Source organism: Humulus lupulus, chromosome 3, assembly GCF_963169125.1.
Source record: "Humulus lupulus chromosome 3, drHumLupu1.1, whole genome shotgun sequence".
NCBI classification, from domain to species: Eukaryota; Viridiplantae; Streptophyta; class Magnoliopsida; order Rosales; family Cannabaceae; genus Humulus; species Humulus lupulus.
Window position 1 is genome coordinate 211,051,125 of NC_084795.1, and position 144,179 is coordinate 211,195,303.

The following is a 144,179-nucleotide window of genomic DNA, read 5'->3' on the forward strand; positions in this document are numbered from 1 at the left end:
AGGGATGCTATGAATACTCACTTAAGGAATGGAGTTTTGCAACCTGCTATGTTGGAACATTGGGGGATTAAATAAAAAGAATAAGCAGTGATCTATTGTAGATCTCTGTAAGCTGAATAAGATTGGAATAGGGGCATTTCTAGAAACTAAAGTGAGAGGTGATAGAATAAAGGAAATCATGGAAGTCTCTTTTGCTGATTGGGATTACTACAGCAGTCGGCTTGTTGAAGGGCGTATTCTGCTTATGTGGAAGAAAACTTTTGTTCAGATTATGATGTTGGAGGAGAACTCTCAGTTTATTCATTGTAGAGATAAAGTGTTTGGGCAATCTCAGGAGTATTGTTTGATAGTTGTATATGGTTTAAATACCATTGAGGAGAGAAAAATTTTATGGACTAGTCTTACTTCTCTTGCTTCCCTGTGCAACCTTGGATTATGTTGGATGATTTTAATACTGTGTTTGACCATGAGGATAGAGTGGGTGGGAGGGGTACAAGTGGTAAGGAGATGGAAGATGCTAGAAATTGGCTTGCGCTTGGGATGGCTGATGAATTGAAAAGTTTGGGTTCTCGGTTTACTTGGTCCAACAAACAGGAAGGTAGGGCTAGGATATATTCAAAGCTTGATAGGGTGTTTAGTAATTAGGCTTGGTTGGATGTTCACCCCAATACAGAGGTGGTTTTTCAATGGGAAACTATTTTGGACCATTGCTATTGTGTTGTGAAATCGTTGAACTTGGGTAGAATTAGCTTTAAATCTTTTAGGTTTTATAATATGTGGGCTGAGAATAATCTATTTAAAGAGATGGTTTTGAAGGATTGGTGTGCTCCCCATTAAGGGGATTGGTCTTCACCGAATAGTGTTGAAGTTGGCTGGACTTAAGCTTGTGTTGAAGAAGTTTAATAAGGAAGTTGTGGGGGATATTCAAGTGGGTCATGCAAGTTTGAAGAAGCATCGAGAAGAAAATAGAATTGCTTCATTTGTAGATTCTCATGGAGTTATTGTTGATAATTATGAGGCAGTTGTTGCTCACTTTTTGGATCACTTTAAGAGTTTTATGGGAAGTCTTAGTTCAGCCACTACTCCGTTGCAGCAATTAGTAGTGGATAATGGTCCTAAATTGGATGTGGATATGTAGTTGAGGCTAATTAATCCTTTTAGTTCCAATGATGTGAAACAATTTCTCTTTAGTATCCATTCAATAAAGAGTCCAGGTCCAGATTGTTATGGGTCGGGATTTTTCAAAGCCAATTGGCAAGAAATTGGGGCGGAAATTTCCACAACAATGTTTCATTTCTTTGAGACAGGAAAGATTCCATCATCTTTGAATATGTCATTAATGTTTCTGATTCCAAAGATTGATAGGCCTTCGAAAGCGGTGAATTATTGACCTATTGCTTGTTGTAATACTTTGTATAAATGCATCTCTAAGATGATTTGTAGTAGGCTTTCGGAAATTATGCCTTATTCGATAAATAACAATCAAGGGGCTTTTATCAAATGTATATCCATTGCACATAATATCCTTATATTGCAGGATCTTTCGAGGGGTTATAATAGGAAGGGTATCTCGGCTAGATGTGTTATGAAGATCAATTTGAGCAAGGCTTATGACACTATAGATTGGAATTTTCTCAAAGATTTGTTGGTTGCCTATTGTTTTCCTTCAATGTTCATTTCATGGTATATGATTTGTTTGAGAGGAACGCCTTATTCTCTTACAATGAATGGCAGAATCCAGTGTAGATTTAAAGGTGAAAAGGGGCTTAGGCAAGGTTACCCAATCTCTCCTTTGCTCTTTGTTTTGGTTATGGAATACTTGACGAGACTCTGGATTCAAGCTTTGTTGACGCGGTTCTTCGGTAACCAATAATTATATGAATAAACGGGAAGGATTAGTGCTAGATAATGAACTGTAATATGTAGATATTTATGTGTTAAACTAGCGAGAATAGTTTACGCGGAAGGTTATAACTCCTTTCCTTTTAGGTGGTTCGAAGGTTAAAATCCCTCTAGTCCACCAGTCAATATTATTGATATATCTCTGGTATTCCTTACAGGGTGTTTCTTTACAAATTAGAAGCCAACCCTTTGCAATGCCCAGGGTCTCCATATTTATAGGGAGAGGACACATGGGTGTTGGCAAAGGGGGTCATCCCGTGACCTTCTTACCCATCATGTCACTTATGTGACACTTATGATTAATTCCTAAAACCTGACAATGAAGTGTTGTCTAATCAATAGGTAAGAGGGATAATGGGCTGCATGGCCCAAACCAGTCGTGGGGTGCCTGAACACGCACGTTTATGCTGCGTGTCCGAGAATTCAAGAATGGAGTAGACACGTGATGTCTGATATGCGCACGTTTACATTGCGTGGTTGACTTTATAAAGGGTCAGAAGTATCAGCTCTAGGTCGTACCTCGAGCTTGACGTAGTCCCAGCTCGGGGTGACCACACTGCTAACCCAATGCCTTCGAGTATTCTTACTAAACTTTGACTACCTCGAGCTAAAGAGGTAGAGACTTGTAACAGCAGCTCCGGGCAGGTGGCTTCCACGTGGCTGATAGGATTATGCCTTTTTCCAGCTTGCTAATAACCCGTGGATGTTTAGGGCGTACATTTTTCCCCCAAGCCCCTGCTCGTGGCATATGACGTCATCTATGGCCACTGTGGGGGCTTTTAGGCTTCCTTGTCAACTCTTCATGTCCCACCCATTGCGCTGGTATCGGACATGTGGGGCATCGTGGTTGGTGACAGTCCGTCTTCCGAGAACCGCATTAAATGGCCTAGCCTATCTTCGGCCGTCGTTTTGTCTTTCGAGTTATGACCCTCGTATCCCACATCAAGACGATTGAACGGCCCTCATTCTTTTGCCTTTTACGTATATATAAGGTTGGCCACCTTTCGCATGAGCCACCTTTTATTTGAAAAAATTTCTCATCTTCTTTCTTCTCTCTTCTTAGTTTCAAAACCCTTTTTTCTTCCGGTCACTGTTCCAGACGTTCCTGAGTTCCAGACACGAGGGTTTCTCCATGACTCCGGTTCCAAAGATTCCACCAGGATTCCAACTCCTACGCTCTTTTCAGTTTTTACGCAGCAAAAAGCTTGTGTAAGTCCTCTGCCTGCTGTATGCTTTAAATGTTTCCATTTTTCTTTGCTTAGGTAAACTCCCTTCTTAGCTGCATACTGTAGGTTCTTTTTCTTTTGTTTTTCTTTTTGGCTGGTATTTTGTGCATAGGTTTTTATCCTAGGGGTATTGACCATAAGAAAGAGAGTGCTTAGGAACATGACGCATAGGACAAAATTCTGGGGTGATTTTTCTAGGTAATCTTTTTAAATGCCTATTTGGAGCGGGGAAGGCAACAAGTTTCTAGGGTACAAAAACTGGGTACCTTAAGGGCCACGCTTCCCAGGCGGTTTTGCCTTCTGAAACTTTCCCTCCAAGGCAAACATTATCCTGACCCTCCTGACACACGGATTCCGAGAAATCGAGGACCCGTTGGGAGCATAGGCGCGTGTTCATAGAACTGCGTGGTCTCACTCGTCGCGGGCTGAGATTACCTCAGCCCGTGTAAAGGAAACCATTCTTCGCACTAGACTCTTTCTTATGCTTAGGTCTCCTTTTCTAAACTTTCTTCATCTTTGTTCGTTAGGCGACCAGATGGGACCCAGGAAGAGTATGTCCAAGAAGAATGCCGCCAGCTCGCCATCCCAGCATACTAGCAAGGGGAAAGAGGTGGCAACAGACTCCCCTATTCCCCACTTCGGTCCCACCGTGGAGAAGGAGGTCAAGATGGGACCTGACGCCTTCTTTGAGGCCGAGAGGATTGCCTCGAAGGTTACAACCAAGGGGAAAGTTAATAAGATTATGCTTTCCCACAACATCGAGATAGGGAAGGGCGCTCTGGTCGCCCGTCCTCCCCTTTAGGGCGAGCAGAGCTGCGCACCGCTCAATGAGAAGTTCGCGGCCTGGAGCGATGAACACCTCAAGGCTAGGGCCTTTCTCGCCTTGGACCAGTACTTCACGGACTTCCTGAATTTCGTGAAGCTGGCCCCCTTTCAACTCCCCCCTAACTCTTACTGTCTGTTATCGGGGTTGAGGTACCTGTTCCTGAAGCAGGAATGGGAGGTCCCCACACCGACGGACATCCTCTACTTTTTCTGCCTCAAAGCCAGCCGGGACGAACGGGGGCAAGGTGACGGGTTCTACTACCTGACCCGTTTTCCCAACTCGGCCACGGTCATCGAGCTGCCCAGCCACCCCAATGACTTCAAGGATCAATTCTTTATGTCAACGGGGTTCCGCAACTGCGAACACCATTACTTCAACCGTCCACGTAAGTTCCTTCTAACTTTAGCTTGCAAGATTGTCGCTGATTATTTTCTTTCCATTCGTTATTGACTTGAAAACTATCGTGCAGCTATTTTTGCGAGGATGGCTAAGTCGGTGACCCTTGGGGGTCAGTACGGAACCTTGGCGGGGCTCCCCTCAATTGAAAAAGACTACCGCCAACTTGTGTCTGATGAGACGATGCTGGCGTGTAAGTTAATTTCTCTGAGCCAGACTGGCCTCGAGGAGGCCGTGGACCACCCCCACAGCTCGTGAGATGGTGCCCATCCCCGAGGAGGAGGCCGCAGATGACGACGAGGACGAGGAAGACGAGGTGCCCCTCGTGCATATCTCGGTCCAGGGCCAGGATTGACGAGATCAGGGGCGAGCACCAGGCTGCCCAGGCCACCCTCGCGTCTACTCAACAACAGAAGCATGATGCCAAAGCTGCCCTGGCGACTGCTCGGGAAAGCGAGAAGGTCGCGCAGGCTACCTTCGTTGCTGCGCAGGCCAACCTGGAGGCATCCCGGGCCAAGCTGCGGGAGACCAAGGCTACCAAGGTTGCCCTGGACGCTGCGAAGGTCGAACTTGAAGAGGCCAAGGCTGCCCTTGTGGTGGAGAGGGCATCTTCCAGCTCCTCCATGGAGACCATGCTGTACCATTGCTGGGCCTTCAACTAGGATGGTGACTTTTCCTTCCTGGGGCCGGAGGTGTGGGAGTCCTTTTTGGAGAAGTTCAAAGCCCGCCTTCAACAAGAGGCGCCCTCTGAGACCGGGGAGACTTCCACTGTAACTGAGTAGGACGCTGAGGGGGTGACTTCGTCGGAGCGGCCTGGCAGGGCCTAGGATTTTTCGCTCCTTTTTCTCTTGTTATTTTATTTGTAACTTTACATTACGAGGTTTTTCATGCTTGAGACAATTGGTTTCCTTAGATTTATTTTAATCTATTTATATACACATTTTTGGTTTTACCTTATTGTTATTCCTCTTTAATGCATTTGGTGAGAACTTAGTTTTTGTTGGTGTTATGATTGACATTTCATGCTTTTTGGGAAAAACATCTATTAATCAATTTGAACCAACTTCTAAGTCTTTGGACCTGGTTGTATCCAGGACATTAATTTTAAAAACTTAGTTCGTGTTAATCCTTTATCGATATCTCGCACTTTTTAAGAAAAACGCCGATCAATCAATTTGAACTAACTTCTAAGTTTTAGGACCTGGTTGTATCCAGGACATTAATTTTAAAAACTTAGTTCGCGTTAATCCTTTATTGATTTCTCGTGCTTTTTAAGAAAAACATCGATCAATCAATTTGAATCAACTTCTAAGTTTTAGGACCTGGTCGTATCCAGGACATTAATTTTAAAAACTTAGTTCATGTTAATCCTTTATTGATATCTCGTACTTTTTAAGAAAAACATCGATCAATCAATTTGAATCAACTTCTAAGTTTTAGGACCTGGTTGTATCCAGGACATTAATTTTAAAAACTTAGTTCGCGTTAATCCTTTATTGATATCTCGTGCTTTTTAAGAAAAACATCGATCAATCAATTTGAATCAACTTCTAAGTTTTAGGACCTGGTCGTATCCAGGACATTAATTTTAAAAACTTAGTTCGCGTTTATCCTTTATTGATATCTCGTGCTTTTTAAGAAAAACATCGATCAATCAATTTGAATCAACTTCTAAGTTTTAGGACCTGGTTGTATCCAGGACATTAATTTTAAAAACTTAGTTCGTGTTAATCCTTTATTGATATCACGAACATATACGATAATGTCATGGATATAACCAGGTCCTAAAACTTAGTTCGTGTTAATCCTTTATTGATATCTCGCACTTTTTAAGAAAAATATCGATCAATCAATTTGAACTAACTTCTAAGTTTTAGGACCTGGTTATATCCAGGATATATGCCCCCCAAGTAATCAGGAAAGGGTCTTTCATGGTTACTTGACGTTACATCCACAAACATATACGATAATGCAAAAATATTAATTCTTATTACTTAATAAACAAAGGTGGCTTTTCTAACTAAGCCTTACAAAGATATTACTGATAATATTTCTTTAGGTGTATAGCGTTCCAAGTCCATGGGACCGCTTCTCCGTTAAGCTAAGCTAGCTTGAAGGTTCCTTCTTTCACGACCTCCGTTATTTGATAGGGCCCTTCCCAGTTTGGTCCCAACACTCCGTCCTTGGGATCCTTACTGACCAGGAAGACTCTTCTGAGTACCAGGTCGCCAACGCTAAAGACATGTTTCTTGACCTTTGAGTTGAAATAACAAGTGATCTTTTGTTGATAATGCACGATCTGCAGCTGTGAAGCTTCTCGTTTTTCGTCAATTAGGTCGAGGGATGCGCAGAGCAATTCGTCGTTCCGTTCTTGGTCAAATGTCTGGACTCTATGCGAGGCTACCTTTACTTCAACAAGAAGGACTGCCTCACTCCCGAAAGCTAGGGAGAAAGGAGTATGACCCATTGAAGTTCGGTGTGAGGTCCGGTATGCCCACAGTACCTGGGGGAGCTGTTCGGGCCAAACTCCCTTGGCTTCATCCAGTGTTTTCTTAAGGCTTGCCTTTAGCGTCTTATTGATAGTCTCGACCTGCCCATTGGCCTGGCGATAGGCCACGGAGGAGAATCTTTTAACAATGTCGTGCCTCTTGCTATGGAACTGCGTCCCATTATCCGACACGATCTTCTTTGGCAGCCCGAATCGACAGATAATACTCTTGACCACGAATTCGAGGACTCTCTTTTAAGTGATCGTCGCCAGGGGCTCTACTTCTGGCCACTTTGTGAAGTAGTCGATAGCCACCGTCGCATAGCGAACTCCTCCCTTTCCAGTAGGGAGGGCACTAACCAGGTCAATACCCCAGACCGCGAACGGCCATGGGGACGAGATCATCTTCAGCTCGACCGGAGGAGCCCGGGAAATTATGGCGAATCGTTGGCACTTGTTACACTTTCAAACGTAGGAGATCGAGTCCTTTGACAGAGTGGGCCAATAATACCCTTGCCTTAGTATCTTCAGGGACAGGCTTTGCCCCCCAGTGTGATCTCCACAAAAACCCTCTTGCACCTCCTGCAAAATGGTCTTCGCCTCCCTTGGAAGAACACACTGTAGGAGAGGTAAAGAGTGCCCACGCCGATATAATATCCCATCTATCACTGTATACCTTGGAACCTGGTAAAGTACCCTCCTTGCATCATTTCGCCCCTCGGGTAACTTTCCTATTGTGAGATATTCGAGGATGGGAGTCATCCAAGTTAGTCTGGCGTCAATCATCTCGACCTCCGCCCCGACTTCCTCTATGCTTGGTCTTTCCAAGAACTCTATCGGTTGCAGCCCCAAAGTCTTCGCCTCCCCATAGGTACGAGTTTTGCCAGGGCGTCCGCGTTGGCATTCTGCTCCCGAGGTATCTGCTTGACTGAGCCGCGCTCAAATGCGGATAGCTCTTTCTTTACCTTGGCCAGGTAAGCAGCCATCTTGGTTCCCCGTGCTTGGTATTCTCCTAACACTTGGTTTACCACGAGCTAGGAATCGTTGTAACACTGGACGGAGCTGGCCCTCAGCTCCTGGGCCACCCTTAGCCCAGCCAGTAAAGCTTCGTATTCGGCCTCGTTGTTGGACGCTTTGAATCCGAATTGTAACGCTGAGTGGAATCGATGTCCCTCTGGGGATATCAATATGATTCCATCCCCGAAGCCATTCTCATTAGACGAGCCATCTACGAAGACCTTCCATGAGGCCTGAGCTGACTCTTCTACAGGATCTTCTCGGAACCCTGTGCACTCTGCCACAAAATCAGCCAGGGCCTAGCTTTTTATTGCAGTTCGTGGTATGTATAGTATCTCAAATTGGCTGAGTTTGATAGCCCACTTCAACAGACGCCCCGATGCTTCAGGTTTCTGCAAAACCTGCCTTAAAGGCTGATCGGTTATGACGTGTATTGAGTGGGACTGGAAATACGGCCTGAGCTTTTGGGAGGCCGTAATAAGGCAGAAAGCCATCTTTTCCATCAACGGATATCGGGATTCAGCTCCGAGAAGCCTCTTGTTGATGTAATAGACTGGCTTTTGAGATCGGTCTTCTTCTCGGACTAATACGGCGCTAGCTACATCTTCCGTGACAACTAGGTAAAGGAAAAGAGGCTCTCTTGCCGTTGGTTTGGATAATATGGGCAGCTTGGCTAAATGTGCTTTCAGGTCGAGGAAGGCACGTTCGCATTCCTCGGTTCACTCGAATTTTTTATTTCCCCAGAGCAGGTTGTAGAATGGCAAACACTTGTCGGTGGATTTAGAAATAAACCGATTAAGGGCCGCCACCCTTCCTGTCAGACTTTGAACGTCTTTTCGCTACCGGGGTGAGGGCATCTCGAGTAGCGACCTGATCTTATCGGGGTTCGCTTCTATTCCTCTGGTTTTGACAATGAAACCCAGGAATTTTCCTGACGCGACCCCGAAAGTACACTTTTGGGGGTTTAGCCTCATGTCGTATTCCCTCAAAATCTTAAAGCATTCCTCCAGATCGGAGGCATGGTTATCGGTATTTTTGGACTTGACCAACATGTCGTCAACATACACTTCCATATTTTTCCCGATATGATTGGTAAACATCCTATTTACCAACCTCTGGTACGTAGCTCTTGCGTTTTTCAGCCCGAAAGGCATGACCTTGTAACAATAAACGTTAGTTGGGGCCATGAAGCTAGTGTGTTCCTAGTCTGCTGGATTCATAGCGATCTGGTTATAACCCGAGTATGCATCCATAAAAGACACGAGCTCGTGCCCCACCGTGGCACCCACCAGTTGGTCAATCCTTGGCAAGAGGAAGCAATCTTTGGGGCAGGCTTTGTTCAGATCGGAAAAGTCGATGCAGGTCCGCCATTTCCCGTTGGGCTTCGGGACCAACACAGGATTAGCGACCCAGACCGGGAACTTTGCTTCGCGGATAAAGCCGCACTTTAAGAGCCTGGCTACTTCCTTCTCCAGGGCCTCAGGTCGAGTCGTTCCAAGGCGTCTTTGTTTTTGGGACTTTGCAGGCACACTCTTATCCAAGTGGAGGGTGTGCATGATGATGCTCGGGCTGATCCCTATCATGTCTCCATGAGACCAGGCGAACACATCTAGATTTTCTCGCAGAAACCTAATTAGCTCCGCCTTTCTTTCGCTACATAGATTTTTCCTGAGCTTCACCACCTTCGAGGGGTCTTGTGGGACGATATTTACCTCCTCGAGCTCTTCGATGGCCTGGAGCTTGGATCTATCCTCGCCTACTCTGGGGTCGATATAATTACTTAAGATGATATCCTCCCTTCTGGCATTCTGAGGTTTTTCAATCTCAGGACTAGGCACAACTTCCTGAGATTCCTCACTCCCGCCCTGGATGGTCATCGTCTACTGCCCGGGTTTTGATTTTCCCTTCATAGAAATGCTATAGCATTCCCTGGCAGCGAGCTGATCACCTCGGACCGTGCATATCCCTGTGGAAGAGGGGAATTTTAGCGCGAGGTGGCGGATGGAGGTTATGGCTTCAAATGCTATCAATGTAGGTTGGCCCAAAATAGCATTGTATGCAGCGGGACAATCGATGACCACAAACTCGAGGAGTTTTGAGACAGTCCGGGGTCCCTCTCCCAAGATGATCACGAACTCGATTGTTCCTATTGCTGCCGACCCTTCTCCAGAAAATCCATATAGCATCATGGAGGTGGCTTTCAACTCGGTGACAGATAAACCCATCTTTTCCAGCGTAGACCGGAACTGCAGGTTCACCAAGCTCCCATTATCGACCAGTATCCTCCTAACTCTCCAGTTGGCGAGCTAGGCGGCTATGACCAGAGGGTTGTTATGAGGGAACTGGACGTGACTGGCATCTTCCTCGATGAATATGATCGGTTGCCTCTCCAGTCGTTGCTGTTTGGGTAAATGCTGCTCTGGGATGAACTCCACTCCATTATGAGCTTTTAGTTCGTTGACATATCTCTTCTAGGAACCTGTGCTCGTGCCGGCTAGATGGGGGCCTCCAGAGATCATGGAGATCTCTCCCCCTATCACAGGAGGAGGGGTGTCTTGATTTATCCGAGACCCGGGCTGGCTTATCAGAGCTTTTGGAGCGGGTTGACTGGCGGGAACTCTATTCCGTGCATACTGAGCCAAGGGTCCGACTCTGATGAGGGTCTCGATCTCATCTTTCAGGTGCCTACAATCATCAGTGTTGTGGCCAATGTCGTTGTGGAATCGACAAAACTTGGAGGGGTCTCGTTTAGCCTTCTGGTGCTTCAAAGGCTCCGGCTTCTTCCAGGGGAGGTGAGCAGAGTTCGCTAGGAAAATGTTCTCCCTAGTGTTTTTGAGCTCGGTATAAGTCGCGTAGACTGGCTTAAACCTTTCTGCGGGCTTGTTCTTCTTCGGGCCGTGCTGGCCGCCCTCGCTGCTCCCTTTTCTCTTGCCTCCACCAAATTGGTTATTCTGTGTAACGGTTTGGGTCGCTGTCACGACATCCGTTCCCACTCCAGCGGGCTGGTCAGAGGCTTGGCTGGTTCCCGCGGCCGATGCTCGCGCCTCCTCCAGGTTTATCCATCCCTGGGCCCTATTTAGGAATTCATTCACAGTGCTGACACCTTTTCTCTGTATCTCTTCCCAGAGTCTGCCTCCAACGAGGATCCCAGTCCTCAAGGCCATAAGCTTGGAACTATCATCTACGTCCCTGGCTCGAGCCGCGACGTTTGAGAATCTGCTCAGGTAAGCTTTCAAAGGTTCGTTGGGCTGTTGTCTTATGTTTACCAAGGTGTCGGCTTTGACGCGGGCAGCCTGAGAAGCTCGGAATGCCCTCTTGAAGTCGGCAGAAAAGGTTTTCCACAAGCTGATGGACTGCTTTTTATTCTGTTTGAACCATTGCCTAGCCGACCCAGTCAAGGTGGAAGGAAATATTAAACACCTCAGCTCGGGACCGATGTTGTGGGCCATCATCAGGGTGTTGAACATACCCAAATGATCTGACGGGTCCCCGTCTCCATTGAACTTGGACAAGTGAGGCATACGGAAACTAGGTGGATACGCCGTAGCTGCTATGCTGGGGACAAAGAGCTCGAGTTCGTCTCCCAAGTCGTACTCATCCTTTTCTTTTTCCGATAAGATCTTCCTCATCAGCTCCATCATCTGAGCCAGACGCTCCAGGGTTTAGTCCTTACTTCCTTGGTTGTTCTGGGGTTGTTCAACAGCTCCAGTTCCAGTGTACGCATTAGGCGGGTTATTGTCCCTCCTATCTTGAGATAGGTTATGTGGGACATTCCCTCTGTCACGTACTTCCGACAGACCCTCCCCTTGGTGAGCACGACTACCGTTTCTAGCTGGGTCTCCTCTCTGAGAGTTGAGGCGATCTCGGATGTCGACCCTCGGGGTGGCCCGAGGACTTTGAGCCGAACTCAAACGATGGCGCAGGTCTTCGCCGGACATGCCACTTCGATGACTCCCAGTCCAGTAACTTCCATTTGAAAAGCTCGGAGCCCGCCGCTGAGGGTGAGGATCCGGGATTTCCCCGCGCGCTCGGCTGCGATGGGCAGGTCAGGCGGAAGGAGGATTTCTCCTGCTACTCCCATGAGCCAAAACGTCTCAGACTGGACTGGGACGAGATGGGTATCTTATTGGTGACGGGGGGTGCCTAACTGGTGACGCGATCCTAGTCCCGTCAGGGCAGATTAAGCTAGGTCGCGGCCGCTCCGCTCTACCATCCCCCGCGTCCTGCGCAAGCCGCCTTGGGCCCTCCTGGCCGGGGTGGGCTGTCGTCGCGAGCCCACCCCAGATCTCCTTCGCAAGCCGCCTTAGGCCCTCCTGGGTGGACTCGAGGGTGGAACTGAGCTAGGAGTTGAGGTCCAAACCGATCAGCTGAATTGCTGATTGGCCCTAGGAAGTTCCTCAAATACAGTTTCCTGATGGTGTAACGTGGGAGTAGAATTTGATGTCGAGGGTCTAACCGACCGACTGGGCTTGGACCAGTTACCCTTCCAGGACTTATGAGTCCCACAATGCCTCTTTCCGATGTTAGCGTCGGTTGTAAGAGGGGGCAATCGGGCCAGAACTTCTTCGACCTGCCTGTTTGCTTTGGCCAGCTGACTCCTTGTAACGCCCTACTTCCTTAGAGCCGTTACTAAGTGAGTTTTAAGACAAAACAGTGTGCAATGAACTCGCTAACCGAGGTTTTGAAACAAAAGTGTGACTAATTAAAAGTTAAGGCTGTAATCTTTGAAAATGCGCCATTTCATTTAAAACTTCTAGTATTAAACATTTGGGATCCCAAAATAAGGTTTGAAAACTATTTACATCTTGAAATGAGTTTACAGTTGATTAATCATAAAATCATAGATTATTACAGCCATTTTTCGAATAAACCCCCAACCAAAGCAGTCGGGCAGGCCAAACATGTACGCGTCGCTTCACGCTCTCCGTACTCATGGTTGGTTGACTCAGTCATTTCCCTTACCTGCAACACAGAGCACCCGTGAGCCGAAGCCCAGCAAGAAAACTCATGCAGAACATAACATATGCAATTTATACAGTTTATCATAACAGATAATCCACAGATAAACAAGTCAACCATTAGACTAAGCAAACACGGCCATGCCGCCCCAGAAGCCTTACCAAAGCCTGGGGTCTCGGTCCTCACCGTAGGGATATCACACGTATCCCCTGGGTCCTACCCTGACCATAAGCATCCCATGTGCTAGGTGTTACTTCCAGCCCCGCTGCCGTTCTCGGCCTTGCCGCCCTCGGCCATAGCCGTTCATTTCACTATAATCATATATAGCATAAATCAAACAACATTCAAACAAATATCAATTCATTTAAATCTGCACCCTAACATGTAATGCAATATAGGGTCGTGCCCGGCAATCATCTCATCATACAATATAGGGTCGTGCCCCGCAATCACACTATGGGCCCATGCCCTATCCTACGGGTGTTATAGTTTTCTTACCTTTCCCTTCAATAGCTTAGATCACCTGACTCCTTGAGCACGATCCCACTCGGACCTAAGCTTAGGGGACCTCTTGTTAAGCTTGGCTCGAATGAGTTCAAAGAGAATGACCAAAGACTCAAGTTTTACTCAAAGGAAAAGGCCACATAGTGACCGATCAGATATGATGTGGAAGAAGTGCACTTGGGCTTGAATGAGGTGAGGAAAAGTTTACCTTGGACCATTTCGGACCAAGGAGATGACTATGCTCGATCGAGCTTTGGTTGAAAAAGAGAGCTATGTCCGATCGGACATGCTCATAGAGGAGGTACCTTGGACCATTTTGGTCCAAGGAGATGTAAGTGATGGCTCGGACCACATTGGTCCGAGGAGAAGGAATGTGTGCCCGATCGGACATGGTACTTATGAGGTACCTTGGACCATTTTGATCCAAGTAGAGGTGGTGACTCAGACCACCTAGGTTCGAAGAGAAAGGACCAAGGTCCGATCGGACCTTGGTTAAACGAAAGAAGCTTGGACCATTTAGGCCCAAGTAGAGGGGCATTGTGCCCAATCGCACAAGACGCCTCCCCCGATCGCACAAGACGCCTGAAGGAGTGCTTTGGACCATTTTGGTCCAAAGAGATGCTAGGAAGAAGATGGCTCGGACCACCTTGGTCCGAGGAGCAAAGTGCAAGGTCCGATCGGACCTTGATTGAAGGAGTCAAATAGGGTGGTTTGAACCACCTTAAGCCAAAGAAGACAACCATTGTGTCCGATCGGACACAATGGAGGAGTATACCTCGAATGTACCTGACCTTTGGTCCAAGGAGAGCCATGCACATACCACCTTTGACCTACGTAAAGCTTGGAGAATAATCAACATGCATGAGAAGCTACGTCAAACTGCCCGAAACTACTTCGGTGAGAATTGGTCCAAGCATCCGGGAATCACTCAATCCTCACTTGAAATTAGGGATCAGTTATATTTTGAATGTTTATTTTGTAATATAAATATTAGGTAAATAATGGAATATCCATATCTAAAGGGGATATCAGTTGAGAATCCCAGGTCTATAAATAGAGACTTGGGAGGATCGTAAAGGGACTTTTGGCAAAATCAAGAGTGAACTTGTGTTCTAGAGAGAGAAAGTGTTTTCCCTGAGGGAACCCCTTTTTGTATTCTGAAATATTTCATACTGAAGAAACTCAGTTGACACGGTTCATCTGAACTTGAGTGTGATTACATAATAAAATCTCTAAGTGGATTAGGCTATTACCGATCATCGGGGCTGAACCACTATAAAAACCTCGTGTTATTTACTTTCGTTCATAAAAAACTGTCTGTTGTCGTTTATAATTCTCTTGAAGGTTGTCGTAGTTGACGTTCTTACGTCGTTGGCTAAATTCACAGTCAACAAAAGTCAACACCGAACCCCAAGTCCGAATACCTAGCCTCGGGACCAATCCCGAGCCCCCGGGAAGTCCTAAATCCCCAAAACAAAGTGGCGGAATCAAGCCCCGAACCCTAGGTCAAAATCCCTCATCAAAAACCCAAAAATTCACCTCTGTGAACAGTGCAGTGCTACAGCGCTCTAAAGAGGGCGCTGTAGCGCTACAAGCAGAATGCACCCCCCGAGAATAGGGGCTAGCGCTACAACGCCCACTGACTAGCGTTGTAGCGCTAGTTGCAGCCCAGAAAACCCAAAATCGCATTTTTGCGATTTCCTTCAACCAATTCAACCCCAAACTTGTCCAAACCTTTTCTAAGCCCAAAATCAAGCTTATAAACACCTCACACTCATCCCAAGCATCCCAAGAACCCAATCCCAAGCTCAAGCAACCCAAAACTCAAAATCTACCATGAACAACCCTAAACCAGAAATTCAGTCAACAACAAAGTTAAAGGCTTAGAATTCTTACCATTGATGCAAATTTCGACCTTGATTCAACCCTAGACCTCCTTAGCTTGTTCCTTCACAACCTTGGCCTGTTTTCCCCAAAAGTCCCATCCATGTAGCTCAAAAACACAGCTCAAAACCAGTAAAGCCCTAAAACTGAAAACTCTAAAACTTACCTCCAAAAGTTGATGTGTTCTTGCCAAATCTTCAAGTCTAACCCAAGATCCTTGATGCTCAGCCTACCATTGCTCTCCACTAAGCTTTGCTCCAAGAAAAATGGAGCGGAATGGTGCAAAAATGCACAAACCGACCCTTGTGAAAACCCCTCTGTTTTCCCTCTTTTCTTTCTTTCCTTTTTCTTTCTTTTCTTTCTTTCTCTCCACAGCCAACACTCTCTATAAATCCCACTAAGTGTAAAGCCTCATAAATCAATCTCTAAAAGCCAAATGACCACAATGCCCTTCCTATTAATTCTAAATCCTTTTGTCCAAGTAGGGCCATTTTAGTCATTTTACCCAATTCCCGCTAATCCTCAAGTGTCTCCAATATTTTCCCGTTGCTTTCCAACACCTGATAAACCACCAAATAAGTATCCCCCATCATCAAAATAAATCTCAATCTATTCTCTGAATTCCCGTTCATACCCCCAGGCTCGCCCCGAGCCGGGTATAAATTCCCGTCATGACTTTCCGCTAGCCTGCTCACTGGGATCGCCTCGAGTCACAAATCAATGATACACCCACATACCACTGTGGTCTCAACAATCATCACATATCAATGCAGTTATGCCCAACATGGCCAAAATTACAATTATGCCCTTCTAACACGATCCGGGCCTACATACATACTAATATACATAGTCATGCATCTCAGATAAACAACTAGTCATATAACATGCTTTAAATCATAACCATGCATTTAATTCATAAAAAAATCACACATAAATCCCATCATACCCTCCTGGCACGCTAATCAAGGCCCTTAAGCCTTATTAGCGAAATTGGGTCGTTACACTCCTCAACTGTGCATTTTCCATTTCTACCACCGTGTAGAAATCCGGGTTCGGATTGGGTGGCTGGGGAGCCAAACTTCCAGTGTCGTCTTGGCCCATTGGCTGCTTTCCCGGTCGCTGCTGAACCTCCGGGTTTTGCTCATCAGATATGGCGGCATGGTGGGCCTCCTGCCCATCACATTGATCCACTTCATTACCATGCCTTGAGCAAGTAACCACCATGGTTGGGTTTTTTTCAATAGCACCAATCTAAATCCTCTCAATGAAAGCACCAAACTGTTGACACGGTTCTTCGGCAACAGATAATTATATGAATAAACGGGAAGGATTAGTGCTAGATAATGAACCGTAATATGTAGATATTTATGTGTTAAACTGGCGAGAATAGTTTAGGGGGAAGGTTATAACTCCTTTCCTTTTAGGTGGTTCGAAGGTTAAAATCCCTCTAGTCCATCTGTCAATATTATTGATATATCTCTGGTATTCCTTACAGGGTGTTTCTTTACAAATTAGAAGCCAACCCTTTGCAATGCCCAGGGTCTCCATATTTATAGGGAGAGGACACCTGGGTGTTGGCAAAGGGGGTCATCCTGTGACCTTCTTACCCATTATGTCACTTCTGTGACACTTATGATTAATTCCTAAAACCTGACAATGAAGTGCTGTCTAATCAATAGGTAAGGGGGATAATGGGCCACATGGCCCAAACCAGTCGTGGGGTGCCTGAATACGCACGTTTATGCTGCGTGTCTGAGAATTCAGGAATGGAGTAGACATGTGATGTCTAATATGCGCACGTTTACATTGCGTGGTTGACTTTATAAAGGGTCAGAGGTGTCAGCTCTAGGTTGTACCTCGAGCTTGACGTAGTCCCAGCTCGGGGTGTCCACACTGCTGACCCGATGCCTTCGAGTATTCTTACTAAACCTTTGACTACCTCGAGCTAAAGAGGTAGAGACTCGTAACAGCAGCTCCGGGCAGGTGGCTTCCACGTGGCTGATAGGATTATGCCCTTTTCCAGCTCGCTAATAACCCGTGGATGTTTAGGGCGTACAAGCTTCTATTGCAACTGGTTTTCAGTTTCATCCTCAATGCAAAAGATTGAATTTAGTGAGCTTGTGTTTTATTGACAATCTCATTATTTTCTGTAAAGGTGTTCTGAAGGTGATTAGCATAGTTAACAATGCTTTCCTTGCATTTTGCAGTGTTTTTGGTTTGGCAGCAAATAAATCTAAGTCGCGCATTTATTTGAGAGGTGTTTCAGAAGCCACAAAGGAAGACATTCTAGAGATTGTTAAATTTGAAGAGGTGATGTTTCCTCTTAAGTACCTTGGGGTCACTGTTGCGATATTTTTGCTATGCAAGTGCACACAGTCGCAAACTCGTAATAAAATGGTAAAACCAAGTATCGTCCTCAAGGACTAATTTATCAATTACCAGTCAATTAATTTCTTATCTATTTGATGAATTGAAATTCTTGATTTTTGTAAATACACCAAAAGAAACTATAAATTGCAGAAACAATAATTAAAAATTGAATGGAATAACAAGTAATAGAAAAACTTTTAATTTAATCACTGAGAAACAATTAGGATATTCAATCTCATCAACTATCCTCCCTATTATTCTCTAATGCAAAGTGTGAATTCTTCTTCTTTTGACCTAATTCAATTAACAAGTTGATATAGCAGCTTATAATCATACTATGAATTATAAACCCAACCTAGGTGACAATTTCTTATATTTCTATGGTAAATTGAACCACACAGGTAGCATTAATCTCAACAACTTAATAACAGTAACACAATTAATTCAGATACTTTCGTTCTAAATTAGAATTATGTCCAATATAACCACAGCAGAATTAAATCTCACTTCTCAGATTTTGACTTAAAAACATATGTAAATGACTAAATATGGCCAACCAATAATCAATCTATAAGAACAGGTTATATGGAATTGAAGAAGATTGAAGAAGAAGAATATTAAAATTGCATTAGTTCATAACAGAGATTCAAGTGATTCAATTAAACATCCTAAACAGAAAATTAGTTCCTAGCCATAGTGCTAATCACAACAGAAATTAAGAATAACATCAGGAAGAAGAAAAACATGTAAAAATACTCTAAGCTTGAGTCTTCAAAACCAGCCTTTCTCTCCCTCGTCCGTACCTCCCTTCTCTCTTCTCTTTCGCCATATTAAAACCTAGGATTTCAAATTTTAAAGAGGCGGGCCGCGGCTCTACATACACTATGCCGCGGCCCGTGTCCAAATTCCTAGGCAAAAAGCCCTCTCCATGCCGCGGCCCTCTGAAACCATTCCGCGGCCGGATCGACAAGTTCTGGGCAAAATGCCCATCTATGCCGCGGCTCTCTATAGCCATGCCGCGACCCGAGGATTTCCTTAAAAAACAATGCTTCTGTTTCCCCCCTAGCCGCGGCTCCACTTTGCTCATGCCGTGGCTCTTAAGGGATTTCTCAATTCTTCAAGTTTTCATCCCAAAATTTCACCAACACTTCCAAATTGTGTTGAGAACCATTCTTTATCAAAATATGATGAAAAACTTGGTTATTTCTTCCCTTTCTTTGGCATTTTCTTCCACATGCTCAATTCTTCCTGATATTCACAAAGACAGACAAACAAAGCATAAACTCGCACTAAATGAAAGAAAAACGAAATAAAAGACTACTAAAAACATCACCAAAACATAACAAAAACTAGACTCAACAAACTCCCCCAAACTTAACGTTTACTCGCCCTCGAGTAAAGACCAAGTTAAACTAACAAAAAGAAACAAACACAAACGAACAAGCTAAACCATCATTACCATCTACAATGCTTTGCCAAAACTCATGAAATCTCAATTGCAATATTTATAACCAGAATTTCAGCTCAATTGCCTTAGAGTCCAATTTGTACAGTTCAATTAGGGAAATCAATAATATATCATGAAAATGACTACAACACTTGGATTCTATCATATGTGCTCAACTCATTCCAGACAATTCCACAAACCAACTCTTCAATATGCTTGCATTACTTGACCTTCTCCACTAATGTCAATAACACATGTTTTGAAATCAAAAGGACTTTCACAGGTTATAGCGTTAGGCTTAGGCAAGGGTAGATAAAATTGTCATTTAGGCTCAATCATTACCATAAGCATAAAAACCTTGAAACCAGCCAAATTTCTCTTCACCACACCAAAAATCACCCTTTTATACAATTAGAGAGAGAGAGATTACAACACTTTCATCATTTTCTTCTTCTTTTTTTTTTTTTTTTTTGAATCACACTTCCCCAAACTTAAGAGTTTCTATATCTATATAATCAAGGAGTGTGACAAAGTGATTCTTTTTTTTTTTTTTTCTCAAAGACTTCTCTCTCTCTCTTTTTTGTACAATCATACTACATTCCAATCATACCAATTCCTTACTATTTTTCATTCTTCTTTCCCACAAATTATATGCTTATGATAACAAAGGAAAAGGAAAACAAAAATAAAGAAGTTAGGAAATTTAGGCTCAAATAGTATAATCAAGAACAAAAACCAAGTTTAAGGCTCAAAAAGGGTAACTAAGGATAATTAAATCAAGGTTGGCTTGAAAGGCACAATTGATCCAATAAAATTTCCTAAATCACTTTTCTAAACACATGTCATCAAGGATTTCGCCTCAAAGGCCAAATAATGCAAGTTCTATCAAAGTCAAATTGTCATTCCACCAACCCTAGTCAAGCTCATATAATAAAATCCAAAGTGTTGCATTTTCAAAACATATTAAAAATTTCCCACAAAACTTTTAGATTAAACTCTAAAACAATTGAACCAAGCACACAGTTGAATTCAATTTCCTTTTCATGAGCAAAGACAAAGCAACAACAGACAAGAATGATGGTTTAACAATTACACTAAACAACACAGAAAATAACACAATAGACTAAAAACTAAACTAAGCAACGCACAAAACAAAATAAGCTCTCCCCCAAACTGGAAATGCACATTGTCCCCAATGTGATAAAGAAAAGAACAAGGGAAGAGAACTTACCTGACGCCACATCAGTATGGCGGAGGAGGTGGTGGAGGTGGCCACTGGTATGGAGTGTACTGGGGCGGAGGAGTGAAGTAATTCTCATCAGCGGAGCTCATAGTCCACCTTGTTACTAAAGCATTCAACTCCTCAATGTGAACCCGCCCGTACTCATTTTGTTGCACCATGAAGTCATTATAGTGCTGATTTTGCGCATGATGCGATTGGATTAAGTATTGATTTTGCTGAATAAGGTAATCCAATCGAGCATGCGTGCGCTGCGTGTGCTCATCAATCGGTCCACCAATTGCCAAATTCGAAGGTGGGTTACTGGGACCTGCTTCATTTGCTTCCTCCTCCTTAGCTTGATCGATGTCCACTGTGTCATCAGCCCGGCTGCGCTTATTTTGCTGGCTAGAGGCAGGTGGCGTAAGAGAGGCCGAAGGGAATGCCGTAAACATAGTCTGATTGATTTCCCCCATTGGCCTGCGGACTAGATCGCTCGGGTAGACTGGTATCTCATAAGTGTTGCATAGAGTCGAGAGGAAGGTACCATGGGCGACACCAGCTGTAGTATTGAATCTGCTAATGTTGTGAATGCTATAGCGAATTATACGGCCCACATCAACTTTCATTTGGGTCATGATAGCATACACCAACAAGCAGCGCTCTCTATCAATAGAAGACAGATGAGATGTCGGCAGTAAACGTGAACTCACAAAATAAACCCACGCCTTCGCAATTGGATTTAGCTGCCACCTGTACAACTCTTTGGGCTTTCCGTTATGATAGTTAAAGCATGCACCTTCCACACTCAAAACGGCAGCCACAGTATCATAGTCGAGCTCCTCAAAATGGGCCAACTGCCGATGTTCATCCTCTTGTGCAGACAATGAGGGGAGGCCCAGTAATTGGTTAAAAGCATAAGATGTTGTAGGCACCAATTTACCCCTGATAAAATTGTTCTGTTCTGCATCAAGATATGAGAAGTTGGCAAAGAATTCATATATCTGAGAGCAGTTGGCTGAGCCCAGATGAGTAGAGTCACATAGGAAACCCCAATTACGTCGCACTATTTCAGCTTTGATAATGTCATAAGCAGGGTTTTGTACAACAGTGGCCTCATTAAGCTCAAACCCCCTTTCCCTTACCACCGATCTCTTATGAATCTTTTTAAATAAATCAGCTGCGTCCTTATTGACAAATAAATTCGTGTCATAATCAGCTGGGGCAGGTGGTGTTTGTGGTGGTTGAGTGCGGGATGAGGAGGCTTTCTTCGAGGAGGTACCTCTAGGGGGATTTCTCTTAGGACCCATAGTGTCTTTCAAAACAAGAACAAACTAACCCCCAAATAGGTTTTCAAGACTTGAGTACAATTTTCCTTTGGTGTCACTCCCCCAAAACTTACTGATTAACACAATCAACAGCCCAAACACTAATTCCCAGATAAACAATCGACAAACCCCTTAAACGTCTCACGAGAAAAGCATAGAGCAATCCACAATACCACAATGCAAACTATTCTCCAATCAAAAGCACTAGAATAGATAGGAGACACTTACTTGAATGGCACAAAAGTTCTTCTTTTTGTCTCCTTGGCTGATGGAAGTCTCAAGATTTAGAGAGAAAAAGAGGTTTTGAGTAGGAGAACAAATTATGAAAGTGATAATGACTGAAAATGTGGCCAATTTAGGCCTTTTTATCCCAAATTTCAGACTCGGGCCGCGGCATTAATTTGACCATGCCGCGGCCCGCATAAAATCTCCAGTGTATAATGCCGCGGCCCTCTGATACCTATGCCGCGGCCCGCCTCGATATTCTGGGAAAAACTGGGGTTCAATGCCGTGGTCCTCCTCATTCATGCCGCGGCCCGCCCCTATACTTCAAAATCTGTGGGCCTCTGGAACCCCCAATGCCGCGGCATCATATGGCTATGCCGCGGCCCTTAAGGATTTTCTATTTTTTTGATTTTTCACGTTTTTCACGATTCTAAAAGTCCAAAAATAAACCAAATCTCCATTGTTTACAAATACAAAAGTAAAATAAATAACAAGTAAAACATAGGGTGCCTCCTACAAGCGCTGTCGTTAACGTCATTTAGCCGGACGCTGAACCCCTCTTCAGAGAGGCTTCAGAAGAAGGATAGACTTCGCTTGATCAAAACTACCACCCAAGTATGGCTTCAATCTCTGACCATTGACTTTAAAGGACTCACCTGAGTTGCCCCAAACTTCTACATAACCATATGGAAAAACTTGAACAGCAGTGAATGGCCCTGACCACCTTGACTTCAATTTGCCAGGAAACAGTCGCAGTCTTGAATTGAAAAGAAGTACCTGCTGTCCTGGTTGGAACTCTTTTCTGATTAAGTTTTTGTCATGCCAAGCCTTTGTTCTTTCTTTATAAATCTTGGCATTCTCATAAGCCTCATTTCTGAACTCGTCAAGTTCATTTAGTTGCAACAGCCTTCGTTCACTAGCGGCACTCCAATCAAAATTCAACTTTTTCATAGCCCAGAATGCCCTATGTTCCAATTCAACTGGTAGATGACATGCTTTACCAAACACCAACCTGTAAGGAGACATGCCTATTGGTGTTTTGAATGCAGTTCTGTAAGCCCAAATCGCATCATCTAACTTTTTCAACCAATTTTTCCTTGAACTGTCAACGGTCTTCTCAAGGATGCTTTTGATTTCTCTGTTTGAAACTTCAGCTTGCCCATTTGATTGAGGATGGTAAGGCAAAGCTTTTCAGTGATAAACTCCATAACGAGCCAGCAATGCATCCAGTTGCTTATTCACAAAGTGTTTCCCTTCATCACTAATCAGAGCTCGGGGAGTGCCAAATCTAGTAAAAATATGTTTATGCAGAAAATTAAGCACAGTTTTACCGTCATTGGCTCTAGTGGCTGCAGCCTCCACCCATTTGGATACATAATCCACTGCCAATAGAATATATTCATTGTTGTAAGATGGTGGAAAAGGCCCCATGAAATCGATGCCCCAAACATCAAACAGTTCCACCTCAAGAATCCCCTGTAAAGGCATTTCATTTATCCTCGAGATATTACCAGTTCGCTGACACCTATCACAGGCTTTGACAAAAACATTGGCATCCTTGAATAATGAAGGCCAATAGAAACCACTTTGTAATACCTTACCCGCCGTTCTTGATGCTCCAAAGTGCCCTCCACATTGTTGAGTATGACAGTGATTAAGAATGGACTGCATCTCTTCTTCAGGAACACACCTTCTGATAATCTGGTCAACACAGTGCCTATAGAGAATAGGTTCCTCCCAATAGTAGTGTTTCACCTCAGAAAAGAATTTCTTTAATTGCTGCTTTGACATCTCAGGCGGCACAATCTTGGCGACCAAGAAATTCACTATGTCAGCAAACCAAGGGACAGCTAAAGTCTCACTTACCCCAAACAACTATTCATCAGGAAAGTGATCATGGATTTGCACTGCTTTCTTATTTTCAGTCTCCCCCACCTCAAGTCTAGAGAGATGATCAGCCACCACATTCTCGCTGCCCTTCTTGTCACGAATCTCCAAGTCAAATTCTTGAAGCAAAAGAATCCATCTAATCAGTCGAGGCTTGGCATCTTTCTTTGACATCAAGTATTTAATGGCAGAGTGATCAGTGTAGATAATCACTTTGTTACCAATCAGATATGGTCTGAATTTATCACAAGCAAACACAATAGCTAGCAACTCTTTTTCTGTAGTGGCATAATTCAGCTGAGCATCATTTAGAGTCCGACTAGCATAGTAAATAGACCTGAATACCTTGTCAATCCGCTGTCCCAGAACTGCCCCCACTGCGTAATCACTGGCATCACACATCAACTCAAAAGGCAATTCCCAATTCGGAGCTATCACAATTGGAGCAGAAATAAGCTTTTCTTTCAAGAAATTGAAAGCCCTCAAACATTCATCATTAAAATCAAAGACAACTCCAATCATAAGCAGATTTGAGAGGGGCTTGGACACTTTAGAAAAATCTTTTATGAATCTCCGATAGAACCCAGCGTGACCAAGAAAACTTCTAACTCCTTTGACTGAAACTGGTGGAGGCAGCTTTTCAATGGTAGAAATTTTTGCTCTATCTACCTCAATTCCCTCTCTTGAAATTTTATGGCCAAGAACAATCCCTTCTTTCACCATAAAATGGCATTTCTCCCAATTCAGCACCAGATTTGCCATCTCACAACGACGCAGCACGTTCTCCAAGTTACCCAAACAGAGGTCGAATGATGAACCAAAAACAGAGAAATCATCCATGAAAATCTCAATACACCGGTCTACCATGTCTGAAAATATGGCCATCATGCACCGTTGAAATGTTGCAGGGGCATTGCATAGTCCAAATGGCATTCTCCTGAAAGCAAATGTGCCATAAGGACATGTGAAGGTTGTTTTCTCTTGATCCTCTGGTGCAATAGCGATCTGATGATACCCAGAATACCCATCCAAGAAACAGTAGTAGCTATGGCCTGCCAATCTGTCAAGCATCTGATCAAGGAAAGGCAAAGGAAAATGATCCTTCCTTGTGGCCATATTGAGCTTGCGGTAGTCTATACAAATCCGCCACCCCGTTACAGTCCTTGTTGGAATGAGTTCATTGTTCTTATTTTTCACCACAGTCATTCCACCCTTCTTAGGTACCACTTGCACAGGGCTCACCCATGCGCTATCAGAAATTGGGTAGATTACCCCAACATCCAACCATTTAAGAATTTGCTCCACCACTACTTCCTTCATAGCTGGATTGAGTCTTCTCTGGGCCTCTATGGATGGCTTGCTATTCTCCTCCAACAAAATTTTATGCATCACTGTCGATGGGTTGATTCCTCTAATATCTGCCAAGGTCCACCCAATGGCCAATTTATGCTCCCTTAGAACCCTCAACAATTTCTCCAATTCTACCTTTGACAGGTCAGCTGACACAATGACAGGTAAAGTTTCATTCTCTCCCAAATAAGCATAGCGCAAGTGATCTGGGAGGACCTTTAATTCCAACAGCGGTGGCTGCTGAATGGAGGTTAGCGGTTTATCAGTCGCATCTGCTATTTCCTGAAACTTCTTCCAATATGGTAAGAAGGAGTTTATCCAGTTTACACATTCTCTGATCTCAGCATCATCCTCATCATCTCCCTCATCACCCAATAATACTGCCTCTAAGGCATCACTGCTCATCCTTCTCTTGGAGACTGCCTTTTCTATCACATCCACACTAAAGCAACTGTCACTAGCCACCGGATACTTCATAGACTTGAAGACATTAAAGACCACCTCATCTCCTTGAACTCTAAGCTTAAGCTCTCCTTTGTGAACATCAATAAGAGCTTGGCCTGTGGCTAGAAATGGCCTACCGAGAATAATTGGGACATTTGTGTCCTCCTCCATGTCCAGAACAATAAAGTCAGCTGGAAATATGAACTTATCCACCTTCACAAGAACATCCTCAATAATACCTCGCGGATGTGTTAACGATCGGTCTGCGAGCTGTAAAGTGACAGTTGTTGGTTTTGCCTCCCCCAAACCAAGTCTTTTAAACACAGATAAGGGCATCAGATTGATACTTGCCCCCAGATCACATAAGCCGTGCTTACATTCAAACTTGCCAATGGTGCAAGGTATGGTGAAACTCCCTGGATCTCTCAGCTTTTGGGGTAACTTCCTTTGTAAAATCGTGCTGCACTCTTCAGTGAGTGCTACAGTCTCATAGTCCTCCATTCTCCTTTTCTTTGACAGAATCTCCTTCATGAACTTAACATAACTGGGCATCTGCTCCAAGGCCTCAGCAAAAGGAATGTTTATGTGCAGCTTTTTAAACACCTCAAGAAACTTAGAAAACTGTTTATCAAGTGTAGTCTTTCTAAGCCTCTGACGGTATGGAACTCTAACTAGCTGCTCAATAACAACTGGCGGACTCTTTTCTGACTGCTGGTGGTCCTCAGTAACCCTTTCTGAATCAGACTGTGCACCCATCTCTTTATTCTGAACCACTGCCTGTGGAGGTCTAGGCTGCTCAGTTTGCTTCCCACTCCTCAGAGTAATTGCCTGAACTTGCTCCTTGGGGTTGACTTCAGTATTACTAGGCAAGTTTCCCTAGGGTCTGTTATTGAGCATATTGGCCAACTGCCCAACCTATGTCTCAAGGTTTCGAATAGAGGATCTGGTCTCAGTCATAAATTGAGTCTGAGTATTAGTAAGAGTCAACAAGGCAGCTTGCAGTTCATTAGGCCTCTCAGGTTGAGGCATTGATTGTTGAGGCCTAAGCTGTTGTGATGACGAAGCTTGATTCATAGGTGGCTGAGGCATGTTATTCTGAAATTAGCCCTGAAACTGAGGTTGTTGGCCTTGATTATTCTTCCACGAAAAATTGGGATGATTTCGCCACCCAGGATTGTAGTTGTTGGAGAATGGATTATTGAGTGGCCTTTGAAAGTTTCCCACCGCTTGAACTTGGGCATGATCCATTGGGGTGTTATTATTCATACAGATAGGGCACTGATCGACAGAATGAGCACCACCACACATTTCACACCTCACTGCCATCTGAACCGCATTAGCAGATACACTGCTCTGTTGTAACTGCTTTGTCAGAGAGGCTACTTGCGCTGTTAGAGCAGTGATTGCATCCAACTCATGCACCCCAGCTACCTTTCTAACTCCTGATGATCTTTCCTCAGACCATTGATGATTGTTTGTGGCCATGTCCTCTAGCAGCTCATAAGCACCAGTTGCGCTCTTGCTCATAAAAGTGCCACCTGCTGCAGCATCAATAATGGTTCTGGTTGTAGGACATAAACCATTGTAGAAATTCTGTACTAGCATCCACTGTTCAATGCCATGATGAGGACATCTTCTCAGGAGTTCCTTAAACCGTTCCCAAGCTTCATACAGTGACTCTCCGTCATTCTGGAAAAATTTATTTATCTCTCCCCTCAATTTAGCAGCTTTGGACGGAGGGAAGAATTTGGACAAAAATTTCTGAGCTAGATCTTGCCAGGTGACAATAGAATTTGGCTGCAGCGAATTCAGCCAGCTTTTAGCTCTATCCCTCAGAGAAAATGGGAAAATCCTAAGCTTGATAGCGTCATCACTCACCCCATTATATTTGAAGGTTCCACACAACTCCAGAAAGTTGGACAAATGGGTATGAGGATCTTCAGAGGGCAACCCATTGAATTGCACAGAGGACTGCACCATTTGTAGAATAGCGGGCTTTATTTCAAAGTTGTTGGCCTGTACAGCTGGTGGGCGTATACTATTTTGTACTCCCGTCAGAGTGGGTAGCACATAATCTCTCAGGCTCCTCTCAGCATTGGTCTGAGCCTGAACCCCTTGTACAACTCCAGGAGTTAGAACATTCCTGCCATCCCCGTCATTCTGTGCCATCTTCACAGATTTCTGGGCCTCTCTCTTGTTCTTTCTGATTTGATTGCAAGACTTTTCAATCTCAGGATTCAGAGGAACAAGTGTGTCTTTCCTTTTCTGCCACGCATATACCAAAATTCACCTGAGATAGACAAATTAAGCAACTAAACAAATTAGAAACAAGAGAAATTAAAATCAAATTAGAATAAAAATTAATTAGACTGATATTGATAATTATTTTCAGTCCCCGGCAACGGTGCCAAAAACTTGTTGCGATATTTTTGCTATGCAAGTGCACACAGTCGCAAACTCGTAATAAAATGGTAAAACCAAGTATCGTCCTCAAGGACTGATTTATCAATTACTAGTCAATTAATTTCTTGTTCTATTTGATGAATTGAAATTCTTGATTTTTGTAAATACACCAAAAGAAACTATAAATTGCAGAAACAATAATTAAAAATTGAATGGAATAACAACTAATAGAAAAACTTTTAATTTAATCACTGAGAAACAATTAGGATATTCAATCTCATCAACTATCCTCCCTATTATTCTCTAATGCAAAGTGTGAATTCTTCTTCTTTTGACCTAATTCAATTAATAAGTTGATACAGCAGCCTATAATCATACTATGAATTATAAACTCAACCTAGGTGACAATTTCCTATATTTCTATGGTAAATTGAACCACACAGGTAGCATTAATCTCAACAACTTAATAACAGTTACACAATTAATTCAGATACTTTCGTTCTAAATTAGAATTATGTCCAATATAACCACAGCATAATTAAATCTCACTTCTCAGATTTTGACTTAAAAACATATGTAAATGACTAAAGATGGCCAACCAATAATCAATCTATAAGAACAGGTTATATGGAATTGAAGAAGATTGAAGAAGAAGAATATTAAAATTGCATTAGTTCATAACAGAGATTCAAGTGATTCAATTAAACATCCTAAACAGAAAATTAGTTCCTAGCCATAGTGCTAATCACAACAGAAATTAAGAATAACATCAGGAAGAAGAAAAACATGTAAAAATACTCTAAGCTTGAGTCTTCAAAACCATCCCTTCTCTCCCTCGTCCATACCTCCCTTCTCTCTTCTCTTTCGCCATATTAAAACCTAGGATTTCAAATTTTAAAGAGGCGGGCCGCGGCTCTACATACACTATGCCGCGGCCCGTGTCCAAATTCCTAGGCAAAAAGCCCTCTCCATGCCGCGGCCCGCATCGACGAGTTCTGGGCAAAATGCCCATCTATGCCGCGGCTCTCTATAGCCATGCCGCGGCCCGAGGATTTCCTTAAAAAACAATGCTTCTGTTTCCCCCCTAGCCGCGGCTCCACTTTGCTCATGCCGTGGCTCTTAAGGGATTTCTCAATTCTTCAAGTTTTCATCCCAAAATTTCACCAACACTTCCAAATTGTGTTGAGAACCATTCTTTATCAAAATATGATGAAAAACTTGGTTATTTCTTCCCTTTCTTTGGCATTTTCTTCCACATGCTCAATTCTTCCTGATATTCACAAAGACAGACAAACAAAGCATAAACCCGCACTAAATGAAAGAAAAACGAAATAAAAGACTACTAAAAACATCACCAAAACATAACAAAAACTAGACTCAACAGTCACAATGAGGCCAACTAAATGGCGTGCTACTGATTGTGAGCAAATTATTAGGAAAAAAAATTTGAAGCTTAATGCTTGGGCGAGTAGGCATTTGTCGTTTGCGGGGAGAGCCCAGCTTGTGCATGCTGTTCTTTTGGGCATTCGTTGCTATTGGATGAGTATCTTCATGCTGCCTCAAAGTGTAGCTAAAGAAATAGATAAACTTTGTAGAAACTTTGTGTGGTTGGGACGAGGGAATTCAAGTAAGATGCACTTAACCTCTTGGGAGCAAGTTTGTCTTCCTAAGAAGTTTGGGGGAATTGGGTTTTGAGAAGGCTCCAAGTGGAACAAAGCTTCTTTAGTTCTGGGCTATTGCTTCCAAGCAAGATGTGTTGTGGGTGAAATTGGTCAATGCAATTTATCTTAAGGGGCAAGATGTTTGGAGGTATGATCTGAAAATTGATGTTAGCTGGTATTGGCGAAAACTTATGAAAATTCGAAGTTTGTTCTCTAATTCAGATTTGATGATGGCTGAGATGAATGGCAGGTTCAAGGTTAGTAAAGCCTATAACATGCTTCTATTTTCACTTGAGAAAGTGAGTTATTATAAAGTTGTGTGGTGTAAATTATCTGCTCCCAAGCACAGATTTATTTTATGGCAAGTGATTAATAAGCATCTATTGACTAGGGACAATTTGTTGCGTCGTCAAGTGAATATTTCTTCTGCTCTATGTCCAGTCTGTGAGGTTCACTTGGAATGTCAACATCATCTTTTTTTTAGTGCACCTTTTCGCAGATGATTGTTCAAAGAGTGCAATGTTGGTTGGGGGCTTCCTTATGTTCGTTACAGTTTCAAAGGTGGATAGATTGGGTGGGTTCCATAAGGCATGGATGTGTACAATTTAATTACACATCTTACAAAAAGAATATTATGTTTTTTGCACTAATGAAGAATAAAGTGTAAATACGTGCTAACAATCCAAAATACATGATATTTAAGATGAAAGAAGATATTTGAAGAAGAAAATTCCATAAACTTTGTTACACAAAATGGGAAATCAACATACAAAATAAATACTATCTAGTTACATATTGTTTCATCATCACCTTAATAATCTTAAAAAGATTAGAAACTCATAACTAGAATAGCAAATACAAACTAAAAATTACAAACATAAATAGGAAAATTTGGAGGATGAACCCCCAAATTTTTCCTCTAAAAACTCATAGGAAAAATGACCAAAAAGAAGAAAAAGATGAAGAGAATTAAGAGGTCTTGAAAGTGTAGAACTTGTGGTATGGTAACCTCTTCCAAAATGAGCACACCAAATGGTCTTGAAAGATCCCTATTTATAGTCAAAATGAGAGTATTAAAATAATCAATTTAAATTGATTAAATTAATAATAATATGGCAAATATGAGTAAATTGTAGAGTGTAATGATGATTTTTGGGTAAAATGTGTAGAAAGTGGGGTAAAAATGTGGTATTTTTAGACATAGGGGACAAGGGGACATTGGGAAATTTTATGGGCTCAAGAAGGGAAAGAATGTTGTGGCAGAGAGCTGGGCCAGGCGGCTGCTGGTGGCTTTGTGGCGTGGGGTCGGTTGTGTGCACTAGGCCGAAGGGTGCTGAAGGAGGAAACGTGATGGCGTTGGGCCTGGGGAGGCTGGGCCGAAGGGGCTGCTGTGAGGGCCTGGTGGGCTGTTTGGAGCATGAGGTGACAGCTGGCGAGCCTGGGCCTGAATTGGTGGGTTGAAGGCTCATGTGCCATTTTTTCCTTTCCTCCTCAAAACTGCCATAATTCCTTCATTTTTCTTGCTTTTTCAAGAGCAAAAACATGCAACAAATTCTCTACAAAAATAAACATAAATTAAATTAAAACTAAATATTTTCAATAATAAAATATACAACAAAAGTTCCATGAAAATATTAATTAAAACTTAATTTACTTAAACATTTAAGCTCAAAATTGCATCTTTTTACTCATAACTTAACAATATTAATTTTAAATAATTTAACTATAACATTTTACAATAATATAACTATAAAAATACCCAAAAATATATAAAATCAAAATAAACCTAATAAATTCAAAATTACTTAAAAACTTAATAAATCAATTAAAAACTCAAGAATTAAGCAACAATTAGCACATAAAAAGTAGCAAAATAATTATATTTTGTAGAGTTATCAGTAAACAAGAATGGTGAACAAGATTATTGCAACTACTGTGGCAGAGACGATGTATTGTATTTGGATTAACATGAATTTGTGTATTTTTTAAGAAAAATGTGTCATAGTAAATTGTGCTGATAGGCTAATTAGGCAGTCTATCAAGGCTAGAGTTTCTCTTATCAGAAGTGGGAATTTGACTGAGAGGGAGAGGTATATTTTGGATTATGTTTGTAAGTTGTAATGCTGGATTTTTTTAGTGGTATGCTCAAACGAGCAGAGTGACTGTATTTTGTTTGTTTTTGTTTTATGAGAGATCTTTCTTTTTTATCAAAAAATAAAAAATACCCAAAATATTTGCATTGAAATATCAAAAACCATCAAAAATCACCAAGAAAATGTTAAAAGTCAGTTAAAAAAAATCATGGAAATGTATCGAACTTATGCTACATTATTGAAATTCATTACTGTTTGATATATATTCAAGTCACTATTCATATATAATTTAAAAGTATTGAAGTATAATTTTAAAATATCAAAATTATTGGGTCCAACAACCTTAAAAAAAATCATATTATTGACAAAAAAAAAACTTTTAAACATAAAAATTTATCCCTAACATATTAATAATCCATATCGTTTTAAATGTGTATCCATAACAAGAAAACACATTTAATTAATCATCCAAATATTTTTTTTTTAAGTAATTAGCAGCAAAACTCTCTCATCTTTACATTCTTATATACTTAACCCCAATTCTTTTTTTTTCCGCCGGCTAAACCTCTTAATTTACGGTTCCGTTAGCAAATCTAAAATCTCTATTTGTTGTGGCTATTAACTGCCAACAAGACTATCTAGGTCATTAATAAATAATTATTTTAATTAATTTTAGAATAAATTGCTGATGTGGCAATCCTTAAATTAATTTTCTATTAAAAATTTTATTTAAAAATTAATTAAATTAATAAAATTTATAAAAATATATATATGTAAAAATATTTTTTTAGAAAGATTAAAGATTAAACATTTTTAAAAAAATGAATAAAGTTTATTTAAATTAATTAAAAATAAAAAATTTTATTTTAATTTAAAATATAAAAAAATTAACGTTAAACTTTTTTTCTTCTTTTCTTCATTAAAATTTGAGATGAACACCAAATTTTACAAATCTCACAGCAATAAACAAAAACTTAACTCAAATCTCAAATGAACAATCAAACATGAATATCATCTTGTTGTTGTCAATTCCTCTAGGTCGTCCCTCCATCTGCCACCATCAAGTTTTACCTCAGTCCAGTACCAAAAACCAAAATTTTAATACCAAAAATTCATATTTCAACACTTACGTACCCATGAAACCTAGATTTCAACACAGAAAACCCAGACCCATGAAACCCAGATTTTGTTACATCAGATCCCACAACCTTCGAGCCACCATCTTTGCCTCAGCCCATCACCACCACAACCACCTTACCACCACCACGCAACCCAATCATCTGTCCCATCACCCCACCCAGCTCCGCCAACCGCAACCTAGTTCCAAGAGCTCGAAAAAGAAAATCGTTGCCTCTCTTTTCTCTCACCCAGCTCTGAGTTTCCCATATTCAATAACCTACCATGGCTTTGCCCTTCCATTGGTCACACCGTGCCTGTTTCGAAAACTCAGAAGGTCATGTTCTTCATTAGTTGAGTCATTCAGAGGGTTGGGGCTGGGCTGCGTTGGGTTGCGCAAGATAGGGCAAAGGCTTGCGAATGGAGAAGTTGCAAGAAGAAGAAGCGGGAAAGAAAGAGAGAAAAAAATTAGGGTTTATTTTTTTAATTTTTAATTTTATTTCAAATTTAGAAATTAATATTAATTTTTTCTTTTAATATATATTTTATGTTTTTAATATTTTTTAAGTAATTTTTTAATTTTAATTAATCTATTTTAAATTAAAATGATATTTACTTATTTTTTAATTTAAAAAATTATAACGTGGCATTGGTATTTAATATGTGACCTAATAAATTATGGACATGTGTATCCTCGTTGGCAATTAATAACCTCAACAAAAAAAGCTCTTAGATTTGCTAACAGAACTATGGATTGGAAGGTTTCACATGCGAAAAAAAGAAAAAAAGAATTTGGAGTTAAGTGTATAAAAATGTAAAGATGAGGAGGCTTAGTTGCTAATTACTCTTTTTTTATATCTTTAAAACCAAAAATGCCCCTAGGATTATCCAAATAAGTTCCAAAAGCATAGAATCCAAATATTTTAAATTAGAAGCATAAAATTTTGAAAAAAGGAGTACTATAAAGCATAGTTTATCGAATTTTTTAATAGTATTTTAAAATAATTTGACCAAATGAAAACTTAAATGTCTTTTTTAGCCAAATTACTAAATAGTAGAATACATTAAAAAAAGTTTTAAAAATAAAGAAGGTACGTATCTAGTTTGAAAACTTGTTTCAAAATCAATATTCATTATATAATATGCAATTCCCCGATTAGAGAATATGCAAAACTTCATTTGAAAGAAATATCATTAAGTGAAGGAGTTTTCGTAAGCGCATAGACAAAAATCCAAACTGAAAAACAAATCAATGTTCTTACATCACCTACTATTTTTTTTTTTTGGAGGATACTATTTTTTTCCCATTAAAAATACTCATAGAAACACAAATTAATAAGTGAAATAAAAAAAAAACAAATATAGTTTTTTTTTCCTTCTATTGCTTGCCAATGGAGCAACCAGATTCCTTCTTGAAAAAAAGTTGATGGCGAATTCCAGACATGTCCTGATGGACCCATCTCTAAAACATTATGAAATTTCACATTCTCAGACCACAACAACAACAAACAATAACAACAACAACAATAATAATAATAATAATAATAATAATATGATGATAATAATAATAATAAACCAAATAATTCCATCATGTTCTCTTTTCTTTGGTCTAAAATGCTTAGCAAATTATAAACCAGATAAAAAGAAAAAAGAAAAGGAAAATCCATTTGGGGTTCTCACCAATGTGCTATCAAAAACTTTTATGGGCATTTGCTCACTCTTTAATCTACAATACACAATAAATTCAGCATGATGATCTCAGAAAGATTCATTACTGATGATCTCTTTTTATTCTCCATTTTTTGTATCTTACATGAGAATGGTATACAGAAAATTGTAGCAAGAAACCTTGGCTGCTCACCTTTCCATCTTCAATTTTTTAGAATTCTTTTTCTACAAAAAATACTTAAAGACACCCGTGCTAATAGAAACCACACTTATTAAAGTAAAAAAGTTCACATAATAATTTATTATCTCTCACAACATAACCTTCTCATAATAATAATCATTAGGTGGTCTAGATCCCACATCAATGACCAAATTATCTGAAACAACCTCGCAAAGTAGTCATAGACTTCTGTCAATGTAAATTTAACCTTATCTTACTACTACTATTCATGCTGTCCATTTCAACTATCATCTATCAACTACTATATCTCATCCGGCTACTAAGCCCACTGTACATAGACCATTTAGTCTTCTTATAAGGATTTCAAATTCAAGAAATAATTAGTTTTTCATTAGTTGATCTTGATCACTTTATTAGGTACCTTTAATATGTTCTCTGATGATTAAAAAATAAGCAATACACTATATGGTATCAGTGTTACATAAAGTAATTTGCCCACCAAATTAAATCAATGCTTCAAGTACAAATATAATGATGCTATTGTAACTAAGGGCTTCTTTTTCTTCTTCTCTAATGCTAAAGTTAAGAAGGGTTTGACTCTATCAGTTATCAACGTCAGTACGAAGGCTAACACCAAAGACTTTGGTTCTACATAATCATAAAAGTCATTAGTGGCTGATGTAATACCATGCATTCCATTTCCACTTTGGCTGCATGTTTTCCTAACATGATCCCACGTGCTTTCCATTCCTTCATATACATTATATATATAAAGAAGCAAGGATGTAGACTAAGTAAAAGATGAATAAACGTAGTAAGAAAAATGTTGTCAGTGAGGGCTTTAGATCAATTACATCAAAAAGGAAAGGAAAAGAAAAGAGAGAGAGTACATTTTCAAGTCTTTCAACCAAAATCACCCAATTCTTGAGGGATTGGACCAAAAAATTATAAGGTGAAAAAAGAAAAAGAACATACCGCAGATGTGTAAACTGATATGGCTTGCCTTACTTGCGTAGTTACTATATGCAACAATTAACAAGAAGGTAAGCAACCATTTTCAAGGGCTCACTAGTCAATTGCACTCAACTCCAGCTTCAGCAGCCCGGTGAGGCTTGTTTTTCCGCCTACTGCTAATGTGGCGGAAACCAACAAACTTTGTCGAATCATCTGGTGTGGATTTTGTTTCAATGCCATTCTCTTCTTTGACTGAATCCATATTTTCTTTAGCTGGTGTAGACCTTTTTCTTTTCCTACCATTCTCTGTGACACCTTGATATAACAAAGTCTTTGCTTCGTCGCTATCCTCTTCTATTTTCTCAGTTTCCTCCTCTCTTTGAACATCATCGTTCAATGGTTTCTGCGGTCTTCCTCTTCTCCGGTAAGCTGGAACCTTTTCTTCTCCACTTCCAGGCTCTTCACGAACAACTGTAACAGTGTTCTTCTTCCCCTTTCCTCTACCTCTGCCCATAGTCAAAGTTCTAAGACTTTCTTCAACTTTCAACTTTCAAAACGAATAAAAACTTCTGCATATAGAAAAATGTGATCTTTAGAAGCCAAGTCAACATCAGCTAATTGAATGAACTGGATCAATATGGGAACTGCAAAGTTTATAACAAGACAGGAAATTCAACATAAACCATATTCAATCCCAAATGAGGATAAAGTGAAAACAACATCAATACACCATAGAAGAAATTGATACTTGTAATCTGAATTAAGTGCACAATTTTAAGGGTCGGGGCTTAATCAAGTTCAATCAAATCTAACAGGAGCACAAGCCAAAGATAAAAATATGTGTTTTTATCATGAAAGCACAAAATCATTTTTCAACCTCTCCTTATATTGAATACTTGATCAAAAAAACAAGAAAACGCAAATTCAACTGTTCTCTTTATCATAATAACATACATTCCCAAATCGAAAAAAATATATTAAGCATCCTAAATCAAACAAGAAACATATAAATTGGAACCATATAATGGCATGAAGAGAAAGGACATGGATTAAAAATGGATTCCAAAAGTAGTATATAAAGATATTCACACAGTAGAGCAATATAATAACCCAAAAGTAGCCTTATAGCCCACATCAAGATGAACTATGCAGACAAACAAGAACACCAATTATCTTTTCATTCAAAACAAAGACGAGCCCATTGTAGCTTCATTTTAGACAATAACAGTTTGAATCCGTAGTGATGAATCTCAAGTTTAGATTCTCAAAATATCTAATAAACAGAGTTGAACCCCAAATTTTATATCTTCAACTGTTTCTCTCTAGATTGGGATGGTAATAGTTTAATTAAATCTAAGCGGAACTACTCTTAATTCTAATTAAAACAGATGACTTCGATTCCTTAGGTTCAAGATCAAGAAGAGCCCACAATTGAAGACAATATTTTTTTTGTTTTCGTTTTTTTTTTCACAAGCGAAACATGATATATTCTTTTCTTGAAAACCAAACCAAATCAATAGAAAATATGTTTTTATAACTTTCAATTGAATAGTTATCGGAACCCAAAAAAGAAACAGAAAACAGGTATGAAACTAACCTTAAAAGTTGATTTCACATAGTCTGAACACTCAAATAAAGAAAACCATGAATAACCCGAGAACCAAATTGGCTTCTTTCTACTAATAGTTCCAAAGTGGGAAGCAACAGAAGCCAAAACACTTAATGAGATTAGGATCTGAATGAGAAGTAAAGAAAACCCAGATCAGAAAATGATGAGAGTAAAGAGAAGAGGGAGAGTTGGCATGAAAAAGTTTGAAGCTTTGAAGAAATTAATGGAAGCCGCGTTAAGTTGGTTGAGTTTCAGTGCTCAGACAATTGTGAGAGGCACGGAGAATTTGGAAAGAGCGCATTGACGAAAATTAGAAATAAAGGCTTTTTTTATTTTCTTATTTGCTTTTATTATTATTTTTATTTTAAATCCAATTGGAGACAGTAATTTTCAAGTACTTTTTTGACATATTCAAAAAAAAAATAAAGGAATACTTTTGTACGGCCCGATTTTCCCACGGGCTGATTAGCGAGCTAAAGTACGACCTAATCATGATTACCAGGCAGACATCCCCAGGACCGGAGCTGCCATCGTAAGGTCCTACCTCCTTAGCTTGGAGTAACCTAAGGGTTCGCCAAGATTGCCTAAGGATTGAGTCTGGACTCGAAAGGGCGCAGGTCGAGTGAAGATCCAGCTCGTGATACGAGCTGGAGTTGGAGGCTGTGACCCCTTATAAAGTCAACCACGCAAGGTAAACGTGCATATATCAGACATCACGTGTTGGATATATCCCTGACTTCTCGGACATGCAGCAGGAACGTACGTATTCAGACTCCCACGACTGGTTTGGGCCATGCGGCCCATTATCCCCTTACCTATTGATTTGACCACACTCATGTGTCAGGTTTAGGAATTAATCATGAATGTCACAGAGTTGACATGATAGGTAAGAAGGTCACGGGATGACCTTCTTACCAACTCCCAGGTGCCTTCTCCTATAAATATGGAGACCTTGGGAGTTAATAGGGGTTGGATTCTCGATTGTAAGAAATACCCTGTAATCAAATACCCAGTATATAGCAATAATACTGACTAGTGGAGTAGAAGGATTTTAACCTTTGAACCACTTAAAAAACGTATTTTGAGTCACCATTTCATTTCCTAAGATCATATATCTGTTTCGGTTCAACCTAAGCATTAATCACTTTCTCTTCTTTTCTTAATTACCTGTTGGCGAAGAACCGCGTCAACAACTTTAAAAGCTTAAACTTAGCCATTAAAAGAAAAATATGGATTAGTTGTTGTGGTCGTTGTTTTTGGTTAAGGTAGTAGAATTCATAGCGGCTACTCTTGATTATGAAAAATGGCAAATTAGGGATGTTAGTAAACGGGGCGGTGTGGGGTAGGGGATGCCTCCTCCATCCCGGCCCTGTCTCGGGGTCGGGGCTCCTTGGGTACTCGTTTAATAAAAATATTTAATTTTTTAAAAAAATTGATCAAATAAATTAAAATAATTAATACTTTTTAATATAAAATAATTAAAAAACAATAAATTATACCATTAATAAATATATATTTTATACAAATTATTATATTATATATTTTTAAGAATATTTATATTAAAAATATAAATTACAATGTAAACGGGGCGGGTTCGGGACAGGGGTCATGTCCCTCGCCCCCGCCCCATTAGGGGCGGGTCCCCACTGAGACCCTACTCTGTGGGTTAAATTGACATCCCTATGGAAAATGGACATCAAGATAGTGTTCATTAACGAAAACCTAGACGAAACAATTTATATGGATCAACTAGAAGAGTTTAAAGTAACTGAAAGTGTGCAAATTGAATAGGTTCATTGATGGACTTAAGCAAGTTTCAAGTTCCTAGAATCTAAGGTTTAATGAAATCATTAAAACTTATGGTTTTGAGTAGAATGTTGACGAGTCTTGCGTTTACCAACTCAAGAAAAACAACATTGTGATATTCTTGATTCTCTATCTGGATGATATATTTCTCATTGGAAACAATGTCAAGAAATTATCAAACAAAAAGAACTAGCTGAGAACTCAATTCCAGATGAAGGACTTGGGTGAAGCAAGTTGTGTTCTTGGTATCCAGATTTTGAGGGATAGAAAGAACAAAACTTTGGCTCTATCTCAAGCAGCTTACATAGATAAGGTGCTTGAGTGTTTCTCTATGAAAGATTCAAAGAAAGGACGTTTATCGTCTCGACATGGATTCCATCTTTTTAAGAAGCAATCTCCCCAAACTCCTGAAGAGTAAGAAGATATGAGAAGGATTCCTTATGCATCTGAATGCTATGTTGTGCACTAGACCTGTAAAATCTTTTATTGGCTAACTTTAATTTAGACAAAATATTTTAAAGTTATTAAGGAAAATCAGTAGCATATCTCCTTATTGATTCATGGTTTAAATATCAAATTGATTCAGCTGATTTGCTAGTGTGAAAATATCTTTTAAGTGTAAATATATTTTTTACCTTATTTATCACAAATAATCAATATTTGGTAAAAATATGTATTGCAATTATCTTGATATTATTTTCAGGGATTATGTTTATTCTAGAATAAAGAAGGTGTCGAAAATGAACATGGTAAAAAAAAATGACCATGTTCGTTCTGCCAGATAAAACTGATTACATTGCTGACTCATCAGTTTCCTTTTCTGTCGACACAGAATTCATCTGGCTGGCTGATTTCCTAAATCAAAGGAATTCGCAAATTGATTTCAAAGATACCAGAAAACGATGACCTTGGACGATTTCCCTGCCTATAAATATCTTGCCAATGCCTTTGTAATTTTCACCTCTTCCATTTTGAATATTTGTAAACATTATATTATTTTGAAGAGTGTCTTTATTTTTAGAGATTAAGTTTGTTCACCTTAATCTTTGTAATAGTGCTGAGTGTACTTGTGGATATCTATTTAGTCAATTATAAACAGATAGTGTCTATTGTGAACGTTTTCATAAGGATCTTCGGGAGAGGATTCTATCTAAGTCTCACTTCGGGAGGAAGTGTGCACTCGCTATTCTTTGAAGGGAGTTCAAGAGAATCAGCGTTTCATCAAACCAGATTCGTAGAGAAGAGTACAACAAGATTGCGGCAATAGTTTAAGAGGGAGTCTTACATTGTTTAAGTCAATGCTTTTGTACACATTGTTTCTTTACTAATTGATTTATTCTCTGGGCGTGGCCCCGTGGATGTAGGTTATCTGAAAAGATTTCTGAACCACGTAAAAATTCTCGTGTGTTGAATTTTTACATGTTTTTTTGTTTCTGTTTAAACAGTTGCATAAGTAGTGTGAACAAAACTTAAATCTGTCTAAACAACTTAATCAGTATTCCGCATTTAATTAAGTTGTTTATTTTAAATCACTTGGTAATATTAAAATACAGAATTTTAATTGGTATCAAAGCAGGTCACTAAACTCTTAGTGAGATTTTGTGGTTTTCCGTTTGTTTTGTTTCTTGTGAAATGTCTATCTTTGTAGAAGGAGGATCTATCACTCGCCCTCCATTACTGAATGATACAAACTATCCATAGTGGAAAGTAAGGATGAAAGCTTTAATCAAATCCCTTGATGAAAGGGCTTGGAGATCAATATTAACTAGTTGGACACCACCTGTCGAGATAGATTCAAAATCCGGTAAGACACAGGTAAAATCTGAACTTGAATAGTCTAATGAAGAAGATAAATTGTCAATTTATAATAATAAAGCTTTACATGCAATTTTTAATGGAGTTGGTAAAACTTATATAAAATTGATTTCCTCTTGTGAGTCTGCTAAAGATGCTTGGGAAATCCTTCAAACTCAATTTGAAGGAACCACTGATGTTAAGCAATCTAGGCTTGTAATGTTGACTACTAGATTTGAAAATCTTCGCATGTCAGAAAAAGAAACCCTCACTAAGTTTTATGAAGAATTGTCTGACATTGCTAATGAATATTTTGCTTTAGGAGAAACTTTGTCTGACTCTGTTTTGGTTAGGAAAATTGTTAGATCTCTTCGTGACAGGTTTCAATCCAAGATCACAACTATTGAGGAGGTAAAGAACCTTGACACCTTGAAAGTTGAGGAATTGATGGGATCTCTTCGAACTTTTGAACTAAATCAAAAGATTTGCCATCAAGAGAAACCAATTGTTGTGAAGGAGAAATCAATTGCCTTGAAATCTTCCAAAGAGAAAATGGAAAGCTCAGATGAGGAAGATGATTGTACGCCCTGATTTTCCCACGGGCTGATTAACGAGCTGAGATACGGCCTAATCATGACTACCACGTGGACATCCCCAAGACCTGAGCTGCCATCGTAAGATCCTACCTCTTTAGCTCGAGGTAGCCAAGGGTTTGCCAAGATTGCTTAAGGACTGAGTCTGGACTCTGAAGGCCGCAGGTCGAGGGAAGCATCCAGCTCGTGGTCCGAGCTAGAGTTGGAGGCTGTGACCCTTTATAAAGTCAACCACGCAAGGTAAACGTGCATATATCAGACATCACGCGTCTGATATATCCCTAACTTCTCGGACACGCAGCATGAACGTGCATATTCAGACACCCACGACTGGGTTGGGCCGTGCGGCCCATTATCCCATTACCTATTGATTTGACCACACTTATGTGTCAGGTTTAGGAATTAATCATGAATGTCACAGAGTTGACACGATAGGTAAGAAGGACACGGGATGACCTTCTTACCAACTCCCAGGTGCATTCTCCTATAAATATGGAGACCCTGGGAGTTACAAAGGGTTGGATTCTATTATGTAAAAAATATCCTGTAAAAGAATACAACATATAGTAATAATACTGACTGGTGGAGTAGAAGGATTGTAACCTTTGAACCACCTAAAAAACGTATTTTGTGTCACCGTTCCATTTCCAAGATCATTCAACATAAGCACTAATCCCTTCCTCTTTCTTTTCTTAATTACCTGTTGGCAAAGAACCGCGTCAACAGTTTGGTGCTTTCATTGAGAGCAAGTTCGATTGGTGCTGTCGCAAACATCCAACCATGGTGACTACTCGATCCAGACATGGTAACGAGACGGAACAACATGATGGGCAGGAGGCTCATCATGTCGCCATCCCCGACGAGCAAATTCCTGAGGTCCAACAGCGGCCGGGCAAGCAGCCGGTGGGCCAAGATGACACTGGAAGCTCAGCGCTCCGGCCACCTAATCCAAACCCAGGTTATTACACGGCGGTGGAGATGGAGAATGCTCAGCTGAGGAGCCAGCTAGCAACGGCTAATCAGTAGATCAAGGATGTGTTGGCCCGACTACCCCCTCTTACAACCGACGCTAACATCGGAAAGAGGCAAGGCGAGACTCGTAAGTCCCGCCGGGGTAATCGGTCCAGGCATAGCCACTCGGACAGACTTCCGACAGCCAACTCTATTCCTTCATCGCACCATCGAGAGGCAAACTTCGGAGAAATGCCTAGAGTCGAACAACAGCAATACAGCCGTTCGGTCAGAACTTCAACTCCCAGCTCCCAACCAGCCTCGAGCGCGCCCAGGAGAGCTTGAGGAAATTCCAGAAGGAGATACGGGGAGGGCTCGCAGCATCAGCCCGTCCCCAACAGCCGTCCTGCGCCTCGTTCCTATCGCCAAGCGTGGGACCCGCAGGCTGGCAGGGTTGAGAGGCCCCCACCTAACCTCATCCGTCCTGACGGAACCAGGATCGCCTCTCCGGTCAGGCATCCTCCCTCTCCAATAAGATATCCATCTCCTCCTCGGCCCGTCCGAGATATTCCGGCCTATGGAAGTAGCAGGAGAGACCCGCCATCCACAGGGCCCTCCCGACGTAGCAGGGCGCCGAGAGAAAGCCCAGATCCTCACCACCAAAGGCGAACTTTGAGTTTTTCTAACGGGAGCTACTGGACCGACAGTCGCCGGAGTGACCTCTCTGCGCGGAGACCTGCGCCAGAGTTTAAGCTCGGCACAATGTCCTCAAGCCACCCAAGGGGGCGACCTGCGAGATCGCCTTAACTCTCATAGAGGGGAACAAGTAGGAGGTGACAGCCATGCTCGCTCAGGGGGAGCCCTGTCCGAAGTACGTAACGGCGGGAATGCCCCAAATAACCTATCTCAAGATAGGAGGGGGAATAACCCACCAAATATGTACAATGGATCCGGAGTTGTTGAACAGCCCCGGAATAACCAAGGAAATCAGGACCAAACCCTCGAGTGCCTGGCTCAGATGGAGGAGCTGATGAGGAAGCTCATGTCGGAGAAAGAGAAAGATGAGTATGATTCTGGGGACGAGATGGAGCTCTTCGCCCCCAGCATAGCAGCAACGGCTTACCCACCTGGTTTCCGTATGCCGCACCTGTCCAAGTTCAATGGAGACGAAGATCCGTCGGATCATCTGGGGATGTTCAACACCCTGATGATGGCCCACAACATTGGCCCCGAGTTGAGATGTCTAATCTTTCCCTCCACACTGACTGGACCAGCCAGGCAGTGGTTCAAGCAAAGCAAAAGGCAATCAATCAGCTCCTGGAAAGCATTCTCGGCTAATTTCAAAAGGGCATTCCGAGCCTCCCAGGCCGCCCGCGTCAAGGCCGATTCTTTGGCCAACGTATGGCAGCAGCCCGACAAAACTCTGAAGGCTTACCTGAGCAGGTTCGCGAACGTCGCTGCTCGGGCCAGAGACGCGGATGACAGCTCCAAGCTCATGGCCCTGAGAACTGGAATCCTCGTCGAAGGGGAGCTCTGGAAGGATATACAACGGAAGGGAGTTAGTTCAGTGAATGAATTCCTTAATAGGGCCCAGGAATGGATCAGCTTGGAGGAGGCCGAAGCCTCAGCTGCAGGAACCAGCCAGGTCCCTAAGCAGCCCGCTGGAGTGGGGACGGAGGTCGTGGCAGCGACCCAAAACGTTACATAGAACAACCAGCTCGGTGGAGGCAAAAGAAAGGGGAACGACGAGGGCAGCCAGCACGGCCCAAAGAAGAATAAGCCCGTAGACAAGTTTAAGCCCGTCTACGCGACCTATGTGGAACTCACCCAGTCTAGGGAGAATATCTTCCTAGCTAACTCTACTCGCCTCCCCTGGAAGAGGCCAGGGCCGTTGAAGCACCAGAAGAGGAAGAGAGACACCTCCAAGTTTTGCCATTTTCACAACGATGTTGGCCACAATACTGATGATTGTAGGCATTTGAAAGATGAGATCGAGACTCTCATCCGAGCCGGCCCTTTGGCCCAGTATGCGCAAAACAGGGTTCCAGCAAGTCGACCTTCTCCGGAAGTCCCGGTCAGTCAGCCCGGGTCTTGGGTAGATCAGGACGTCCCTCCTCCCGTGATAGGAGGAGATATTTCCACAATATCTAGAGGTCCGCATATGGCTGGCTCGAGCAGGGGTGCCCAGAAGAGGTACGTAAACGAACTCAAGACACATAATGGTGTAGAGTTCATCCCGGAGCAGCGCCTACCAAAGCAGCAGCGATTGGAGAAACAACCGATCACTTTTACAAAAGAAGATGCGGACCATGTCTAGTTCCCTCACAACGACCCTCTGGTCGTAGCAGTTCAGCTCGCTAACCGGAGGGTTAGGAGGGTGCTGGTCGATAATGGGAGCTCGGTCAACCTTCTGTTCCGATCCACGTTGGAGAAGATGGGTTTGACTGTCGCCGAGCTGAAGGCGACCTCCATGATGCTGTATGGTTTCTCAGGAGAAGGATCAGCGGCTATAGGAACAATCGAGCTGGTGATCACCCTAGGAGAAGGACCTCGGACAGTCTCTAAACTCCTCGAGTTTGTGGTCATCGACTGCTCCGCTGCATACAATGCAATTCTGGGACGACCCACGCTCATAGCCTTTGAGGCTGTCACTTCCATTCTCCACCTTGCGATGAAATTCCTTACTTCCATGGGAATATGCACTGTCCATGGCGATCAGCTCGCTGCCAGGGAATGCTACAGCATTTCCATGAAGGGAAAATCGAAACCCGGGCAGCTAGCAATGGCCATCCAAGATGGTGGAGAGGAATCTCAAGAACCCTTAGCTGATCTTGGGATTGAAAAACCTCAGAGCGCCGAAGGGGAAAATATCGTCTTGAGTGAGGATATTGACCCCGAATAGGCGAAGACAGGTCCGAGCTCCAAGCTATTGAGGAGCTCGAGGAAATAAACATCGATTCACAGAATCCTTCACGGATGGTCAGGCTTGGGAAAAACCTCTGTAGCAAGAGGAAGACGGAGCTGACTAAATTTTTGCAGGATAACCTGGATGTGTTTGCGTGGTCCCACGAGGATATGGTGGGAATCAGCCCGAGCATCATCATGCACACCCTTCATCTGGATAAAAGCGTTCCTGCAAAGTCCCAGAAGCAAAGACGCCTAGGAACAACCCGGGCTGAAGCCTTAGAGGAAGAAGTAGCCCGGCTCAAGAAATGTGGCTTTATCCGTGAAGCCAAGTTTCCGATTTGGGTCGCCAACCCCGTGCTGGTTCCGAAGCCCAACAGGAAGTGGCAGACCTACATCGACTTCTCCGACCTGAATAAAGCCTGTCCCAAGGATTGTTTTCCATTGCCAAGGATTGACCAACTGGTGGATGCCACGGCAGGGCACGAGCTCATGTCCTTTATGGACGCGTACTCGGGCTACAATCAAATCGCCATGAATCCGGCAGACCAAGAGCACACCAGCTTCATGACCCCGACTAACGTCTATTGTTACAAGGTCATGCCATTCGGGCTGAAGAACGCCGGTGCTACATACCAAAGGTTAGTAAATAGAATGTTCGCAAACCAGATCGGGAAGAACATGGAAGTGTACGTTGATGACATGCTAGTCAAGTCAAAAACTGCCGATAACCATGTTTCCGACCTGGAAGAATGCTTCAAGATACTACGGGAGCATGGCATGAGGCTTAATCCACATAAGTGTACTTTTGGAGTCGCGTCAGGAAAATTCCTAGGTTTCATCGTCAATACTCGAGGAATCGAGGCAAACCCCGACAAGATCAGATCGTTGCTCGAACTTCCCTCACCCAGGTCGTGCAAAGATGTCCAAGGCCTGACAGGAAGGGTGGCAGCCCTTAATCGGTTTATTTCAAAATCCACCGACAAGTGCTTGCCATTCTACAACCTGCTCCGAGGAAATAAGAAGTTCAAGTGGACAGAAGAGTGTGAAAGCGCTTTCCTCGACCTGAAGGCACATCTGGCCGAGCCACCCGTATTGTCCAAACCAAAAGCAGGAGAACCTCTTTTCCTCTACTTAGCTGTCACGAAGGATGCAGCCAGTGCCGTATTAGTCCGAGAAGAAGACCGGATTCAGAGACTAGTCTACTACATCAGCAAGAGACTTCTCGGAGCTGAATCTCGGTACCCATTGATGGAGAAATTGGCGTTCTGCCTTATCACAGCCTCGCGAAAGCTCAGGCCGTACTTCCAGTCCCACTCAATACACGTCATGACCGATCAACCTTTAAGGCAGGTTTTGCAAAAACCTGAAGCATCGGGACGTCTGTTAAAGTGGGCCATCAAACTCAGTCAGTTCGAGATTTTGTACACCCCACGAACTGCCATAAAAAGTCAGGCCCTAGCCGATTTTGTAGCAGAGTGCACAGGATTCCAGGAGGATCCTGCAGAAGACTCACCCCAGGTCACCTCATCCCGGGCGTCGTGGAGGATCTTTGTGGATGGTTCATCTAACGAGAACGGCTCCGGGGCTGGAATCATTTTGATATCCCCTGAGAGACACAGGTTCCACTCGGCGCTGAGATTCGGATTCAAGGCCTCCAACAACGAGGCCGAATACGAAGCTTTGCTGGCCGGGCTGAGGATAGCCCAGGAGCTGAAGGCGAGCTCCGTTCAGTGCTTCAGTGACTCCCAGCTCGTGGTAAACCAGGTTCTGGGCGAGTATCAAGCACGAGGACCCAAGATGGCTGCCTACCTAGCAAAGGTAAAAATGGAACTGTCTGCATTTGGGCGAGGCTCGATCGAGCATATACCTCGGGAGCAGAACGCTAACGCAGACGCTCTTGCCAAGCTCGCCACCTCCGGGGAGACGGAGACCTTGGGGTTAGTGCCGATAGAATTCTTGGAGAAACCAAGTATAGAAGAAGCTAGGACGAAGGTCGAGATGATCGACGCTAGGCCAACCTGGATGACCCCCATCCTTGAGTATCTCATCAAGGGAAATCTACCTGAAGGGCGTAATGATGCGCGGTGAGTTCTGTATCAAGCTCCCAGGTACACGATGGTGGACGGGGTGCTATACCGACGTGGGCACTCCCTACCTCTCCTACGATGTGTTCTTCCAGGCGAAGCAAAGGCCATCCTGCAGGAAGTGCATGAAGGTTTTTGCGAAGATCACACGGGGGGCAAAGCTTGGCCCTGAAGGTCCTGAGGCAAGGATATTACTGGCCCACTCTGTCCAAGGATTCAATCTCTTATGTCAAAAAGTGCGACAAGTGCCAGCGATTCGCCTCAGTTGCCCGAGCTCCCCCAGCCGAGCTGAAGATGATCTCTTCCCCATGGCCGTTTGCATTTTGGGGAATCGACTTAGTTGGCGCCCTCCCTACTTGGAAAGGCGGGGTCCGCTATGCCGTGGTGGCCATCGACTACTTTACGAAGTGGGCTGAGGCAGAACCTTTGGCAATGATAACTTCCAAAAAAGTCCTCGACTTCGTGGTTAAGAGCATTATCTGCCGATTTGCGCTGCCCAAGAAAATCGTTTCCAACAATGGGACTCAGTTCGACAGCGACCTCTTCACCGAATTTTGCAAAAGGTACGGAATTGTGAAAAGTTTCTCCTCCGTGGCCTATCCTCAGGCGAATGGTCAGGTCGAAGCTGTCAAGAAGACTCTAAAGGCGAGCCTCAAGAAGAGACTCGACGAGGCCAACGGGGTCTGGCCAGAACAGCTCCCCCAGGTTCTCTGGGCATATCGGACCTCGCATCGAACTCCTACGGGTCATACTCCTTTTTCCTTAACCTTTGGGAGTGAGGCAGTCCTCCCCGTGGAGATTAAGGTACTTTCGCATAGGGTCCAGGCATATGACCAGGACCGCAACCACGAGCTACTTTACACTTCCCTTGACTTGGTTGATGAAAGACGAGAAGATTCGCAGCTCCAGCTCGCACATTATCAGCAAAAAATCACTCGTTATTTCAACTCAAAAGTCAAAAAGCGCACCTTCAGCATTGGCGACCTGGTCCTCAGAAGAGTTTTCTTAGCCGGGAAGGATCCCAAAGATGGAGTATTGGGACCAAACTGGGAAGGACCATATCAAGTCATCGAGGTCATTAAAGAGGGAACTTATAAATTAGCTCGGCTTGATGGAGGGGTAGTCCCACGGACTTGGAACGCCATCCATTTGAAGAGATATTATCAATAATTCCCTTATAAGGCCTAAAAGGCCACTTTTTATGTATTACGCAATGAGAATTAACTTTTTCGTTTATGATTGTACATATTTACAAGTGTAATCCTAAGTAACCATGAAAGACCCTTTCCAAGTTACTTGGGGGGCATATGGTACCTGGATATAACCAGGTCGCCTTAAAAGGCTTAGAATTTAATTCAAATCGATTGATCGTTGTTCTTCTTAAAGAGCACGAGATATTGACAAAAATTAACGCGAACTAAGCTGTACCCTGGAAATAACCAGGTCATAAAACTTAGAAGTTAACTTAAATCGATTGATTGTTGCTTTTCTTAAAGAGCACGAGATATTGATAAAAGTTAACACGAACTATGTTTTCAAATTAAGTTCCTGGATATGACCAGGTCATAAAACTTAGAAGTTAACTTAAATCGATTGATTGTTGCTTTTCTTAAAGAGCATGAGATATTGATAAAAGTTAACACGAACTAAGTTTTCAAATTAATTTCCTGGATATAACCAGGTCATAAAACTTAGAAGTTAACTTAAATTGATTGATTTTTGCTTTTCTTAAAGAGCACGAGATATTGATAAAAGTTAACACGAACTAAGTTTTTTCAAAATAGTAACTAAAGTGCGCAAAGACAAGGAAATAAGTCAATTAAAAATAAAATTGATAATTGGATTGTCTCGAGGTGGAAACACCTCGTGCAAAAGTTACACAAAAAAAAAAAAAAAGAATAAAAGAGTGGGAGCAAAAAGGAAGGCCCTAAGCTCCGCCAGGCTGCCCCGTGGAGGTCACCGTCTCGCCCTCCTGCTCAGCTGCACTGGAGGCTTCCTCGGCCTCGAAAGGTGCCTCTTTCTCGAGGTGAGCTTTAAATCCCTCCAGCAAGGGCTCCCAGACGTCCGCTGCCAAGAAGGAGAAGTCGGCGTCTGGGTTGTAGGCCCAGCAGTTATAGAGCATGTCCTCCAGGGCGGTGCCGGAGGCCGCCTGCTCGGCTTCCAGGGCGGTTTTGGCCCCAGCCTTCGTAATATCTAGCTCCGCCCGAGCAGCGGCGAGGGCGGCCTTGGCCTCCTCGGCCCCAGCGTTCGCAGTGTCTAGCTCCGCCCGTGCAGCGGCGAGGGCGACTTTGGTTGCCTCGACCTCCTGAAGCTTGGGACGGGCTTCTTCCAGGTCGGCCTATGTGGCCGCCAGGGCGTCCTTAACCACCTGATGTTCGCCCCTCATATCTTCGAGCTGGGCCTTGGTCCTGGCTATGCTCCGATGAAGGGCAACGGCGCTCTGCGAAAACGGAGAGGCAACTGCCTTAGAAAAAAAAGAGAAGGGAGAAAGGAAAAACAGGGTAAGGCATGATAGTCCAGAAACCATAAAAAGGTTGAGGTCAGCTTATCGTTAGGGCCATGCCCAATGAAGATTCCAGCACACCCACCGGGTTCCTTGTTTCGATGGCCCTGAGCTCCTTCTCGTTGAATTTGTAGATGTGGCTGATGGCGTAGTTCGCCGTCTTATACACTGTCCCCCGGAAGGCCTCTGGAATCTTCTTCAGGTCCTGGGGGTCAACCGGGATGCGCACCTCGGAGGTTGAAATTGCCGAAGTCCCGAGCTCCGCCCCTGTGTCCCGGACGAAGGCCGGAGCTCACGGAGGGGGTGGGGGCATGTTGCTCCCCCCTGCAACAGGAGGAACAGTTCCCACGACCTGAGCGGCTGGGGGCTGCTCTTTCTCCTTTGCAGGAGACTTAGTTGGGGTCCCGACGGCTTTCTTCAGCATCCGGAGCTTCTTCATTTTGGGCCCAGAGGCCCCAGCTGGGGAGTTCCCCCCAATGAGCGCAGCTCGCAGACTTTTTCCCCCGGACTGAGACATCTCTTCTGTCAAAACAAAGATATGGTTAGCTCACAAGTCAGCATTCATGCGAAAACAAAAGCAAAGGAAAGAAAAGAAAAAATGCAAAATTCAAGTATATATATGTACTAAAGGGGAATCCTACCCCCCGAGCTAGAGGAAGAGTCTACTGTTACGACCATCGGCCCCGGAGCTTCTTCGGGGGAATCTAAGACAATCACTTCTCGAGCTGGCGTGAGTTCTGGATCTGAGGCCGGCTCAGGACTAGGCTCTTCTACATATTGCCTAAGTCCTGGAGCTACAGTACCCTCCCGGAGTGATGGCCATTACTGAAGGTTAGTCCCATACTTCTCGAATAGGACCGACCTAAAAGCTAGGGTGTTATCTACAGCTATGGTCCCCCTAGGGCGACTACTTTCGTAATCCAGCACGAGCTGGTCGACGCAGTGGAGCAGGGTTTCATCTAAGTCTGTGTCACTTTGGTGGCGTTTTACGATCTGTTTGGGATTGTACCTAGCTAGCCGGGGGTTGGCAGTGGCCCTATCTAAGCTCCTAAACATGTATGGGTTATCATGGCCAGAAGGACCCGCGGCTGCTCCGGACCGGATCCTCTCCTCGTCCGTTCTTTGGGCGACCTCCAACGCCCGCTTCTTCGTCCTCACGAGAGGCACCTCGTCCTCCTCATCGTCATCCTCCGCGACCTCCTCCACGATGATAGGTCTGGTATCGCGAGCTGGGGGAAGCGCCCGGAGCCTCCTCAAGTTCAGAGTCTGTCCTGGGGAGATCAGCTTACAGGCCAGAATCGTCTCGTTTGTCACGAGCTGACGATAGTCCTTTTCACTGGGGGGCAAGCCCGCCAGTGTCTCGTACTGGTTCCCGAGGACCACAGACTTCTCTGTCCTCGCGAAGATAGCTGCAGAATTAATCTAAGTTAGAAAGGGATACAGGAGGAGCTAAATGGTACTTAACTTACGAGCTAAAGTTGAAAGGCACTTACGAGGACGATTGAAGTAGTGCAGCTCGCAGTTTTGGAACCCCGTCGACATAAAGAATTGATCTTTAAAGTCATTGGGGTGGCTGGGCAGCTCGATGACTGCAGCCATGTTGGGGAACCGGGTTAAGTAATAAAACCCGTCACCTCGCCCCCGCTGCTTCGGGCTGGCCTTGAGGCAGAAGAAATAAAGAATGTCCGCAGAAGTGGGGACCTCCCACTCCTGTTTCAGGAACAAGTATCTTAACCCCGCCAACAAACGATAAGAGTTGGGGGGGATCTGGAATGGGGCCAACCTCACGTAATTGAGGAAGTCGGCGAAGTACTGGTCCAACGGGAGGAAGGCCCCCGCCTTGAAATGCTCGTCGCTCCAGGCCGAGAGCGCCTCATCAAGCGGCGCACAGCTCCGCTCGCCTTCTAAAGAAGGTCGGGCAACCACGGATCCTCTCCCCAGCTCGATGTTATGGAAGAGGAATATTCTGTTTACCCTCGCCTGGTCAGTAATCTTTGAGACGATCCTCTCCGCCTCAAAGAACGCGTCAGGAGCCACCTCGAGCTCCTATTCCACTGCTGGGCCGAAGTTGGGGATCGGGGATTCAACCATCACCTCCTTTCCTTTGTCTTGGCAGGAGGACGAGCTGCCTACAGGCTTCTTGGGAGCATTCTTCTTGGGTCCTATCTGGTCGCCTAGCGAACAAAAAGAAGAAATTTTAGAAGAAGGCGACCTAAGAATGGAGAAAATCTGTGTTTCCTTGACACGAGCTAAGGTAAGCCCAGCCCGTGGAGAGTGAGACCACGCGGTTCTATGAACACGCGCCTGTGCTCCCAACAGATCCCCGATTGCTCAGAATTCGTGTGTCAAGAGGGTCAGGATAGAATTTTGCCTTGGAGGGAAAGTTCCAGTAGGCAAGAGAGGCAAAACCGCCTGTGAAGCGTGTCCCCTAAGCTACCCGGTTTTGCACCCAAAATACTAGATATTTTGAATAAGCCTACCAAAAGTCCTACCCAGTAAATTTTCCCCAGAAAATGCATCCTATAAACCATGCTCCTAAACGGTTTTCTACTACAAACAATACCCTAACCTAAAAGGCTTTCACCCTTGCATGCAGCTACAGTAAATAGTTACCTAAGCTACAGTGAAAAATAATTTCAACACATGCACGGTCAGAAGACTTACTGAGTGTTCTGGTTGAGAAGAGGATGAAGGAATCGCCTGGGTTGGGGCTTCGTCGGGGTTTTTGGTTCCAAAGCTTCGAAGGAGACCTTGCGCCTGAGTTTCTGGAACGCCGGAGATGGTAACCGGAAAGAGAAAAAAGGGGGGATTTTTTAGAGCAAGAAGAAGAGAAAATTCTGTAAAATTTCAAATAAACGGGTGGCCCATGCGTAAGGTGGCCACCCCTTTTATATATGTGAAGGGCCACGTGAGGAGGACCGTTGGATTGCCCTGATGTGGGATCCAAGGCCCTCCACTTGAAAGACGAAACGATGGCTGAGTATAGGCTAGGCCATTAAATGGGGTTCTCAGAAGACGTACCGTCACCAACCATGATGTTCCACGTATTCGGCACCTGCGTAGAATGTGGAATATGAAGAGTTCATGGGGAAGCCTAAAAGCCCCTACTGTGGCCCTATGCGACGTCGTATACCACGAGCAGAGGCTTGGGGGGCAGATGTACGCCCTGATTTTCCCACGGGCTGATTAACGAGCTGAGATACGGCCTAATCATGACTACCACGTGGACATCCCCAAGACCGGAGTTGCCATCGTAAGATCCTACCTCTTTAGCTCGAGGTAGCCAAGGGTTCACCAAGATTGCTTAAGGACTGAGTCTGGACTCTGAAGGCCACAAGTCGAGGGAAGCATCCAGCTCGTGGTCCGAGCTAGAGTTGGAGGCTGTGACCCTTTATAAAGTCAACCACGCAAGGTAAACGTGCATATATCAGACATCACGTGTCTGATATATCCCTGACTTCTCGGACACGCAGCATGAACGTGCGTATTCAGACACCCACGACTGGGTTGGCCCATGCGGCCCATTATCCCATTACCTATTGATTTGACCACACTTATTTGTCAGGTTTAGGAATTAATCATGAATGTCACAGAGTTGACACGATAGGTAAGAAGGTCACGGGATGACCTTCTTACCAACTCCCAGGTGCCTTCTCCTATAAATATGGAGACCCTAGGAGTTACAAAGGATTGGATTCTATTATGTAAAAAATATCCTGTAAAAGAATACAGCATATAGTAATAATACTGACTGGTGGAGTAGAAGGATTTTAACCTTTGAACCACCTAAAAAACGTATTTTGTGTCACCATTCCATTTCCAAGATCATTCATCTATTTCGGTTCAACATAAGCACTAATCCCTTCCTCTTTCTTTTCTTAATTACCTGTTGGCGAAGAACCGCGTCAACAATGATGATGAAATGATCTTGTTATAAAAAAACTTTAAGAAGTTTATGAGAAAGATTGGTAACAAGAAAAACCTGTTTAAATCCTCCAAAGGTAATAATTTTTCCAAACCTTTTGAATATACTAATAAAAAAGGTATTCATTGCAGGGAGTGTGAAGGTTTTGGACATATTCAACCCAAATGTGCCAATACCATAAAGAAAAATAAGAAGGTCTTGGCAGCCACTTAGAGTGACAATGAATCTGAAAGTAGTGATGAGGAAGAAAATTATAATCTTGCCTTAACTTCAGTTTTTTCTTGCTTACCTCTTTCTGTGCATGAGAATGAGAACCATGTTTGTTTAAATAATACTATTTCAACAGATGAGGGTTCCCATAGTGATTCATATGAATTCGATTTGGATGAGGATTCCTTGAAAGAATAATACAAAATCATGTATGATCAATGGTTGAAAGTGTGTTCAGATAATCATTTGATGGCAAACAATAACAAAGTTCTCAAGAAGAGAAATGAAGAACTTGACTCTCTTGTTAGAAAATATGAAATTGATATTGTTGCTAAAGATTTTGAAACTAAATGTTTGTCTAATGAAGTTGATCAAATTGTGAAAGGTGTCAAAATGCTTATTCATAGATCTATTGTTTTGGATGATATTCTGCTTGCAGGTCAAAAAGCTTGTGATTCTTCTGGGTTAGGATCAAATGGATCTAAACCTAAAGGAAAAACAATTTTTATTTCTAGAAATCTTCCTGTTGTTCAACAACTGACCCTTCTGCAGGTTCTACTCAGACTCATGTGGCCCCATCTTCTCAATCTGTCACAACCCATGAGAAACAGACCAGAAATTTCCAGAATAAAAAAACTGGTCATTCTATTCCAATTTGCCATTTATGTGGAGTGAAAGGTCATATTCGACCTAAATGCTTTACCTTGATGAATTTTCTTCACAAAAATTACTTTAATCATCATGGTAATTTGAGACAAATGCCCTTGAAGAAAAGGACTCCACCAAAGAAAGTTTGGGTGAAGAAAAATAAATTCAATTGTCTTGCTGCCTTTACTTGTCTTACAACATGTGCTTCTAACTCTTGGTTTTTTGATAGTGGTTGTTCTAGGCATATGACAGGTAACAAAAGCATACTCACTGACTTCAAGACTTTGAAAAATGGGGAAGTCACATTAGGAGATGGTAAGTCTTGTAAGGTACTTGGTAGTGGCACTCTAAATTCTGAAGGACTACCAAAGTTGCAAAATGTTCTTTTGGTTCATGGACTTAAAACTAATCTAATTAGTATAAGTCAAATTTGTGACCAAGACTTGTTTGTAAATTTTTCTCTTGATAATTGTTTTGTGCTTGACCAAGATAGAAATTGTGTTTTGAAGGGTTATAAATCTGTTGATAATTGTTACACATGTTTAACGCCCAAAATGTGACTACCACTAAGCGGTAGCTGTAGTAAGATCGGGCGGTCGATCCACAAGGCGGTAACCTAAAATCAAAAGATTAGTAGAAAGTAACACAAAAAGTTAGTAACAAGAAATAAATAAAATTGTAAATGGAAAGAGGTTTGAGATTTTGGTATTGTATTTTTGATAAAGTGATAAAATGAGATAAGTGAAATAAAGGTAAGATGTAATCAAGAGTTGAGAAAATGAAAGGTGTAATGCCCCGAATTCTCCGATGTGTTTAACGGCGTGAATAGTAGGCCGGGAGGGCCATACTTGCTTAATTGTGTTAATAATTGATAAAATGCATGTATATGTTGATTATATTATGATATGATGTGAAATGCATGCATGTGAGTCCATATTCTTAATTACAGGGGTGTGATGGTAATTTGGCCCGTTGAGGGTAAATTGTTTATTTGGATGCATGTTGGTGATATGTTTTAAGGCCACATTATAATGTGGATTTGTTCGAGCTATTCGGCATGAGACGATCTTTAAGTGTTAAAGTAGCGGTTTTGTCATAACGGGAATAAGTTCAAGGCTCGGGGTGAGTCTCGGGATGTTTTAATGATTATAACGTTGCCGGGAGTAAAAAGGGTAACGGGACATGAATTATTGGTGTTTGGGAATTTTGAGAATAGCGGGAATTGGGAAGCGTTAATTACGATTAACGGTATAGGTTCGGAAGTACCAACTTTGCCCTTGGGAAGGCTTTAGAAACTCTTAAAGACCTAGGGGTATTTTAGTCATTTGGGTTTGGATATATGTGAAGTTTGGATGGCTGTAGAAACCGTACAGAACAGAGCAAAAACAGAGCAAGAATTACCCTTCCCGTACATCCATTTCTCTCTTTCTTCCTTTGAAGTTTTTGGTCCCAATTTGAAGATACAAGCTAGGAAATCAAAGCTTGGGAGTTGTAGACTCGGTTCATCCATTGAAAAGGACTTTAATCTCATTTGAGGTAAGAATTCATCCATGAAAAACAAGCCATACTCTGTTTTACTTTATAGTTTTCAGCTTATAGTTTTGGTGTGGATAGTAGGAATCAATGGGAGTTTTTGTGTAAGATTGATTGGGTTTTGATGAGGGTATGATGTAGATGAGGTTTGGGGGTTGAATTGGGTGTTTGGTAAGGTTTTGGATTGGTTTGGAGGGTTTGGTTTCAAGAGAAATCGCAAAGAAGATGAACCAGGAAGTTTCTGGTCTGTTGTTGGCGCAGCAGCACCACTTAGGGCGCAGCAGCGCTATTCAGGGCTCAGAGATGGGCTCTCTGACTTGGAAATAGGGCTGCAGCGCCATTTATTAGGGCTACAGCGCCACTCATAGGGCTGCAGCGCCATCTGATGGGGCTGCATCGCTAGTCCATTTTTCAGCAAACACATTTTAGGGCTCGGAATGATCCTTAAGGCTCGGGGTTTGGTTCCTTTGCCCCGTTTGAGTATTTTAAGCATCCCGAGAGTGGGGGATTGATCCCGGGAGTGTGGTTTTAGATTGTAAACTATTTATTAATTTATTTTATTAATGGATTATAATTGGTTATGATTAGGTAACCGCTAAGGAATCTAAAGGTTGATCGTTCTCAGGGTTGTTTTTCTAGTTCATTCTCGCTCGAACCAGAGGTAAGAAAAATGCACCCCAAGTGTGACATGCATGGATATTCATGAGGCATGTTGGTTGTGTTAATATGGACTTGGATTGAATAAAGAATGTTTGGCATATGTTGCTCACTTGCACATGGTACTGACTCATTAGTCAGATTTGGCAAAGGTGCTAGTATCAACTGTGAAGCTGTGACTTATTAGTCAAGTTCGGCAGTGGTATTGGGCACTGGTCACATTGCGCTGACTCATTAGTCAGGACGGCCTTAGCATGTAATGCAGGGCAACAAAGATTGGATCTAATCAACTATCAGCATTGAATGGCTCAAAGAGCATTAATGCCAGATCGACCCCGAGGGTCGATGAATGAAATAAGCGCTTGGAGGCTAGTGGCTTACCTAGCAGCCACTCTCCCACTTGAATTAGTGACATGCTAGTCAGTCACTCAGTATGGTTTATCGGAACCTCATGTGATGTTCACTCATTTGTTTGAAAGCTTTATGCTCAGTGTGATTATAATGATAATCATTTGATAATGTTTATGCAAAGTGTTATGTTTTCTTGCTGGGCTTTGGCTCATGGGTGCTATGTGGTGCAGGTAAAGGGAAAGAGAAGCTCACCTAGCCTTGAGTGGAGAGCTGATGTGGTGATGTGTACATATTTGTCCGCTTGACCACCACGGCCAAGGAGTTCTCAGAGGAACTAGGGGGTTTACCCTATTTTTGCCGCTTAGGTCGGTGGGGTTGTAAATTTTAAACAGTAGTGACCATTTTGTGTTGAGAACGACTTGTAAACGTTTTGTTTAGCTCTGCAGAGCAGTTCGTAATGAAAGCTTCCATTTCCTTTTTATCGGTTTTACACCTTAACCTGTTAATTACACTTAGAGCACGTTTTTGACCAAAGGACTCGGGTAACGAGTCAAATTTCCGATCCACCGTTCACCGTAACTGTTCTGGGGCAGCCAGGGCGTTACAAAAGGTTTCAAGAATCATCCATATGCTTGTTTAGTTACTTGGTTACTTGATTTACAAAAATACACAAGTAAATAGTTCACTTCCCAACATTTACTTGGAAAATCTAACATTAAAGTCCATAGTCTTTTCTAACAAAAGTTCTTGTAACGACCCAAAATCGCTAATAAGGCTTAAGGGCCTTGATTAATGTGCCAGGAGGGCATTAATGGAATAATTGTGATTTAAATGAGTAATTATATGTTTAATAATGTATATATGATAATTGATGATATTATGTGATAATGTGATATGAAATAAATATGTGAGAACCACATTATTATGTGGACAGGTTCGCAGAGCACGGCTCGAGACGATTCTAGGGTCAGATAGCGGGAAAAGTCACAACGGGACTTAAGATATGACTTTGGATAAGTCGGGGGTATTTTTAGATAGCGGGTAGCAATTTGGACTATCGGGTCATGAAAATAAATATATGGAGATATATTTGAGGTTAGGAAGTCTAGGCAGGAATATTGAGGGATTTTACCATTTTGGCCTCGGGGACGGTTCCGGCACCCCGAGCCTCGGGATTAACTTAACGGGTAAGATAGACATAAGGAAGCTTTTAGAAGAAAATACAAACTGACTAAAACTTTTACCTCAGTTCTCTCTCACTCTCAATGAAAACAAAGGGAAGGAAAAACACAGAAAACTTAAGGGAATCAAGCTGGAATTTCTGAGGATTAAGGTGGGGATTTGGAGGCTTAGCTCAGGGATGAATCAAGAACTAAAACATGGTTAAGGTAAGCTTTTAATTTTCTTCTCTGTGGTTAGAATTCTGGGTTTTGGTTAAGTGTTGAAGCAAATATGGTTTTGATGTTTTAAGGCAGAATTAAGGAGGAAACTTGGGGACTTAGCTTGTCTTTGGGTTGGTGAAGTGATTCAACAGAAAAGGTAAGTTTCAACTCATGGTTTAGAGGTTTTAAATTGGGTTTGAATGGCTGGTTTGAGTGTTTATAGCTCTTGAGCTTCAGAAATTGAAAGGAGAAGATTATTGTGTGTTAGGCTGTGTTTTTTGTGGAATTATGTTGTTTAAGTCATGCTAAAGGAGTTGGGATTAATTGGTTGTGAGTTGGGGAGCTTTGGGATGGTTTAAGGTGAGGTTTGAAGCTTAGAAATGATGGGTTTTCTGGGCACAAAGGGGAGGGTCGCGGCTCTGTTCTAGAGCACTGCGGCCCTAGGATGAAAAAGGGCCAAGAAGGCTCGGCCATGGGAAGGCGCTGCGACGCCCAAAGCAAGGGCCGTGGCGCGTGTGTGGTTCAGCATGGGAGTGGTTCTGTTTTGAGGCTAGGGTCGTGGCTAGGCTTCAGGGGCCGCAGCCTTTGGTTGCACACATGAGTTTTTGAGGGTTTTAGGCACGGGAAAGTTGTCTAGTGTGCTCGGGATTGGTTTCACCACCGTGCTTGGTGGAATTTGGTTCCCGAGAGTTAGTTTTGTAACTGGGAACCTATATCGGAGTATTAATGGAACCTTATACTTTGGTTGTGACTAGGTGATAAAGGCTTAAGTTCGGAAACGGATCGTGCTTGAGAGGCGTTGCTCGTAATTCATTAATTGCACAGACTAAAGGTAAGAAAACTGCACCTGGTTGAATATATGTGACGGGACTAAGGGCTCCCTATTGTAAATGCTTGAAAAGATGGTATTATGCCATGCAAGCCATTTAGTGAACCAGCGGCCTAAGGGTGCCAAGGGTTACACTAGCGCACAGGGCGCGGCTCGGCCACTGGTAGCCGAGGACAGCTTATTATGCACTGAGCTCGGTTTAAGCGGGCCGGAGTCAGTGGGTTAAACAGAGGGTGCGGCCTAAGTTGTCGGCCCTGAATACTATGTGATATGGGTGTAATATATGATTGATTATATCTTGAATCTGATTGTATATGCTAAATATTTGTTGGGGATTATCTGATGGGAATACATGCATAATGAATTAATTGTCTGTTATTATTGTTTGAGTTGTTTATGATGTTTTCTTGCTGGGCCTTGGCTCACGGGTGCTACGTGGTGCAGGTAAAGGCAAGGGCAAGTTAGATCAGCCCTGATTGGAGAGCTCAGCGAGCAGAATGTACAAAGCCAGGTGCTCAGCCGCCACGGTTGAGGTCTAGGCAAGGACGTGAAACCTGAAGACTTTCTGTTTTTCCTTAGTATGGCTAGTGAATACTCATGTACTTTTGGGAGTCTGTAAACTTATTCTAACTTTGTTTCTGTATGAGATCCCATGTTTACTACAGTTTAAATATATGAAATGAGTCTTTTGAGACCAAAACCTTTTTAACCTTAGCTCTTACATGTTTAGTGACACGTTTTCTAAATAACGACTTGATTACCAAGTCTTGCACCTTTATAAGTACACAGTGTAACAGTCTTGGCTATCCAGGGTGTAACGCCCTACTTCCTTAGAGCCGTTACTAAATGAGTTTTAAACATGCATTCAACTCGCTAATTGAGATTTTTAGGCCAAAAGTGTAGTTAAATCATAAACAGCGAAACAAACTTTGAAGATAATTCCATTTACTATAAATCGTTGAGAGTTTGACACTTGGGATCCCAAGATACTATTTAGAAATATTTACAACATATAATTAACAAATTTGAGTCGACTAGACGACAAAATCTAGGTTTTAATACAATCATCTCCCAAAACCATTGGCCGTGGCAGCCAGGCAGGCCAAACATGTACACGCCGCTTCACGCTCTCCGTACTCATGGTTGGTTGACTATCCCCTTGCCCTTACCTGCACCACAGAGCACCCGTGAGCCGAAGCCTAGCAAGAAAACCCTCACAAACAGTTAACATGTGCATAACAAACACTTAGAATATAATCAAGCCACCAATAGGCTAAACACATACGGCCATGCCGTCCCAGGCGCTTTACCATGCCCTGGGTTCACGATCCACACCGTGAGGATATCCCAGGTATCCTTTAGGGTCTCACCCTGGCAACTCGCACTCCACGTGCTTAACGCTGCTCCCGGCCCCTTGCCGTACTCAGCCTTGCACTCAACGTGCCAAACGCCGTTCCCAGCCCCTGCCGACCTCGGCCTGCACCATTCCCGGCTCTCGCCGAACATTCATCTAATCGCATTCATAGCATAACAAACATATACTGAATACTAACAAATTCAATCAAAGGGCTACGCCCTGCAATTCAGACATATTGGGCTCAGCCCTGCATACAAGCTCTATGGGAACAGTGGTTTTCTTACCTGTATCCCGAGCTTTCCGATGCACCAAGGCCGTGAGCACGGTCCTCTAACCCGAGCCTCTCCGAAGACCTAGTCACAACACATATAAAACATCCTTTAATACAAACCAATCCAAAACGACTTCCCGGGACCAATCCCACACTCTCGGAATCCTCAAATTCCTAAAACAATTCATCGAAAACATCCCCCGAACCCCCGGAGCAAAAGCTCAAAATTGCAAAATTCCATGTTCTGAAAATAGCCTAGTGCTGCGACATTGCCCTAGAGGGCCGCGGCGCCCAGCAAGTCAGAAAGCCTTCCCCTATCCTGAAGCAGCCTCGCGCCGCGGCGCCCAAGAACAGGGTCGCGACGCTCCTTCGCGAACCCAGAAATCTGGGTTTTTCCCCAACATTTTCCCGAGCCAAAACACTCCCAAATCAATACCAAGGCATACCTAAGCCCCAAATTCAATCCAAAACCCCATATAAACTATCTAACAACTCAGAAACATCAACAACAAGCCTAAACACACAATCAAATCCCCAATTCACAAATTGGCTTGAAACTTTATGAAACTTAAACTAATAAACCAGAAACTTGAATCACAGCAGCTAATATATAACAGAGATGCATAAAACCCTTACCTCAAGCAGAAATTCGCCCCTGAGCCTTCTCCAAGTCCAACTCCAAGCAAATCCCTCTTAATCCCAAACTGAACCTAGGCAAGCTTCATCCCCAAGAATCCACCAAACAGCCACACACCAACTTTCAATTTTCATGCTAACACTCTAGAAATCAAGCTTAGAAACTTAACAAAATAGAGATAAATCCTTACCTCAGAGAAATCTTGGTTTATGATCAAGTTTAATTGCCTCCAACCACTTGGTTCTCCTCCTAGGTCTTTCAAATTTCAGCTCCCTTCCTCCTTTCCTTTTTTTCTAGTTTTCTCCTCAAACTTTCAGCCAAAACATAATATGCCTAAGTGTTAAAACGTGAATGACTTCTCTTCTCAACTGAAGTTATCTAAATCCTTGCCAAAAGACCATCTCACCCTTCCATCTAATTCCTTTTTCTAACTAAACCTCAAGGGCACTCTTGTCCTTTCACCTATATTACAATTCTACCATTTTTCCATCTAAACTTGTTACTCTTAGCGGTTACTAATGGTTACGCAGGTTACCTAATCACCAATAACCATTAACCACAAATTCTCAACTCAACTCACGAAATTTCCCCAGAGTAACCCTAGGCTCCTCCTGATCCGGGTGTGAAATCCCGTTGTAACTTTTGAGTTATCTAGCTCTCTAGGACCGTCTCGGCACGTGCATCACATTATTATTACCACACTCACGTGGTACAAACCACATAATACAATTATCACATTTATCCCCTCAACGGGCTAAAAGTACCAATTTACCCCTATCATGCAAACGGGGCCCACATGCATATTTATACCACCTAAACATGCATTCTAGTCACAATTCATTTAAATTCATATATTAGCATATTAATTCACTTATTGCCCTCCAGGCACGCTAATCAAGGTCCTAAACCTTATTAGCAAATTGGGGTGTTACACAGGGCGTTACAGTTCTTTACTTTAAAAGCACAATGTTAATCTTATGAAAAATCTAAAAATGACAAAATACCCAAAGGCAATAATGCAATAAAAGATTAGATATAAAATTAGGTATCAATATTACTTTTACTAATTAGAAGTACATAGAAAAAGCATGACTAATCCTATATACTATTAGCATAAGTAAATAAAGATAACAAAATAAAGATAGAGATGAAAGAACATAAATAACTCAAATATATTACATTAAGAACATAGTAAATCAAAGTAGCAAAATAACATCACTAGCATATGGAATCATCCCTAACCTTCCTAGGAAGATTAGGCCATTATGCACATGATTCTCACAAAATTCTAAGAAGAAAATATGAGAAGAAAGTGAGTAGAAATTTTGCTATAGTTTCTTTACTCTCAAAATTACATACCAAATGTGAAGAAAGTGTCCCTATTTATAGATGGAGAGAAGGACTAAAAAGAAATTAAACAACAAAATGGGGTTTACAAAATAAATCTGAAATATTAATAATAAAATATGATTTAAAAAAAATCAAATCTTATTATTAATATTACCCTAGCTATTTTGGTGTATGGTCAAAATGTTCTTTTTTAAAGACACCAAAAAAAGATGAGCTTTAAAACTCATAATGGCAATTTTGCAAGGCCCAACACCCACAAAATATGGTTTGAAGGTGGCTGGTGGTAGAGGTGGGTTTTGACCCATTTCCAGCCAATGAGGAGGTGACACGTAGGCGGGCTGCTGAGAAATTGGGCTCTTTGGGCCGAATTGATGCTGGAGCTATTTTCTTTGCTGGAAGGTGCATGGCTGAAGGAAGGGACTTGGGCCTGCGTTGGGCTTTAGCTGAAGTGAAGCTTGCTGTCGTGAAGTGAAGGAGCTGAAAGAGGCTTGGAAGGAGGTAGTGCTGGACACATGGCGCGAGGAGGAGGCGGCACCTGGGTTACTGTTGGGACGTGTGGCGCAAGGAGGAGGCGGCACCTGGCTATGGAGGGGCTGGCAGCTTGGGCCAACGGGCCTGGGCTTCTCCTTCAGTTGGGTCGGCTGCTACAAAACAACAATTACTCCTTAAAAATGCCATTTTTAATTCACTTCTTTTCTCTTTTCTCTTTTCTCTTTTTCTTTTCTTTTGCTTTTATTAATGTTAAAATGCAACATACTTTTTACAAATTAAATTAAAATTAATATTTTCCATTAAAGAAATATATCAAAATAAATTTAAGAAAATATTAATTAAAACTTAATTTAATTTAAACTTTAAGCTTAGTAAAATGTCATTTTTAAGTACTAATCACAACCCCCAACCAGCTTATTGCGAGTCCCTAGCAATTCAAGCGAAAAAGAAAATGATCAAATTGAATAATCAGGTCAAACCAAGCAAAATCATCTAAGCATTTTCAAAGTATCAGCAAGAAGTCAGAAATTACTATCTAAGCTACTATAGTTGCGATTTCAGAGTTGTGTGTGTGTGTGCACCAAACCATCTTCTTTTTATCACAAGTCATAACACAAATAGTATCGAAAAATCTCAAAAGTATAAAGATCTCAACTCCAAATTCCTCACGGGCATTGAAAGTATTTGTATGGGAAGGATTACACTCTTGGAGTTGGAAATGTAACAGTCTATGCTCAAATGAGAAAAGATAAACTTTTTAGGACAAGCAATTTGAACAAATATTGATCACAAGCTAGGCAAATCAACTTATTGGAATTCAAATGACAAAAAACCTTTGGGATTTACATGAGAAGACTCCAAGAACAAAATGACAACTAACTAACAATGATAAATAAGAAAGTGAACTATAATGATAATAATTTTTTTTAATGCAATTACACAAAATAATAGTAATAGATATATATATATATGTTTGTTTTTTCAACAACTACAAAATAATAGAAGGAAGTGTTGCTCTTGTTCTTTTTTTTTCATTCATTTTTTTTTTCATTTATTTATTATTTTTTCTTTTTCTTTTGTTTTCTTCTCTTTTTTTTTTAATTTCTTTTTTTTCATTATTTTTTTTTTGACAAGAGACAACACAAAAATAAAAAGGAAATTACAAATACAATAAATAGAACACAAATTTATTACAAAGACTTTTCTTAAATGAAAAACATCCCTATAGTAAATGTCATGTTTTAAATTCCAAAGATGTGACTTTACCAACTCAAATGATCAATAAAAGTTCAAAAAGTTGTTTTCTCAACTCTCACAACTCACCATGAAATGAAAAACTTTAAACTTGAAATTTCTCTCAACTATTTGTGTTAACAACCAATTTATCACATGTTTGGAAAGTGCACAAAAGAACCTTGAAAATCACTTCTTAATAGCTAAACATAGTAAGAACTGACTCAAACCAACAAGTTGTACTCATGCTTGGATAATTTTGAGAAAAGTTGACTTAAAAATTCAACAAGACAATAATGTTTTCCAAATGAATGCTAATGACGTAACAATAAGATTTTCCAAATGAAAGCCAATGCATGCTCACCACCCCCAACCAAAAATCAGATAGTGTCCTCAATGTCAAAATGAATAAGTAATGAAAAAGGTAAGGAAAGAGAACGCCTGGATGATGACCATGTCCATGAGGCGAGAGCGAAAATAGCCTGGTAACAATACCCCAAAACGAAAAGCATACAAAAATAAAAGAAAGACAGAAAAATAAAGATAATGAAAAATAAAAATAAAAAGAACAACAACAAACCATACAGAACTTCAGAGTGTATAGATTGGGACCTCTTCAACACGACTCACACTCTCAATGTAATGCTTCAGTCTTTGGTCATTGACGCGAAAAATTCTCCCATCGGTTGGGTCCTCGACCTCCACCGAACCATTGGGAAATACTTGCTTCACTACAAATGGACCAGTCCATCACGATCACAGTTTACCAGGATGCAAGTGCAAGCGAGAATCGTACAAATGCACTTTCTAATTTGGCTCAAAGTATTTTCGCAGGATTTGTTTATCGTGAGCGATTTTCAATTTTTCTTTATAAATCCTAGAATTTTCATATGCATCGTTTCTCAACTCCTCAATTTCGGACAACTGGAGTTTGCGATTGATACTGGCGGCATTCAGATCAAAGTTTAGGGCTTTGATAGCCCAATATGCTTTATGCTCGAGCTCGACAGGTAAATGACAGGCTTTTCCAAAGACAAGCCGATAGGGAGACATCCGAAGAGGGGACTTGAAAGCAGTGTGGTATGTCCAAAGAGCGTCTAGAAGGCGTGTAGACCAATCTTTGCAGTCGGGATTTACCATCTTTTCCAGAATGTGTTTTATCTCCCTATTTGCTAACTCAGCTTGACCATTGGTCTGTGGATGATAGGCATTTGCAACTTTATGAAGTACACCGTACTTGCGCATAAGAGCCTCAAAGGATCGGTTGCAAAAATGAGTGCCTTGATCACTGATGATAGCGCAAGGGGTACCGAACCTTGACAACACATTTTCTTTCAAGAATTTGACAACTGTAGCATTATCATTGGTTCGACATGGTACAACCTCGACCCATTTGGAAACATAATCCACAGCGAGGAGAATGTAAAGGTAGCCAAAAGAAGGTGGAAATGGTCCCATAAAGTCTATCCCCCAACAATCAAATATTTCGATAACAAGAATTGGGTTCAAGGGCATCATGTGCCGACGGGACAAGGGTCCTAACTTTTGGCACCTTACACAAGAACGACAGAAATCATTGGTGTCTTTGAACAACGTGGGCCAGTAAAGACCGCATTGTAAGATTTTTGCAGTGGTTTTCTTCACAGAGAAGTGACCACCACAAGCATCATTGTGGAAAAAATTCAACACACTAGACACCTCATCGTCGTGGATGCATCTTCGCATGATTTGGTCGGGGCAATACTTGAATAAGTATGGGTCATCCCAAAAGAAATTGTGCACCTCGACCAGAAATTTGCGTTTGTCTTGTGAACTCCATTCAGATAGGAGTTCACCTGTTACTAAGTAGTTTACAATGTGAGCATACCACAGTAACTTAGCAACAGAAAGCAATTTTTCATCGAGGAAATCATCATGAATAGGTGGACCGTCAGCAGGATCGCTAAATTCAAGTCGGGACAAGTGGTCTGCGACGACATTCTCAACACCTTTCTTGTCTTTGATCGTTATGTCAAATTCTTGCAGGAGAAGGATCCACCGTATTAATCGCGCCTTAGCATCCTTTTTGGAAAGGAGATACTTAAGGGCGGAGTGATCTGTGAAGATCGTAATAGGCGATCAAATCAAATAAGATTGGAATTTGTCAAGGGCAAAGACAACGACAAGCAACTCTTTTTCAGTAGTGGAATAGTTCATTTGAGCACTATTGAGAGTTCGGCTTGCATAGTAGACAACAAAGGGTTTCCCCTCCCTTCGTTGTCCTAGCACAGCTCCCACAGCAAAGTTTCTGGCATCACACATGATCTTGAAAGGAAGACTCCAATCGGGTGACTGAATGATGGGAGCGGAAGTGAGTGAATTGACAAGCGTTCAGAATGATTCCTCACACTTAGGTGTCCATTCAAAAGTTGCATCTTTAGCTAGGAGGTTGCTTAGTGGATGGGCAATCATTGCAAATTTTTGTATGAACCTCCTATAGAAACCAGCATGACCAAGAAATGACCTAACGTCTTTGACAGTCTTAGGAGTCGGAAGGTTGGAGATAAGGTCGACTTTGGATTGATCAACCTCAATTCCTTTTTCAGAAACAATGTGGCCTAAGACTATGCCATGAAGTGACATTTCTCCCAATTGAGTACAAGTCCTTTCTCAATGCATCATTTTAAAACAGCTTCAAGATGAAGAAGACATGTCTCAAAGGAGTTTCCAAAAACGGTCAGGTCATCCATGAATACTTCCATTGATTTTTCGATCATGTCACTAAAGATGCTCATCATGCATCTTTGGAACGTAGCTGGTGCATTACACAAGCCAAATGGCATACGCCGAAAAGCAAAGGTGCCAAAGGGGCAAGTGAAAGTGGTCTTATCTTGATCCTCTAATGCAATCTCAATTTGATAATAGCCAGAATAGCCATCAAGAAAGCAATAGAAAGGATGATAAGCTACACGTTGAAGAATTTGATCAATGAATGGGAGTGGAAAATGATCTTTGCGGGAGGCGGCGTTTAATTTTGTATAATCAATGCACATGTGCCACCTCGTCATCGTTTTTGTGGGGGACAAGGACCCCTTTTTCGTTTTTTATAACGGTGACACCAGATTTCTTGGGCACGACTTGAGTAGGACTGACCCATTTGCTATCTGCTACCGGGTAAATAATACCAGCGTCTAGCAATTTCAAAACTTCATTTTTTACAATTTCTTTCATCGTGGGTTCAGCCGCCGTTGAGGGTCTCTTCGAGGGATGGCTTCGTCCTCCAGATTGATTCGATGGGAGAAAATTAAAGGGCAAATACCTTTGATATCAACAAGTGTCAAACCTATCGTAGATTTATGCGTTCGCAATAGCTCGAGTAACTGCAATTCTTGAGAATTTTGAAGGTTGGGCAAGATAATAACTGGAAAGGTTTCACCGTTTCCCAAGAAGGCATGTTTCAACCCCTTTGGAAGTTGGGTCAATTGAACAATTGGAACCTCTTCGGCTAAAGTTTTTGGCTGTGCCCTCTCGCGAGGTAGCTCTTCAAAGCGAGGTTTCCAAAACTGAGTCCTTCTATGGTGTGAGTCTATGCGATCTGATACTGCAAGAGTATACTCAATAGAACTGGGACTTTCGTTGTCAGACAGAAGGAGGAGCTCATCAAGATTATCAAAGTTACTTCGCAATTGAACCTCCTCGGGAATTAAAGAGTCAATCATGAATGTTTGGTAGCATTCATCATCTTCTCGGGGTTGTTTCCCGATGTGGAAGATATTGACTTCAAGAGTCATGTTTCCAAATGATATCTTCATTAGACCATTCTGACAATTGATCAAAGCATTTGTAGTAGCAAGGAATGGTCTTCCGAGGATAATAGAAATTTTAGACTCCATGTTCACCACAGATTGGGTATCAAGAATAAGAAAATCCACGGGGTAATAGAATTTTTCAATTTGAACCAATACATCCTCAACGATACCCCTAGGCTTTTTGGTGGAACGATCAGCAAGTTGTAGTACAACAGATGTTGGCTTCATTTCTCCAAGACCAAGTTGCAAGTATACAGAATAGGGCATGAGATTGACACTCGCACCAAGATCAAGTAAGGTTTGGCTGACTTCATGGGTCCCAATTTGGCAAGAAATGGTGGGACAACCAGGATCTTTGTATTTCGGCGGTGCCTTTTGTTTAATCACCGCACTCACTTGCTCGGTCAAGAAGGCAGTCTTCTTGACATGGTGCTTCCTTTTTGCAGTGCAAAGATCCTTGATGATTTTGGCATAAGCGGGCACTTGTTTAATGATGTGAAGCAAAGGAAGATTAATCTTCACTTGTGTCAAGTGCTCAAGGAGTTCAGCTCGATTATCAGGAAGTTTCCCAACAGGTTTCAAAGCCTGGGGAAATAGTACTCTTGGAGTGGCATTGAGTGTTGGATTTTCGGAAATGAATTTTGGAGTACTGGGAATGTTGGATTTTATGGGTGGGTCTTGCAGAGTTTTACCGCTTCTCGTCGTGATGGCATTCACTTCCTTGACATTTTGATCATTGGAATTTGAAGATTGGACCATGTGTTGGCCTTGCACATTGAATTTCGGTTGGGAAGGAAGTTTGCCTTTTTCCGGAATGGCCAAGGATTCAGTCAATTTTGAGAATTGACATTTCATTTCCTTGATTTCTTCCATCATTTGGCGATTCAGTTTGGATTGTTCCTCCATGAATGCATGAAGAGTGTTCTCGAGAGAATTTCGTTGTGGATGAGCATTGTATTGAGGTGCAGAATACGCCTTTGATGGTTGAACTTGCTGCTCATTTCTCCATTGGCCTCCAGACGATTGAGCTTGGTTGGAATCTCTCCAACTGAAATTTGGGTGGTTTCTCCAACCAGGGTTGTACGTATGGGAGAATGGCTTGTTATATGCCCCTAAGGCGTTGCATTGATCCTCATAAACCCCCCTCATTTCATTCAAAGCTAACCAGTCCTTAGCTAAGTGCTCCGTTCTTCCACAAACAAAGCAAGGTTCCTGCGGTTCCGCTTGAGCGATCATGTGCGATTTTTGGCTATTCTTCGTCTTTAAGACCTCAAACTGCTTTTTCAAAGCTTCGAGTTGGGCCTTAACACTATCCTCTTCTCAAAGTTGATAGATCCTTGATGGGTTGTGTCGGTTGGTGTTGTCAGTAGCACTTGGACTAGTCCAGGTGTGAGACTTTTTTGGGGTTTCTTCGAGATATTCAAGAGCATCGTCTGGCTCTTTTTCGGCATAGCATTTCTACAAACTGGCGCTCATGACTCATGAGGCCTTCATAGAAGTAACTGACCAAACGCCAGTTCTCATATCCATGGTGCGGGTACTGATTTAACAGATCTTTGAATCTTTCCCAGACTTGATAGAACGTTTCATTGTCTTTTTGGGAAAATGTGGAAATCTGTCATTTTAGACTATTGGTCTTATGGCTGGGGAAGTGTTTCAGAAAGAAAGATTTGGTCATCTCCTCCCAAGTTCCAATCGACCTAGGTCTCAAAGAATACAACCAGCTTTTGGCTTTATCCTTCAAGGAGAAAGGGAAGAACTTCAGTCGCACAACATCGGCATTTTCGGCTCGGTTATAGAACGTGGCTACTACCTCCTCGAATTCTCTGATATGCACGTATGGGCTTTCATTTTCCATTCCATGAAATGTGGGCAAGAGTTGAATCATGCCAGGTTTAAAATCTAATGTGGGCATATTAGGAGGGAAGATAATGCATGAAGGCGTGGAAGTGCGAGTAGAATGGAGGTAGTCATTGAGAGTTCTTGGTTGGATTTCATCACTGCGAACCATTGCGAATGGGTTATTATCAGCGAAAGTTTATGGAGAAGCAGGATTGGTGGAAGGAGTTCCAGTAGGAGTGGCAGATGAATTGGAAGAAGTGTCACTAGAAGTTTCGTGATGATTCATCCACTCTTGGAAATCAGAATTAGATTTATTTGATGTCATTTTTATTTTTTTTATTTTTTTGATTTTTTTTTGTTAAACTTGTTCCCAGGTAGATTTGGAGGTTTTCGGGTGATCTCCAACACCTTACTAGAACTCCCCGAGGTTACTGAGTAAGTATGGTGGATCACAAGTCAACCTTTTCGACCAAACAACCTTTAAGCAGAGTGAAATTGCTTATTTTGACAGAACAAGCTTGGTTTTCTTATAGTAATAAGTTCAACAATGTAATAGTGCAAAGGTAGATACTTGAAATGTTCCCAGGCCGATTGGGAAGGTTGCCAAGGTACCGCTTTAGGCCCACACTTTCCTAGACAGAACTCCCCGAGGTTTCCAGGTAAGTGTGGAGGGTAACGCTATCACAAACCTTATTTAATAACCAATCTTTCTAGACAGAACAATATCGGTTTCTACCATTTATAATATTACACAATTGGTCCCAATACTAAGCGTTTTATGATTGAAATTTTATGAATACTTTTATGCAATTTTATGTTGTTTTTTGTTTTTTTTTAAACCTAAATTCTAAGGAAAACTAAGAAAAAAAGAAAAAAAAAGGAAAATCCTAAACTAAGCAACAAAATAAACAACATAATAATAAAATCAAGAAAAGAAAATTAAAGTGAAGATAGAATAGCAAGATTAATCTTTTTTTTTTAAATATGTATTGAACTAAAAAAATAGAATAGAAATTAAGAAAAAAAAATGGAGTAAGAATTAGCTAAATAGAAAAAATATATATGGTTTTTTTTTTAAACCAAAAGAGAGGAAAATGGGAAAAAAAGAAATAAAGATAGAAATAAGAATAAATATATATTTTATGTTTTTGGTTTTTTGTTTATTTACTTTTATTTTATAGATATGTATATATATATGAATATTTATATATGTATATATTTTTTTTTTATCAAAAAAAGAAAAAAAGTAAAAGAAGAGAAGAAAAATATACATATATATATTGTACGCCCTAATTATCCACAGGCTATTAGCGAGCTGAGGGATGACATAATTATATCAGCCACGTGGATGCCACGTACCCGGAGCTACTGTTACCAGGTCCTACCTCTTTAGCTCGAGGTAACCAAAGGTTTACTAAGATTACTAAGGGGTCGGGTCAGAAGAATGGACACCACGGGCTAAGAATACATCAAGCTTGAGGTACGAGCTTGAGTTGGCACCTCTGACCTCTTATAAAGTCAACCACGCAATGTAAACATGCATATATCAGACATCACGTGTCTGATATATCCCTGAATTCTCGGATACGCAGCACAAACGTGCGTGTTCAGGCACCCACGATTGGGTTGGGTCATGCGGCCCATTATCCCCCTTACCTATTGATTAGACCACACTCCATTTGTCAGGTTTTAGGAATTAATCATGAATGTCACAGAAGTAACATGATGGGTAAGAAGGTCACGAGATGACCCCCCTTGCCAACCCCCAGGGGCCCTCTCCCTATAAATATGGAGACCCTGGGAGTTGCAAAGGGTTGGATTCTATTGTGTAAAGAAATACCCTGTAAAGAATATTAGAGGGATAGCAATAATATTGGATGGTGGACTAGAAGGATTTTAACCTTTGAACCACCTAAAAAGAGTATTCGTGTCACCATTTTATTTTAAGATCATTCATCTGTTACGATTCATCACTTAGCACTAATCTCACTCTTTATTCTAATAATCATCTATTGGCGAAGAACCGCGTCAACAGTTTGGTGCTTTCATTGAGAGCCTTTTAGAGTGGAGCTATCAAAAATACCCAACCATGGTGATCACTCGCTCAAGACACGGTAACGAGACGGACCCACGTGATGGGCAGGAGGCCCATCATGCCGCCATTTCCGAAGGTCAGAACCCTGAGGTTCAGCAGCGGCCGGGCAAGCAGCCAATAGGCCAAGATGACACTGGAAGTTCGGCTCCCTGGCAACCCAATCCAAACCCAGATTTCTACATAGCGGTGGAAATGGAGAATGCCCAGCTGAGGAGTCAGCTGGCGAAAGCTAACTAGCAGATTCAAGAGGTGTTGGCCCGAATACCCCCTCTTACAACCGACATTAACGTCGGAAAGAGGCAAGGCGAGACTCATAAGTCCCGCCGGGGTAATCGGTTAAGGCCTAGCCGGTCGGTCAGACCCACGACCTCAAACTCTACTCCCACATCGCACCACTGGGAGACCACTTTTGAGGAACCACCTAGGGCCGAGCAACAGTGTAACGCCCCAACTCCTGGGACCGTTACGGTGTGCCTTGTAAACAGTGCTAAACTCGCTAATCGAGTCGTTTGGCCAAAATCGTGAACTAAGTATGATTAGCGATTTAGGGATTAAACATTTTGGTTAAGATGTAACGTTTCACTAGAACGTTTAATATATACATTGGGATCCCAAAAATATAATTTCAGAGTTTATTACAGAAAATATTTACAACAGGCCGTTCTAAGCGGAAAAACAGGGTTCAACCCTAGTTCCACTTTGAACCTCAGCCGTGGCGGACGAGCAGCTGCATATGTACACGTCATCACCTAAGCTCTCCAACTCAAGGATGGTCCAGCTTCCTCTTGCCTTTACCTGCACCACGTAGCACCCATGAGCCGAAGCCCAGCAAGAAAACACAATTCAACATGATATAATATCAACAGATAACATGACGTAATATCAACAGATAACATGGTATAATACCAACAGATAACATGATATAATATCAACATCGATCATAATAACCATTCGGGACTATCAGTCCAAGCAAATAGGTGACAATAGCCAAAAGTCACAATAATGAGCATCGCTCCTTCTAGCCATGTGACGATAGGATCACCAGGGCTTAACTGATAAGTGATTCTTTCTTAAGTTTGATTAGGACAGGTGTAAGGTGATTAGTCACCAACATAACCTTCCTCACGACTCTAGAGTCGAAACTATGGACAACGTCCCTTAGACATGTGACAAACGGTCACCGGGGTCATATACCTTGGCTATAGTCATCTAGTCGTAGACCAGGCAAGCGCTTATAAGTTCCTCGATCCTAGGGTCAGTCTAGCATTAATGCCATAGAGCCATTCAATGCGTGATTCTCGACTTTAGAGTCGGTCCCTAACTAGTCAGTGTCATTCACAAGTAAGACATGCCACCAATCATATATCACATGTTCAATATCCATAAACAAGGTATTTAGCATGCTTACTAAATAGATACCGGTACAATTAGGACCATGCACAACCACAGAGGCTCAAGCTCTGAACAATATCATACCCAATATACAAAGCATGTCCTAATCACATGTTTCTCATGCATCATATGCAATATATCCAGCAATCCAACATGCACCAATAACAGCCATGCATGTCACGTTTAATAGTCAACCAACATGCATCAAGTATAGCCATGCATGTCATACATAATAACCAACCGACATGCATCAATAATAACCACGCATGTCATACTCAATAATCAACCAACATGCATCATAATAGCCATGCATGTTATACATAATAACCAACTGGCATACACCAATAATAGCCATGCATGTCTCATATACACAGGGTACAGTTTTCTTACCTCAATGTCGAGCTAGAACGATTAAAAGAACGACCCTTGAGAACGATCAACTTTTAGTCCTTTAGCGGTCACCTAGTCATAACCAAATATAAGGTATCATTAATAAAAATGATCAACATAAGTTCCCAAGTCAATATCTAGCCTCCGGGACATCAATCCCCACTTAACCGGGTACTAGGTTCAACCTCGAGGCTTATGGCTTGAATCCCCAAGCTAAAAACATGTTTTTGGTCAAAATAGCCTTAAAGGCCGCGGACCTCCCCTGCTGCGCTGCGGCGCGCCCTCAAACAAAGAGGGCTCTCCCTCTGCCAGACGCCAAGGGCCGCGGCGCACCCCTGCTGCGCCGCGGCGCCCAGCCCAGACCAGCAATACGGCCACACGCACCAGAAATTTAACCCTGCGTTCTCCCTCTCAAACCAGCCTCTCAAATCAACTCCAAACCTCCTCCAATCATACAATTAAACCCCCAAATAACACCCATAGCTCACCCTCATCAAATCCCAATCAAACCAACACAAAAACTCCCTTTGATTCCCACTTTCTACATCAAAAAATCATGAGCTGAAAACTAAAATGAAAACAGAGCAACACCTGAAACCAAAGTCTAAAACTCACCTTGAAACTGGTTTTGGACCTCCCTCACAAGCTGAATCAAGCCACCAACCCAGCCTTAAGTTTTCCTAGCTTGAAACCTCTCCTAGAGCTCAAGAACACCAAAGGAGAAATGAAGAAGATAATGTACGGGGAGGAGTAAGCAAGTCTCTGTTTTGTTCTGTTTTAATCTACCACTTTCTACAGCCAGCAGCCTTCTAAATCATATATATCCACCCCTAAAATGACCAAATTACCCTTGTGTCATCTTAAGCCTCTAAAACCATTCTAGGGGTAAAATTGGTACTTTTTGCTTAACCCGTTAATCATAATTAACGCTTCCCAATTCTCGCTAATCTCAATATCCTCAAACCAATAATTCATATCCCGTTACCCTAAAATCCCCGGTAACGCTATAATCATTAATATCACCCCGAGACTCACCCCGATCCCCGAGCTTAAACCCGTTATGACTAGACCGAACACTTACATCTCATGATCGTCTCATGTCGATAGCTCGAACCAATCCACCTTATAATGTGGCTATATTAATTAATCACAATCATGCACCCAAAATATACAATTACGCCCACAGTGGCCAAATTACCAAAATACCCTCACAATAATAAATTCTCCCATATGCATGCATTCACCATCATATAATAATATAATTCACGTAAACATGCATATAATCATTAAATACTATAATAAATCAATTATGGCCCTCCCGGCCTCCTAATCAAGGTCCTAAACCTCATTAGGAAATTTGGGGCATTACAAACAGTACAGCCGATAGGTCCAGACCTCAACTCCCAGCTGACTTCCGCCCTCGAGTGCACCCAGGAGGGCTCGAGGGAGTTCGCGAAGGAGATCCGGGGAGGGCTCACAGCGTCAGCCCGCCCCGGCCAGCCGTCCTGCGCCTTGCTCAAACCGCCAAGCACAGGACTCAGCGGAGGGTAGAGCGGAGCGGGCCCGACCTAACCTGATCCGCCTTGACGGGACCAGAATTGCATCTCCGGTCAGACATCCTCCTTCACCGATTAGATACCCGTCTCCTCCTCAACCAGTCTAAGATATTCCAGCTCATGGGAGCAGTAGGAGAAATCCACCTTCCGCCAGACCTTCCCATCGTAGTCGGGCACCCAGAGAAGTCCCGGATCCTCATCCCCAGAGGTGGGCTCCGAGCTTCTCAAATGGGAGCTATTGGACCGGAAGCCGTCGAAGTGACCTTTCCGGTGGAGACCTGCGCCAACGTTTGAGCTCGGCGCAAAGTCCTCAGGCCGCCCCGAGGGGCGACCTCCGTATCGTCTAAATTCTCAAAGGGGAGATCCGGTGAGGAACGGTAGCCACGCTCGCCAAAGGGAAGACCTGTCCGAGGTACGCGACAACGGGAACGTCCCGTATAACCTATCTCAAGATAGGAGGGACAATAACCCGTCAAACGCATACAATGGATCTGGAGCTGTTGAACAGCCCCGGAACAACCAAGGAAGTCAGGACAAAACCCTTGAACGGCTGGCTCAGTTGGAGGAGCTGGTGAGGAGGCTCCTATCATAAAAAGAAAAAGATGAATATGATTCAGGGGACAAACTGGAGCTCTTCACCCCCCAGCATAGCAGCAACGACATATCCACCCAGTTTCCGTATGCCTCATTTGTCCAAATTCAACAGAGACGGGGATCCATCAGATCATCTGGGCATGTTCAATACCTTGATGATGGCCCACAACATTGGCCCTGAGCTGAGGTGTTTAATATTTCCATCCACCTTGACTGGGCCGGCCAGACAATGGTTCAAACAGAGTAAAAAACAGTCAATCAGCTCGTGGAAAACCTTCTCCACTGACTTCAAGAGAGCATTCCGAGCTTCCCAGGCTGCCCGCGACAAGGCCGACACCCTGGAAAACGTGAGGCAGCAACCCGACGAACCCTTGAAGGCTTACTTGAGCAGATTCGCGAACGTCGCTACTCGTGCCAGGGACACAGATGACAGCTCCAAGTTCATGGCTTTGAGGACTGGGATCCTAGTCGGAGGGGGACTCTGGAAAGAGATACAAAGGAAGGGATTCAACACCGTAAACGAATTCCTAAATAGGGCCCATGGATGGATTAACCTGGAGGAGGCGCAAGCCTCAGCCGCAGGAACCAGCCAGGTCCCTGAACAGCCCACTGGAGTGGGAACGGAGGTCGCGACAGCGACCCAGACCGTTACACAGAATAACCAGTTTGGTGAAGGCAAGAGAAAGGGGAACAGCGAGGGTAACTAGCACGGCCCAAAGAAGAACAAGTCCGCAGAAAAATTTAAGCCAATATACGCGACTTATACCAAGCTCACCCACTCTAGGGAGAACATCTTCCTAGCAAATTCTGCTCGCCTTCCCTGGAAGAAGCCGGAGTCGCTAAAGCACCAGAAGGGTAAGCGAGACCCTTCCAAGTTTTGCCGGTTCCACAACGACATTGGCCACAATACCGATGAGTGTAGACACCTGAAGGATGAGATCGAAACTCTCATCAGAGTCGGGCCCTTGGCTCAGTATGCGCGGAATAGAGTTCCCGCAGGCCATCCAGCTCCGGAAGTCCCGGCCAGTCAGCCCGAGTCTTGGGTAGATCAGGACGTCCCTCCTCCTGTGATAGGAGGAGATATCTCCACGATCTCTGGAGGTCCCCATCTGGCTGGCACGAGCAGAGGTGCCCAAAAGAGATACATCAACAAACTTAAGGCTCATAATGAAGTGGAGTTCGTCCCTGAGCAGCATCTCCCAAAGCAGCAACGATTGGAGAGGCAACCAATCATATTCACTGAAGGAGATGCCAGCCACGTCCAGTTCCCTCATAGCGACCCTCTGGTCGTAGCAGTGCAGCTCGCTAATCGGAGGGTTAGGAGAGTGTTGGTCGATAATGGGAGTTTGGTAAACCTACTATTTCGGTCCACGCTGGAGAAGATGGGTTTGTCTGTCACCGAGCTGAAAGCCACCTCCATGATGCTTTACGGATTCTCTGGAGAAGGATCGGCGGCAATAGGAATGATCGAGCTAGTGATCACCTCGGACAGTCTCGAAACTCCTCGAGTTTGTGGTCATCGATTGCCCCGCCGCGTACAATGCCATTTTGGGCTGACCCACACTAATAGCGTTTGAAGCTGTTACCTCCATCCGCCACCTCGCGCTGAAATTCCCCTCTTCCACGGGGATATGCACGGTACGTGGCGATCAACTTGCTGCCAGGGAATGCTACAACATTTCCATGAAGGGAAAATTAAAACTCGGGCAGTTAACAATGACCGTCCAAGGTGGAAATGAGGAATCTCAGGAACCTTTGCCTAATCCTGAGATTGAAAAACCTCAGAGTGCCGAAGGGGAAAATATCCTCCTAAGTGATGATATTGACCCCAGAATAGGCGAGGATAAATCTGAGCTCCAAGCTATCGAAGAGCTCGAGGAGGTAAATATCAATCCACAGAATCCCTCACGGATGGTAAAGCTCGGGAAAAACCTATGTGGCGAGAGGAAGGCGGAGCTGATTAAGTTCCTGCAGGAGAGCCTGGACGTGTTCGCATGTTCTCATGAGGACATGGTGGGAATCAATCCGAGCATCATCATGCACACCCTCCATTTGGATAAGAGCATGCTTGCGAAGTCCCAGAAACAGAGGCGCCTAGGAATAACCCGAGCTGAAGCCCTAGAAGAGGAAGTAGCCTAGCTAAAAAAGTGTGGCTTTATCCGAGAAGCTAAGTTCCCAGTTTGGGTCGCCAATCCCGTGTTGTTCTCGAAGCCCAACGGGAAATGGCAGACCTGCATCGACTTCTCCGATCTGAACAAAGCTTGCCCCAAAGACTGTTTCCCCTTGCCGAGGATCGACCAATTGGTAGACGCCACGGCGGGGCACGAGCTCATGTCCTTTATGGATGCATACTCGGGCTATAATAAGATCGCCATGAATCCAATGGACCAGGAGCACACTAGCTTCATGACCCCAACTAACGTTTATTGTTACAAGGTCATGCCATTCGGGCTGAAGAATGCCGGAGCTACATACCAGAGATTGGTAAACAAGATGTTTTCCAACCAGATCGGAAAGAACATGGAAGTGTACGTTGACGACATGCTGGTCAAGTCAAAAACTGCCGATAACCATGTTTCCGACCTGGGAGAATGCTTCAAGATATTGAGAGAATACGACATGAGGCTTAACCCGCAGAAGTGTACTTTCGGGGTCGCATCTGGAAAATTTCTGGGTTTCATTGTCAATACCAGAGGAATCAAGGCAAACCCCGATAAGATCAGGTTGTTGCTCGAGCTACCCTCACCTCGGTCGCGAAAGGACGTTCAAGGCCTGACAGGAAGGGTGGCAGCCCTTAATTGGTTTATCTCTAAATCTACCGACAAGTGCCTGCCATTCTACAACCTGCTCCGGGGGAATAAGAAGTTCGAGTGGACCGAAGAGTGTGAACGTGCCTTCCTCGACCTGAAAGCACATCTAGCCGAGCTGACCGTATTGTCCAAACCAACGGCAGGAGAACCTCTTTTACTTTACCTGGCTGTCACAGAAGACGCAGCTAGTGCCGTATTGGTCTGAGAAGAAGACCGGGCTCAGAAGCCAGTCTATTACATTAGCAAGAGGCTTCTCGGAGATGAGTCCTGATATCCGTTGATGGAGAAGATGGCTTTCTTCCTCATTACGGCCTCCCGAAAGCTCAGGCCGTATTTCCAGTCCCACTCAATACATGTCATAACCGATCAACCTTTAAGGCAGGTTTTGCAAAAACCTGAAGCATCGGGACGTCTGTTGAAGTGGGCTATTGAGCTCAGCCAGTTCGAGATTTTGTACATTCCACGAACTGCAATAAAAAGCCAAGCCCTGGCTAATTTTGTGGCAGAATGCACAGGATTCCAAGAAGATCCTGTGGAAGATTCACCCCAGGCCACCTCGGTCCAGGCCTCATGGAAGGTCTTAGTAGATGGCTCATCTAACGAGAACGGATCTGGGGCTGGAATCATTTTGATATCCCCAGAAGGACATAGATTCCACTCGGCGTTGAGATTCAGATTCAAGGCATCTAACAACGAGGCTGAATACGAAGCTTTACTGGCCGGGCTAAGGGTGGCCCAGAAGCTGAAGGCCAACTCCGTTCAGTGTTACAACGATTCCCAGCTCGTGGTAAACCAGGTGCTAGGTGAATACCAAGCACGGGGAACCAAGATGGCTGCTTACCTGGCCAAGGTAAAATTCGAGCTGTCTGCATTTGAACGGGGCTCAATCGAGCATATACCTCGGGAGCAGAATGCCAACGCAAACACCCTCGCAAAGCTCGCTACCTCCGGGGAGACAGAGACTTTGGGGTTAGTACCGGTAGAGTTCTTGGAGAAACCAAGCATAGAAGAAGTCAGGGCGGAGGTCGAGATGATCGATGCCAGACCGACCTGGATGACCCCCATCCTCGAATATCTCACCGAAGGGAAGTTACCTGAAGAGCGTAATGACGCAAGGCGGGTACTTTACCAAGCTCCAAGGTATACAGTAGTAGATGGGATACTATACCGGCGTGGGCATTCTCTACCCCTCCTATGATGTGTTCTGCCAGGCGAAGCGAAGACCATTTTGCAAGAAGTGCACGAGGGTTTTTGCGGAGATCACACTGGGGGCAAAGCTTGGCCCTGAAGGTCTTAAGGCAAGGATATTACTGGCCCACTCTGTCAAAAGACTCGATCTCTTACGTCAAGAAATGTGACAAGTGCCAGCGATTTGCCACAGTTGCCCGGGCTCCCCCAGTCGAGCTAAAGATGATCTCGTCCCCGTGGCCATTCGCGGTCTGGGGAATCAACTTGGTTGGCGCCTTCCCTACTGGAAAGGGAGGAGTCTGTTATGCGGTGGTGGCTATCAACTACTTCACCAAGTGGGCAGAGGCAAAACCCTTGGCAACAATCACTTCAAAAAGAGTCCTCGACTTCGTGGTCAAAAGCATTTTCTACCAGTTCGGACTGCCGAAGAAGTCGTATCAGACAATGGAACGCAGTTCGACAGCGACCTCTTCACTGAATTCTGTGAGAGGCACGACATTGTAAAAAGCTTCTCCTCCGTGGCCTATCCCCAGGAAAATGGGCCGGTTGAGGCCGTCAATAAGACACTAAAGGCGAGCCTTAAGAAAAGACTAAACGAAGCCAAGGGAGTCTGGCCAGAACAGCTCCCCCAGGTACTGTGGGCATACCGGACCTCGCATCGAATGCCGACAAGTCATACTCCTTTCTCCCTAGCTTTCGGGAGTGAGGCAGTCCTTCCTGTCGAAGCAAAGGTAGCCTCGCATAGAGTCCAGGCATATGACCAGGACCACAATCACGAATTGCTCTGCGCGTCCCTCGACCTGATTGATGAAAGACAAGAAGATTCACAGCTCCAGCTCGCGTATTATCAGCAAAAGATCACTCATTATTTCAACTCAAAGGTCAGAAAGCGTGCCTTTAGCATTGGCGACCTGGTCCTCAGGAGAGTCTTCTTAGACAGTAAAGATCCCAAAGATGGAGTATTGGTATCGAACTGGGAAGGGCCATACCAAATAACCGAGGTCATTAAGGAAGGAACCTATAAGTTAGCTCGGCCTAATGGAGAAGCACGCGAACCTGGAACGCTATCCATTTGAAGAAATATTATCAGTGATACCTTTGTAAGGCTTAATCAGAAAGGCCATCTTTTGTTTATTAAGTAATGAGAATTAAATCTTTTTCCATTATTGTGTATATTTGTGTATGTAATCTCAAGTAACCACGGAAGACCCTTTCCTAATTACTTGGGGGGATATGGTGCCTGGATATAACTAGGTCATCTTAAAGACTTAGAAGTTAATTCAAATTGATTGATCATTTTTTTTCTTAAAAAGCACGAGATATTGATAAAGGATTAACGCGAACTAAGTCGTACCCTGGATATAACCAGGTCGTCCTAAAAAACTTGGAAGTTAATTCAAATTGATTGATCGTTGTTTTTCTTAAAAAGCACGAGATATTAATAAAGAATTAACGCGAACTAAGTTTTCAAATTAACGTCCTGGATGTAACCAGGCCCAAAAACTTAGAAGTTAATTCAAATTGATTGAGTGTTGTTTTTCTTAAAAATCACGAGATATTAATAAAGAATTAACGCGAACTAAGTTTTCAAATTAACGTTCTGGATGTAACCAGGTCCTAAAACTTAGAAGTTAATTCAAATTGATTGATCGTTGTTTTTCTTAAAAAGCACGAGATATTAATAAAGAATTAACGCGAATTAAGTTTTCAAATTAACGTCCTGGATGTAACCAGGTCCTAAAACTTAGAAGTTAATTCAAATTGATTGATCGTTGTTTTTTTTTGTTTTTGTAAAAAAGCATGAGATATTAATAAAAAAATTAACGCGAACTAAGTTTTTAGAGGCAAAAATATGTAAATCAATTAAAGATAAAGTTGATAAAATCAATTGTCTCGAGGTTAGAAAACCTCATAAAATAAAGTTACAAAAAAAATGCCAAGGATAAAAAAGAGGAGAAAGTTCCTAGGCCCCGCCAAGTCGCTCTATTGAAGACACCACCTCGCCGTCCTACTCGGTCGCGGTTGGAGTTTCCCCAGTCTCGGAGGGCGCCTCTTGTTGGAGGCAAGCTTTGAACTTTCCGAGGAAAGACTCCCACGCTTCCGTCCCCAAGAAGGAAAAGTCACCCTCTGGGTTGAAGGCCCAGCAGTGGTACAGCATGTTCTCCATGGAGGTGGTGGAGGTTGCCTTCTCCGCCGCAAGCGCGGCCTTCTTCTCCGCAAGGGCGACCTTAGCCTCTTCAACTTCCACCCTCGTAGCGTCCAGGGCGACCTTGGTGAACTCGGCCTCTAGCAGCTTAGGTCGAGATGCATCCAGCTCAGCCTGCGCGGTTGCCAGGGCGTCCTTGGCGTCCTGCTCCTGTTTCTTGGCAGTCGCAAGGGCGGCCAGGGCAGTCTGATGCTCGCTCCTCGTATCCTCGAGCCTAGCCCTAGATCGGGATATGCTCCGGTGAAGAGCCAAAGCACCCTACAAGACCAAAAGATAATAAGGCAACTGCGTTAGAAAAAAAAAACATGTGATGCATACGAGCAAGGAATACCAATGGCAAGGCCAACTTACCATGAGAGCCATCCCCAGCGAAGACTCCATCATGTTCTCCGGGCTCCTTGTCTCAATCTCCCGCAGGTCCCTCTTGGTGGTATTGTAATAGTGGTCCACGGTGTAGCTCGCCGTCTCATAGACCATCCCCCGAAAGACGCGGGGATCTTCTCCAAGGCCCGGGGATTCACCGGGACGCGCACCTTGATGGGCGTAGTTAGCGAGGTCCCAGCGGCCGCCTCCTTTTCCCGACCAAGGACGGGAGGTCGAGAGAGAGGTGGAGCCATCTCCTTTGCGGCAGGAGGGGGTGGAGGCACCTTTTCAGTGGCAGAAGGGCCTGGATTCTTTCCCTTAGCCGGGGACTTAGAGGATGTCCCAACGGTCTACTTCGTCAACCAAAGCATCTTCACCAGAGGCCCAGACGGAGGATTGCTCCCTTGGAACATAGCTCGTAGGTTGTCATCCCCGGCCTGCGACATCCCCTCTGTTGAAGCAAAAACAACAAAGCATTAGAATACATGTAAAAATGTTTGTGTAAGGCAACGAAAATAAAAGGGAAAGCAGAGCTCAAGTATGTATTGAAAGGGATCCTACCCTCCGAACTAGAGGAGGAATCTATGGTCACGACCACCGGCCCCGGAGCTGCAGCAGGGGAGTCTAAGATAACGACTTCGGGGGCTGGGAGAGGCTCTGGGTCCGAATCTGCCTCGGGAATAGACTCTTCTACGTACTGCCTAAGACCCGGAGCTACTACACCCTCCCGGAGGGAGGGCCACGACCGAAGGTTGGTCCCATACTCCTCAAAAAAGACCGACCTAAAGGCTAGGGTATTATCTACGATTACAGTACCCCTAGGGCGGCTCATGTCATAACCCAGCACGAGCTGGTCAATGCATTGGAGTAGGAATGTATCGCGGTCTGGGTCATTTCGATGGTGATGAACGGGCTGGCTGGGATTGAACCTAGCTAGCTGAAGGTCTGCGGTGGCCCTATCTAAATCCCTAAACAGATAAGGATTACCTTGGCCAGAGGGGCCGGCTGCTGCCCCGGACTGGGCCCTCTCCACGTTTGCTTCTTGGGCGACCTCCAACGCCCGCTTCCACCGTACGAGGGGCACCTCATCCTCCTCGTCCTCTTCCTCTTCCGCGGCCTCCTTCTCGGGGATGGGCTCCATCTCGCGAGCTGGAGGGAGACCCCACGGTCTCCTCAAGGCCAAAGTCTGGCCTAGAGAAATTAGCTTGCACGCCAGCATCGTCTCGTCGGACACGAGCTGGCGATAATCCTTTTCGCTTGAGGGCAGCCCCGCCAAAGTCTCATACTGACCCCCAAGGGTCACGGACTTGGCCGTCCTCGCGAAAATGGCTGCATGATTATTTCTAAGTCAGGAACGAATAAAAGAGGCTAATCCACAAATCAACTTTCAATCTAAGAGTAGAAGGTACTTACGAGGGCGGTTGAAATAGTGGTGTTCACAGTTGCGAAACCCCTTGGACATGAAGAACCGGTCTTTAAAGTCGTTTGGGTGGCTGGGTAGCTCGATGACCGCAGCCGTGTTTGGAAAACGGGTCAGATAGTAGAACCCGTCGTCTTGCCCCCGCTGCTCCGGGCTGGCCTTGAGGCAAAAGAAGTAGAGGATGTCCGCCGGTGTGGGGACCTCCCATTCCTGCTTCAGGAATAAGTATTTCAACCCCGCTAACAAACGATATGAGTTAGGGGGGAGCTAGAAAGGAGCCAGCTTCACGTAATTAAAAAAATCCATGAAGTACTGGTCCAGCGGGAGGAAGGCCCCAGCCTTGAAATGCTCGTCGCTCCAAGCGGCGTACTCCTCATCGAGCGGCACGTAGCTCCGCTCACCTTCGAGGGGAGGTCGGGCGTCTAGGGCGCCCCTCCCTATTTCAATGTTGTGGGAAAGGAAGATTTTATTCACTTTCCCCTGGTTGGTGACCTTCGAGGCGATCCTCTCGGCCTCAAAGAAAGCATCGGGTCCTACCTCGAGCTCCTGCTCCATGGTTGGGCCGAAGGTGGGGATTGGGGAGTCTATGACCACCTCCTTCCCTTTGTTGGCTTGCTGGGAAGACGAGCTGCCAGCACTCTTCTTGGATGCGGTTTTCTTTGGTCCCATCTGGTCGCCTAACGAACAAAAGAAGAAAATTTAGAAAGGGCAACCTAAGCATAAGAAATAATTTATCGCGAAGTGTTTCCTTTACACGATCTGAGGTAATCTCAGCCCGTGGAGAGTGAGACCCTTTACACGATCTGAGGTAATCTCAGCCCGTGGAGAGTGAGACCACGCGGTTCTATGAACACGCGCCTGTCCTCCCAACGGGTCCCCGATTACTCGAAATCCGTGTGTCAGGAGGGTCAGAGTAAAAGTTTGCCTTGGAAGGAAAGTTTCAGTAGGCAAACAGTGCAAAACCACTTGTGAAGCGTGTCTCCTAAGCTACCCGGTTTTGTACCCTAAAAATCTGGTTATTTCAAATAGGCATACAAGAATTCTACCCAGAAAATTTCCCCAGAGAATGTACCCTATGAGTCATGCTACTAAAATGGTTTTTCTACAGGCGGTGCCCTAGGATAAAAACCTACGCCTAAAAAACCAGCAACACAATGCATGCGACTACAGAAGCAATTTACCTAAGCAACAGTGAAGGAAAAAATTTAAAAGCATGCACAAACGGAGGACTTACAGAATGTTTTGCTGTGGTGAAGCTGAAAGGGTCGTCTGGGTTGGAATCCTGCTAGGATTGCTGGTACCGAAGTCTCAAAGGAGCTCTCGTGCCTGAATTTCTGGAAAGCTGGGAACAGTAACCGGAAGAAAGAGAGGGTTTTTTGAGACTGAGAAGGAAGAAGAAGATGAAGAAAATGAGAAAATTTTCAAATGAACGGGTAGCCCATGCGAAAGGTGGCCACCCCTTTTATATACGTAAGAGGCCAAATGAGGAGGGTCGTTGGATTGCCTTGATGTAGGATACGAGCACAACTCGAAAGGAAGAACGACGGCCGAGTATAGGCTAGGCCATTTAATGCGGTTCTCAGAAGACGTACCGTCACCAACCACGATGCTCCACGTATTTGATACCAGCGTAATGAGCAGAATACAAAGAGTCCACAAAGAAGCCTAAAAGCCCCCACTGTGGCCCCAGGTGATGTCATATGCCACGAGCAGGGGCTTGGGGGGGCAAATATACGCCCTAATTATCCACGCACTATTAGCGAGCTGAGGGATGGCATAATTATATTAGCCACGTGGATGCCACGTACCCAGAGCTGCTGTTACCAGGTCCTACCTCTTTAGCTCGAGGTAACCAAAGGCTTACTAAGATTACTAAGGGTTCGGGTAAGAAGAATGGACACCACGGGCTAAGAATACATCAAGCTCGAGGTACGAGCTTGAGTTGGCACCTCTGACCTCTTATAAAGTCAACCACGCAATGTAAACGTGCATATATCAGACATCACGTGTCTGATATATCCCTGAATTCTCGGACACGCAGTACAAACGTGCGTGTTCAGGCACCCACGACTGGGTTGGGTCATGCGGCCCATTATCTCCCTTACCTATTGATTAGACCACACTCCATTTGTCAGGTTTTAGGAATTAATCATGAATGTCACAGAAGTGACATGATGGGCAAGAAGGTCACGAGATGACCCCCCTTGCCAACCCCCAGGTGCCCTCTCCCTATAAATATGGAGACCCTGGGAGTTGCAAAGGGTTGGATTCTATTGTGTAAAGAAATACCCTGTAAAGAATATCAGAGGGATAGCAATAATATTGGCTGGTGGACTAGAAGGATTTTAACCTTTGAACCACCTAAAAAGAGTATTCGTGTCACCATTTTATTTTAAGATCACTCATCTGTTACGGTTCATCACTTAGCACTAATCTCATTCTTTATTCTAATAATTATCTCTTGGTGAAGAACCGCATCAACATATATATAAATAAAGAAATTTTTTTTTTTATGATATTTTTTTTTTTAGTTTTTTTTCTTTTTATTTTTGTTATAATAATAATCTAATTAATTAAAAATTAGTAAATAAAAAAAAACTATACTAACACAATATTTATTCCAACAAAAACACAAATAAAGTTACTAATATTTTTGTAAAAATTTCACTAAACCTTTGAAAATTACCTCCCCGGCAACGGCGCCAAAATTTGTTTAACGCCCAAAATGTGACTACCACTAAGCGGTAGTTGTAGTAAGATCGGGCGGTCGATCCACAAGGAGGTAACCTAAAATCAAAATATTAGTAGAAAATAACACAAAAAGTTAGTAACAAGAAATAAATAAAATTGTAAATGGAAAGAGGTTTGAGATTTTGGTATTGTATTTTTGATAAAGTGATAAAATGAGATAAGTGAAATAAAGGTAAGATGTAATCAAGAGTTGAGAAAATGAAAGGTTTCAAGAATCATCCATATGCTTGTTTAGTTACTTGGTTACTTGATTTACAAAAATACACAAGTAAATAGTTCACTTCCCAACATTTACTTGGAAAATCTAACATTAAAGTCCATAGTCTTTTCTAACAAAAGTTCATTTGAGTTATAAAGTTCTTTACTTTAAAAGCACAATGTTAATCTTATGAAAAATCTAAAAATGACAAAATACCCAAAGGCAAAAATGCAATAAAAGATTAGACATAAAATTAGGTATCAATATTACTTTTACTAATTAGAAGTACATAGAAAGAGTCAGGGAACCTGCCGTCCCCCCCTCAAGCGGAGAAACCTTTAGTTCCCAAGGGCAAGGGAAACAAAAGGCTTTCGAGCCTACTGAACTTTCTGACGATTCGTCGGATGTAAACGGTACAATAATCTCGCCCATTATGCTCATGATGCTCACAAAATTCTAAGAAGTAAATATGAGAATAAAGTGAGTAGAAATTTTGCTATAGTTTCTTTACTCTCAAAATTACATACCAAATGTGAAGAAAGTGTCCCTATTTATAGATGGAGAGAAGGACTAAAAAGAAATTAAACAACAAAATGGGGTTTACAAAATAAATCTGAAATATTAATAATAAAATATGATTTTTAAAAAAATCAAATCTTATTATTAATATTACCCTAGCTATTTTGGTGTATGGTCAAAATGTTCTTTTTTAAAGAAACCAAAAAAAGATGAGCTTTAAAACTCATAATGGCAATTTTGCAAGGCCCAACACCCACAAAATATGGGTTGAAGGTGGCTGGTGGCAGAGGTGGGTTTTGACCCATTTCCAGCCAATGAGGAGGTGACACGTAGGCGGGTTGCTGAGAAATTGGGCTCTTTGGGCCGAATTGATGCTGGAGCTATTTTGCTTTGCTGGAAGGTGCATGGCTGAAGGAAGGGACTTCGGCCTGCGTTGGGCTTCAGCTGAAGTGAAGGAGCTGAAAGAGGCTTGGAAGGAGGTAGTGCTGGACACATGGCGCGAGGAGGACGCGACACCTGGGTTGCTGCTGGGATGCGTGGCACAAGGAAAAGGCGGCACCTGGCTGTGGAGGGGCTGGCAGCTTGGGCCAACGGGCCTAGGCTTCTCCTTCAGTTGGGCCGGCTGCTACAAAACAACAATTACTCCTTAAAAATACCATTTTTAATTCACTTCTTTTCTCTTTCTCTTTTTCTTTTCTTTTTCTTTTATTATTGTTAAAATGCAACATACTTTTTACAAATTAAATTAAAATTAATATTTTCCATTAAAGAAATATATCAAAATAAATTTAAGAAAATATTAATTAAAACTTAATTTAATTTAAACTTTAAGCTTAGTAAAATGTCACTTTTAAGTACTAATCAACACATTATCTCAATCACACAATTGTCACACAATTACAGGAGTGATACTGATTTGTGTCATGAAAAACATGATCATGTGGATTGTGAAAATTTGAGAAAAATTGGAAGTATGAGTCATGTTCATGATTTACCGATTTTAAGTAAATATTCTTTTGGTAAATGTGAACCAGGTCGATTGGGAAAACATTTGAAAATTTCTCATGAAAAATGTTTTTGTGTTGACGATGTGTCACGACGCACTAAGGAACTTGTTGAAAATAAAACTTTGGTCTTAGAATATATTGAGTGTGACAAACAAATTGCAGATATTTTCACAAAAGCCCTTGAAACGGTTAGGTTTTATTCCCTCAGGAAATCCTTGGGGGTTCGTACTAATTAAATATTGTTTGTGTTGTGCCATATCCCTGTGCTAGAAAGAGTTGCTTGATGTCTTCTTGTTCTTGTCCAAAGAGAAAGTCTCAAACATTATGACAAAATGTATTTTTACTACTTGTTAGAATTTATAGTTACTATATATCATGCACATTTTTTTAAAAATAAAAAATCAAAATAAATAGTCCCTCCAATTAATATTCTTCCAAATCAATCTGTGTTTGTGGTGTATGAGCATTTGATCCTTGAAAGTATTCTTAGGCTCCATCTTAGAATAGAGCTACCTACACTATTGTGTAAATTGCTATCTTTGAGTAAGTTGGAACTATGTAACTAAAATTATGTAGAAGATACTCTACCACTGATAAATGATGCCTTCAGTGTAGTGTGAAAGCGTCTAATTTGGGTACTCTTTGAGAAAAATGCTAAAATTTTCCATATAGGGCAATGACCTTGAAAAAGACTAAAATTGCTATACAAGGCAATGATCTCTACTTTCACAATCACATACAAATGCTTAAGATATACTGTTGGAAAAAAAAATTTAAGACTCATACACACTTATTAATTTGGATAAAATATTTTTTGTGTCAGGCGTAAATATTTTGTGATTTTTTTAAAAATAAAAGCATGATTTATATTAAATATATTTTCTAACCTTATAGTAAAAATATGTTAAGGATTAATATTTGTTACTTTCTCCACGGACAAGGCACGAAGACATTGGGCACAATCAGAATAGGATATTTTTGGTACTTTTGTTTATATATATTATATTATATAAAAAAAATAAAAAATAAAGATGTAACGCCCTGGTTACCCCAGAACAGTTACGGTGAACGGTGGACCGGAAATTTGACCCGTTACCCGAGTCCTTTGGTCAAAAACGTGCTCTAAGTGTAATTAACAGGTTAAGGTGAAAAACTAATAAAAAGGAAATGGATATTTTCATTACAAACTGCTCTGTAGAGCTAATCAAAACAATTACAAGCCGTTCTCAGTACAAAATGGTCATTACTGTTTCAAATTTACAATCCCGCCGACCTAAGCGACAAAAATAGGGTAAACCCCCTAGTTCCTCTGAGAACGCCTTGGCCGTGGTGGTCAAGCAGCCGCATATGTACACATCACCACCTAAGCTCTCCACTCAAGGCTGGGTGAGCTTTTCTTTCTCTTTACCTGCACCACATAACACCCATGAGCCAAGGCCCAGCAAGAAAACACAATAAAGCATGATATAATATCAACAATGATCATAATAATCTTTCAGGACCAACAGTCCAAACAAATAGGTGACAGTCGCAACAGTCACAAAAGTGGGTACAGCCCCCTCTAGCCATGTGACGTTAGGGTCACTCGGGCTTAACTAATAAGAGAACCTTTCATAAATTTGATCAGGATAGGTGTATGGTGAATAGTCACCAACATAACCTTCCTCATGACTTACAGTCATAACTCTGGAACAGCGTTCCCTAGCCATGTGACAAATAGTCACCGGGGCCATATGCCCTGGCTCTGAATAACTGGTCTTAGACCAGACAAGTGCTTATAAGTTCATCGACATTAGGGTCGGTCAAGCGGTAATACCCCATATGAGTTATTCAACGCTGATATCGATTAGAACTAATCTTTATTTGGCTCGACGTTCATGACGCTATGCCATTTTTGACTCTTTAGGTCAGTGTCCTTGACTAATCAGTACATATACAAGTATTCAACATTCACTAGTATTCATTAGGCAATCCATGTCCACATTTATCAATCAACATGCCTTAATAATAATCACGCATGTCACATATACACAGGGTGCAATTTTCTTACCTCCTGTTCGAGCGAGAATTAATTATAAGAACGACCCTTGAGAATGGTCAACCTTTTGGTCCTTTAGCGGTTACCTGGTCATAACCAATTACGGGATTCCATCAATAAAATGAATAATAAAAGGTTCCCAAACCAAAACCTAGCCTCCGAGACATCAAACACTACTAAACCGAGTAGTAGGATCGACCCCGAGGCCTAAGGCTAGCATCCCCGAGCCAAGAAGCCATTTCTGGCCAAAAAGCCACTAAGGGCCACGGCCCTCCTTGGCCATGCCGCGGCCCACCCTTCAAACAGAGGCGCCTAACTTCAGCATCCTTCAAGGGCCGCGACCCTCCCTGGCTATGCCGCGGCCCAACCTCCAGTTCAGCCCATAACCCCTGTTTTTCTTCCCTTGCGATTTCTCTTGGAACCAACCTTTCAAACCAAGCTTAAACACCACTCAAACCTCCAATACAACCCCTAAACTTGATCTATATCACTCCCTTAGCAAAACCCAAGATAAACCCCAATCAAAACTTCCATCAACTCCAACAATCCACCACAAAAACACAAGCTGAAACTAAACACCAAAACAGAGTATACCAGTAAACTAATGGCTGGAAACTTACCTCAAACTCAGGTTGTGATGCTCTTCAATGGTGGAACACTCTCCCAAACTCCCAAGGTCTACTTCCCAAGCTTGAATCCTCAACAAGATCACCAAAAATCACAAAGAGAAATGGAAGAAGGAGAAGGTATGGGAAGCCCAAGAACTTGCTCTATTTTTCTTATCAACTTACAGCATAAAGGAGTTTATATCTATCCTAGGGGTAAAAAGACCATTATACCCCTAGGTCATTTAAGGGTTTCTAAAGGCTCCCAAGGGCATATTTGTCCTTTCCAACCTATCTCGTTAATCATAATTAACGCTCTCTAATTCCCACTATTTCCAATAATCTCAAACACCAATAATTCATATCTCATTACCCTTTAATGCCCGGTAATGCTCTAATCATCAAAAACACCCCGAGACTCCTCCCGAGCCTCGAACTTAAACCTGTTATGACCAGACCGCTAATTAACATACCATGGTCGTCTCATGCCGAATAGCTCGAACTAACCCACATTATAATGTGGTCTCAACATATATCACCGACATGCATACAAATATACAATTATACCCTCAACGGGCCAAATTACCGTCACACCCCTATAATTAAAATGTGGACCCACATGCATGCATTTAACATCATACTATGATACAATTCACATATACATGCGTAATATCAATTAATGGCTTAATTAAACAAGTATGGCCCTCCCGGCCTATTAATTCTGCCATTAAACCACATCAGAGAATTCGGGGCATTACAAAAGACTTGACTGTGGCTATCAAGAAAGGGAAACTGTGGTAATATGTTGTTTTTTATTTTGTCACTTATTATATTATTTGAAATCAAAAGTTTCTATTTTTGGTTTATTTTCCTTGACTGTGCAAAGTTTTTTTTTTCTTTGGGATATCAATTCATTAATTTGGGCTTAAAAAGGAATAAAATAAAATCCCTGAGTGCCATTTTCTTCTCTTTATAATCGGTCAAAGAGAGACTCATTTCCTCATTCTTTAAAAAAAAAATCTCTTTGTTTTTGTTTGTTGCAACTATGGTGAAAACTCGAGGCAGTGGAGTACATGCATTTCCCAATGGTAACAACCGTCTCGGTCACCACAAACAAGGCTTGAAAAATTGTGTTGTCATTGCTTATTGGTTTTTTTGATAGACAAAGAGGGGGAGTAGTAGTTTGACTCTTTGGATTGTTTTTTGTGTTAGTTTTACTCCGTTGGCTTATTGATAGACAACAAGGGGGAGTAAGGTTTATTTTGTTGGGTCTTTATCTTGGGTTTTTATCTTGTTAAACTTTCTCAAAAAGTTAACCTTGTTTGTGATATTTGTTATAATTGAGATGTCTTTCGCAGGGGGAGTAATTACATTACTATTTGCTCTAACCTGGTTTGTCTTTGCAGGATCTTTCAAAATAAACTCTTAAAATATTTTTGTCTATCAAGTTGCCAAAAGGGGAGATTGTAAAATCCTTTAATTTAGACAAAATATTTTAAAGTTATTAAGGAAAATTAGTAGCATATCTCCTTATTGATTCATGGTTTAAATATCAAATTGATTCAGCTGATTTTCTAGTGTGAAAATATCTTTTAAGCGTGAATATATTTTTTACCTTATTTATCACAAATAATCAATATTTGGTAAAAATATGTATTGCAATTATCTTGAGATAATTTTCAGGGATTATGTTTATTCTAGAATAAAGAAGGTATCGAAAATGAACATGGTCAAAAGAAATGACCATGTTCGTTTTTCCAAATAAAACAATTACATTACTGACTCATCAGTTTCCTTTTCTGTCGACACAAAATTCATCTGGCTGGCTGATTTCCTAAATCAAAGGAATTCGTAAATGGATTTCAAAGATACCGGAAAATGATGGCCTTGGACGATTTCCCTGCCTATAAATATCTTGCCAAGGCCTTTGGAATTTTCACCTCTTCCATTTTGAATATTTGTAAACATTATGTTATTTTGAAGAGTGTCTTTATTTTTAGAGATTAAGTTTGTTCACCTTAATCTTTGTAATAGTGCTGAGTGTACTTGTGGATATCTATCTAGTCCATTGTAAACAGATAGTGTCTATTGTGAACGTGTTCATAAGGATCTTCGGGAGAGGATTCTATCTAAGTCTCACTTCAGGAGGAAGTGTGCACTCGCTATTCTTTGAAGGGAGTTCAAGAGAATCAGCGTTTCATCAAACCAGATTCGTAGAGAAGAGTACAACAAGATTGCGGCAATAGTTTAAGAGGGAGTCTTACATTGTTTAAGTCAATGCTTTTGTACACATTGTTTCTTTACTAATTGGTTTATTCTCTGGGCGTGGCCCTGTTGATGTAGGTTATCTGAAAAGATTTCTGAACCACGTAAAAATTCTCGTGTGTTGAATTTTTACCTGTTTTTTTGTTTTTTGTTTAAACAGTTGCATAAGTAGTGTGAACAAAACTTAAATCTGTCTAAACAACTTAATCAGTATTCTGCATTTAATTAAGTTGTTTATTTTAAATCACTTGGTAATATTAAAATACGGAATTTCAAGACCAAACATCTGCCATTCAATGTGAGTTGTGAGAAGATACCATCAAACCCAAGAAGGAAACATTGGATAGCGATCAAGCACACATTGAAATATCTTCGACGAACCAATGATTATATGCTAGTCTACTCGGGTGGAGTTCTACAAACCCCAAATTTGAATACAGAAGCTGACCTAGGCAGCAAATTCCGTGTCCAACCCTAGTTCCAATTGATAACCTCTTCTGTGGCGGAAAAGCAGGCCGCATATGTACACTCCGCCCCTGAAGCTCTCCAACTCATGGTTGGTCCAACCGTTCCTTTCCTTTACTTGCACCATTTAGCACCCGTGACCGAGGCACAACAAGAAAACATAATCATGCTTATAAGCAGTACATTATCATATCACAGATCCATAATTACCATGCTTAGTAGTAATAACCCTACTCATGCATTAAATTAACCCAGATGAGTGGCTATATAGTCACACTAGGGCCTATTTCCCATCTTTCATACAATCGGCCTTAGAGCTGGCAAAGAGATCTGATGCTTAACATTTCAAAAGACCCTAGAGACGTTCAAGCATATATCTCGCTTCTGGGTTGGCTTAACCCTATCAGCCAGCGTTTAGCATGTTACTGCCGCCCTCGACTCCTGAGTCGAGCCTTTAAACCCTCGACTTATAAGCCGACTCCATTAACCTTCGACTCATAAGTCGAGTCCTTTAAAGTTTGACTGATAATCCGAGTCTCTTAACTCTCTACTGATAAGTCGAGTTCTTAACCCTCGATTGATAAGTCAAATCTATGGTCTTTGACTAATAAGTTGAGTTCTTAACCTTTTACTGATAAGTCGAGTCTTTTAACCTTCAATTGATAAGTCAAGTCTATGGTTTTCAACTGATAAGTCGAGCTCATAACCTTCGACTGATAAGCTGAGTCCTTGATCTTTGACTGATAAGTCGAGTCCTTTAACCTTCGACTGATAAGTCGAGTCTATGATCTTTGATTGATAAGTCGAGTCCTTTAACCTTCGACTGATAAGTCGAGTGTGTGATCTTCGACTGATAAGTCAAGTCCTTTAACCTTTGACTGATAAGTCAAGTCTATGATCTTCAACTGATAAGTCAAGTCCTTTAACCTTCGACTGATAAGTCGAGTCTGTGATCTTCGACTGATAAGTCGAGTCATTTAACCTTCAACTGATAAGTCGAGTCTATGATCTTCGACTGATAAGTCTAGTCTATGATCTTCTACTAATAAATCGAGTCTTTTAGAGCCTGTTATACCCTTAACTATTAAGCAGAGCCCTTCATCAGATAAAATAGATAAATCTTTAGCTTATAAGCTGAACTTCCCCAATCAGATATACAGATCAACAGCCATTACATAACATAGATAAACACAACACATTCAATATTTTTAATAAAACATTCTCAACATAACATTAATTCTGTATTATAATCTAGCCGAGCCCTAAACGCAGACTGGGTGCAGTTTTCTTACCTCAGGTTCAAGTGCAAAGTATATTAAGAACGGCCCTCGAATATGATCCCGGTTTTGAGCCCTTAGCGATAACCTAGTCACAAATATAATATAAAGTCCCGTCAATAACAAGCAAATAAAGGCTTCCGGACCGAATGCTACCTCCGGGACATCTAATCCCACTAAACCGTGTGGTAGGATCAATCCCTCCCTTAAGTTTGAGTTCCAGCACTCAGAACCTCCCCAAGGCCCAAAATATCTTAAGCGTCGCGACCCCCAACCATTTGTGTCGTGGCCACTCAAGTAAGAGGCCCGAGCCTCTTCCCTGCCTACACCAGCGCCGCGACGCACCCTAGTAGGCGTCGCGGCTCAAAAGCCCTAAACGCCACCTGCATCTCCTTCATTCAAGAGAGCCGCGACACCACGAGAACAGGGTCGTGGCTCGACCTTCAAACTTAATTTTTCCATCGTTTTTCTCAATCAAAAACCCTCCATAAACCTATCCAAACATAGCCCAATCCAAAAACAAAGTTCCTAAACGATTCAGCAATCCACTATCATCAAAACCCATGAAAATTTTGGTCGAAAACCTCCTCAAATCTCAAAATTCAGAACTGAGTTTCTAAACTCTGAAACTTAACTAAAACTAGAAAAAATTCAAGGAATTAAAGCTAGAAATCGTTACCTTGGCTGCCCTAAGCCATGCTAAGCTTTTCCCCAAGCAATCCCAAGCCTAAACTTGCCTTGATTCCCCTTGATTCAGCCTTTCCTTTTCACAATTCGGAGAACTTCCTCAAGCCACAAGAGAGAGAAAGAGAGTAACGTGAGGGTGAGTGCTTACTGAGAGTTTTTGTGTTTTGTGAGGTTTACTTAGACTCTAAGTAACCTTAAGCAAATCCCGAGGCTCGGGGTCCCAAAAACGTCCCTGATGGCAAAATAGTCAAAACTCTCAGAATTTCCTCATAATCTCACTAAATCAATATATATCCTCAAATGCTTACGCCCATTACCCGATATCCTGGTAATGTGCTAAATACCCAAAATACCCCTTGACTCACCCTGAGTCGGGTATTAGGTCTCGTTGTGACTTCCACACTAGCTTGCTCCCTAGGATCGCCTCGTGCTGAGTAATCCAAATATATTCACATAATAATGTGGTCTGACATATATATCACATATATTCCAAATATACCCATAATGGGCCAAATTATGAAAATTGCCCTTCTAATAAGAAACGGACCCACATGCATATTTAATACACCTAAACATGCATATCTAGTCATATTATAATATAACTCACGAAATCATATAATCATACACATGTATATCACATTATACACATAATTCTCATAAATTGTCATCCTGGCCCCTTAATCAAGACCCTAAACCTTATTAGGTAATTTGGGACATTGCACTCTCTATTACATTCTCTTTTTCACTCTCCTTCATCCACGCATGACATTTGAACATTATTCAATTTTATATATATATATATATTTTCAAATCATTAGTGGAATCCACGTGTCATTCATTGATTTAAGAGAGTACAAAAGAGAGTATACCATAGAAAGTATTTAACATTTCTCTTTTAACATAAATGCCTCAAAGTTTCACATTGTTTGGCTATTTACTGATGATAAGTACCGAATTTGTCTATTTTTAATTCATTATTCTTCTATGATTATGCACTTGATTATTTATTTATATATGTTTAATTAGTTTATTTTATGTTTTTAGGATTTCCAAGACATTTGGATGAAAACAAATGAATTTGGGATGTTTTACAAGCAATGGTTAAGCTCGAAATTACAAGTCTGAAACTTCACACTTGATTTTGATAATTCTCCAATCTTCTTTTGGAAATATACCTAGAAATACAAGTTTTAGATATTTTTCTTAGCTTTCTATAGATTTTTTAATTGTCCAATTCCAAGTTATATCGAGGGTGTTATGCTTAAAATACTTTCAGTCATTGCAACAAAAGAAAACTCAAAAATGGGAAAAATTGCTACGGCCGCGGACAGCCTTATTCCAGGCCACAGCCTGGGGGAGAGAATGTAGTGGCCACAGCCAGCAATGTCCCAGGCCGTGAGCGAAGCCTGATTTTCTGGAAAATACATTTTCTAGTGGCCGCAGTCGCTAAGAAATACTGGTCGCGGCCAACGATCAATTTTTCCTTAAATTTCAATTTTTAAATGTAATTTGATTAGGGTTAACTTTGAATACAACTTTGGATTGCGAATTTTAGAGGCTAGAGCAGTAGAGGAGGAGAAAAGACATCATCATCTACATTCTTCAATCTAGTTTTTCTTTCTTCTCAAAACTTCTTTATTTTCATTGAATATTTATGTTTATGAATATGAATATGATTATGGAGTAGTTTTCTTTATAGTTGAGGGTTATTTCAAACCATAGACATGAGATCTTGAATGCATTGATGAATTTTATTTCTTCTATTCCCTTATATTAAATTGCTTCTATTTTTCTATTTGAATGTTATGAATCTTGTAAAATCTTGTTTAGATGGCCACTAATTAGGGTTTTGCATTGTTTTACTATCATCTTAGGATTTCTATTCACCTATTAGTTTAGGATTCTAAATAGAGTGATAAATTGCAATTAGAGTATTGACACGGGTATTTTAATTGTGATGAAGAATAGAACCTAGGTTAAATAAATTGCATGCTTAATGAATTTGTTGCCTAGATTAACTTGTTTCCATTGAGGGGTCGTTTGGCATGCAGGAATCTGGACACGGGAATGAGAATCTGAATTTTCTTAAGTTATCAAGTCTATCACTAACCTAAACTATTCCTGGATCCCATACTCCAAAAAAAACAATTTTGAGTTTACTAAACATTGTTTATAATTAGTCATCCAACATAAAAGTTGAAAATTGCAACAGTGAAAGAAGCTGTAAAAATAGAGGAAACCAAAGCACGTGCATATCTAGAATTATCAAAGGAAGTACAACATCAGAAGCAAATCTAAATGTACCATCAGAAGCAAGAGAAATGGTAGACATAACAACTTCAATAAAACTAGAAGCTGAACAGAACAAGTCTGACTTTCCTTTTCTAGCTAATTACTGCAACAAGCTACAACACCAACACAAACCAACCAAAAAATACATGTTGCGAGCAGGACTTTGAGAGAGTTCAAAAAACCCTTAATAAACACAAGAAAATGGTTCAGTTTTTCCCCTAAACAAAAAGGTCTCTTCATAAAAACAACAGTAAATGTTCATTTTTTTGTCAAAATAATTGTTTCTTAACTTTACTAGAATAACATTTATACATCAATAAAAAAAAAAGCAGCAAGTAATCAGTCAATTTCAAAAATTACAAAAAATGGAAAGCCATAACTTTTAAAGAAAACCCATAAATGAAATGCTTTTACTCATTTAAAATAGTAATTAGCTCATGCATGAACAAATTCCAAACACGTTAATGAACATGCAACAGTACAAATGCAGATGTAAAAACACATATATTTGCACCTAACTTCAACTCTCATGTGCAAGTTACCAACACATAAACCAGCACCAGCTATTATCCAATGTTGCAGATCTACCTGAAACATCCTAGACTAAGAAACCCAATTCAAGTTTCCATGTATTGCTATTTACAAGTTTAACTGCATATCATGTTCATTGGTCCATAATTTCTGTCAAACTAAGTAACCATCCTCCTAACCTATCCACACAGAATGTTCCAATGTTAAATCGACAATAAAAATTTCAAAGATCACAATCCTAAAAAGAAAATGAATTAATGAAATCAGTTCATTTAATTCAATCCCCGAATTTTCTGGGTGAACAAACATGTCATAGCCTTTAAAGAGTTTATCTTGGAATGTGCTTGTGAAGCCATCAAACTTGTAGACACACTTTTGAGTATAAAACTAAATGGATGGCCTTCCCCTAAAATGTCTCTTTTGAAACATGAAAAAGGTCAAGTTCTAAATGCAAATGAATAGTTATAGCTGTTTCAAAGAGGAAAAATATATACAAATGGTCATAGACTCATGTGAATAAAATTAGAATGCAGTCAATACAACACCCTCTGAAACTATAAAAGCTCACAAATAAATGAATGTTAAAAGAAAACTACAACAGCTGGTAGAAACTACTTTCAATCAAATAATAAAAGAAATGAGTTTCCAACTAATACCCGAGATAACCCATCAACAGAGAAACGCCCCGAACAATATTCTCCCTTCCTCTACCATATGGACTTATGTCAGATCCTGTAGACACAATCAAAAGTACAACAAACTTAGTATCATTCAACTGCCCAAGCAGCATCCATTGATAGAACAGATGTATTAAGACTATCTGGTTTGTGTTAAGATTTGTTGTTCTATGTTCTAACAAAGGTTAATTTGAGAAGAAGGTATTACACGTACGATTCATTCCTCAAAATAGTTGTATGCTAACATAATTTCAACATAAAAAATAATTCACATGCATGTGCTTGGTTCAAGTAATAAAATCAGACCTTGATCTAAGACTAAGGATGTAGTCATTACAAGATATAAAATAAAAATTGAACATCCCACTGTTACTAGAAAAGCAAAAAAGTAGTCTTGTCCCTTGTATTTCTTCTGCATATAAAAGAATGGAAGATTAGCCAACCTATAAACATATACTTGCATACTTCCCGTGTATATAACATACATCCAAAGCTACTTAAGAATTCTTTGGCTCAAACTATCAAAGCCACAAGATTTAGCAACAACCAAAGAATTATTAATTTATTAAGAGACGTAAAAGTTGATATTCGAAAACAGAAAGTGTAATACATCTAAAACATATTGAAAATAAGATCACTGGAATTGTAACCCAAAATAGCACTTCTTAACTACACAGCCAGATACAAGGTTGGCTTTTTAAGCAACAAAAACATATACTAAATGGTGATCAAAATAATAAACTGTATAATACATCTTACCATAACATGTATCTGAGCAGGAAAACTGACATATTTGAAGGCCTGCAAAAAAAAGGCTAGTTACTTGAATGTATCAACAGTATAAATATAAAATAAGCTTACAATTGAAAACTTTGCAACCACGCGTCTCATATCAGCTAGACTTGAACGCTGAAAATGGAGACAGCTAACCTCATTTTGGCATGTTGAAGTTAATATCTTAGATACTGATACAAGGCAGTACTTATAAACTGGAGCAACTGGATCCAAGGCTTTTTTACTTGCCTGAGACACAAAAACCAAGAACATGAATGTTCTAGTTAATAGTAGTTCTATTGTGGTTCAGAACTCTGTACCGAATACAGATATGGCCCAGAAAAATGGGATGAAAATTCAACTAGAAAAGTAATGAGTACTTAAAGTTGAAAATATAATAACAGTACTTACCAATTTAAAATCAAATCCCCAATCCAAAAAATAATTTAGATTCTTTGAGAATTATCATCAAGCGCATGGTATGCAAAATTTTCATATGCAAGCTCCAAATTGACAGCAAGCTCCAAATTGTTCAACTGCAAAAAGTCAAGATATACAATTTAAATTCCACATTTTTATCATAATCTACTACCCATAAGGATAAACCAATTTGTGATACAAGCCTGCCCACTAACGAAAGGAACAATTGTTTGTTCATTAACAGTAGCCAATAACACTTGGCCTCGCCTGTTAATTGCGTAAAATCCCCCTAGTGACGAAGCCCTCGATGTTAAGAAAATTGGATCTGGACTAATTCTATTTCTGTAAACTGCAGTAGCCGTCTCCAAGTCGTAAACGAATAGCAGCCCGAGCTTAGTGATTATGTAGATCAAACTATACTTGTGTGATATCTGGAATTTGAGCATTAAAAAATTAATATTCATGGTGTTGAATACTGGGGCAGACCACAAATATAAGAATCTCACTACCTGCATTGCAACAGGGAAATCATCTGCAAAATCTGGAGGAAAGAAAAGATCTGCTTGTTTCTTTGTAAAAGAAGGTTTTCCTGCCAATAAGTTTGCACCGTCAAAATAGAGAAAAATTATTCATCAAGACAGAAAGAAAGGAATAAATTTCTGATTAAGATTCTAGACCTATCAAACATATTTGTCGTTTTTAATAATGGGGGTGAATTAAATAATACTAAGCTAACCTGGTTGGGCACCAAGCTATATAACATGCAACTTTGATGTAATTTGGCCAGCATTAAAAGTCTTTGTTGCAAAGGAAATGAGAGTAGAAGGATTCTCATTCTCTGGAACCTGTATAAATTCGACAATCAATCAACAAATATGCATATATGATATGCATACCAAGTGCGATAAAAAACAAGAGAATTAAGAGAGATAAAGAGAGGGAGAAGTTAATTTACACACTTTAAATTGTGCAAAAGCAACAGCATGAGCTTCCAGAGCTTGACTTCTCTGTTGTTCCACTGAAAAGAGTTGCATATTCCCTTTGACCAAATTTTGCCTCTGTAAACAGAGCATAGAAATAAATCAAGTACAAGAAATAGGACAATTAAAGCTCAGAGTCTGCCAAGCAATCAATAAGGTATTAAAGCATGTTACAGGAAAATTCAAAAGGACCATTTGGACAAAGCTCTTTGGCACTAACTAGTTACAGGAGAAGCAGTCCCTTCTATTCCAATTACATGGATTACATCATTACAAATGTACCATATGAATACCAAGATCATCAAATATATTGGCTTGATGAGGATTTCCCTATGAGAAATCTATACATAAAGCATATATGCATATGAATATCAATCTACTAAATGATGTTACAATATATAAGAACATACCTTAGGAGCACCAGGGGCAATTCCAATCAAAACCAACCACTTTTCAGAAGGGTCACACCGATAGTTTATTATCTGATTGTTTGCCAGATTAGCAGTTCTTTCGAACATCTTCACAGGTTTAGTCTCACCTACAAGGAAGATATAGTGCACATACTAGCTAAATTTTTAAAACAAAAGTAATGATACAATAACGCATTTTTTATATTATTCTAATATTTGGATAAGCTTGAATTATTATTATATAAACCTGTACGTTATAATTATTTTTTATTTCTTTAATTCAAACCCGCTTTATAATAAGGAAGCAAATATAGTGCACATACCGGCCAAATTTTTAAAACAAAAGTAATTGTATTGTAAAACAAAGCAGGCTAGAAGAGAAGTTTAATAATAATAATAAAGTGACAAACCTTCAATTGACCAATGATATACTGTAACGACCCAAATTCGCTAATAAGGCTTAAGGGCCTTGATTAGCGTGTCAGGAGGGCATGATGGGATTTATGTGTGACTTTGATGAGTTAAATGCATGATTATGATTTAAAGCATGTTATATGACTATTTGACTAATTGAGATGCATGACTATGTGTATTAGTATACATGTAGGCCCTGATTGTGTTAGAAGGGCATAATTGTAATTTTGGCCATGTTGGGCATAACTGTATTGATATGTGATGATTTTTGAGACCACATTGTGATGTGGATGTATCTGTGATTTGTGACTCGAGACGATCCCAGGGAGCAGACTAGCGGAAAGTCGAGGCGGAGATTTTATACCCAGCTTGGGTTAAGCCTGGGGGTATAAGCAGGAATTTAGAGAATAGATTGAGATTAATTTTGGTGTTGGGGAATACTTATTTGGTGATTTATCAGGTGTTGGAAAGCAACGGGAAAATATTAGAGACACTTGAGGATTAGCGGGAATTGGGTAAAATGACTAAAATGGCCCTACTTGGACAAAAAGGGTTTAGAATTAATAGGGAGGACATTTTGGTCAATTGGATTTTAGAGATTGATTTTTGAGGCTTTATATGCTTAGTGGGATTGGTAGAGAGAGTGAATGGCTGTGGAAAAGAAAGAAAGAAAAAGGAAGAAAAGAAAGAGAAAAACAGAGGGTTTTCCAAAATGGGCGGTTTGAGGATTCTAGCACCATTTCTCCTAAAATTTCTTGGGGCAAAGCTCAGTGGAAAGCTAGGATAGGCTGAGCATCTAGGATCTTAAGGTTATACTTGAAGATTTGGCAGGGATTAGAAAGAACACATCAACTTTTGAGGTAAGTTCTAAGAGTTTTCAGTTTTAAGGGTTTGGCTGGTTTGAGCTGTGATTTGAGCTAAGATGATGGGAATTTTAGGGAATTTCTGGCCAAGATTGAGAAGGAGCAAGCTAAGGAGGTCTAGGGTTTAACTTAAGGTCGAAATTCCATCCACGGTATGATTTCTAAGACCTTATCTTTGATGTTTGAATGAATTTCTGGTTTTAGGGTTCCTTATGGTAGATTTTGAGTTTTGGGTTGCTTGAGCTTGGGGTATGAGTTCTTGGGATGCTTGGGATGAGTGTGAGGTGTTGATAAGTTTGTTTTTGGGTTTGGACAAGTTTGGGGTTGAAATGGTTGAAGGAAAATCGCAGAACGATTTCTGGGTGTGGTCTGGCTGCAACTAGCGCTACAGCGCTAGTTAGTGGGCGCTGTAGCGCTAGGCCCTGTTCTAGGGGGTGTGGTTCTGCTTGTAGTGCTACAGTGCCCTCTTTAGAGCGCTGCACTGTTCACAGAAAGGGATTTTTCGGCTTTTGTTGAGGGATTTTGACCTAGGGTTCGGGGCTCGATTCCATCACTTTGTTTTGGGGATCTAGGACTTCCCGGGGGCTCGGGATTGGTCCCGAGGCTAGGTTTTCGGACTTGGGGTTCGATGTTGACTTTGACCTATGGCTGTGTTTAGGTGTGCACTAAGGCTCGAGTGGGATCGTGCTTAAGGAGTCAAGTGTTGAAAGCTATCAAATTGACAGGTAAGAAAACTATAGCACCCATAGGACAGGGCATGGGCCCATAGTGTGATTGCAGGGCACGACCCCATATTGCATTACATGTTAGGGTGCAGACTTGATTGAATTGATATATGTTCAAATGTTATTTGAGTTAGACTATCTGTGATTATAGTTGAATGATGCGGCAAGGAGCCGAGAATGGCAATGGAGTCGAGAACGGCGGAAGGCCGAGAACGGCAGTGGGGCCGGAAGTACCACATAGCACGTGAAGTGCTTGTAGTCAGGGTGGGACCCCATGGATATAGGTGATATCCTTACGGTGAGGACCGAGACCCCAGGCTTTGGTAAGGCTTCTGGGGCGGCATGGCCGGGTTGCTTAAGTCAAATGGTTGACCTGTTTATCTGTGGACTATCTAATATGATTAACTGTATAATTTGCATATGTTATGAACTGCATGAGTTTTCTTGCTGGGCTTCGGCTCACGGGTGCTCTGTGTTGCAGGTAAGGGCATAGATTGAGTCAACCAGCCATGAGTACGGAGAGCGTGAAGCGATGCGTACATGTTTGGCCTGCCCGACTGCTTTGGTTGGGGGTTTATTCGAGAAATGGCTGTAATAATCTATGATCTTTATAACTAATCAACTGTAAACTTATTTTAAGATGTAAATAGTTTTGAAACCTTATTTTTGGGATCCCAAATGTTTAATACTAGAAGTTTTTAATGAAACAACGCATTTTCAAAGATTACAGCCTTAACTTTTGATTAGTCACACTTTCGTTTTAAAAACCTCGGTTAGCGAGTTCATTGCACCTTTTTAGTTTTAAAACTCACTTAGTAACGGCTCTAAGGAAGTAGGGCGTTACATATACTGAGGTCTGTGTAACTAAACCCAACAACTTTGGGGTAATCCATTTCCAAAATACAACCTACACAAGTGCATGGAGGCCATGTAAAACAAAATAAAACGAAAGAAAATAATATCATGAAATTTAATACACAACATAAAAATGTCTTGTATAGATGCTAAATTAAAGAAATCTCTCACCTGCTCAGGCACTACATGTGACTTCAAATTTGCTTTCAACTCGATGTTAAATATTTGTAAGTGATCTTGACTAGTCCCCGGGACAAGAGCTATAAAATTGTATATGATAAAACAGTAGCCCAAAATAGTAAGAAATAAAACAAACAAAAACTCAAGTAACCAAATTTAAAGTAAGTATTGTTAAAAGAAAAGAAAAAAAACTCTAAGCAATCAAATTTATATCAGGTATAATGACAATGAGTGAGTCAATCTCTAAATTTGTGTAGAATTGCGAGTGAAGTATACAGATCACAGTAAAAATCATTTATCATGTCTATTTCTAGTGAGATCGAACAACTATATAAAATAATACTATAAAAATCCCCACACTGCCAGACTATCCTTTACAACTTAATAGCAAGATCCTGACACTATAAGAACAGAGATTAAGAGTCTGACACCATAGGAATAAGTCATGAGTAAGTTTTCACCAGATTATGTCTACCAATGTTTGCTTTAGTTTACTTGCTGTGCATATATTACAAGTCCGACACCATAGGGACAAGTCATGAGTAAGTTCTCAACAAATTACATCTACCAATATTTGCTTTATTTTACTTGTCATGTCATTTGGAGAAAATAAAACTACATACGATTAACATATGTAGGTTAAAGCATTCAGAGAAAAATCCATCCTCAAGATGCAATTTCACCTAGTTTAACTAAAAAAATACAGCCACATCTAAGCAAAGATAACATCACACACACTAAAAAATTCAACTTGAAAAGAATAAGTCAGGAGGCATAGACAGTAACATTTCATCTGTATAAAGACAATGAATTGACTGTGACGAACATACAGAGAACACAAAATGAGCTTAAAGTTGATTAAGTAACAAGTAAACTGTGGGATACACTTATAATGCACATCACAACAAGTTTAGACAAAATCTCAAAGATTCTGCAATAGAACACTGCAAAAATGCATATAAAGCATTACAAAACGACAAAATAAAAAAAAAATTGTTTAAATTAAATCTCAAAGATTTCGCAATAGTGTAACAAGACATTTATCGACCAACTAAAATTTCAAATACATATTCCAGAATATAGCAATCATATATGATTCATATCATTTTTGAAATACAGCTGAAAGTCATAACCTACCTTTCAATGCAAGAATTTTAGAATTCAGATTCATCAGTGCAGAGTCTGCAGTAATAGGCCTCCTCAGAGGTTGATTTGGCATACTCATGTCAATTATAACAACACTATTCTGCGGGGACGTTTCCCTCACGCATATGTACTTATCAGATTCCATGTGACATGCGTAAAAGTGATGAATTGAGGACTAATCCCAATGCTCGGAAGCTACAAGCACATCAGATCACAAAAAATTAAGATCGTTCAAATTTCTGATTTCAACTTAAAACCTAATTGCAATTTTCCCACTTCTACACATAAAAAAGCTCCATTCGAATGAAGCAAATTAAGTAACAATCATATGTTAACATAACAGATCTGACCATAACGCCTAAGATAAAACAGCATCAGATCTTAATGAACTTTTACATAATCTAGCACTCGAAAAGCATTCCAATTGAGAAATCAAGCTAAGGTATAACACGATAAAAAGAAAGGAATCGAATCTGATTGTAGATAATCGGTAAATTTAGATTAATATATCTCAGTTAATACGACTGTAATTCTAAATTGAGCTTAAGCCAATCGAACCAAACAAAATGAGAATAATAATAATAAATAAATAAATAAAGGTGCTAAATAAGCTAAGAGTGAAATAACTGACCGTTAGGGCCTCCCTCATGGCGATTGGAGCGTTAGCCGCCGCCATGGTTGCTCAGATCGTATGAGTCGAACAATTTTTTCCTTGGAAACACAGTCGATGATGGTAGGCGATAGAAAATTGTTTAGAGGTTTGGAAATAAAAAAGTAGAGGCAAATAAAAAAGTAAAAGTAGAAGATAACTTTACAAATACGCAGGCTCCAAAATTTTGGTAACGTTAATTTTTTTTCCACCTATTATTTTATTATTTGATGTATCATAATACTTTTCCAATACTATTATATTCATATGTTATGAAAAGGGGTATTTGGTGTAGTGATGGTTATCGACAGTCTTAGATTTAACCAGCATATCATCAACATACACTTCCATGTTTTTACCGATCTAATCAGCGAACATTCTGTTGACTAATCGCCGGTAGGTAGCCCCTGCGTTTTTCAGCCCGAAGGGCATAACTTTATAACAGTTAACATTCGTTGGAGTCATAAAGCTAGTATGCTCCTGGTCCGCGGGGTTCATCGCGATCTAGTTATATCCAGAATATGCATCCATGAAGGACATGAGCTCATGCCCCGCAGTGGCATCCACCAACTGATCAATCCTTGGCAATGGGAAGCAGTCCTTAGGACAAGCTTTGTTTAAGTCGGAGAAGTCGATGCAGGTCTGCCACTATCCATTTGGCTTTGGGACCAGGACAGGATTCGCGACTCAGATCGGATATTTAGCCTCGTGAATAAACCCGCATTTTAATAGTCGAGCTACTTCTTCTTCCAGGGCCTCAACTCGGGTCGTACCTAAACGTCTCTGCTTCTGGGACTTCGCAGGCACACTCTTATCCAAGTTCGGGGTATGCATGATCACACTCGGACTTATCCCTACTATGTCTTCATGAGACCAGACGAATATATCAAGATTTTCTTGCAAAAATTTTGTCAGCTCCGCCTTCCTCTCATCGTCCAGATTTTTCCCGAGTTTAACTATTTTTGAAGCATCTCTGGGATTGATGTTTACTTATTCGAGCTCTTCGATAACTCAGAGCTCAGATCTGTCTTCGCCTACTCGCGGATCGATATGATCAGTCGGGGTAGTATCTGCGCCACTGGCTTGCAAAGGTTCTTCCATTCCAGGAGCAGTCCTTACTTCTTGGGAATCTTCGCCTTCGTCCTGTATGGCCATCGTTTGCTGCCGGGGTTGTGATTTTCCCTTCATGGAAATGTTGTAGCATTCCCTGGAAGCAACCTGATTGCCTCGCACAGTACATATTCCTGCAGATGAGGGGAATTTGATCACAAGGTGGCAGACATATGTTATGACTTTGAATGCCATTAACGTAGGTCGACCCAAGATTGCATTGTACGCGGTTGGACAATCAACGACCACAAACTCGAGAAGCTTGGAAACAGCTCGCGGTCCTCCACCCAGGGTTTTCACTAACTCGATTATTCCGATAGTTGCCGATCCCTTGCCGGAAAACCCATACAGCATCATGGAGGTTGCCTTCAGTTCGGTCACAGATAATCCCATTTTTTCCAGTGTGGACCTGAATAGTAGGTTCACATAACTTCTATTATCCACTAGTGTCCTCCTAACTCTCCGATTGGCGAGCTGGACGGTTATGACTAGAGGATCATTATGCCGGAATTGGACATGACTAGCGTATTCTTTAGTAAAACTGATTGGTTTTTTCTCCAATCGCTGTTTCTTAGACAAATGCTGCTCCGGGACAAACTCAACTCCATTGTGAGACCTCAGCTCATTGATATACCTCTTCTGGGCACCTCTACTCGTGCCTGCCAGATGAGGGCCTCCGGAGATGGTTGTTATCTCCCCCCCCCCCCTCCCCCCCGTTATCGGAGGAGAGGTATCTTGATTCACCTGAGCTCCAGTCTGATTTTCCAGGGCCTCCGGAGTTGATGGAATGTTTTTCGGGAGTTATTCGATTCCGGGCATACTGAGCCAAAGCTCCGGCCCTGATGAGTGTTTCGATCTCATCCTTCAAGTGTCTGCAATCATCAGTGTTGTGACCAGTGTCGTTGTGGAATCGACAAAATTTTGAAGGATCCCTCTTCGCCCTTTGATTTTTAAAAGGCTCCGGCTTCTTCCACGGGAGGCAGGCAGAATTCGCCAAGAAAATGCGCTCTCTAGTATCCATGAGGTCAGCATAAGTCGTATAGATCGGCTTGAACTTCTCCATGGGCTTGTTTTTCTTCGAACCGCTCTAGTCGCCCTCACCATTTCCCTTCCTCTTGCTACCTCCCCCTTGGTTATTCTGGGTAACGGTTTAAGTCGTAGCTGCAACATTCGTTACCGCTCCAACGGGCTGGGCAGGGACTTGGCTGGTTCCTGTGACCGAAGCTCGTGCCTCTTCCAAGTTGATCCACCTTTGAGCCCTGTTCAGGAACTCATCCACGGTGTTGACCCCCTTTCTTTCGATTTCCTTCCATAGGTCGCCCCCAACAAGAATTCATGTTCTCATCGCCATGAGCCTAGAACTTTCGTCTGCATCTCTAGCTCACGCAGCAATATTAGCAAATCTACTCAGGTATGCTTTCAGGGGTTCTCTGAGCTGCTGCTTTACATTTGCAAGGGAGTCCGCTTTAATGCGAGCCGCTTGAGAAGCTTAGGATGCCCTCTTGAAGTCAGTGGAGAAACTCTTCCATGAGCTGATAGAATGCTTTTTGTATTGCTTGAACCATTGCCTAGCCGGCCCGACCAGAGTCGAGGGGAATACCAGACACCTCAGCTCGGGTCCAATATTGTGGGCCATCATCAGGGTGTTGAACATTCCCAAGTGGTCAGACAGATCTCCATCTCCATCGAACTTTGACAAATGGGGCATCTTGAAACCCGACGGGTATGTTGTTGCTGCAATGTTAGGGGAAAAAAGCTCAAGCTCATCCCCTGAGTCATATTCATCTTTTTCCTTCTCTGATAGGAGTCTTTTCATGAGCTCCTCCATCTGGGCTAACCTCTCGAGGGTTTGGTCCTTGGTTCCCTGGGGCTGTTCAACAACTCCCATTCGGTCGTACGTGTTTGGCGGGTTAGTGTCCCTCCAAGATCGAGCTTGGTTTGGTGGGACTTTCCCATTATCGTGTACTTCGGAAGGACTTCCCTCGTGGTGAGTGCCACTGAATCCATTGCGAGCTGAATTTCTCCTTTGTGAATTCAAGCGATCTCGTAGATCGGTCTGTGGATCAACTTGAGGGCTCTGAACCGAACTCAACTGATTTCTCAACTCTGCACCGGTTCTACCACTTCGATGGCCCTCCGTCCAATAACTTCCATTAGAGAAACTTAGAGCTTGCGGTTGAGGATGAGGACCTGGGACATTTCCGCGCGCTCGTGGGGCATAGGTAGGGGCAGCGAGGGGAGGATTCCTCCTGTTGTCCCCATAGGTAGGAACGTTTCGAGCAGAACAAGATGGTGTTGGATGCCTTATGGGCGACGGGGGATGTCTAATTGGCGAGGCAATTCTTGTCTCGTCAGGTCGGACCAAATTAGCCCGCGGTCGCTCTGCTCCGCCATTTCCGACTCTCTGTGCCTGGCGATCTGATCATGGCACAGGAAGGTCGGCTGGAACATGCTGTCTTTGCGAGTTTTCCCTAGACCTTCTTCGTGGGTTGCTGTGGGCATTTCCAGGTGCATTTGACGGTGTTACTGAACTCGGGGTCGAGGTTCTAACCGACCGGTCGATTCGCTGATGACCCCTGGGAAAGCCATCAAACAGGATTTCTTGGTTATCTTGGGTCATGGGCCTAGAACTCGAGGTCGAGGTCCTAACCGACCGACTTGGCCTGGGTCGACTATCTCGGCGGGACTTATGGGTCCCACCTTGCCTCATTCCAACGTTAACATCGGTTGCAAGAGGGGGTAGCCGAGCCAAAACCTCCTCAATTTGTTTGTTAGCTTTGGATAAATGGTTCCTTAACTGCACGTTTTCCAACTCTACTGCAGTCAAATAATCCGGGTTCGGATTCGACGGCAATTACGCTGAATTCCCGGTGTCGCCGTGGCCCATCGGTTGCTTTCCCGACCGCTGCTGGACTTCAGGGCTTTGTTCATCGGAAACAGCAGTATGGTGAGCCTCCTGCCCACCAGGCTAATCCATCTCATTACCATGTCTCGAGCGAGTAACCACCATGATGAAACTTTGATCTGAATCTTTCACAATAGCACTAATCTGTAGCTCTCAATGAAAGCACCAAACTGTTGACGCGGTTTTTCGTTAACAGTGAATTATGAAAATATAGCTGGGATGGATTAGTGTTTAATGATAAACCATGATAAGTAAATGATACTTAAAAATACTAGAAATGAAATATCAAGAACACTTGTTCCTTTTTGCGTGGTTCGGAGGTTAAAATCTCCCTAGTCCATGAGTCTGTATTATTACTATATATCTCTCTATATTTTGACAGAGTTTTTGCATTACAGAAAAACTATCCTCTTTTTTCCCCCATCCAAGGTCTTGGTATTTATAGAAAAAGCAATCCTTGGGTAGACGTTGGGGTTATCATGTGAATACAAATCCCTAATGTGACATGTCTCGCACTAATGATGAATATAACAATTTATATTAAGTTATGGTCTAATCATTAGGTAAAACTGATCATGGGTCATCTGGCATAATCGGACATGTGATGTCTGATCATACACGATTATATTACGTGGCCGGGAATTCAGGGATGAACGGACATGTGGTGTCTGATCACGCACGTTTATATGACGTATCCAGGTTTATAAAAATCCATGGACATGGCAGATCTTTAGCGTACCCGAGCTGAGCGTAGTATCAGCTCGTGTCTTGGATGCTTTGCTTCATAAGTGTTTCTAGATCGTGTCTATTGCTTTGTATTTATCAGCTTGTGCTATTTACCTGGGGAATCGCATTGTCTTTACAGAGGAAATATGAACTTGTGGCTCATCCATTGTAGTCCTTGGCTAGTCCACTGTACCCGAGCTGTCAAAGAGGCTTATGCTGAATTTCAGGACGTACACATGATAATAATAATATATTATACATAATCTTAATTTTTATTGAAAAAATTATCATTTATGTTTAAAGAGATCATCATATTATATATATTTAAAAAAATCATAAATAATATCTTAATTTAATTTTTCACTCAATATGTTTATGTGATATGCTATTTTTTTATATATAATATTATTTATTTATTTAAAATTTATATGACAAGATACAAATTTAATAAAAATAATTAATCAATTCTATAAATAAAACTAAGAAAGTTGTTTATATTATTAATTAATTAGAAGAAAAAAATACCAATGCACTCTCTTATTTGCTAACAATTTATTGACAAAGTTAGCTATGATGAATCCAAAAAAAAAAACATCAAAGAGCTTCTTAGCTAAGATTAGTGGTTTTTCAATGTTCTATGTATGTAGTGTACTAATAATAAACATTCTTCATAATTATTTGTTTCCCAATTACGAAACTAATGACTACTTAATACGTTAGTTTCTTCTCAAAATCAAACAAAAGGGAAAACAGTTTTAAGCAACAAAACCAATAACTTTCATATCAAAATTGGGAGCCAAACAACTTTAATTATGAAAGAATGTTATTTATTTGTTTGGAAAAAAAATCTCTTCTTCAAATCTTGCCAAGCTTGAGGGCCATTAGGATGTCGATTTACATATTGCTTAACAAATTGTGTTTCCGAGCATGCAACAATGGTGCTCAAAGCTAGCACAGGATCTGCCATTCCTTGACTTTTAAGCCAATCATACATAGATACCCTATGCTTGACCCTTTCTACTGTATAGTTGAGAAGCGAAGGGAATACCCATAAAGCTGATATAGGATAACCTAGCTCCTTTACAAGAAGATCAATCTTGGTCTCAATCACGCTCTTCGACTGGTTAAGAATTTGGGGTGAAACTTTAACCATTTCACGGACCTCATCATGTTCCAATCCATAACTCATTATGAAGTCAAATCTCTCTTGAAGCTCCCCTCCTTTGCCTCGGAACACCTTTAGCGCCTTCTTCATTTCATTCGAGTCCTCTACATATCCCAAGTTTAACAAAAACTTGTTCTTGTGCAGTTTTGATTCAGAATCCTCCTCTAAGCTTGGAAGTCGCTCAACTTTTGCTCCCAAAACAAAGTTCTTCAACTCATGTGGGTTCTTCTGGATGTAACTACAAAGTCTCTTCTTCCCAACACACAAATACGTAAGTAAACTATTAGCACTCTTCAAACAACATGAACCCACCAGCAGTGTGTGAGAACGTAAAAAATTCCCGATCTTTGTCGTCTCCATCTCGATTTCATTCAAGAAGACAAAGCATCTCCTCAAATTTGAAACAAACTTTCCAACTTGAAACTGTGGAAACTGCAGAAACATAGGGCCTATTTGGTTCATTGAGTATCCAAATTTCAATAGCAACCCAACTAGTAAGATTGTCCTGTCCCCTGAATCCTCAAACAAAATATCCGGCTGCTGACCAAGTATTTCAGCCATCTCTGCCTCGGTCAACCCCATCTTTGCTAACAGACCTAAAAGTTCAAGCATGCGACTCCAATTGTAATCATCATCCTCCAACAAATTGTTCTCGAACCATACCATTTCAAATCCAAAACTCTTGATTCTCTCCAATACCTTAACAAAATCTGCACTTACATTCCCAATCAAAAGATAAGGACTAGAAATGATTAACTTTACTACAGTTGATTGACTAAAACCCAGTTTCTCATAAGCTCTGAGTTTTGACACCAAAATCTGAACATCAGAGTGGAATACTTCTGTAGCTCCTTTATAAATTTTTCCTATCTTATGGCGTGCAAATCCATAACCACACAGCACATAATAATTCTCAAGCAACAAACGAGCATCAGTCAAATACATCAAATTACGGGGAAGAAGATGAGCATACTCTGAAGGTTTCAACCCCAAGCTTTCAAGGAAAGGTTCAAACTCATTAACGGGATGGTAACACAAAAATCTTGCAATAGACCGACCAATCTCAGCCTCAGTATTAACCTGTTTCAAAAGCTTTGACAAGAAAAGAGGCGAGTTTCTACTCATATTCTCTGCATCAAGAAACTGTAAGTTTCTAGTAGAATAAAAATACTCCAAAAGTGCAGCTTGGGCTTCTTTCTTAACAGCACGAGGAATTCTAACAACCTTGTCAGTCTCTAATTGGTCAAAAATTTCAGAGTCTTCAGTTTGAACAACTCTTTTTGTTCTATAAAGCTTAGTATTTGGAGAAATGAAAGAATACCCAGATGACCAAACTAGGGATTTAGAGGAATTAAGTTGGTTTTGACCAAAATTTGAAGAAACCCATTTGAGTATAGAGATGCTTTTGCACTTTAGCAAATGGGTCATGACAAGTTTGATAAGGCTTTAAAATCAATAGTGGAGTTTTAGGGATTTAATAAGCATAGAAATGGCTAGAATATTCTAAACAAATCTTACCCCCGCCATTGATGAGTAGGTTCGCAATGAGGAGCGTCGAAATGAGAGAGACAGCTGCGCGCGAATGTAAAACCCTCCTCAAGCTCCACCACTGCAATTGAAGTTGAATGGAAAGGGGTTTTGCATAACAAGCTCGAAACGACGGTACTTTTTGCCACAACTAAACGACACGTGTTCAGGGGTCGTTTTAGTACGTAAGAGAGAAAGCAAAGGCCAAATGTCAATCGATTCCGAAAGCAGCAACCCTGTAGAATTTCTCGAATGTTACTTAACTCCACAGAGTTAACACGGCAGTAAAAAAAAACTAAAAAAGAGTGACAAAGTAGTTCGGATCCTCTTATCTAAAAATGTGTGTGGATAGAGTTTAAGGGGACAAATAGTAATTGTACATTAAAATAAATATTGCATAATAATTAATTTGTACAATTAATAATATTTAATAGAAAAAATTAAAATAACATATAGAAAAAATTACATTTTACATGAGATTTTCAAAAGGATGTACAAAAATATGATTTTAAAAAAAAAAAGTTAATTTATGGTTTTTTGTTAAGAATTTTAATTTTTATGAGAGTATATCTTTCCATATTTTTGTATAAAAGTTGGTTTATGTCTTAGTTTTACTCTTAATCAAGTTTTATTAATTTGGAAGGGTATCTTTGTGATTTATTTATTATTGTTTTAGCTTATTTTTATATTAATAATTTTATATTAAATTTTTCTTTAGTTATTTTGCAATTTTTTTTAATATGAATTGTGTTTAAAATTATTTTTTATTTATTATAAATATTTTTCAATTTTTTTTAGATTGTACGTTTTTTTTCTTCAAATCCTGGGTAAGGTAACTAGTTAATTGATTGATTTTTGACAGTTATGTAAAAAAAATCCTAGAGCTAGGTTAAATAACATGTACTAGAAGGGGTAACCAGTTATCTTGAGATGAGTAACTTTCTGCCATAAGAAGGGTAACCAGTAACCATAAGAGGGGTGACAGATTACTCATATTAAATATGAAAAGAAACATCAAATTTGAAAGAAAAATATGAAGAACACTTCATTAAAAAAAGAAGAAGAAGTACCTATGATTTTAGTAACATAGGTAACCAGTTACCATAAAGAACCCAAATATATACACATACATCAGAACGTGAAATATATACACAAAAAACGTGAAGGTAACCAGTTACTCCTAGAAATATACACATAAAGAACGGAAAGATAACCAATTACCACAGATCTAAAGATGGAAAAAAAAATCAGGACCATCCCCTTTCCCTTCTCTCCCATCTTCTTCATATAATTTTTTTTCTAGATTTGAATGTTCCCATTAGGGTAATTGGTTACCCATTCACATTTTCATGTTTTTATTAGTTTTTTTTTCCAAAATTTGGTGTTCCTATAAGAGTTACAGTAAAAAGAAAATGCTGAAAAAATTGATTTGATTTTTTTTTTACATATAGTGGAAAAAACTATAAAAAAATTACAATAATAAAACATAATAAATAAAGAAATAGTAAAATAATTATCTAATGTTAAAATATATGTGTGATAAAAAAGAAAAAAATGAAATGAGAAAATAATAAGTACAAAAAATGAAGAAAAAAGAAGGAAAAAAATACTAAAAAAAACAAATGAATGAATAAAAATGAAAAGAAGAAGATGAAAAAAAAAAAGGAAAAATAGAAAGAAAGAAAAATATGAATGAAAAAGTTGGTCGAAAAAAAGGAAAAGAAAAAAGAAAAAATGGAAGAAGAAAAAAAAAGAAAGAAAGAAAAAAGCTCATATGTGTGAAAAAAGAAAAAAAAAAATGGAAGGAGAAAATAATAAATACAAAAATGAAGAAAAAATAGAAGGAAAAAAATAAGAAAAAGGAAAAAAAAAAAAAAGGAAAGAAAACTAAAAAAAATATGAAAAAAAAACAAAACAATATAAATGAAAGAAAAAAATAGATAAATTAATAAAAATGAAAAGAAGAAGAAGAAGAAGAAAAAGAAGAATGGAAAAATGGAAAGAAAAAAAAGGATGAAGGAAAAAATTGGTAGAAAAAAAAAAGAAAAAGGAAAAAAATGAAGATGTTGACACGGTTTTTCGCCAACAATAGATTTAGAAATCTAATAAGAGTATTGGTGCTTATTTGCAAACCGTAATGAACTTATAAGAACTCTTTTGTACACACAATTTTACGTGGTACAATAGTTAAAATCCACCAGACAATATTATTGCTCTTCTCTCACAATTTCTGCTGAGTTTCAGTAATACAAAAAAGTCGTCCATTTTCCTGTCCATTATCCCTGATATTTATAGAGGAATTTCCTGGACAGGTTTCGGTAACCGTGTGCATAAATATAGTATACATTTAATATAGATAATTCTCATTTATTGGGATATGATTGCATAACAGAATATGCTCCTACTATCTCAGATAATAAATGATAAATGTGCAATACAACCTGAGTATTAATGAGTGTATAAAGGGCCTCCAAGTCTCTTAGGATCCTTCAGTATTCGTCTTGGCCAGGTTTCCATGGACTGAACATCTTCATTGAGCTGGTCATCGAAGATTATCCGAACCTTAGTTCATATTAATTTTAGAGCGCCCTAAAGGGGGATCTGGCCACTATATGTCTCGAACTAGACTGTCATCCTAAGAGGCGGCTTGATAATTACCTGAGTGTCGTATTGCCAAGTCCTAACTCGAGCTGCTCACATCATCATTAGCTAGATATTCCACTTGGTCTGCTTTTCCATATATTCATTTGTCAACTGTATCCCTAGCTGAGTGATTAAACGCGTGCTAATTTTGGGGGTACAACATTTGCCCCAAACTCCTGCTCGTGCTTGACATCATCACTTTCTGACATGCACAGTAGGGGCTTTTAGGCTTTTGTCATGTAAAACTGTGCCTGTCTACTACTCGAGTGTTGAACACATGGCCGCTTGTAATTGGCATTTGTTTGGGTTTCGAGGGCTGTGACAACTGTCCTGTCAACTTTTTGCTGCCGCACGGGTCATTTAATCTTGGCCTTTGATCTCGAGCTGATCCAATCGAATGACCCGAATTAATCCCCAAAGTTTACGTATAAATAAGGAGATCAGACTTGAACTTTACCACCTTTGCATTCAAAAACTTTCCTTCCAGAAACAAAAATTCCCTTTTTTTCTCAAACTTTTCCAAAGACCTTCATCGCCCCTTCAGTTTCTTAGAAGCTTTTAAGCTCCTGCCTGTGGACGCGTTGACATTCTCATCGAACAACCATATAAATTGTAAGTATTTTGTCATCTGGTTTGAATCTTTCATTTCTTTATTTTCTAGTGAGTTTTTTACTTCGAAAAACATACTTTGCTCAATATCGTTTCGTGCTCTGTCCATGTCTGAGTTTAAATAGGGCTCAGTTTTAAGCTAAAAGAACAACACTAGACTTGTTTAGAAATAAGGTATTAAAAAACTAGGCAAACTTTATGGATTTTGCAAAGAAAATGTCACTGGTAAATCGATTAGGATACTTGTGTTGGATGTAGAATCTGAGAGGTTTTCTAGGTTTGGTTCTGGGTAGCTTAAGGGTCACGATTCCTTAAGCAGTTTTGCATTAAACTGCTTTAAAAAGAAAAGTAGTGGGTCTGACGAGTCTAACACACGAATCTTGAAGTATCAGGGAATTTCACGAATTCATAGCGCGTGCCTAGGACTACGCGTGGACCCACGCGTTGATGCTAGGACACTGTAGGAAAAGCTTATACAGGATCTTTATTTATTTTCATGTATATCTAATATTAAACAAATTAATACGAGATAGCCTAAAACATGTTTCTAAAATTGAATTCAAAGAGAAACAAATAATATAATACTTACAGTATACGTAGCGGAATTAAGAGTCCTTCCTTCAGTTTCTCTAACTCTTGTATCCTTTCTGTCGCAGAGTATTATCAAGAAACTGAACCGATCTTCTATTTTCTTCACGATCTTCCAATGTATCCTTAGAACCACCTAGACTAGTGTGGGCAATTCTCAACACATGAGATAAATATAGAGAGAAGAAAAGAAAATAACAAAGAGGTTTAGAAAAGGACTTGTGTTTAGAGAGAATATAAAACTATCAGAAAATCTGACTTGTGACTTATCTGTCGTCTCTAAAATCTTCTCTCTAAGCACTCCTTTTATAGACTCAATTAGGCCATTTAATTTAATTAAAAAATCAATAAAATAACAGCCATTTTGAAGCCCTAGGTCGAAATTATCATGGGCTATAGGCCCGTGAAATTTCCCATTTGATTATAAGCCCATTGGACTTAAAATCAAGGCCTGTATTATTTTCTATTGATTTAATTAATTAAATAATTATTTAAATCCTTTATCAAATTAATTATTTATAATTTGAACCTTGATTTAAACTTATTTATTAATTTAGATACCAATTTATCTTAATTAATAAATCTGCCATAATTTCTCTTTTCTTCTCAAAATTACACAACTCTATGAAACTATCCAAAATTGACCTGGTCAACTTTGATAATTCTAATTGATGATTAAATCAATTAATTGAGACTATCTAGATGATTTTATCCAAGGTACAATGGGGACCATGGGCCTATGAAATCAAGCTCCAATAAGTTATCATAAATTTAACAAATAAATTTACTAACTTATTAATTCCTCGTGACTCCACTATAGACTTGGAATTGCACTCTTGAATTCATAGAACGCTCTATAACAAATATAGATACGCTATTAATTATCCATTGTTACAACCATAATTGTCACTCAATCCTCTATAGACGGTCTACAATGAGATAGGACTAAAATACAGTTTTACCCCTCATTGTATTTTATCCTTAAAACACTTAGTTCCTTGTAAATGATATTTCAATAAACTAATTTAATTACTGAAATGAGATCTCTATCATTTAACACCTTGAACCAAACTAAAAGGAAACCATCGTTTCACTTCTTCATCAGAAGCTATAGATGTTCATATCTATGATTAACACTCCCACTCAATTATACTACCGAGTTCCCAAGATGTAAGTATGGGCTAGTCCGTAGGGTAAGCTGGTAACGAACAAGTCAAAGAACTCAAATAATACAATCAGTTAGAATACTAACCACTCAGAATTGAGATTGAATTGACCTATGGTCAACTATATGATATGACTAGAATAGATAATAACGGCATGTTTACTTATCTTATCAACTGTCAATATCGGTCCTGTCCGATGTAACAAATACATCCGATCTTATCTACTTTGCTAATGTTCTGGAAAGAACATAACACTGTAATGTGTAAGTACACCATATCGTAGATTGGAAAGTCAGTGTAAATCCGGTGCACTGACTAATCTTAGGACTAACTTATTTTTTAACATATAATCATATTTATATTCCACTGTGATTACGTCACTATAAATAAGATTAGCTATATGCTCGGGATTTAATAGAAGTTTATATTAAACAAATAATCATGAAAATAAAACATGTGAGCAAAGTGATTGACCAAGTCAAAAAATGATTTCTATTCTTTTATTGATAATAAAATGAGATTACAAAGAATTTGGGTTTTAATTAGGGCATAAAACCCCAACAGACACATCTTAGCTCGTGTAACTTTTTGAATCACCAAAAGTAAACCACTTAAACCCTCGAATCACCATACCTTTATCGCCGTAGCTAGTAATTGTCTTAGGTTGCCACTAATAGCCCGCTTTGTCGTCAGGCAAGCTAGATCATGTTCCCAGCAAAGAAAAACGTCGCAAGCTCCTCTACTCAGAATAAGAACAAAGACAAGAAAATTGCGTTCGAATCTCCAATTCCTCGTTTCGATCTAGTGGTGAAGAAGGAACTTGTCGTCGGCCCCAACACTTTTTTTGAGGCCGAGCACATTGTGTCTTGAATAACGTCGTAGGGGAAAGTGAATAGAATACTGCTGAGCCATGGGATCGAGGTGGGAATTGAAGGATAGTGGAGCTGCACCCCTCTACAAGATGACTTTGGGACTTGGAGTGATGAGCACCTGAAGGCATATGCCTTCCTCCCCTTAGACCAGTACTTCGTGGATTTTCTAAACTATGTCGAACTGGCTCCGTTCCAGCTCCCCCCGAACTCGTATCAACTTTTGGTAGGGTTAAAATATCTATTATTGAGCCACGAGTGGGAGGTCCCCACCCCGACAAATATTATGTACTTATTCTGCCTCAAGGCCAATATCAGAAGGGGATAGGTGACGAATTTTACTACCTCACTCGCTTCCCCAACTCAGCATCCTTCATTGACCTCCCCAACCACCCAAATGACTACAAAGACCAGTTCTTTATGTTGAATGGGTTCAAGAACTGCGATCACCGATACTTCAACCACCATCGTAAGTCCTCTAACTTCATGAATTATGTACGTGAACTCTCTTATCATTTTTCATTTTTTAATCATTTTAATTGAGTTCATTCCTTGTGCAACTATATTCACGAGGACAGAGCGGTCTGAGACCCTTGGGGGTCAATACGAGATGCTGTCTCGTCTTCCTTCGAAGGAGAAGGACTTCCGTCAGGTAGTGAACGATGCTACCATGGTGGCCTGCAACCTGATCAACAAAGGCCAAATGCTGGCTCTTAGGACCCGAGGTCCACTTCTCGTTCTTCCTGAGCTCCCCCCTCCTCAAGGAGTCTTGCCCGCCATTGAAGACACCGAGGAGGAAGATGATGTGGACCCGCTGGTGCACAAAAGGAGAGCTCTTGAAGATAGTCAGGGTCCTGATCTAGAGCGAGTTACGTTCGGGGCAACAGCCGGCCCCTCCGGCCAAGGTAACCCATATAGAGAACTAGATCGGGCTACTGCCAGTTTTAGGCTAATTCGCTTCAACCCCCACCAGCTCGTTAGTCGCCATCCTACTGACCCGGACTTGAACACAACACTTCTTCAATGTGTGGATCATCTGGTTATATGCTATGATCATAGCTACTCCATATGCACCATTGTGGTTGATAACACCCTCCACTTTAGGTCCTCCATTTTTGAGGAGTATGAGAAAAATCGTAGGACATGGCCTTCCTTACGTCAGAGTGTATTCTCCCACGACTTTAGGTAGTATGTAGATGAGTCTAGCTAGGAAGAAGAACTTGAACCCCTTAAGACCCAGGATGTAATAATTCTAGACTCTCCCCCACCTCCGATAGTCCAGGAGTTAGAGGTTATACCTAGTCTAGTCTATAACCCCAAGCTGATTGTAGTAGATTCCTCCCATAGCTCGGAGGGTAGAGTTCTTACTCTTGTTCTTGTCTTTTGCATTACTTTTGACTAATTATCCCTTGTACCTGAATCTTTTGCTAGTTCTTTTTTAGGTGAAGATATGGACTTGCCAAATGCCTCAGGTTTAAGGGGTGCCTCTAAGGCTGGTGGGGCCGGAGCTAGTCCCGTGATGAAGAGACCTAGATTGCCAAAGAAACATGCCTCCAAGAATGGGACTTCCACCGAGTCTCCAGTCAAAGACAAAGGTGCCAGCTCCACTCGGGAACAACAACAATAGACTCAACCCTCAACTCTAGTGACAGCAGTCATGTAACGCCCTGGTTACCCCAGAATAGTTACGGTGAACTGGAAATTTGACCCGCTACCCGAGTCCTTTGGTTAAAAATGTGTTCTAAGTGTCATTAACAGGTTAAGGTGGAAAATCAATAAAAAGGAAAGGATATATTTTATTGAATACATAAAACTGTTCATGGGCCCATAAAAACATTTACAAGTTATTTACCTCTCAAAATGGTCATTACAGTTTCAAAATTACAAACCCGCCGACCTAAGCGGAAAAAATAAGGTAAACCCCCTAGTTCCTCTGAGAACCCCTTGGCCGTGGTGGTCACGCGGTCGCACATGTACACCTCACCACCTAAGCTCTCCACTCAAGGTTGGGTGAGCTTTTCTTTCCCTTTACCTGCACCACATAGCACCCATGAGCCAAGGCCCAGCAAGAAAACACAATAAAGCATGATATAATATCGACAACGATCATAATAATCATTCAGGACTATCAGTCCAAGCAAATAGGTGACAGTCGCAAAAGTCACTAAGTTGGGTCTAGATCCCTTTAGCCTTGTGACGATAGGGTCACTGGGGCTTAATAAACAAGTGAACTTTTATTAGTTCGAACAGGATAGGTGCATGGTGACTAGTCACCAACATAACCTTCCTCGTGACCTTAGAGTCATATCCTTGGAACAGTGTTCCCTAGCCATGTGACAAACAGTCACCGGGCCTTTGGCCCTGGCTCTAGTAACTAGTCTTAGACTAGACAAGCGCTTATAAGTTCATCGAACTTAGGGTCGGTCCAACGTTAATGCCTTAGAGCCATTCAACGCTGATATCGATTAGATCTAATCTTCATTTGGCCCTACGTTCATGACGCTATGCCATTTCTGACTCTTAGGTCAGTGTCCCTGACTAGTCAGTACATATACAAGCAAACAACATTCGCTAGCATTTTAATAGGCAATCCATATCCACATTTACCAATCAACATGCCTTAATAACAATCATGCATGTCATATATACACAGGGTGCAGTTTTCTTACCTCCGGTTCGAGCGAGAATTAATAATAAGAACGACCCTTGAGAACGATCAACCTTTTGGTCCCTTAGTGGTTACCTGGTCATAACCAATTATGGGATTCCATCAATAAAATGAATAATAAAGGGTTCCCAAACCAAAACCTAGCCTCCGAGACATCGAGTACTACTAAACTGGGTAGTAGGATCGACCCCGAGGCCTAAGGCTAGCATCCCCGAGCCAAAAACCCAATTCTGGCCAAAATGCCACTAAGGGCTGCAGCCCTCCTTGGCCATGCCGCGACCCACCCCTCAAATAGAGGCGGCCTCCTTTAGCACCCTTCAAGGGCTGCGGCCCTCCCTGGCCATGCCGTGGCCCAACCCCCAGTTCAACCAACACTTTGATTTTTCTTCCCTTGCGATTTTTCTTGGAACCAACCTTTCAAACCAAGTTCAAACACCTCTCAAACATCCAATAAAACACCTAAACTTGATCTATAACACTCCCTCATCAAAACCCAGGTTAAACCCTAACCAAAACTTCCATTAATTCCAACTATCCACAAAGAAATCACAAGCTGAAAATTAAAGCCAAAACAGAGTATACCAGAAAACTAATGGCTGGAAACTTACCTCAAACTCAGGTTGTGATGCTCTTAAATGGTAGACCACTCTCCCAAACTCTCAAGGCCTACTTTCCAAGCTTAAATCCTCAACAAGATCACCAAAAATCACAAAGAAGATGAAGGAGGAAGAAGGTACGGGTAAGCTTCAAAACTTGCTATGTTTTTCCCTCTGTTTCACAGCCTAAAGGAGTTTATATCTATCCTAGGGGTAAAAAGACCATTATACCCCTAGGTCAATTAAGGGTTTCTAAAGGCTCCTAAGGGAAAATTTGTCCTTTCCAACCTATCTCGTTAATCATAATTAACGCTCTCCAATTCCCGCTATCCTCGATAATCACAAACACCAATAATTCATATCCCGTTACCCTTTAATTCCTGGTAACGTTCTAATCATTAAAATCACCCCGAGCCCCGAACTTAAACCTATTATGACTAGACCGCTAATAAATAATCCAAGATCGTCTCATGCCGAATAGCTCGAACAAACCCACATTATAATGTGGTCTCAACAACATATCACCGACATGCATACAATTATACCCTCAACGGGCCAAATTACCATCACACCCCTGTAATTAAAATGTGGACTCACATGCATACATTTAACATCATATTATAATATAATTCACATATACATGCATTCTATCAATTAATGGCATAATTAAGCAAGTATGGCCCTCCCGGCCTACTATTCCCGCCATTAAACACATCGGAGAATTCGAGGCATTACAAGTCACAATTCTCCAGGCTCCGCCTCCTCTTTCTCAACATGTACCTTCTTTGGTTCCTCAAGTGATCCAAGGCGAAGCTCCCTCCGTTCAGATCCCAGTAAAGCCACTTGACATGGCAAGGATCCCCAAGGCGTTTTGGGGGATTGTATATGAGATGGGGAGCCATATGGTGGACCATGCCTATAGAGAAAATGTCAAGGATCTGAGGGCCATGGAGGAGCGTACTCCTGAAGACGTTCTCAAGTCCGCAATGGGGATGCCTCACTATGAGCCCCTTTCATTCTTCTAACATTTCTTTTTCTTTTCTTCTCTTTTTTTAAACTAACTTTGACTTGCCTTTTCCTTTTGCAGTCTATCCTGGCTCAACTACATGGAATTGCTTGGGTTTGAGCTAGGAATGACGAGCTCCAAACCGCCCTGAGCGCTGCCCAAGAGAGCGAGTGGTCTGCCAAAGCCGCCCTGGTTTCCTCCCAGAAAAGCGAGCAATCTGCAAGGGAAGGCGAGCAAATTGCTAAGAATCAGGTCGTGGAAGTGAGACATCGCCTGGACCAGCTGCAGGCCGACAATGAGGGGTTCAAAAAGAAGCTTGATGAGGTCGAGGCCAAAGACAAGGAGGAGGCCGAGAGGGCGAGGTCAGAGATTGCGGAGTCATCGAATCAAATGGAGGAGAAGCTTTACCGGTGCTGGGCTTTCAACCAGGATGGGAACTTCACTTTCATGTAGCCAGGGTTTTGGGAACCTTATCTTGCCAAATTCAAGATTCGATTCTCACAAGAACCCTCTGAGACCATCGAGGCTTCTAATGCTGTTGAAGGGGATGGCGAGGAAGTGACCTCCTCCAAGCTAGTTGAAGGACCTCAATGATTTCTTTAATTTATTTTATGCTTTGTAACTAAGTCCCTAGGGACCAAAACAATCGTCTTCGGGCTCAGGTCAAGGTTTTTTCTCCTTGAGATAACTATATATTTTTGAATACATATTTAATTTGTGATCTATTCGTTTTCCCCTTAGTTTATTATTTTCTCAAGTTTGTGAATCCTTGGATTCTTGTACACTCGAAATCTTAGGGGTTGTCTTTAGATCGAGATAGATTTTTGATGGCTCGACTAACTAATTTTTAGTCGATATCTTAGTTGTATCCAAGATTTTTCCCGCCTAATTGCGTCATACCTATTAGGAATCAGGCCTCAGACCTGGTCATATCCAAGGGTTTTAGTAGGCTTAATAGCATTGTTCCTGATAGGAATCAGGCCTCGGACCTAGTCGAATCCAGGGGTTTTAGTTTAGAAATTTCTCAAACTTAGTTCATGTTCGGAATTTTTAAAAAGCCATTGAATAATTAATTTTTTGAAACTCTAAGTTTCAGATTTCATTCAAATAGGCTGAACTCTTTTAAAAGCTCTCTTCGGTTATATGCCCCCCAAGCAACCAGAACTTATAAATGTTCTAGGTTGCTTTTACAAAGTGAGCCTATGGTAATTAAAACGATAAAATTGATTACGTAATAATCAAATTGTTATTAAAATGAAATGAATTTTATAGATAAGCCTTACATAAATAGTAATTCCAAAAACATTAAAGACAACAAAATTATTGATAGTACTTTTTGAGGTGTAGGGCATTCCAAGTTCGTGGAACTATTTCTCCATTTAACCGGGCTAGCTTGAAAGTCCCTTCGCGCAATATCTCTACGATCTATTATGGTCCTTCCCAGTTCATCCTTAACACACCGTCCTTGAGATCTTTACTTGCCAAAAACACCCTTCGGAGAACCAAATCACCTAATCCAAGTATGCGTCCTTTTACCTTCGTATTGAAATAACGAGTGATAATCTGCTGATAATGGGCGAGCTGTAATTGTGATGCCTCTCATTTTTCCTCGATTAGATCAAGGGATGCACTAAGTAACTCGTGGTTATGATCTTGATCAAAGGCCTTCTATCTGTGGGTCGTCACCAATGCCTCAATCGAGAGCATTGCCTCACTTCCAAAGGTCAGAGAAAAAGGGGTATGCCTTGTGGAGGTTCGATGTGAGGTTCTATAGGCCCAGAGTACCTGTGGGAGCTGCTCACTCCCTAATCTCCTGGCTTCATCTAATCTCTTCTATAAGCTTGCCTTCAGGGTCTTGTTTACGGCCTCGACCTGCCCATTGGCCTGCAGGTATGCTATCGACAAAAAACTCTTGGTTATGCCATATTTTTCACAAAAATTTGTGAAGAGATCGCTATCGAACTGAGTTCTGTTGTCAGATACAATCTTTTTCAGGAGCCCAAATCGACATATGATGTTTATTACAACAAAATCCAGGACTTTCTTTTAGGTGATGTTTGGCAGAGGTTCGGCCTCTACCCACTTTATGAAGTAATCGATGGCGACAACAGTATAACGAACTCCTCCATTTCCTATTGGCAAAGAACCAATCAAGTCAATTACCCATACTGCAAAAAGCCAAGGGGATGAGATCATGGTTATCTCGATGGGAGCAGCTCGGGCAATTATGGTGAAGCGTTGACATTTGTCACATTTATGCACATACGGGATCGAGTCCTTTGTCAGCGTGGGCCAAAAATAGCCCTGTCTCAATACCTTCAGAGCTAGGTTTTGCCCCTCGACATGGCCTCCGTGGAAGCCTTCATGTATTTCTTGCAAGATAATCTGTGCTTCCTTGGGTAGAACAAACCGTAGGAGAGGTAGCGATTGCCCTTGTCGATATAAAACTCCTTCAACCATAACATATTGCAGAGCTTGATACAATAGCTTGCGCCCTTTTGATCGTCAGGTAAGTTTCCGGTGGTGAGATACTCCACTATGGGGTCCATCCAAGTTGGTTTTGCGTCAATCATTCCGACCTCAACTGTTTATGCTATTATACTCAGGCTTTCCAAGAATTCCACTGAAACTACATTCAGTGTATCCGCCTCTTTGGTGGTAGCAAATCAAGCCAGAGCATCAACATTGGAATTCTACTCACGAGGTACTTGTTCAACGGAGATAAACTCAAATTCAGACAACTCGCCCTTAACCTTGGCTAAGTAGGCCACCATCGTGATACCGCGAGCTTGGTATTCCCCTAATATCGGATTGACTATGAGCTGAGAATCACTATAACATTGGATCGCCTTTGCTTTTAGCTATTTCGCAACCCTTAGCCCTGCTAATAAGGCCTCATATTCGACTTTGTTGTTGGATGCTTCGAATCTGAACCTGAGAGCTGTATGGAATCGATGCCCTTCAGGTGAGATTAAAATTATCCCAATTACTAATCTGTTTTCATTAGAGGATCCATCAATAAAGATTTTCCACAATTCCTGCACCGGTTCCCTTATCGGCTTGTTCTGAAAACCTGTGCACTCAGCCACAAAATCAGCGAGGGCTTGACTCTTGATTGTTGTCCGTGGCATATATAATATTTCGAACTGGTTCGATGGCCCATTTTAGTAGATGTCCCAATGTTTCAGGATTTTGCAAAGCCTACCTTAAAGGTTGGTTTGTTAAGACGTGGATAGAATGGGACTGGAAATATGGTCTGAGCTTCCTTGAAACCTAAATAAAACAGAACACGAGCTTTTCTATCAATGGATATCGAGACTCAGCTCTGAGAAGATTCTTAGTTACATAATAAAATGGTTTCTATGCCTGATTTTCTTCTCAAACTAACATAACACTGACCACATTTTCCGTCACGAACAAATACAAAAACAGACATTCCTCGGATGCCGGTTTTGATAGTACGGGGGGTTCAGCCAGATGTGCTTTCAGGTCGCGAAATGCCTGTTCTCATTCTTCGGTCCACTCAAACTTCTTGTTTCCTATGAGAAAGTTGTAAAATGGGAGACACTTGTCAGTGGATTTTGAAACAAAGCGGTTGAAGGTCGAAACCTTTCTCGTTAAACTTTATACTTCCTTATGCGACCTAGGCGATGGAATTTCCAACAACGATATGATTTTCTCTGGATTTTCCTCTATCCCCCTTGTGTTGACTATAAACCCTAGAAACCTTCTCGATGAAACTTTGAAAGTGCTTCTAGGGATTCAACTTCATGTCATATTTTCTAAGTATGCCAAAACATTCTTCCAAGTCGAATACATGGGTACTGGCCGTCTTTGATTTAACGAGCATATCATGGACATACACCTCCATGTTTCTCCCAATCTGGTTAGCGAACATTTTTTTGACCAATCATTGGTATGTAGCACCGACATTCTTCAGTCTGAAAGGCATAACTTTGTAGTAGTATATGTTATGCCCAGTCATGAAGCTGGTATGCTATTGGTCTGCAGGGTTCATCACGATCTGGTTATATCCAGAATACGCATCCATGAAAGACATGAGCTCGTGACCGGCTGTGGCGTCTACCAACTGATCAATTATTGGTAATGAGAAATAGTCCTTATGACAAGCTTTGTTGAGATTGGAAAAATCAATGCAACTTCCTGTTTGGCTTCGGGACCAAAACAGGGTTAGCAACCCATATCGGGGTATTTTTTTTCTCTGATAAATCTACATTTTAGTAGGCGAGCCACTTCTTCTTCCAATGCTTTCAACCGTACCTTCCCCAAAAGCCTTCATTTTTGGGACTTTGTAGGCATGTTCTTGTCCAAGTTCAAAGTATGCATTATTATACTTAGACTAATTCCCACCATATCTTCATGCGACCAGGCGAAGACATCCAGGTTCTTCCTCAGGAATTCGACCAACTCCTTCTTCCTTTCAGCTCCAAGATTTTTCCCAACTTTTACAACTCTTGAAGGTGCTTCTGGGTCAATATTGATTTCCTTGAGCTCCTCTACTGCTTTAAGCTCAGATCTATTTTTCCCTATTCGGAGATCAATGTCGTCTTATTGGGCAACCTCGTTATCCCATTTTCGAGGTTCTTCCGTTCCACGGGTAACTTCCATTTCCCAGGACTCCTCACCTTCTTTGTCTATGACCATTGCTTGCTGCCTGGGTTGTGATTATCCTTCATGGCTATGCTATAGCATTCTCGGGCGACGAGTTGGTCTCCACGTACTGTGCATATCCCCGAGGTTGAGGGGAACTTCATTGCCAGGTGTCGGATTGAGATGATGGCTTCAAAAACCATCAGTCCGGGTTGTCCCAAAATCACCTTATACGCAGTCGGACAATCGATTACCATGAACTCAAGTATTTTAGTAACAGTTCGTGCATCATCCTCTAGTGTAACCACCAGTCTGATTGTCCCTATGGCCGTCGTCCCTTCACTTGAAATTTCATACAACGTCATTGAGGTCGCCTTTAGATCGGTCACGGATAATCCCATCTTTTCTAGGGTGGGTCTGAAAAGCACATTTACTAAACTTCCATTATCTACCAATATCCTCCGTACCCTTTGATTAGCGAGCTGCACGATTATCACCAGCGAGTCATTATGTGGGAATTGAACGTGGCTAGCGTCCTCCGTGAAAATAATGGGTTGTTTTTCCAACTGCTGTTGTTTCGATAACCGTTGCTCCGGGATAAATTACATACTGTTATGAGTTTTCAGCTCCTGTGTATACCTCTTTTGGGCAGGTCTTGCAAAAACCTGAAACATCAGGATGTTTGTTTAAGTGGGCCATCAAACTCAGCCAGCTAAAGATATTGTATATGCCACGCATAACAATCAAGAGTCAAGTGCTCGCTGATTTTGTGGCAGAATACACAGGTTTTCTGGATGAGCTAATGAGAGAACCGAGAAGAGAGATTTATGGAAACTCTTCATTGATGGATCATCTAACGAAAATGGACTCGGACCTGGGATAATTTTGATCTCACCTGTGGGACATTGATTCCATATAGCCCTGAGGTTCGGGTTCGAAGCATCCAACAATGAAGCAGAATACAAAGCTCTAATGGTAGGATTACGGGTGGCCAAGGAACTTAAAGCAACGAAGATCCAATGTTATAGTTATTCTCAACTTGTAGTTTATCAGCTATTGGGGGAGTATCAAGCTCGAGGTATCAAAATGGAGGCTTATCTAGCTAAGGTTAAAGATGAGTTGTCTGAGTTCAAATTCTGCTCCATTGAGTAGGTACTCCGTGAACAAAACTCCAATGCTGATGCCTTAGCCCGAATCGCCACCACCAAAGAAGCAGATGCATTAAACGTGGTCCCAGTAGATTTCCTAGAACAACCAAGCATAGTGGAAGAACCATTTGAGGTCAGAGTGAAGGACACAAAACTGACCTGGATAACCCTCATAGTGGAATGCCTCACTACCAGTAAACTACCAAATGACCAAAAGGATGCAAGAAAATTGTTATATCAAATTCCATGATATATAATGGTTGAGGGAATTCTATACCGATGAGGGTATTTACTACCCCTCCTGCGGTGTGTTCTGCCCGAAGAAACATAGACCATTCTATAAGAGATACATGACGGATTCTACAGAAATGTCCTACACTCAAAAAGGATTTGGCATTGTACGTATGGAAATGCGACAAGTGCCAACACTTTGCCACGATTACTTGGGGGATCAATTTGATTGGTTCATTACCAACAGGAAAATGAGGAGTTCGCTATGCAATTGTCGCCATTGACTAGGGTCGAGGCCGAGCCTCTGGCTACCATATCCTTGAAGAGAAACCTGGATTTCCTCATGAGAACATCATATGTCATTTTGGGCTACCGAAGAAGATCATGTCTGATAACAGAAATCAATTCGATAGTGATCTTTTCACAAACTTTTGTGAGAATTACGACATAACCAAGAGTTTCTCTTCAGTGGTGTATCCACAAGCTAATGGGTAGGTCAAGGTTGTAAATAAAACCCTAAAGGCAAGCTTAAAGAAGCGACCAGATGAAGCCTAGGGATTATGGCCCGAGCAGCTCCGCAAGTACTTTGGGCCTATAGGACATCCCATCCACCTCCACGGAGCACACTCCCTTCTCTTTAACCTTTGGAAGTAAGGCTATGTTCCCAATTGAAGCTCTAGTGATGACACATAGACACAAAACCTTCATTCAAGATTGAAACCACAAATTGCTCAATGCATCCTTGGATCTAATAAAAGAAAAGCGGGAAGAGTCACAATTACAACTCGCCAATTATCAAGGAATAATTACGCGTTACTTTAACTTGAGGATAAAAGGACGCAGACTCGAACTAGGTGATTTAGTGCTTCGAAAGGTGTTTTTGGTGAGTAAGGATCCTAAAGATGGTGTATTGGGACCGAACTGGGAAGGACCATACCAGATCGTGGAAATTTTACGTGAAGGAACATTCAAACTAGCTCGGTTAAGTGGAGAGTTGGTACCACAGACCTGGAATGCTCTTTATCTTAAAAAATATTATCAATAATAGGATAGTTTTGTTAATTTTTGATATTTTTCAGTATTTTTCCGTGAAAGCTTATTTATAAAAGCCATTCTATTTAAATGACACGGGATCACTACGTGTGTATCTTATTCTCGCTATGTATCACGTACTCATTTTGTTAAAGCAACCTAGAATGTCAATAAATTCTTATCGCTTGGGGGGCATATAACCCTCGATGAGATTTTAAAAATATTTAATGTGATTGGATAGAATTCGAAACTTAGAATTTGGAAAATTGATTATTCAACGACTTTTTATAGCTAGCTCAAATTTTCAAAGAAATTCCAAATACGAACTAAGCTAGGAAAATTAAAAAAAAACGAAACCTAGAATTCAATTGGAAACTCCTAGATATAACCAGGTCCGAGGCTTGATTCCTAATAGGTATAAAATTATTAGGCGGACAAACTCTTGGATATAACCAGGTTCGAAGCCTGATTCATAACAGGTATAACGCTATTAGGGAGGCAAACTCCTAGATATAACCATGTCCGAGGCCTGATTCCTAATAGGTATAACGCTATTAGGCGAACAAACTCCTGGATATAACCAGGTCTGAGGCCTGATTCGTAGCAGGTATAATGCTGTTAGGCGGGAAAATTCCTATCGACTAGAATTAATTGGTCAAGCCATAAAAAATCTATCTCAGTCTAAAGATAACCCCTACGATTGTGAGTGTGCAAGGACTTAAAGTTCATAAGCATAACAAGATAATAGATTAAGGGGAACAAAAATAGATCATAAATTAACGAACATGTACTAAACAAATATATGAATATCACGAGGATAAATAACCTCAAATTAAGCTTGAAGGCGATTGTTTTAATTTTTAAAAGAAAAATTACAGGGGATATAAAAAACCCAAAATAAAACAAAAAAAAAGAAGAGTTGAGGGCGCCCTAAACATCACTTAGCTTCGGTAACTGGCCCTTATGATGTTTCCTCATCGTCACCCCCCTCAGCAGCTCCAGAAGGCTCCATGGTCTTGGAGGGCTCTTCCGAGAGTCGGGTCTAGAACTTAGCAAGATAATGTCCCCAAAGCTCCGCATCTAGAGAGGAGAAATCCCCTTCCTGATGGTATGCTCAGCAGCGGTAAAGCATCTCCTCCAGGGTGTTCGTTGCTTCAGCAACATCTAGCTTCGCCTTCTCGACATCCTGCTTCGCCTTCTCGACATCCTCCTTGGCTTTGACTTCGACCTCTGATAGCTTATTTCTTAACACATCGACTTCCTCAAGTTTCTTGTTTAGGCTGTCGACCTCGACCTGCAGTGGTCTCATAGCTGGCTCACCTAAATAACCTGGTCCTTGACTATTTTCTCATTTTCTTAGGATGCAGCCAGGGCGACCTTGAGCTCATCTCTTTGAGATTGGAACCAGGTGATGCCACCGATTTGATCTAAACAAGACTGCAAAAGAAAAATGCATGACATGATTATCCCGCAAAAGTAAAAACAAAAAGGGAAATAATATAGGAGGAAGAAGGATAACTCACAGTCAGGTTTATCACCAAGGCTGACTCCAGGACATCCCCTAAGAAACACTCCTCTATGGCCCTCAGGTCCTTGACATTCGCTTGGTTCGTGTAATGCCCTGGGTAGCCAAGACCATTACACTATGTGTTTATAAAGGTGCAAGACTTGCTAATCAAATCATTGAGTTAGAAACGTGTTACTGAAACCATAATTGAACTAGGGTTAAAGGATTTTGGTCATAAGAGATACATTTCATTTAGATAAACATTTCGTACATGGGATCCAAAAAGAAATAGAGTTTAAAAAACAGTTTACAGAAATTCCAGGTGGTAAATAAGTACTGGCTACTCTAAGGGAAAAACAGACATTTAGGCTTCTCCTGTCTTGTACACTCCTCGGCCGTGGCGGCCGATTAGCTGTCTATGTACATTCAGCTTCAAGGCTCTCCAACTCAGGACTGGTCCACCTTGCTCTTGCCTTTACCTGCACCATGATGCACCCGTGAGCTAAGACCCAGCAAGAAAGCCACAATACAAAGTATAAACGGTAAACAACAGTCAAATATTTCATGAATTATCAATCAGATACATACAGGTCATATTGCACATAAAAATAGTGATATCAATCTACGAGCCAATAAATAGTTATTCCGATAACATACTCGCCACAACAATCAGTTTAAACAACATTAAACATATCACGCCAAAATCCAGGGTCGGCGCCCTTAGGCCGCACCCTCTAATTATCCCACTGACTCTGGCTCGCTTAGGCCGAGCTCAGTGATTATGTACTTAACCTCAGCTACCAGTGGCCGAGTTGTGCCCTGTGCACAAATATTGATTCTGACACTCTTAGGCTGTTTACCACATGTCCCCATGGCATAATACCATCTCATGACATCACATACAAATATAGGGAACTCTTAGTCCCGACATATTCACATAACCAGGTGCAGTTTCATACCTTTGATTCCAATAGCTTTGATTAGTGAAATCGACCTTCAAGCATGATCCCGTCCGAGCCTTAGCATACACCTATTCACAGCCATAAATTAGAACCATCACTAAACTTCAATTCCATAACCTTACCTCGAGACCAATTCCGAGTCCTCGGGAAGCCCTAATTCCACTAAACGGGGTGGTGAAATCAAACCTCGAGCCCCTGAGCAAAAAGCCTAATAAAATACCCAAAAATCATTTTTGAAGACAAGGTAGCGCTACAATGCCACAAAGTGGGCGCTACAGCGCTACAAGTGGAGACAAATATGCCTAGGAAAACCAGGCCTAGCGCTGTAGTGCCCTAAGGCTAGTGCTACAACGCTACTCTTAGCACCAGAAAATCCCCTGAATTTTCCTTCGAATTTCTCCGAGCCAAACTTCCCTAAAACCCCTCCAAACTTCAACCACACTTCAAAATAAGCCTACCATCCACTACATCTCATCCCACATGGCCAAACAACATCAAAGTTGGCCACATTCTCCATCAAACATAGCAAAACAAGATTTAAACTTAAAACTCATCCAATATCTCTCGTCTGATCCTCACATTAGCTGGGACACAAATCCGCCCCTGATATCGTAGCAAACCAACCTCAGAAATAGAATAGTCCTTAGCTACTCCAACTACGACATTCTCTCTAACCTCTTGTAATTGAGCATCTACCCACTAACCTTCCTAGATCCGCTTTAGCAGGGTCGACTGCAGAGTAAGGTTGGCCAACCGGCCCACCACCAACTTTATCCCCGCTCTGGCCATCTCATCAGCTAACTTTCTCGAAATCTGAGTGGAACTATATAATTGACCCAAGCCCCTCCAGCTCAACGCATTTGCCACTACATTGGCTTTCCCCGGATGGTAAAGAATATCACAATCATAGTCTTTTACCAACTCTAGCCAACGTCTCTACCTCATGTTTAGGTCCTTCTATGTGAAGAAGTACTTCAAACTCTTGTGATCAGTGTATATCTCGCACTAATCCCCATACAGATAATGCCGCCAAAACTTCAGCGCGAATACCACTACTGCTAACTCCAAATCATGGGCAGGATACCACTACTCATACTCTTTCAGCTATTGTGACACATAAGCTATAACCTTCTCATTCTGCATCCACACACAACCCAAAACCAACCTTGATGCGTCACAATAGACTACAAACTTTCCTCCTTCCGAAGGAAGACTCAATACAGGTGTAGTAATAAGTCGACGCTTCAATTCTTGGAAACTGTTCTCACACTTGTCTGACCAGACGAACTTCAAATTCTTCCGTGTCAATTCTGTCATTGGTGCCACAATCTTCGAGAAGCCTTCTACAAACCGTCTGTAATAACCTGCTAACCTGAGGAAGCTCCGAACCTCTGAGGCGTTCCTTGGCCTCGGCCAATCTCTCACTGCCTATACCTTAGATGGATCCACCTTAATCCCATCTGCACCAACAATATGTCCAAGGAATGTCACTTCTGGTAGCCAAAACTCACATTTCTTAAATTTGGCATACAATCGGTGCTCTCTCAAACTCTGCAGAACCTGTCAAAGATGAAACTCGTGCTCTGCCTCTGAACTGGAGTACACTAAAATGTCATCGATGAAGATGATGACGAACAAATCCAAGAAGTCCTTGAACACCCTGTTCATTAGGTCCATGAAGGCTGCTAGGGCATTGGTCAAACCAAACGACATGACCAGAAACTCATAGCGCCCATACCTCAGTCGGAAGGCCGTCTTCGGTATGTCCTCATCCTTGATCCTCAGAAGGTGATAAACAGATCGAAGATCAATCTTGGAGAACACCGTCTTACCCAGCAGTTGATCGAACAAGTCGTCAATCCTTGGTAGAGGATACTTATTCTTGATAGTCAACTTGTTCAATTCCCTGTAGTCTATACACATTCTTAGAGTCCCGTCCTTCTTCTTTACAAACAAAACTGGAGCACCCCATGGCGAGTAGCTCGGCCCGATGAACCCCAAATCCAGAAGCTCCTGTAACTGTATCTTTAATTACTTGAGTTCTGCTGGCGCCATTCTATATGGTGCCCTTAACACTAGCTCTGTCCCTGACGCCAACTTGATAACAAACTGAATCTCCCTATGCGGCGGTAGCCCCGGTAAGTCCTCAGTGAGTACATCTAAGAACTCACAAACCAATCTAGTCTCCCCCGGCCCTGTTGGCAAAGCCCTAGTGGTATCCACCACACTAGCCAGAAAGCCCATACATCCTCCCTGTAATAAATCTCTGGCTCTCAGTGCTGATATCATGGGTACGCGGGGTCCATATACCACTCCCACAAAGACAAAGGGATCCTAGCCCTCCGGCTCAAAGGTCAGCATCTTCTTCCTACAATCAATAGTAGCTCCGTATCTAACCAACCAATCCATACCTAAGATCATGTCAAAGTCCTCCATACCCAATTCAATCAAGTCCACTAACAATTCCCTACCGTCAACCATCACTAGTAGTGCTCTAATCCACCTCCTAGAAACTACCAGTTATCCTGTAGGCAATATAGTCTAAAACCCCGCAGTATAATACTCACTAGGTCTACACAATCTATCAATCACCTTACTAGAAATAAATGAATGTGTAGCACCAGTGTCAATCAATACAGTAAAAGGAGAGCCAGTGCTAGAAAGCTAACCTGTCACTACCAAGGGACTAGACTCGGCCTCTGCCTGTGTTAGGGTGAACACTCGAGCTGAAGTCAAGCTGTCCACCTTCCCTGCTTCCCTTTTCTTCATTGTTGGGCAGTCTTCCTTGAGGTGTCCTACCACCCAACACAAATAACAGGCCTTAGCCTGACATTCGCCCGGATGGTGTCTTCTGCACCTCGTGCACTCAGGATAGCTCCTCCATGAATCACCGCCTCCCTGATGGCCACCCTGAGTACCCCGACCTCTCCTATCAGGACCAGGAGTGGTCGAAGCATCAAGAGTCTTCCTCCTTAGATCACTGGAGCCTCTGCCCCTACTAGACCCAGAGTATGGAGTCACTGCCCTATTTACCTCTCGCCTTGCTGCACTCTCCCTCCAAATATTGTTGTTACACCCAGATTTTGAGACCCCCGAGATTGTGATCTCAAAAGCTGGACTCGTCAATTGTGAGCTCGAAATATCTGAAACGCATATGCATGACTCAGGTGTCGAAACCTCGAATCAAGATGGCAACCTCGAAGACATTTTTTTTAGTTCTTTCTGAGCTCGAAAGAACTTGGCATCGGGATATACCCGATGTCGGGTGTCTGCAGATCAAGTAGCCCGAGCTTGGCATAAGTATAAGCTCGGAGTGTGACAGCCTCGGTGGTATTTACCCGCTCCGAGCTGGTCTTGGTGGAAGGTGCCTAATTCACAGCTTATCTATAGACCTTGACCGGTATGATGCTGATTGTCGACCTCGAACAACTTAGTGGGTCATATGATGAAACACAGTCCATGCATTCATAAGTTATTTATTGTTGTAACTTCCCTACATTAAAGGGATATTAACTAGTCTGTTATACGCCCCCTGGTCTTCAGGGGATGTTTCCTTGTATATAGGAGTTACAGAATTTAATGTCATTATTTCAATTAATAAATAGGAGTATCTTCCCAAAATATGTGGGAACGAACTCTGAGAACCCTCTATAAATAGAGAGGTCATGAACATTTGTAAAGGACAGATTTTTGATATCTTGAGAATTTCTGGAGAATTCATCCCTGAAGGATTTCCTGAAATTTCCAAAGTCTTAATAAAATTGACTCGTGGACTAGGCAGAGTTAACTGCTGAACCACGCAAAATTCTTGTTGTTTTACTGTATTATTCGTCTGCGCCATAGTTCCTATTGTTTAGTTGCTCTACGTTTTAAGTTGACGAAAAGTGGCGTCAACAGTTTGGTGCTTTCATTGAGAGCCTTAAGCAATACAATCCCCGATTAGCTATGGCCGCAAATGATTAGAATATTCCTGAAGAAAATTATCCACGACGCCCTGGGAAGCAGCCGATGACGTATCCTGAACCTGAAGAGAGAAGTGAATCCTCCGATTCTCGAGGACCTCCAGCACCTCCGGCTCCCAGGGACGATGAGGACATGTACTATAATCCCGAATGATACGTCCCCATTGTGGAACTTGAAAACCGACAGTTAAGAAAATAGTTGGCTGAGGCCAAGAAGCGGAATGAGGAGTTGGCTAGGTTAGCCGCGGAGGCGCAGGTGGCTCAGCCTCAACCTCCACAGGAGAACCAAGCCCCACCTTCGCGGAACGTTCATGTTCCTCCCCGCAGGCCTCGTGGGCAACCTCGGAAAAACACTGCCACAAGAAGAACGGAACAACCTCCACCATAGGCAGAACAACCTGCTCCCTTGAGGCCCCGAAGAAACACTCGGGCAAGGGCTTCGGTCAACTCAACTGCAGAGTTACTAGTAGAAACTGGGAATAACCGAGCCCCTATAGAGGCTCGGACTCAGATTCCTGGTAACATGCAGAGTGTCACCGAGTCAGCTCGGGCAAACTCGGGACCATCTAGACCTCAAAATGGGTGGCAGCCAGCGTCACCCATACGATTCCCTCCGTCACCTATAAGATATCCCTCACCACCTCGAAGGAATGCTCAACCAACTCAGGGTGATAAGGAAAGGCGGACAGGACGGAAACATGGGAATAGAGAGGCTACCAGGGAACAGAGAGGCACCCAGCCTACGAGAAGCCAAATGTCTCAGTCTCGCACTAAAGAGACGAGGCAGCATGACAGAAATCCATCTCGGAATAATCATGCGACAAGCCTCGCTAGGGACGACTCAGGGGACACCAGATCAGCCAGCATGTATGATCGAAGACATAGAAATACTAGAAACCAAAGGGACCACCCCGACCTGCGGGACCACCTGAATCAGAATCGGGTTAGTGATAATCCCTCGAATCCAAACCTGAGAGATTGGTAAACGGGCGCAAAAATCCACTGCGAAGATGCGAGCTTGGAATTGTCATTAACGATAGCCAATTTCAGGCAAGACCCCCAGTAGACCCAGTTCAGGATAGAATCGATCAACTGGAAAGGGCATTTAGACTTTTACAAAATGAGTGAGGTCGAAGTCGGGACGAGGATTTTGATGAGGAGCTCGAACCATTCGCTCCCCATATTTCCAACACTCCATTTCCTCAAGGGTTTTGGATTCCTCATGTCCTGCCTTTTGAAGGGAAATCTGACCCGTACAGTCATTTGAGTACATTTAACACCATAATGAGAGCAAGTAATGTGGGTTACGAGCTCCGATGCATGTTATTTCCAGCATCGCTTACAGGAACAACAAAAAACTGGTTCGAAAAATATAAGAGACATTCAATCAATTCTTGGGATTAGTTATCAAAAGATTTCAAGAAGCAGTTTAGAGCCATGTTCGGGGTAAGACCCGAGGCATCGAACTTGACCAACGTTCGGCAACAGCCAAATGAAACATTGAAGAGCTACCTTACAAGGTTTAATCTGGAGGTTTCCCGAGCTCAGGATGTAGATGACAGCGGTCATCTAATGGCCGTCCAAGCTGGGGTAATGCTGGGAAGTCCCCTCTGGGATGATATGCAGAGAAAGCCTGTGAGGTCCTTAACCGAGTTTAACAGACGAGCTCAGAGGTTGGTCAATGTAGAAGAGGCGAGGTCAACGCTGAATATGACCTCTCAGCCCATAACTACAACGATAAACGTAAACTCTGCCTTGACGTCGACGGACCCATCAGCCTCGAAACCCCCTGCAGAAAACCCTTCCAAAAGGAAGAAGAATGAAGGAAGTAACCCTGAGGCGGAAGGGGGAAAGAAGAAGAAAGGGGAAACGTATTTCTCCGTGTACAAAGTGTACACCGAGCTCAATGAGTCTCGGGAGAATATATACCTGGCTAATGAAAACCAAGTCCCTTTCAGGCGTCCAGACCCCATGCGAAATCAGAAGTCCAAGAGAGACTCCAGCAAGTACTGTCGATTTCACAGAGATACTGGACACACTACTGATGAATGCAGGCAGTTGAAGGACAAGATCGAAGGACTGATCTCGAGAGGATACTTCAGACAATATGTTAGGAACCAAAATAATAATCAGGCTTCTACTAGCCAGAGGGCAGTTGTGCCGCCGCCTGTTCAAAACACTAATTCTTGAGCTAGAGAAGAAGATAGGCCCCCTCCAATTGATGGAGAAGACGTGATAACCATCTCAGGCAGGCCTCATCTCGTAGGATCGGGCAAGAATGTCCAAAAGCGATACGTAAACAAGCTAAATACTGGGGATGGGTCTCCTTATGAACCCGAACCTAGAGCTCTAAAATACCAAAAAATTGAGACTCAGCCAATAACCTTTACTAAGGAGGATGCGTCCCATGTTCAATTTCCTCATAATGACCCACTAGTCATCACTCTCCAGCTCGCGAATAAGAGAGTTCACCGAGTTCTCATTTATAATGGGAGCTCAGTGAATATTCTCTATAAAGCCACCTTAGAAAAGATGGGACTCGTGCTTTGAGACCTAAAAGCTTGTGCGATGACATTGTACGGTTTTTTAGGAGAGGGGATTGCCTGTATTGAGTCCATTGAACTCCCTGTAACCTTGGGAGACTATCCAGTCTCAGCAACCAAGATGATGGAGTTTGTAGTAGTGGACCTGCCATCGGCCTACAACGTGCTGCTTGGGAGACCCGCCCTAGTAGAGCTGGGCCAGTCTCGTCTGTAAGGCATTTGGCCATCAAGTTCCTGACTTCTCGTGGCATCGGGACGTTGAAGGGAGACCAGTTAGCCAGGAGGGAATGCTATATCATTTCAATAAGGGGAAAGAAGTAGACGAGCGCACAAGCGCTCGTCATTATCCAAACTAAGGATGGGACAATCCTGGAGATAGATGAAGAAATCGATCCAAGAGTGGAGGAAAGAGCTGATCTTGAACCATTGGAAGAGCTCAAAGAAATTAGGCTCGAAGAATCAGACCCCCCGAAAATGGTAAAGGTCGGGAAAAACCTCCACAAAGAAACTAAATAGCAATTAATTTGCTTGTTGAAGAAGAATAAGGATGTCTTCGTGTGGTCACATTCGGACATGATAGGAATAAGTCCAAATGTAGTGAGCCATGCGCTAAATATCGATAAAAGCTTCCCGCCGAAGAAACAAAAGCGAAGACAACTAGATGATGATAGGAAAAAGGCCCTTAAAGAGGAAGTCGACAGGTTAAAAGCAAACCGATTCATCAGGGGTGCTTTTTACCCCGATTGGGTAGCCAATCCGGTCCTGGTCCCGAAGCCTAATGGGACGTGGAAAATCTGCATTGATTACTCGGACCTCAATAAGGCCTGTCCTAAGGACTATTTTCCTTTACCGCAGATTGACCAGCTTGTGGATGCCACGGCAGGGCATGGACTAATGTCATTCATGGATGCCTATTCTGGATATAACCAGATTTCCATGCATGACCCTAACTAGGAGCATACGAGCTTCATAACAAATAACGGGATACGAGCTTCATAACAGATAACGGGTTATACTGTTATAACGTCATGCCATTCGGGCTCAAAAATGCTGGAGCCACTTACCAGCGGCTCGTGAACATGATGTTCTCCAAGAAAATAGGAAACAACATGGAAGTTTATGTTGACGATATCTTAGTCAAATCACAACTTAACAATAACCATGTTGATGACCTCGAAGAATGCTTTGCCGTGCTTCGGAAATATAACATGAAGGTTAACCCTCAGAAATGCTCTTTCGAAGTATCTTCAGGGAAATTCCTGGGTTTCATTGTAAATGCTCGAGGAATAGAAGCTAATCCGGACAAAATCCAGGCCCTGATCGACATGCCTTCACCGCAAAAACACAAAGATGTCTAGAGTTTGACTGGCAGGATGGTAGCACTAAGTAGGTTTATATCAAAATCTACAGACCGTTGTCTTCCATTTTTCAACCTGTTGAGGGGAGGCAAGAAATTTGAATGGACAGAGGAATTCAAGATGGCTTTCCAAGAACTCAAGAAACACCTCGCAGAACCTCCTATCTTGTCAAAACCTATTACGGGAGAAGTTCTGTACTTGCACCTTGCTACGACCGAGCACGCCATAAGCGCGGTACTTGTTCGGGAGGAGGAAAAAGTGCAAAGGGCCATGTATTACGTCAGTAAAAGGTTACTGGGGGCAGGATCAAGATATCCCTTGATGGAGAAGCTAGCTCTCAGCCTAATTCACTCATCTCGAAAGCTTCGACCCTATTTTCAAGCGCACCCCATCCATGTACTAATTGATCAACCACTAAGATAAGTCTTGTCCAAACTAGAAGCGTCAGGTCGATTTCTTAAATGGGTCGTTGAACTCGGAAAATTCGAGATCATCTATCATCCAAGGATGACCATTAGGGGGCAAGCCTTGGCAGACTTCATAGTGGAGTGTACTGGCATGGCCAATGATGAAGTTATAACCCCGACCCATGAGCTATGGAAACTTTATGTTGACGGGTCGTCTAATGAAAATGGATCGGGGGTAGGAGTAATTTTGTTCACCCCTGCAGGAAGCCGATTTCTCTCTGCCTTAAGATTTGACTTCAACGCGTCAAATAACAAGGTCGAGTATGAGGCTTTACTGGCGGGACTTTGCATAGCCAAGGAGCTCAAAGCTAAAGCAATACATTGCTACAGTGACTCCCAGCTAGTGGCTAACCAAATCTTGGGAGAGTACCAGGCTCGTGGAACGAGAATGGCGACATACTTAGAAAAGGCAAAATCAGCGTTAGAGCATTTCGAGTTCTATGCGATAGAACAGGTCCCCCGAGAACAGAACTCAAACGCGGACGCCTTAGCCAGGCTCGCTACCTCTATCGAGAATGACAAACTGAATGTCGTACCAATTGAACATCTCTCGGCACCCAGTATTGACGAGCCAGAATAGGAGGACGTATGTATGATCAATTCCGAGCCTACCTGGATGACTCCGAAAGTTGAATATCTCGAAACCGGAATTCTCTCGGAAGAACGGGCCAAGGCCTGAAAGTTGATGTATCAAATCCCTCGTTATACCATTATAGATGGAAGGCCGTATAGAAGAGGATATTCCATGCCACTACTCTGATGTGTGACTCCACCCTAAGCTAAGAAAATCGTAGAAGAAATTCATGAAGGGTTCTATGGAGACCATACTAGGGGGCATAGCCTGTCCAAGAAAATCATACGCCAAGGATACTTCTGGCCTACCATCAAATCAGACTTGTTCGACTATGTAAAAAGGTGTGATAAGTGCCAGTGATTCGCCACAATTACTCGAGCTCCACCGTCCGAACTAACTATGATGACTTCCCCATGGCCATTTTTCGTATGGGGAATCGACCTCATAGGCTCCCTTCCGACAGGCAAGGGCGGGGTAAAATACGCGGTAGTCGTCGTAGATTACTTCACAAAGTGGACAGAGGCTGAACCTTTGGCGACAATAACCTCCAAAAAAGTCCTTGACTTTGTGGTGAAAAACATCATATGTCGATATGGGATGCCGAGGAAGATTGTGTCTGATAATGGAACCCAGTTCGACAGCGATTTGTTTACCAACTTTTGCGAAAAAATGGAATAATAAAGAGCTTCTCGTCAGTGGCCCATCCCCAGGCGAATGGCCAGGTCGAAGCTGTAAACAAGACTTTAAAAAGTTCGCTGAAGAAAAAGTTGGAAGAAGCTAAAGGAAGATGGCCCGAAGAATTGCCCCAAGTCTTGTGGGGATATAGGACCAAGACTCGTACATCGACAGGACATACCCCGTTTTCTCTGGCGTACGGTTGCGAGGCTATGTTGCCAATCGAGGTCGAAATTCCCACAATTCGAACCCTCGCTTATGATCAAACTTCGAACCACTCTCAGCTCGAAGAAACTCTTGACCTGATCGAAGAAAGAAGGAACGCAGCTCAATTAAAATATGATGCATACCAACAGTGAGCTACCCGGTACTTCAACATAAGAGTTCGGGATCGAAAATTTGGCGTGGGAGATTTGGTGCTAAGGCATGCATTCTTGGCAATGCGGGATCCAACAGCTGGCGTGCTCGGGCCAAATTGGGAAGGACCC

The 144,179-nt window shown here is 41.8% G+C and overlaps 3 protein-coding genes, 1 long non-coding RNA gene, 2 other non-coding genes and 1 pseudogene across 11 annotated transcripts; 2 read left to right on the top strand and 5 right to left on the bottom strand.

The window, feature by feature from the left end:
• Positions 1–8,682: 8,682 nt before the first annotated feature.
• LOC133825369 (uncharacterized) lies at positions 8,683–69,565 on the bottom strand (annotated as a pseudogene).
• LOC133827936 (small nucleolar RNA R71) lies at positions 27,088–27,194 on the top strand. Its single transcript, XR_009890585.1, has one exon. It is a non-coding gene; the product is annotated as a small nucleolar RNA R71 (small nucleolar RNA).
• Positions 33,849–37,468, bottom strand: LOC133823395 (uncharacterized). Of its 6 annotated transcripts, XR_009888300.1 has the most exons (4): positions 37,146–37,467; positions 35,570–36,117; positions 34,426–34,471; positions 33,849–34,207 (listed from the first exon to the last, which is right to left on the bottom strand). XR_009888300.1 is itself a non-coding variant. In XM_062256169.1 (2 exons), exon 2 carries the CDS (start codon positions 36,060–36,062, stop codon positions 35,667–35,669), a length of 396 nt encoding a protein of 131 aa, XP_062112153.1. In that variant the 5' UTR covers positions 36,063–36,192; positions 37,146–37,468; the 3' UTR covers positions 35,386–35,666. The 6 variants fall into 6 exon arrangements, 2 of the variants coding, with proteins under 2 accessions (XP_062112153.1, XP_062112152.1); XR_009888298.1 differs by lacking the exon at positions 34,426–34,471; XR_009888297.1 differs by lacking the exons at positions 33,849–34,207; positions 34,426–34,471 and adding an exon at positions 35,013–35,344.
• Positions 69,566–69,981: 416 nt separating the features above from the next.
• LOC133828046 (small nucleolar RNA R71) lies at positions 69,982–70,088 on the top strand. The gene has a single exon (XR_009890691.1). It is a non-coding gene; the product is annotated as a small nucleolar RNA R71 (small nucleolar RNA).
• Positions 70,089–99,845: 29,757 nt separating this feature from the next.
• Positions 99,846–100,941, bottom strand: LOC133821512 (uncharacterized). Its single transcript, XR_009887635.1, has 4 exons — positions 100,813–100,941; positions 100,558–100,650; positions 100,387–100,428; positions 99,846–100,039 (listed from the first exon to the last, which is right to left on the bottom strand). It is a non-coding gene; the product is annotated as an uncharacterized LOC133821512 (long non-coding RNA).
• Positions 100,942–101,022: 81 nt separating this feature from the next.
• LOC133825370 (uncharacterized) lies at positions 101,023–111,084 on the bottom strand. The gene is made up of 9 exons (XM_062258323.1): positions 111,012–111,084; positions 107,026–110,571; positions 106,386–106,589; positions 105,240–105,328; positions 102,212–102,339; positions 101,781–101,879; positions 101,558–101,666; positions 101,331–101,410; positions 101,023–101,252 (listed from the first exon to the last, which is right to left on the bottom strand). The coding sequence occupies exons 1-2, from the start codon at positions 111,082–111,084 to the stop codon at positions 109,643–109,645; spliced, it is 1,002 nt and encodes a 333-aa protein (XP_062114307.1). The 3' UTR covers positions 101,023–101,252; positions 101,331–101,410; positions 101,558–101,666; positions 101,781–101,879; positions 102,212–102,339; positions 105,240–105,328; positions 106,386–106,589; positions 107,026–109,642.
• Positions 111,085–112,537: 1,453 nt separating this feature from the next.
• LOC133823396 (transcription termination factor MTEF18, mitochondrial-like) lies at positions 112,538–114,631 on the bottom strand. The gene has a single exon (XM_062256170.1). The coding sequence runs from the start codon at positions 114,375–114,377 to the stop codon at positions 112,608–112,610; it is 1,770 nt and encodes a 589-aa protein (XP_062112154.1). The 5' UTR covers positions 114,378–114,631; the 3' UTR covers positions 112,538–112,607.
• Between the last annotated feature and the right edge of the window lie 29,548 nt (positions 114,632–144,179).

Coding starts and splice junctions, on each gene's coding strand:
- LOC133823396 (XM_062256170.1), bottom strand. CDS start 114,377: ATGACCCATTTGCTAAAGTGCAAAAGCATCTCTATACTCAAATGGGTT.
- LOC133825370 (XM_062258323.1), bottom strand. CDS start 111,084: ATGAACAAAGCCCTGAAGTCCAGCAGCGGTCGGGAAAGCAACCGATGG. Junction 110,572..111,011: donor GGCGACACCGGGAATTCAGC/GTAATTGCCGTC, acceptor TGCCATGATCAG/ATCGCCAGGCACAGAGAGTC.
- LOC133823395 (XM_062256169.1), bottom strand. CDS start 36,062: ATGGGCAGAGGTAGAGGAAAGGGGAAGAAGAACACTGTTACAGTTGTT.